The sequence below is a fragment of the Macaca fascicularis genome, chromosome 17 (genome assembly GCF_037993035.2).
Source record: "Macaca fascicularis isolate 582-1 chromosome 17, T2T-MFA8v1.1".
Taxonomy (NCBI): domain Eukaryota; kingdom Metazoa; phylum Chordata; class Mammalia; order Primates; family Cercopithecidae; genus Macaca; species Macaca fascicularis.
In genome coordinates, this window is record NC_088391.1 from 96,993,117 (window position 1) to 97,137,295 (window position 144,179).

At 40.6% G+C, this 144,179-nt stretch overlaps 2 long non-coding RNA genes across 3 annotated transcripts; one reads left to right on the forward strand and one right to left on the reverse strand.

Annotated features, from left to right (window-relative positions):
- Nucleotides 1-11,546: 11,546 nt before the first annotated feature.
- LOC107127986 (uncharacterized) lies at nucleotides 11,547-100,889 on the reverse strand. The gene is made up of 4 exons (XR_001486466.3): nucleotides 100,663-100,889; nucleotides 34,428-34,552; nucleotides 12,689-12,779; nucleotides 11,547-12,256 (listed from the first exon to the last, which is right to left on the reverse strand). It is a non-coding gene; the product is annotated as an uncharacterized lncRNA (long non-coding RNA).
- Nucleotides 100,890-106,199: 5,310 nt separating this feature from the next.
- LOC102117211 (uncharacterized) lies at nucleotides 106,200-108,207 on the forward strand. 2 transcript variants are annotated; one of them, XR_006693621.2, is made up of 3 exons: nucleotides 106,200-106,301; nucleotides 106,503-106,721; nucleotides 107,521-108,207. It is a non-coding gene; the product is annotated as an uncharacterized lncRNA (long non-coding RNA). The 2 variants fall into 2 exon arrangements; XR_010582473.1 differs by lacking the exon at nucleotides 107,521-108,207 and adding an exon at nucleotides 106,835-107,412.
- The last annotated feature ends 35,972 nt before the right edge of the window (nucleotides 108,208-144,179 follow it).

Consider the following 144,179-nt stretch of genomic DNA (forward strand, 5'->3'; position numbering starts at 1 on the left):
TTCCTGGCTGAGTACTTGGGTTGACCATCTGTCCACTGGACACTTGCGTGCCTAAGAGCTTTGGCACCTCGGAGAGCAAGGAAAGCCTTTCCCCTGAACAAAGTGTCCTTACAAAAGCAATTCATAGGCCAGGCATGGTGGCTCATGCCTGTAATCTCAGCACTTTGGGAGGCTGAGGCAGGTGGATTAACTGAGGTCAGGAGTTTGAGACCAGCCTGGCCAACATGATGAAACCCCATCTATATTAAAAATACAAAAATTAGCCAGGCACGGTGGCATGTGCCTGTAATCCCAGTTGTTCTGGAGGCTGAGGCAGAAGAATCGCTTGAACCCGGGAGGCGGAGGTTGCAGCGAGCAGAGCAGAGATTTTACCACTGCACTCCAGCCTGGGGGACAGAGGGAGACTCCGTCTCAAAAAAAAAAAAAAAAAAAAAAAAGCAATTCATGAGTCTCAAGTGTGCACTAGCTATAGATGAAAGGACATCTACCGTAACCACATTAGCTTGCATTTTCAGAAACAAAGATTTCATGGAGATCACAGTCTGTGAATGAGGGGATGGCTGGAAACACTGTCTAATGCTCAGTGGTTGACAAACACTATCACGTAATTTGTAGACCCACCAGCTATCTGTGCGATCGAGTGCTATTGCAGCTTTACTATCACAAGGAGAAAATTATCCAAAGGTAGCTAAGCAGAAATAACAAAACACTGCTAGTTTTCAGTTGTCATTTCCCCCCTTCCATTCCCTAATTTATCAATCTTTACATTCCTTGTAACTTTCTATTAATGTTTCTTGACTGTTTTTCTACTGGCAAATCTTTCACCTGTTTCTTACAATCAAAACACAGCGGCAGTCCAACACATGTTGAATGGTTAAACACCACAATCTTCTCCACATTCACAAGAAGTTTCTATTTAAAATGTCAGTTTGAATTCCTTTATTCTCAGTTACTTGGACTGCCCTTTTCTCTTCTAGATCTCAAAATCTCTCAAAACCGTTTCTGATAGCAAATATTTTCTGGCCAAAGAGAAAACACATAAGTTTTTAAACTTCAATCATTCTTAATTATTATTGTAAATGTAAACATGCCCATATAAATAAACCACATGTGTGGATGCAACATTATTTGGTAAGTTGCTACTTTCTGAAGGAATAGGACTTTCTCATTAGCCTGTAATAATTTAACAAAATAATGTGTGAAATCAGAACGAATACCATTACAAGATATTATTGTCATTTTATTATTTTTAATATATTTAAGATATATTAAGATATATTATAAGATATAAATATATATTATATTTAAGATATATTATATTAATATATTTAAGATATATATTAATATATAAATATATAAATTATTTAAGATATATTGTCATTTTATTATTTTTAATAATTATTTTTAATTGAAAGTAAGTTCTAGCATTTTACATCAGTTACAAGGCACTACTTTTTTAGTAGTCCGATTTGTGACCAGGAGGACATTCATCTCACTCTTTCAAAGCCATCCAAGACCAAAGATGCTGGAATTAAGGCAAATCAATCCTATTCCATCTTCTGGTCCCTCCTCCTGAAATCGAGGCTGCTGCTGTTGGCTCTTAACTTGAGTTCCCATTTGCCATCTCTGTTATTGGGTTGCTCAGTGCTCAACAACTTGTATTTTGATACATTTTACTTAATCTTGGTATTTTGCTAATAGTCACCCACTGCTTCTCTGAAGCATGTGGCTCCCTTCAGCCCTGCTACGCTTCAACCTCGCTAGGCTTCAACCTCAGCCGCTGCAAAATATTTATTAGAAACGTGCAAAGAACTGCTAAGGAGGGGATTGATCTAAAATTACCTTCAAAGACCCTTTGAAAGCTAAGATTTTTATGACCCTATGACTACACAAGTAGTCAAGATTAAACCCATCCAGTGATAGGCAACAAGAATTAGACTGTGCTCAGTTCCCATTCCACGTGAAGTTGCAGGCACCCAACAGGAATGCGCCCGGAAAAGCATGGTCGAAGTCATTCACCAAAGTACCAGTGGCGTGTGTAACCCATAGGGAAGATCCAGGCATCAAAGTCACATTTGTGGTAACTCTAGAGATTAACTCTGTCATCACTTCTTGTTCAAATATAAATAAAAACAGGAAACATGGTCAGTATTTGATCATCGTCAAATTTGCATTGGAGAGTCCTAGGGAAGACAACGTTTATTTTATGTCTTATTCCAAGTCAGTGTTTCCACATGGTTAGAGATACAGGATTACCTCAGTCTCGAAAACATACAACTGACCAGGAATGACTAAAACATTTTCCAATTTAAATGTTGAACAAACATGTATGAATAACCTCAAAAATAATACTTTAAAAATCAAGGGTGCCTGCTGGTTGGACACATGGAAAAAAATGTTGACATTAACAACACTGCCAAGGACCTGCTACCCAATAGAAAATTTGAATTCGCAGTAGCAATGCAGTTAGGGGAGATGGAGCTGTGCCGTTAAAGATACTTTTTCCATGTAGTTGTATTTTAAGATTCTCCAGAGTGCTTGTGCCCACAACTCATGTTTTAAAACATAGCAAGGTTGGCCGGGCGCGGTGGTTCAAGCCTGTAATCCCAGCACTTTGGGAGGCCAAGACGGGCGGATCACGAGGTCAGGAGATCGAGACCATCCTGGCTAACACGGTGAAACTCCGTCTCTACTAAAAATACAAAAAACTAGCCAGGCGCGGTGGCGGCGCCTGTAGTCCCAGCTACTCGGGAGGCTGAGGCAGGAGAATGGCTTGAACCCGGGAGGCGGAGCTTGCAGTGAGCTGAGATCCGGCCACTGAACTCCAGCCCGGGCGACAGAGTGAGACTCTGTCTCAAAAAAAAAAAAAAAAAAAAAAAAAAAAAAAAAAAAAAAAAGGCAAGGTTGTCATGCTACATACCAAAATAGTGAGGCATCTTCCACCCAGGGCCTTGGGATAGGTTTTTACTGCATGGTACCATATCTCTTCAACGAACAGAAATTCATTTAATTTTCTCATCAAATTCCTGAATGTCTACAAAAGCCAGGGTAAGGGGGAGCCTTTATGTTTTCCTATCCTAGGGACGGAAACAGATATTTCATGCAAATGGAAACCCCAAAAGCAAGCAGGAGTAGCTATTCTTCTATCAGACAAAACAGACTTTAAAGCAACAATGGTTAAAAAAGACAAAGAGGAACATTATATAATGATGAAAGGATTAGTCCAACAGGAAAATATCACAATCCTAAATATACACGCGCCTAACACTGGAGCTCCCAAATTTATAAAATGTTTTCCTATCCTACAAACCTAAGCATAAATTTTATCTAGAGCAAAATTCCACTCTCCTTCACCAAGGTTTAAACAAATATGTGAGGTTTATTCACGAATCTCCAACTGAAAACATAAGGCATAATAACCACTTCCAGGCAGCCAACTGATGAAACTAGTCTATAGTTTATTTGGATTGCTCTTATCCTGCTTAAATAGGATTCAAGATGTCAGCCCCTTCTTGCCTCCTAACCCAGAATGCTGAATAGCAGTTTCAGCCACAGTCACATCAGTTTAGTGTAAAACAACCCAGAGCCTAAGAATTGTACACAATCCAACTACCTCAGCCATTAACTAAAATTGTCTCTCAGATATGCAGAACCATTGACCAAGATAACATATTTTACTCTTTACCAGAGTAACAGCTGCCATAATGAAGACACAGGCTAGTTTGAGACACATGCTTTCGGTAAGGACACAACCTCAGTCAGGGTGGAGCAGAGCTGGGTGGGTGCAATTACCCCACCCACGTAGCCCCGGCTTCCTTACCAAATCACACATGGTGGTTAAAGTGCAGATTCTACTTGTGAAACTAAATATATTTCACATTTGCTGTGATTAGCCAGCATATCACATTATTTCAAGTGATTACAGCTACTGGCAAGCAAAGGATTTTATGTTTTGAACATTTTCATCCATTTTTAGGCCACAGAAACAGAATTTTCTAGAAATTATTGTCTTAGAATATATTCTTAAAGAAGCACCTATCTGAAGGAGCCATTTCTACCCAACCGATTTGATTACTGGATTAACTTTTTTACATGTAAGAACATGAAAACAATGTTCATCATGCCTTGAAAAATATAATAAAAAGTAATAAATTCAAAAACACAGAAATATTTTCTAATATCCTTTTTTAATTTAGCAGCCACTCTTGTGTTTTCTCCAAACCGGTTTTGCTTCAGATATTTCAAAGAAAAATAAAATGCCTTCAAATCTTCAGAAAATAACTCAGATGCTTTTATTTAAAATGAGCTTTGCCATCAGGGAACTGTTAGGCTATAGGAAGCTGTCGTCACATGGAAACTCTAATCACCTTGCTACCCACTTCACATGAGTTCATAATAGTCAGATACTTGTGACCTTCCAAAATTAGTTTATTTGGGATTACAGCTTGATTCCCCAAAGATTTGAATATTTATCGAGGAATTACTACTGACTTAAATAAGTTCACAGCAGATACTGAGAGTACTGTGTCTGCTGTGCACACAAATACAAAAAAGCCAACATCCCTATAAGTGTGTGATTCATTTTAACCTGATTAGCAATGGTTTTCAAAATGGCTCCATTAATCCTCACACAACCACCCCCGACCTCAACCCAGAATCAACAAAATCTTCAGCTTATTTAAGCTTGAAAGTTGAGAAAATAATCTTACACTTTATTGGAACCCCAAATGCAGCTGTAGGTATCCCTCTGAGACCTTCACAGGGTTAGTAGACACCTCAGTAAAAGAGTTTTATTAGCATTTAATTTATTTAATTTTGGAGGGATTAAATGAAATGTTAGCATAACTGACTACAATCCACATTCCACAATCAACAACCCAATACCATTGCTTCTTCCAAGAAAATGACCGTGTATTTTGAGAATGGCTTTATATAGTCAGCATGTTTTACAGGTTTCTCTGGAAAGGGAAAAAAAAAGATGATGAATAATACAAGGTTTTTCAGCTGACTACTTAAGAAGGAAGCAGTTATACGCCAAACCCTAGTGAGTCATGTCAACCTGTTTGAAGACAAATCTATGCCTTCGATTCTCACTCCTATCTGAAAAATAAATTACTATTCTCTATTTATTACACACGCTTCTGTTCATTGATGGACATGATGGGGGCTAAATTGGAATGCACTGTAGAAAAACTTTCAGATCATAACTGAATATTTAAGCAGCTTTTCCTATTTCACTGACACAGTAAGAAAAGCACTAACCTTTGCCATTATGCCCTTTAGGCTCAATTTTTACCTGAACAAAATCACCCAAACCTACATAGATGGAATCTCACACTCACACAAATAATGTCACTGAAATGCATTTTTCACCGATTTTCTCCTTCTGTGCCTATTTTATGTACCGATGTATAATGGACACAGTATTTCCAGAGATTATTTTCCAGCCAGAAAATTAATTGTGAATCATAAAAGGGCAAAAAAAAAAAAAAAAAATCACTGCTCCAAACAAAGAAAATTACCTGCTGGTTTCATACAAATCAGGGCTGGCACTGGAAGCACAGGATGCTGGCTTTTCTGTGCAGCATCCATTTAAGCTGGCATCTGATGACAGTGAGCGCGCTGCCAATATCAGCTGCATGCCAACCCTATCACTAGTCGGACTGGCAGCACCGAAATAAAACAAAGACCAGATTACCAGCCTTGAAAATATCAAGAGGGAGGAACTGCTGCTTAAGAGGTATTTAAATAATCTTCCTACGTTGCTTAACAAGATTACCTCTAAAAGCCCCCTGGGAAACCAACTCCTTCCTCCCTGCTGTTTTGTACCCCCCTGGTTAGAAGGCTTTGCATGGAACTCTTCTTAGCGTACCTCTCCACCAAGTGTGGAAGTTAAGCCGCACCTGAGTGGCTTGCCACTGTGAATGAGGTGGTTGTCAGCCGAAACCCACACTGAGAGATTACAGTTCAGTACTCCTCCCTCCAGGCCCAACAGGAGAAACCGAGCTGTCTCTACACATTCAGGGCTGAGTTTGTGTCCTTTCTATTGACTTAACATTTTACTTTCATGAGTATGTACATCTACCCAGCAAACCTAGGAAGCAAGCTGAGGACTCTTTTTCCCACTCATATGTAGGAAAAAAAGGGGTGGGGACTGCAAGGAGCCAGGTTTTCTGGTGAGTTCTCTTCCCGCGTAGCACCCATCACCGCCTCAAAAGCTCACACTGGGCACTTTTGAAGGTTTCTTTCCTTAAAGCTGTGAATGTGATCAATTTATACAATGTCTCAATGGCTAGGATGTGAGATACTCATACATTCAAGTCCCATTCACCACTGGGATGGATGGCACTTACTACTTCAAGCTGCAAATATCAACTAGATGAGCTGCTGGTGGATCCCCCTCCAGGCTGGCAGAGAACTCCTCCCCCTTCACCACCTGCCTCCGGCGAGCAGCAGCGTGAAGTCTAGACCACCTCTCCACATCCTGCTAACTCGATTCAGCAGTTTTAGGCCCGTAATACATACCCTTTTCAATGCCTACCATTCTTCTCAATGACTTCCCAGAAAGAATTTTAGACAAGAGAGAATCTAGGCCATTATGGGAATAGCTGTATTACCTAAAAGTTTCCTCTCCTAAAGAATAACTTAAGTTTCTCAACATGTTCTACAGAACGCTGTAAAGGATTACTTTTAGGATGACAATGCATAGCTATTAAGAGCGAGAATGGAGAAGTTCAGGTCATTTTCTACATATGTAGCCTATAAAATTTAATTTATTAGATTGAACACCTCCCTAAAAAAACATAGGACATAGATTTTTTAAGTGCAGAAATAAAGATCAATTCTACTGTAGATTCTACTGTAGAATATTGAATTTCTAAGTTTAATGTTAATCCTAAATAGCTTAGAAACATTGTTTGTCTTCAATTATTGTAATATTCTCATTCAATTAAAAAAATTAGGTGCTGTAATTCAGACTTTTAATTAACTGAATTAGCTTTTGACATTTTCTTGGAAAAAGATGTTCCCAATGTGCCTTTTCCCCTTTATTTGCAGTTAAACATTCCTTAGTACTTTTAAAATACTCTGGTAAGAAATACGCAGTTTATAGCTAGGTGCCAGCTTTGTTCAGACTCCGGGGGAGAGCGGCCGCTAACCTCAGGTTTCGCAGCAAGAGGTGGAAACTTGCACTGAATCTGAATGACTTTGTTATAGTGAAAGATGCAAATACTACAAAATACCTGTGGTGATTCTTGAGACAAACTCTACTGATATTCCTATACCTCTACTGAGGTTTACTGAGGCAGCACAGACCCTGGCCACATCTAAGTATGTCTTGACTCTGCTTTCGTGCCTCACCTGTAGATGTTCAGTTGCCACATTCCTATTGCTCCAAGTTGTCAGAGGAAAGGTTAACTGTGCCGTGGAACAAAGAACTCTTTACATTTGTCTCAAGTTAGATGAATAAGGCCTGTGAACTGAGGATTAACTACAGGAGAAGCACCATCCTTGCCGCATGTGTTATATGTCTCATATCACACTATTTCTAATAATTGTTAGAGAACAATCAGCTGCCATCAATGGTGTGGAGATCATTGACAATCTCTTCCCACTGCCTCTGTTATTCAAGAGTTTGTTTTCATGGTGGAGATAATGAATCTCATCCTTGCAGCTAATCAAATGTAGGACTTGATATTTTAGCAAAAAAAAAAAAAATCATAATGTAGCTTTTTTTCTTTTGTAATAAGTATCTAGTCTGGTATTCCTCTAATTAAGAAGTCAGACTTTTAAAATGTTCTCTATTTGTTGCCTAGGTACAAAAGCATCAACACAATTAAGATGGTTAGCGAGGTGAGGCCTTGAAATCAACATCTCCGCCTCCTTGCATAAACCCTTCAATGAGACTCCCCTTCCACTTGGGCAACTTGATGTGGTTCAAGAGCACGGAGAATTGATCTTTTAAGACTCATAAAATATTTGCTTCTTCAAAAAGAATAAAGGAACTAAAACAAGTGATTGTGGTATATGTGTAGTTGTGCCTATTTGAAATCAAGTTCTTTGATATGCAATACTGATCCTATCATCAGGGAAAAGAAAAAAAAACATTAAAAAAAAACTCTTTAAAAAAAGGTTCCACTTCATTTCATAAAACCTGAAAACTGTAGACATATATCTAGTTATTCATCTTTGAAGTCACCTGCTCCGTCAAACATTCTTAGCTGTATATCTGGGGTTTCAAATGTTTGCTTTTGTAATAAAACAATTCTAACCTTATGAGACTGTCAACTCTACAGAATAAGATCAGCTAACTAAAAGCTTTTGCTTTGGTTTTTCAACAAAGCAATAGAAAAAAATGAAAAGGAAGATGAAGACAAGAATAACATGGTATTCAAACAACTTGAATGAATATGGGAAAAGAAAATTGCACCACTGAAGCCACTGAATAATGGTCTGTGATCTTATCAATTTTCATAAATTAAGCAGGTTGAAACTGGCCAGTGTTTAGCTAGCAAATTTTAGTAACTAAAAAGAGACTGATGAAAAGCAAATACAGTCAACTTGATTTTATCTGTGGGCAGATTTACCAACTTGTGGGTTAGCAGTGCCATCTGATCTTTTACCCACTGTCAGCTTTTGTGTGGTTCTGAAATCCCAGGCCACCTGGGGCTACTAGAAAAGCCTACCTCTGTCCCCATACTGGGCAACACTGGCTATTCATACCAACTGAAAACCACAGGACCAGTCACCACAGTGAAAAGAATGAAGTCATTTTCCCCAATTCATCGTCAAGGACATGATTCCCTGCGTCCTAACAGATGACACTCCTCTTTTTAAAAATGCCATCGCTCACACACTTAGTGTCAGGCGCTTTGCCGAGGACATAGGCATGCGGGGACCTTGTCCTACCGACCTTCACTTTATGGCACTTCACAGACATTGCATTTTTACAAATAGAAGATTTGTGACGTCCTGCGTCCATCACGTCTATTGGTGCCATTTTTCCAAAGGGATGTGCTCGCTTTGTTCTTCTGGGTCACATTTTGGTAATTCTCACAATACTTTGGACTTTTTCATTATTATGATATCTGGCACAGTGATCTGTGATCAGTGTTCTTGGATGTGCCTATTGTAATCATTTTGGAGTACCATGAACCACACCCATATAAGACAGTGAACTTCATTAATAAATGTGTGTGTTCTGACTGCTCCAACAACTGGCTGTTCTTATCTCCTTCTCCCATCTCCTCAGGCCTCCCTGTTCCCTGAGACAAAATAATATTGAAACTAGGAGAATTAATAGCCCTACAATGACCTCTAAGTGTTCAGGTGGAAGAAAGGGTTGTACATCTCTCACTTTAAATCGAAAGCTAGATACAGTTAAGCTTAGTGAGGAAAATATATCAAAAGCCAGGTGGAATGAAAGCCGACCCTCTTGCACCAAACAGTTAGCCAGGTTGCAAATGCAAAGAAAAAGTTCTTGAAGGACATTAAAAGTGTCATGCCAGGGAGCACATGAATGATAAGAAAGTGAAACAGCATGATTGCTGATACGGAGAAAGTTTGAGTGATCTAGAGAAAAGATCATATCATCCAACATTCCCTTAAGCCAAAGCCCAGTCCAGAACAAGGCTCTAACTTTCTTCAATTCTAAGCAGGCTTAGAGAGAAGAAGCAGCTGCAGGAAAAAAGTTTGAAGCAGGCAGAGGTAGGTTAATAGGATCTAAGAAAAGAAGTCAGCCGGGCATGGTGCCTCACACCTATAATCCCAGTGCTTTGGGAGGCCAAGGTGAGTGGCTCACCTGAGGTCAGGAGTTCAAGATCAGCCTGGTCAACACAGTAATACCCCATCTCTACTAAAAATACGAAAAAAAAACCCAAAAAACAAAAAACAAAAAAAAAACATTAGCTGGATGTGGTGGCAGACGCCTGTAATCCCAGCTACTTGGGAGTCTGAGGCAGGAGAATCACTTGAACCTAGGAGACAGAGGTTGCAGTGAGCCGAGACTGAGCCACTGCACTCCAGCCTGGGCAACAAGAGTGCAACTCCATCTCAAAAAAGAAAAGAGGCCATCTCCACAACATATAACTGCAAGGTAAAGCAGCCAAATGCTGAGGTAGAAGCTACAGCAAGTTATCCAAATCCAGCTAAGATCACTGATGAAGGTGGCCACCCTAAACAACAGATTTTCAATGTAGATGAAATAGCCTAATATTGGAAGAAAATGCCATCTAGCACTGTCATAGCTGGAGAGCAGAAATCAGTGCCTGGCTTCAAAGTTTCAAAGGACAGGCTGACCCTCTTGTTGGGAGCTAACACAGCAGGTGACTTGAAGTTAAAGCCAACACTCACTGAACATTTCAAAAATCTTAGGACCCTTTAGAATTATGCTAAATCTACTCCCCCTGTGCTCTAGAAGTGAAACAACAAAGCCTGGGTGACAGCATATCTGTTTACAGTACATTTTACTGAATATTTTAAGCCTACTGTTGAGACATACTGCTACGAAACAGATTTCTTTTAAAATATCACTGCTCATTGACAATGCACCTAGTCACCCAAGAGCTCTGATGGACATGTACATGGAGATTAATGTTGTTTTCATACCTGCTAAGAAAACATCCTTTCTGCAGCCCATAGATTAAGGAATAATTTCACCTTTCAAGTCTTCCTATTTAAGACACATGTTTCATAAGACGTTAGCTGCCATAGATAGTGATTCCTCTGATGGAGCTGGGCAAAGTATATTGAAAGCCTTCTGGAAAGGATTCACCTCTCTAGATGTTCTTAGGAATATTCATGATTTATGGGAGAAGGTAAAAATATCAACATTAACAGGATTTTGAGAGTTTATTCCAACTCATGGATGCCTTTCAGGAGTTCAAGACTGCAGTGGAGCAAGTCACTGCCAATGTGGTACAAATAGCAAGAAAAGTAGAAGCAGAAGTGAAGCCTGAAGATGCAATTAAACTGCTGTAATCTCATGATCAAATATAAATGGATGAGATGTTGCTCCTTATGGATGTGCAAAGAAAGGGATTTCTTGAGATAGAATCTGCTCCTGGTCAAAATACTGTAGACATTGTTGAAATGACAACCAAGAATTTCTATTACACAAGTGTATAATAGTTGATAAAGCAACAGCAGGATTTGAGAGGACTGACTCCAATTTTGAAAGAAGTTCTATGTGCCTAAAATGCTATCAACCAGTATCACACACTAAGATAAATTTTTTTGTGAAATGAAGAGTCAATGTATGCAGCAAACTTTGTTATTTTCTTACTTTAAGAAACTGCCACAGCCACCCCAACCTTCAGCACACACCACATCAATCAGTCAGCAGTCATCACATTGAAGCAAGACCCTCCACCAGCCAAAAGATTATGACTTATTGAAGACTTAGATGATTATTAGCATTGTTTAGCAATATTGTTTAGTTAAGGTATGTACATTGGGTTTTTTAGACATAATGCTATTGCACACTTATTGGACTCCTGTATAGTATAAACAAACTTTTCCACACACTAGGAAACCAAAAAAAAGTTGTGTGACTCATTTTATTGCAATATTCCCTTTATTGCAGTGGTCTTGAACTGAACCCACAGTACCTCCAAGATTTGCCTCTATTATCTCATTTAATTCTCACAACAACACTATAAGGAAGAAACTAATATAATTTTCATTTTAGAGTGGGAGAAAGTAATCTCAAGTAAATTAAAGTGACACAAATAATGGATAGAAAAGGTACAGTTTGAATCTGTATTTCCCATACTCCAATAAACATTTATAATTTTGATTTATCCAGGACTTATTTGCCTTTTCTTCTGGTATCCCCACTTTCCGTGGAAAATTATGTCTTCCGCCTTCCACATGATAGAGCCAATGGTCCCAGAGGTATCTTGTAACCCAAGCTGCAAGAGCCGTGTTCTCCTGGGAATTTGAATGCTGAGCAAAGACCATGGGGTAAGGAAGAAGCTGGAGCTTCATCATCCGGTGGTAGCATCAACAGAGCCAAAGAACCCCTGTGGCGAGATTTCCAAGCTGCTCTGGCTGGCTTCCCATGGCCTGGTTGGTCAGTCCTTCCTTTGACTCCAAGAGTCACACAACATCTTTCCACTGGATGCTCTTTCTGGTGTTATTCAGAGCAAAGGATAACTCCTGAAGGCTTTGCTGTAATGCTGCCTCATATTATGCATACGAGGTACCTGGTACCCAGCAATAAGGAAGAAGTGGTCCAGTTCCTCAAGGAATTCAAAATCTAGGAGAGACACACATATATGTGTTTAGCCAAAGCTCCCTCAGAAGCATTAAAATATAGTATCATAACGTACATAAGTGAACAACTCAGGAAATTTCAGAGATATTGTAACATACATGAGTGAACAACCCAAGAAATTTCAGAAATAACTCAGCAAATTTCAGAACTATCATAACATACATGAGTGAATAACTCAGGAAATTTCAGAAAGTTGGTGACTCATAGATCCAATCATTTTGTTCTCTGTGATTCTTGAGAATCACAGAGATTCTGGCTATAAGACCTTATCTCTTTGGAGAAGCAACCAAATGTACTCACTGACTTATTTATATTTTCATTCTTCCGATAGTCATGTATTGAGCAACTATTGTATTTAAGTACCCTATAAACTGGCATTGAAAAATAAATTAATAAAGAAACAACTCAACAAACCTGTTAACTGGTCTCAAAGAAAGGCATGTGTGTATCAAATACTTCCAATGGTGTCTTCCATGTCTGGCTTCTTCATCTAAGAAAGCTTGCCCTACAGAGGAGAGAAGGCAGATTCCACAAGTCAGGCACACCTGAGTTTCAGTGCGGCACTGACATCAGCTCTGAGTATTTGGACAAGCAACTTAAAATCTCTGTCTCAGGTTCCACATTTGTAAAGTGGACATCATAATTCTTGCCATAATTCTTGCGGGAAGAATCACTGAGAAAACTATGTAGGTTAGCACAGCTCTTGCTGAGCTGGAAGCAAGGAGTTGGCAGGGCTGCATTGCTTTCTGGAGGGCCTGGGGAAGAATTTGTTTTCCCACCTGTCGTGTTTGCGGATCCTTGCTTCAAGGCCCCTTCCATCCTTAGGGCAGCATGGCCAGTCGCATCTTCCCATCTCCTTATTGTGATTCTTGGCTCCATTGGCGCTACCACCAGATGACTAAGCTCCAGCCTCCTTCTGCTTCTTTCTTCCTACTCCCTCGTTCACTGATAAGGACCTTGCAGTTACATTGGGCCCACTTGAATAATCTAAGATATGCTAGGATAAGATTATCCTCCTGATCAGCCCATTAACATGCTTAATTTCATCTACAGTCTACACGTCCCTGGCCTTGTAACCTGACATATTTACACATTCCAGGAAGCACAGCCTGAGCATCTTTGGGGAGTATTCTAACTATCCCAGTTACAAAAAGTAGAAGCTATCAATAAGCCAGAGCATACTGCAAGAACAATATTCCCCACCGCAAGATCACCTGTTTATGAGTTATCGATACCTGAGAAGTCTTCTGAGGCATTTGATTGTACGCAGGCCTGTGTACACACACACACACACACTCACACACGTGTGGACATTGCACTCTAAGTAAATTATAGACTCCAGAAAGCTACTAGAACCTATTTCCTACGACATTACTTAATTTGCATTTCCATTTCCATTTTGAAAGCCTATTCTTTCTCTGTGCACATATGAAATTAGAATCATACAACTTGTCTTCTCTTTTTTTATTCATCACTTTTGCCTAATCCACTTTCTTGCCTCTTAGATATCTACCAGAACTAGAGTTATCATACTCCACCATTCCCTAAGATACACTGGGAAATCAATGAAGTGACTAATACCTGAAACAAAAATATTTCTTTAAAATGAGCTTGACAGTTTGCCTGTGTACTGATAAGAGGCGCTTAGGAAATTAATTAACAGGACGTTTTCTTAACTCTCAAACTGCAGGTTGCAATAGAAAACAGTGAGTGATCTTCAGAATACTGTGCTTAATAGGAATGTGGTACATGAGAGAGATACATAAGGGAAAGAGAAGCCACCAAAACACCCCTCTTTCATCCTTTTAAGTTACACTTTAAAATCCTGATATTGCTAGGTATAATTCATGCCAGAGCTTTGCAAGGAAAATAAAGCTCCTCCCTGAAAATTATAGCAGGTCTATAATTAATTTGTCCTTGAAATGAAAATTACTTCTCCACATTTAAAGAAAATATAAAGTTCCAAACTTTTTGGTTAAAAATTGCAATCAAGTTCTTACTTCCACAATAAGACTGTATATGGTATGAATGCATCTGCAGGTTAACAAGAAAAGAAAGCCATTAGAATACATTCATCTCAATTTCTATTTCAATGTTTTTCTCAACCGCTTTGTCATTATCGCCACTCCCCCTCCCCAAGGAGCCATTTCAGGTATTTTTTTCCTAATCATTTTCCACCATGAAATGTTAATGCCACAGATATGCTGTGTATTTATTTACTGTATGTATATCTGTACTTTCTACATCAACAGACGATTTTCCCCTCCCAAGAACTGGTACTATCTCGTTGAGAATGTGCGCTGATTTGATGCCTATCTATACTCATTAGCTAATTCCCCCCCAACACACACATACACGCGTGTTTATTGAGCCCTTACTATGTGCCAGGCACACAATAGTGAAAAAAGGCCTCATTCTCATTTTGGTAAGACACACACACAGCAAGCAAACCAATAAATACATAACACATCCCAGTACTGATTTTAAGAATAAAAAATATAAAGTGCATGAAAATGTTTCTGTGGGCATACTCTTTTATATTTTAAAAAAACCACAGTATGTTGCCTGCAGCACTCTTTTGCTATAAAGCCTAAGGAAACTGTGGATTCTTGAAAGCGGCAGGAGAAACTGAAACGAACAGTGGAGTTCTTCAGAGCCGCCTCATTTCACCACAGCGCTGTGTTTGCAATGTTGCGATCTGCACAGTGCACTGCTGCGATGGATTTTGTCTCAGGGTCAGAGAGCCCCTCCTCCAGGCTCTCTCAAGGGAAGCCTAGAAACCTGGAGGAAAGATAGTTAACGCTCAGGACAGGGGAGATAAATAAGGTTCAATCTGGTGAAACTGGTCAGATTCCACTTTTTTCAGTTCCAAGTATTAGCAATGAAATCTATAATCTAGAATTCCTTCTGAAAATATTTGGGAACAGTCACGTACACAGCCTGATGCAAAGAATAAGCGCACTTATTGAACCGCCCCTGCCGTGTTCCAATGGTTCTGTAATTATAAAATAGAATGTATGTTCTCCTAATAAAGTGCAGAATGTTGAGAGAAGTAGAAAAAATGAGTGACTCAGAGTCTCATTCCCCTAACAGAAGCCAATTTAACATTTCATGTGAAGCCTGGGAAAGTGGAAGACATCAGGAAACAGAAAGCAGGAGGTAGGGAGGGTGGGGAGGATCCAGGAGTCACGGAGGCCGAGCAGCCACAGATTTGCTGGCAGCGCCGGGGGGAAAGGAAGGCGGTCAGGGTCCCTTAGTGGGTCTGAGTCATGAGCCTGGCAGGACACTGATGGTCACTGGGTCACTACATCAGCTGAGATTTTTTCTGTCTTTGTGACATTAAACACCCATTAACAGAGATATCCTGGCTCTGTCTCTCTTTCTTAGACGTGAAAGTGATTGTTCAGCCTGATTTGTCAAATACTTCAACTTCCAAATGAACCCCATTTCATTCAATGATGTGACTCAAGATATTCAACGTAAGTTCTGGTGATTTTCCTTCATCACATGTCCCTCTGTCTTTCTTGAGAATAACTTACTTTCTTTGACATGGCCAAGTACTACCCACAGGACCATTCTCCCTATCTTGGAGTGTGGCCAGCTGGTTGGGTTGACCAGTGAGCCAAGTAGGAGAGCCAGGACTAGGTCTAAATGGAAAGGCCTAGAAATGAGACGACTTGGCCTAAGGCTACTGGGCATGCCACAAAGGTCCATAGAGTCCAGCCCAGACAAAGCTAGAAGGGTGATCTGCTGCAGTTTAGCTGGAAGGAGGCATAGAGCTGAAGCCAAATGACAAAGAGGCAGCCTAGGGGGCTTCCTTAGAGCCTGGACTCTGGTTCCCAGCCATGGGATGAATGCAGCTTCTCCTGCTTACTGGCTGCAGGAATCTGGACCACTTACCTGACTTTTATGTGCCTCACTTTTCTCTTTTATATGTGAATAATTGTGGTGTTTATCTAGTGGTGTTGCTAAGTAATAAATAATATTGATTAATCTTTAGTAAAATACTTGGAACGATGCCTGGTACGTAATAAATACCATGCATAAGTGTGTATTAAATGAAGTAAGTGATTAAATCAGATGAGCAAAAGTCTGAAAGAATGATCTCTACGGCAATGGAGCCCCAGAGAATGCGTCTCTTACGGCAAATACCCTGGTTAAATTCTTGGGTGGAAAATAGCTGTTAAGAGGACCTGGGCAGGTCAGATTTGAGCAGATATGGAAAATCAAACAAACAGAAAAGTGTGTATAAATTGGGAGCTTATTTTAGAGACCACATGCTCATTGTAATTTCCATCATGGCGTGGAAGGCACACTATGTTCACAGGGACACTGTGAATATGTTTTGTTCAATATAGTGTCCCTATTAACGTACGTCCCTTCCACGTCATGATGGAAATTACAATTACGATGGCACCATGTGAATTTAACATCATGTCAGTGTATTTAATCCAGTTCGCCAGGTGATCAGCTTCTTGGAATATGGCCATTGTCAGTGGAGCCCATCACTAACGCTTCTGAGAGTAGTTGACCTGCCAACGAATGTTCCTACCGTGGTGTTAGACCAATCATTTTTACTAATAACAATAACTGCAGCAATAAAACACTCCATCACATCCAGGCGTGGTGGCTCAGGCCAGTAATCCCAGTACTTTGGAAGACTGAGGCAGGAGGATTGCTTGAGGCCAGGAGTTTATGATTGATTGAGGCCTGGGCAACATAGCAAGACCCATTTGTATTTTTTTTTAAAAAACCTCCACCTCACTGTGCACATTAGTGCATGCAGTGAGCAAAACCCATGTCTTATAGGTCTGTTTCTCTCATTCGTGCTATTGTGAGAGATAGAAAGATTTTCATTCATGGTTCCTCACTGTCATGGGCCCAACGCTCAGGCTGTATCCTGAGAAATGGTGTTGGTGGAGCACCTCTCTCACCAGGGATCTGCAGTCTATTCAGGGACCCCAGTTTGCCTCCACAGAGACCTGTCTTTAGTGGCTCTGAGATTACATATAAATCCATTTTTTTTCTCATTTCATCCATTTTCCTTCTTTACCATATGTTTTCTGTTACTATGTCCCTATAGAAAATGAATTTACTATATTCTAGGCACCATGGTAGTTTTGCATGCATTAGTAATGTGCAAGACAGACATGCCCCTGCTTGCATGAAATATATACTCTACATGCGTAGAGGGGGACTAGTGAAGGTTTTCCAGAGAATAGGAAGCAACAGGATGGAGAGAGTGAGTGAGAGAAATAGATACTTAGAAATTGACTTATACAATTCTGGAGACTGGTAAGTCTACAGTCTGCAGGGTAAGTTGGCAGGCTGAAGACCCAGGGAAGAGTTGATGTTGTTGATGTTGCCGTTGGAGTTTCAAAACAATCTGGAGACAGAATTCCCTCTTCCTCAGGGGAGGTCAACCTATTTTCTTTGAAGACATTCAGCAGATTGGATGAGGCACACACACATACACATTGGGGAGGGTAAGCTGCTTTACTCAAAGTTTACTGATTTCAGGGTAAATCTCATCTGAAAAATACCTTCACAGCAACACCTAGACTGGTGTTTAACCAAGTATCTGTGTTTAACCAAGTGCTTTTAACCAAGTTGACACATTAGATAAACCATCACAAGTGGCAAGCAGGCATTTTCCATTCAGAGCGAAGGGCCTACTGAAGGAACCACACGGAGCTGTCCAAGCACAGAAGAGAAGCCCCGATCTCAGATGTTGGTGTTCATGGGAGGTTTCTAGAGGCATGATATCTGATCTAGGGGCTCTGTTGGAGCAAAGAAATATGTGGCTGTAGTCCAGAGGTAAGCGGCCTGATGCAGTTGGAACAGTGAGGTACACAAGAAGCAGGGCAAGGACTAGCTCCTACAAGGGTCTGTGGACCATACTGAGAAGTCTGGATATTTATCCCAAAGGAAAGGGGGAGTCATTGAAGGGCTAATGAGTGACATGGTGAAAATTAGATATAATGACTCTCTTTGTGTTGTGGAGAACTGAATTTGGGAAGGTAAGCAGGGAGTCTCTCTAGGAGGGCATTGAAATCACTAAGGTGAGTCCCTGTGGTGACCCTGTGTGTGAGCATTCTCCATATCAGAATGCAGCAAGCCTGATTTTCTTTAAAAGGCAAGAGAGTAAGTATTTTAGGCTCTGTGAGCCACAAGTTCTCTATCACCAAAATTCAGCTCAGTGGTTGTAGCAATAAAACAGCAATAGAGCCAGGCGCAGTGGCTCACGCCTGTAAACCCAGCACTTTGAAAGACCGAAGTGGGTGGATCACTTGAGGCTAGGAGTTTAAGACCATCCTGGCCAACATGGCAAAACCGCATTTCTACTAAAAATACAAATTATCCTGGCAAGGTGGCAGGCACCTGTAATCTCAACCACGAGGGAGGCTGAGGCAGGACAATCACTTGAACCTGGGACAATCACTTGAACCCAGGCTAGCCTGGGCAACAGAGTGAGAAGAAAGAAAGAAAGAAAGAAGGAGGAAAGGAAGGAAGGAAGAAAGGAGAGAGAAAGAAAGAAAGAAGAAGAAGGAAGGAAGGAAGGAAGGAAGGAAGGAAGGAAGGAAGGAAGGAAGGAAGGAAGGAAGGAGAAGGGGAAGGGGAAGGAGAAGGGGAAGGGAAGGGAAGGGAGGGAGGGAAGGGAGGGAAGAGAGGGGGGAAAGGAAGGAAAGGAAGGAAAAGAAGGAAAGAAAGGAAAGAAAAGAAGAAAAGAAAGAATGAAAGAAAGAAAGAGAGAGAAAGAGAGAAAGAAAGAAAAAAGAAAGAAAGGAAGAAGAAGAAAAGGAAGGAAGGAAGGAAGGAAAGAAGGAAAGAAGGAAGGAAGGAGAAGGGGAAAGGGAAGGGGAAAGGGAAGGGGAAGGGGAAGGGAAGGGAAGGGAGGGAGGGAAGGGAGGGAAGAGAGGGGGGAAAGGAAGGAAAAGAAGGAAAGAAAGAAAGAAAGAAAGAAAGAAAGAAAGAAAGAAAGAAAGAAAGAAAGAAAGAAAGAAAGAAAGAAAGAAAGAAAGAAAGAAAGAAAACAGCAACAGGCAATACATAAGCAAATGGATGCGGCCATATTACAGTGAGACTTTATTCACAAAAACAGGTGCCAAGCAGGTCAGATCTGATCTTCAGGTCAGGGTTTACTGACAGCTCATCTAGGGGAATAAAAACTCAGGAACGGATTCAAGAATTGTTTAGGAGAGAAAACCAACAGGAAGTGGTGAGCATCACTATATGAGAGAAGGGGAGGTGAGAAGGATGAAGAATGACACATTCAGGGACACAGCCAAGTGAAGATGTTCAGCTCACCCTCAAGCACAAGAGCCTAGAACTGAGACAAAAAGTCTGGACTGAAGGTTTAGAGCTGGGGGTTGTTTGCCTACAGATATTCATGGAGCAAATGAATTGTCCATGGAGAAAGTATAGCTGGGTAATGGAAGAACTCTCAGAAAAATAGTTAATAACTCCCAGCATTCCAGAGATGAACAATGGAAGTGGAACTAATGAAAGGGACTGAAAAAGAGTGCCCAGAGAGGGAAGAAGTAAAACAAAACCTTGGTATCCAGAAGACAGAAAAAGAGAGGGGTATTTTAGGTGATGAGGGAGAGGAAAAGAAAGAATCAGTACAATGGTGTTTGCTGGTCTGCCAGGGGAGCCACGATGAGAGGATGTCACCTCTGATCCCTTTGAAGGGGCTTTCTCTGCCACCTTCGTCAGCACCAATGCCCACTTTCTTTGCCGTTGATCATTATACTACACGTCATGGCATTCCTTCTTTTGCTTCTAGTCCATGCAGATTCTTAGCTGTACTGCCAATGTGAAAAGATAGTGTGGAAAAACCCTAACCAGATGTTAATTTTACTCCAAGTATTATTTTTAGAATCTCCCATTAAGGTTTTACTCATACAATTGCCGAATTACCAAATGAAAACATATGCATATAACACACACACGTTATATACATATAACACTGGATATGTTGATTATATATAAGCGCTTAGGAAATGGAAGTTTTGTTGAAAAATAATATATTTTCATTATTATTATTACGTATTTTAGATGTGGAATGTGTGTGTGGAATGTGTGTGTGTGCATGCATGTTCATATTGTGATTTGTTAGCATTAAATAAACACAAAGAATAATTATTCTACCTTAATTAATAGGGGGAGGATAAAAACCTGATGAGGAAATTTTAGTTTTAAATATCTACATTAAGGGAAAACTGTCACAATTTTTTAAGCTGCTATTTTCAGCTTCCCTTCTTGCTCTGAAGTATCCGGTATAAACAATATACTTTTTCTTCACACCTTCCTTGAAGCTTGAGGGGGTGGAGGTAGAAACAAATCCATGAGGAGAGAGCAAATATGTTCAAATCTCTTTTCTTTCACAGTCTTGACTTAAAGTAGCCTTCACTTCACATCGGCTCCAAGAAGACAACAGTCCATGCTGCAAATACAGCCAACACTGTTGACATTAATTGGCTCTTCCCTGAGCCAGAGAAGAAAAGGAAGAACAACTTGAGAGTAACTTTAACTTCTCGTAAATTCAAAACAACTTTTGAGGTTTCCAAACTTTCAAGTGATTTTAAAAGCATTCACTTTATTTTTTCATCAGTTACTTTCAGGAAGAAATACATATTTCCTACTAAACTAAAAGCAGCTCATTGATTATAATTTAAAATGGCAGATTAAAAATTAATATTTAGTAAACAGAAAAGTCCAGAAAATATCTTCCCATTGATTCAATAGTATTTAGAATTAGACATATATAAATCAACTTTAAAACCTTTCATCTAATCTCTTTAGAAAATAAATTAAACTCAGCACTACATTGTATATAATATCTTTGAAGAGTATGTAATTTTATAACTGTAGCTTGCCTATAAATTCATCTTAAAATAAATTATTATAATGAAATTTTTTCAATGTTATATGTAAGTTAGAAGCTTTTTCCACTGCTCTCAAAATAAGAGTTTACAATTATTGTAATAATAAAAATTAGATAAGAAATGAAATGAAGAGCTTGAATTTTATTATGTATAAATCAATTTCTTTCTTTATTAGAATTCTTTCACAAAAGGTATTAGGTAATTGCCCTGTTGTATTATAATACATGCACATAAAATATCTCAGCAATGAAAGTTAATTGAAGCTCCCTCCTCATCACTGTAAATGTCTCTAAACTGCTTTGACTGGGCCAAATTAAAACAAAAGATATTCTTTAATAAATGCTCAGAGAAAATTGGTAACAGAGCATGACTAACCTCATAAATGATGTTCCCAGATATATTTAAAGTTTCATGTTAAATATTCCTCATTTATTTTGTAGACTTGTTTTATATAAAGCATAATGCATACAAAGAGAACAAATAAATTTATGAGCCACATTATATTTTCTTAATATAAAAATCCAAGAGAGAAATAAAAATTACTAAGTACATTTTGAACAGTTTGATTTTGCCGTGTATCATTTTTTCTTTTTCTTTACGATTTTATTCTAAAATGATGCAACTAATCAGTTATATAAAAATGACTTTTTCTAATACATCAACAGTTTACCATATTTTCCTTCTTGTTATTTAATAATGGAAACTTCTATTTAATTTTTTAGTTATTTGCCTGCATTTAATTAGCCTTTCAAAAGGAACTCAGTTTAATGATATGGCTTTTATTTAAGAAAAAATAAAATATTAATTGCCTCCACACTGTATGTTAATGTATCATATGGGGATGTATATACTTCATGGAAAAAATCTGATGTTGTATGCCTCTTGGGAGCAGGAAGGGGAATTCAACTAATAATATATCTTTGGAAATTTTTGTTTTTTTAGAGATGAGGTCACAATATGTTGCCCAGACTGGGGTGTGGCAGCTATTTACAGATACAATAATATCTCACTGCGCCCTCCAACTTCTTGGCTTGAGGGATCCTCCTACCTTAGCCTCCCTAGTAGCTGGGACTACAGGCACATGCCACCTCACTCAGCCTTGGAATTTTTCTTTTTTTTTTTTAACGCATATCTTCTTTGCTTGTTGTAAAGTCATTAGATATGATTCCAGGAAAGCAATTATGAAAAGAAAATCACAAAGAAATAGTCATAAGTTTTCACATATAGCATAAGAATCTGAGAAAATAGACTATGTCTTTAAAGGTTCTAATCCAAACCACAAAGAATTGACAGAAATAAACAATACAATTAAGTACCTGGGGGAGGTGGAGGAAGAACCTTGACTAGATTGTCATATGAATGGTTAAAATAAAAAGTTACTGAAAATATTTTTAGAATCATATTATTAATAAAGCCACTCGCCCCACTCCCCCACCTTTCTTTGATTTGAAACCCAGTCTTATTTTAAATCCTGGTAAGGCAAGAAATATTATATTTAACAAGAAAATAAAACAGAACAAGTTCTTATCAACAAAAAGAAGACAGCATTCAGACAGGACACTGCAGTCCACAGAGAGATATTTCTCTGGTGATTTACATTGTTAAATTTGAAGAGCATATATTTTGAAGCACCTTTGTTGTCAAGGTTTATCTATGAAGATGTGACTTGCTTCTCAATGGAACTTCAAGCACTTTTTTAAAAGCTTAATCCACCAGGGCCAGGAAGTGGAATCTTGATTGGAAGGCTCTGTCAAAGCTGGCTTGAGTGATGGTTGCACTTTTCATCAGCATAATCCATAATCCTCCCTCCCATTGGCTGCTATAATTCATTGTCACAACCACACACACATCTTCTCAAAGAAAAGATATTCCTGCATCCAATACCGAGGCCATTTGCAAGCTCCCACCGTTGATATATAGACTGATATTCACAAATTATCTAGTCAGAGCCTTCCTAAGGAGCACCTGTATACTGTAACTCACTGCCGAATTTACAGCTTGTCAGGAAAGCGCATGCCCTCACTGCACTGTGTCAATCATGGCCCGAAATCTTTTACTCAAAACCTTCTAGCTATTTCTCACACCACTCGAGGAAGTTTGACATCTCATAAAATGCAAAAATGAATTTGTGTCATAAAGGAAAACGAGACTGAAAGGATTCCTGATTAAATGAAGATAAGATCCATCATGTTTCTATGTAAGTTCATTTGCTTATTTAGAATGCCAGTATTAATCAACTCTTTTTGATCAGAGATCTTTTGTTTTCCTTATTTAATCTGTTTTTTTTTTTTATCCATAAGATATAAGGAACTACGTTGAATCACAGGTTAAAATTCTATTGGATGTGATGAGTTATAATTACCAATAATGATAGAACGAGTGATATGCGTGTGAGTGTGTGCACACGTGTGTATATGTGTGTACCTAAAGTGAGAGCAGACACATCCTGCTATATGCTTATCTCAGAAGAACTGGAAAGGGTAAAAGTGTTTTCTGTCCCTACCAAAATCAGTATCACTGACATTAGAATCACTAGCATTATACCCTCAGGCTTTCTAAGAGAAAATGCTGCCATATTTTATTTTGCTAAGTGTCACCCTGGTGGATGATTAGCAGCAAGAGGGGATCGTCAAATAAAAGAATGAGACAGGAGAAAAGCTATGTACACATCAGCACCATAATCCGTATTGACAGAGCGGGTGATGCAGCCAGGAGTCAAGGAGATGATGGCTGCTCCAGGCCCCATCAAGGTGAAGACCCAGCAGCCAGACCTCAAGGTTTACTGGAGTCAGGGCCATGCATGAGAGCAGGAGTCATTGGGTTGCAGGGCACAGCAGCGGTGAAGAGAGTGTACAGAAGAGAGCCAGGCAGAAAACGGGGCCACACCACCCATCTGCTTCCATGCTGCCTGCCCAAGGATAGCATTTCAGCTGAATCTCCTCCGCAGATGTGGGCAGAGGAGCTCCAGGGCATGTCCTCCTTGTAAGTTGAGAAACTCATCGCGCCAGGCAGCAGGATTTAGTAACTGACTTAAAGGGATAACCTGGGTCCTTAAAATGAAGGTGTCTCTCAGCACAGGACTCCTGCATGGCGGTGAAGATGCAATGAGATTTTTAAAGGATGTCTGAAAGCTGAGTTCACTGGAGGAGGATTTGCAGCTATTATTCCCCAGAGTCCAGGCAGCCTAGAGCCCCATTGCCCAATCCTAAGCTGGCACGGCAGGCACAATAGCACCTTGGTGACGCATTAGGCTGCAGGGCTGGAGGATTAGTGGGCACCCTTGTTGATGCTCCTTAGAGGAAGGAAGCAACGAAAACCTCCCTCAGCCCAGTGTTCCTTCCCCGGTTGAAGGAGGAAGAACCTCTAATACTCCTGATCTTGGGTTGAGCACTTTGATTTCAGGAACTGTCCACTGCCAAAGGGAAAAAATAAAATAAAATCTTTAAGCCTTTGAAAAACAGAAATGTGTAATTAAAAGACCGCGCCAAGATAGTCACCTTTTCTGCTGAGACGTGCATTTAACTCTCTGCTGAGGGAGTGCTGCAACCCAGGCCTCCCACCAGGATCCTTGTTCCCTTTATTTTTATCTCACATCCAAGTGAAATGCTTTCATTCCAGGTGGAATGAGGAATTCCAAACCTTCTCTTCATGGGTTTGTGTGATCTGTTTACAAATACATTTAAATGTAGTTTGCCATAAAGCAAATGGTTCAACACATGTTCTCTCTAAATATATTAATACAAAGAGCATGGTTAACTAGGTATTAAAAAGATCAAAACTTAGTAATTGTGGTTAGAAAACCTGGACACAATTTTTAAAAGCTACGTTGTGAATACAGCATTCTCATTTCTTTGAAAAGAGGTGTCATTTTAAAATAATGTTTGAGAGAGAGAATGTATCATCATAATTGAACATAAGCTGTTATTAGTTAATGGGAGATAAGCAAAAGGCAGATAAGGACAGTGTAGATGCAAACCACATGCGCTGAAACCAGAGGGCTGACTCCAATCCCGGGTGTACATGTTACGCTTACCAGCCGTGCACCCTTGCCTGAGCCCTGCAATCTAATGCCTGAGATTCTCTCTACGCCTGAGATTCCTCATCTGCAAAGTCATAAGAGCAGAAGACTCCTGGGTTTGTCTTGAAGGTTCGATAATGTGATCTATGCACAACACTTACCTTGCACATATCGAGTCTGATGTAAACCAGTATTACAGAAATCAGTGTGATCCCTGGACATCGCTCAGGGAATGCTTTTAGGGGAGTCAGGAGATAAAACTGTCTTCATAATAATACTAATGTATCATTTATCTTTTCCACTGTGCTATGGTTTGGATCTGTGTCCCCACCCAAATCTCACGTTGAATTGTAATCCCCATTGTCGGAGGTGGGGTCTGGTGGGAGGTGATTGACAGTTTCTAATGGTTTAGCACCATCCTCCTAGTGCTGTTCTCCTGACAGAGTTCTCACAAGGTGTGGTTGTTTATAAGTGTGTAGCACTTCCCTTCTCTCTCTCTTCCTCCCGCTGCAGCTATGTAAGGAGTACCAGCTTGCCCTTTGCCTTCTGCCATGATTAAAGTCAAGCAGATGCTGCCCATGCTTCCTGTACAGCCTGCAGAACTGGGAGCCAGTTAAACCTCTTTACTTTATAAATTTCTTTATAGCAATGCAAGCACAGACTAATATACATTGTGTTGGTATTTGCTCTGATGAACCAAAAACAATGATGGATAAAACTGCTAACATCTTGGCCTGAATTAAGCCAGTGGGACCTACCTAGAGCTAGAGTGCTAGCAGACACGGCGTTCCTCACCAGCATGCTTTGGCAATAAAAGAAAAACACCAGTTTCATTTTAAGATAGCCTTAATCGAGTAACACAACTATTAATTTTCTAAATCTCGACCCTTGGTTCTGCCTTTTTAAATATTCCATATGGCAAAATGGGAAGTGTGCACACAGTACTTTTGTTGCATATCCAAACACAATGGTTGTCTCAAGAAAAAGCAGTGGACTAACTTAGTATTCTTTGTGGAAAATAACTTTTACTTTTAAATTGGGTCAAAGATTCATTCACAGTACAAGATAGACCAGTGGATTTTGATGTAACCCCCCCAAAAGTCCTTTCGTATAGTTTCAGATTCCACATTGTAACTAATCTTTATAACAACCACTTGTTGAGTTTTGGTGTAGTATCAAAGTGGACAATCCCTAACTACCAGGAAAGGCATTGTAATCCTCCTTCCCAACACACATTTGTAAGGCTGGATTTTCTTCATTCACTTTAACCAAAGCAACACACTGCAACAAATTGAAGAAGCACATGTGGGAATTCAGCAGCCTTTTAATGAAGCCCAATATCACAAAGTTGTGCAGAAATGTAAAAAATGCCCTTCTTCTTATGAATTTTTTGTTTTAGGAAGTAGTTTTTTCATTAAGATAGATTATTATACCCTTAAAAATATCATATTACTTGAATCGTGGGGAAAGTATAAACAGTGACAATGTATGTACGGCTAATGTTGAAGGAGGAATCACAGATATAATGCCAAACTGTCAAAACAAAACACATTTTTCACCAATTATGAATTTTCGTTACTGGCATCAATACAAGGTCATCCCTTAGTTTCATTTGTTACTGAATTTTTTTTGTGCTTTCTGATCTCTAAACACAAAAGAGGTCCCTCAAAAATGGACTGAAGTGCCCTGATTTGCTGGTTTCAGAATTGGTGTCAGAAGGCGTCAGAGGGCAGGGGACACGTCCTGACAATCCTAAAGTCATGCGCTCCTCTTTGGAGCTGTGGGCTTTCATTTCCGAGGGCTCTTTTTCACTGAAGCTGAAAGGTTTCACGCCTATCCCCTATATTATGGGCCGAATTATGTCCCCTCAAAATGTACATGTTGAAGTCCTAACCTCACAGAACCTGTGAATGTGACTGTATTTGAACACAAGATATTTATGGAGATAATTAAGTTAAAATGAGGGCATATGCATGGACCCTAATCCAATGTGACTGCTGCTCTTATAAGAAGAGAAGGTAAGGACAGAGACACACACAGAAGAGACCCTGTGAAAACTCTAGAAGAGGCCACTCACAAACCAAGGAGACAGACCTCAGGAGAAACAACCCCACTGACACGCAAGGATGATGAAGAAGTCAATTTCTATCATCAAAGCCACCAAGTCTGTAGTATTCATTATGCTAGCCCTTAGAAAACGAATCCACCCCCTTTTTCTTGCTCCCCATACCTGAGTCCCTTTGCCCGTCCAGCACCACATCCTGAGGAGCCCGGGGAATGTGGTGTTTCCACAGTTAGAAATTTATCTCAATGTATAGTTTGGTCCCTGATTTGAAAATAGAATTTAATCATACCAAAATAATGATAATAAGCATGCAAAAACTCCAAATAGTCTGTTATTCATAATATATGTTGGATACACTGTCAACTTTTCTTATTCAACTTAACCCGACTTTTCCAAAGGATTGGAAATGGCTGAAATTCAAATGTGCATATATAATCTTCTGAATGGTAAAGATGGAAATTAGAGGCCATGGAGCAGATAATGAAAGATGATAGCAGATGGTGAGTATAAGGAGAGTTACAGGAACTGGGCACAAAATTAGGGCTCTGAGGTATTCCTGAAACAGAAATAAATGCAGATATTACAAAATCTATCAGAACTCAACAGATTGCCGTGACCTCATAGAGATTATAAAGTGTTGAAATACTGAAATTTAACATTTCAGTTCGTGAATTATTACCACTGAATGGATAACCTTCAATTTAATATGTTTTTGTGTTTTCTTGGGATAAATAAATCCGACAAGCGCAAACATTTCATAACTGACCACAAAGACCTTAGCGTCACTCTGAGGTTTTAGGCAGAGAATACCACAGATCAAGATGCATCAAAAGATAGCTCACTATATCCCAAACACAGATGTGTTTGCTTGTCCAAACAGGGCCACATTTTCCTTAATTTTAGTTCTTTTGAGATTGTTTCCAAATCACTTCTTACACGGATATTAAAAACAAAATTAATGTGACATCGATTTTGACCTCCAGTCCTGCTTCCCCGAACGTTCCCTCTCAATTTACAGTAACTCCATCTCCTCAGCTTCCTTGGAATCACCACTGACTACACAATTCCTTTCCTATTTTACAGCCAAAACCAAACGAAATTCTGTTGAATTCACTTTGAAAATATATCCAAATGCGATCACTTGTCTTCTCTCTCATTGCCGCAATCCTTGGGTGCCATAGTCTCTGACCAGGATTAGTGCAATGGCCTTCAACTAATGTCTCCCTGCCTCCAGTCATTGTCTGCTCACACTCTGTTCTCCATGAGGCAGCCAGAGAGAGCCTCATAAAACACGTCAGATCTTGTAATTCAGGGGTCCCTGAGCCCTGGGTCACAGTCCATGTGCAGTTAGGAACCTGGCTGCACAGCAGGAGGTAAGCAGCCAGGGAGCCAACTAAGCTTTATCTGTATTTACAGCCCCTCCCCATGGCTTGAATTTACCACCTGAGCTCCGTCTGCTGTCAGATCAGCATGGCATTAGATTCTCATAGGAGCTTAAACCCTAGTGGGAACTGTGGATCTAGGTTGGAATCTAGGATCTGGGTTGCATGCTCCTTATGAGAATCTCATGCCTGATGATCTCTCACTGTCTCCCATCACCCCCAAATGGGACCATCTAGCTGCAGGAAAACAAGTTCAGGGCTCCCACTGATTTTACATTATGGTAAGTTATATAGTTATTTCATTATATATTGCAGTGTAACAATAATAGAAATAAAGTGCACAATAAACACAATGCACTTGAATCCTCCAGAAACCATCCGCCCCCACAGCTGAGTCAGTGGAAAAACTGTCTTCCACGAAACTGGCACCTGGTGCCATAAAGGGGTTGGTGACCACTGCTGTAATTCCTCTGCTTAAAACCATCCAGGGGTTTCTCATTTAATTCAGAGAATACTCCAAATTCTTTTCAATGACCCACAAAGCCCTACCCAGTCTATCCCCATTATCTTGCTACCACCTCTTCTTAACTATCTCCCTCCTTACCCAACTCCACAGCATCAGCCAACTTGCTTGTCCTACTGTGGTTGGGCATACTTCAACCTTTGCTCTTTCTTGCATGTTCCTTTTCCCTGGAATGCTCTTTACACTCACACCAAATCTATACCACTTGTTCCCCCACCTCCATCAGGTCTTAGCTTCAATGACACTCCTTCAGTGAGCCCCTTCATGACTCCTGCTTAATAACAGAATCTCACCTTCACCACATATTCCCGTTACCCTTACGCTGTTGTTAGCACTTAACAACACCTACCAGAGTACATAGTTTTTAACATACTAAATAGAAATGACAATTTCTAACATGCTGTGTATTCTAGTTATTTATTGTTTATAATCTATTTCACCCACTAGAATAGGAGTTGCAAAGGTAGGAATGTTTATCTATTTGTCAATTCATCTCCAGAGTATAAAATAGTGACTACACATAAAAGGAGCTAGATCAAAACTTGTTGAATGTGGCCTGGCACAGTGGCTGACACCTGTAGTGCCAGCACTTTGAGAGGCTGAGGTAGGAGGATCTCTCAAGCCCAGGAGTTTGAGATCAGCCTGAGCAACATGGCAAAGCCCCGTGTCTAAAAAATCATACAAAAAATTAGCTGGGCATGGTGATGCATATATCTGTGGTCCCAGCTACTTGGGAGGCTGAAGTGGGAGGATCACCTGACCCAGGAAGGTTGAGGCTGCAGTGAGCCATAATGGTGTCACTACACTCCAGTCTGGGCTGCAGAGTGAGATGCTGTCTCAAAAACAAACAAACAAACAACAACAACAAAAAAAACCAGTTGAATTTGTTAAACCTTTCTACAAACTTCCCAGATTTCATTTTTTAGCATAGGCAAAGTTCCTGAAGAGTAGGAATCAAATATTTCATTTGTTTTCTTTCCATAGTGCTTTTTCCATAGTGCTTTCTGAACAATAGGAAACTCCAAACAGCCAGACATATCAATGGAAACTCCAGTACTCATTCAATTATTCAGATGCTTGGTGTGTCTCAAATAATAGTGACACAAAATATGATTTTCAGATACAGTGGGATCCTGGGCAAAAGTATTTCCTGAATCATTTCTTTGCTTCTTCTCCAAATACTCAGAACCATCATATTTGCATCTGGATACACAAAGCCCAGTACATTGTCGCTCACACACCTGCCTTCTTCCAAGAACCTGCAAGTGACTCAGTTCTTGGCAACACCTTTTCCTCAACTTTTCTGCTCAGGGCAATTGTGCTCAGTAAGGTTCTTTGGAGGAAAGCTGTCTTTTTAGAGTAGATGTCTTAAGATGTAAATTACTAGTGAGATTAACCCTCCTAGGACCGTTGCATTTCAAAAAGAGAATTTACAAACCCAGTTAAATGTCCACTACTGTGGCATACTGAAAACAAATTATGGACCTTCCCCCCCCCCCCTATTTCTGACCTATTCAGTATGCAGAACAGACTTTCTAACAGAACACCTATTCCTGTAAGAGTGCAGTCCCCTGGAATACACACGGTCAAGCTTCCAGATAATTAGAAATTTACTCACTCATTGATACCATCACTGAACACAATTACAATGAGAAAAGGGTCTCGTGTTAATATTTGAGCCTGTTTTGGTGACGTGTATGTCCGTTGTCAAAACATCTCGAAAGAAAAAATATATTCTGTCAGTTTGATGTTTGGTCGACACATAAATATGAAAGAGGAGAAAGGGAAGGAGAGAGAAATCTGAAACGCAGTGATGTTTGGTGTTATGTAAGTGAAACAGATTGGGGGTGAAGTATTAAATTATTCATTCTTCATTCCTTTATCATGACATTGCATAAACAAAAGTACATTTGTGTGGCTCTTTTAAAAGTTTTATAAGCATTTCTTATTGGCATGAGTTTTTTGCATTCTTAATAGTGACAAAGGGGAACAACAGAAAGACTCCCGTCTAAATATGCCTACGTGTGTGTTTTGAGCTAAACTGTATCCGCTGCCTTCTAAAATTTATATACTGAAGTCCTACTTTTCAGTACTCCAGAATGTGACTGTATTTGGAGACAGAGCATCTTAAGAGGTAAAGTATAATGAGATCTGCAGGGTAGCCCTAATCTACTATGACTGGTGTCCTTAAAACAAGAAGCAATTTTGACACGAAAAAGACACCAGACATGTGCACACACAGAGGGAAGACGATGTAAGAACACAACCACAAGATGGCCATCTGTAAGCCACTGAGAGTGGTCTTGGAGCAAACTCACCCTAATGATACAGAGGGTGAAGGCTTGGAAGACTGAGTGGGTGGAGGGGGCGGATGATGAGAACTTACTTAATGGGTACATTGTAGGTAATTTGGGTAATGGATACTCTAAAAGCACTGACTTGGCCACCATGCAATCTATGCATATAGCAAAATTGCACTTGTACCCCATATACTTATACAAATTTCAAAAAAGAAGAAACCCACCGTGCTGACAGCTTGAGTTTGACTTCTAGCCTCCAAAACTGTGAGAAAACTTCTATTGTTTAAGACACCTAGTCTCTGGTATTTTGTTACAGCAGCCACAGCAAACTAACAAACAGTGTAGTTATTTTGAAAGCACTCAGAGAAAAACAATGCCTAACTAACGGAAGAATAATAATACAAATGGCAACTGACTTTCATCTAAAAAAAAAAAAAAAAGAAAGAAAGCCAGAAGATAATGAAATGGCATCTTTAAGGTATTGGGGAAAACTTATCAATTCAGAATTCTATATCAAGAAAAAAAAAAATCCTTAAAAATGAGGATAAAATAAACACATTTTCAGATAAACATAATCTGGCAAAATGTATCACCAAGAAACCTGAATTGCTAAAGGAAGTCTTTCAGGCTTAGGCGAAACTTGAATCTGCACTAAAAGATGAAGACACTAAAATATGTAAATACCATGGGTAAATATAAAAGACTACTTTTTTCTCTTAGTTGTTTCCACAGACAATTGGTTTTTTAAGCCCCCACTCCTTGTAGAACAACTGATTGTTAAAAGCAAAAATATTAACATTGCACTGTGCACTTTTAATGTATTTCAGTGTAAGACATATGACAACAGACTAAACAACAAAGGGAACTATGGTATAAACAAATAATACTATATAGTTGTAAAAAAATTACATTTTTTTGTGAAATGTTACAATATTAACTCTAGTTAGACTGTATTAAATATAAATATTATAATCCCAAGAGCAAGCACTAAAAAATAACATTAAAAGACATAGCTTAAAAATTATTAGAGAAATTAACAATTAGTGCTAAAAAATATTCAGTTAACCCAAAAGAAGACAGGGAGAAGAAACAGGAAAATCAAGAACGGTTACAAAAATTAGAAAGCACATCACAACATAGACATAAATCCAACTATATGAATAGTTACATTAAATGTAAAGGAACTAAACACTCAACTGAAAGGCAAAGATTTGCAGACTGTGGAGGAGGGAGGTGGAATGCACAAAAACCAATCATTTTCTATCTGTAAGAGACACGCTTTAACATGAAGACACAGGTTAAAAGTAGAATCATGGGACTAACACACCATGCAGACACTAATCCTAGAAAGTTTCTGTGAAGTAGGAGTTGAGGCACTGTTTATCTATAAATGTATGGAGTTTTTCCTGTCTCATTTTTTTGGAAAGATTTGTTTTTTCCATTTTCTGCAGTAGTTGCCTGTGAAGGCAAAAGACAGATATGAATAAGGGAACTTTCTCGGTTGAAGAAAGGGTTCTATATCTTGATCAGGTGTAGGTTAGGAGGGTGAATATATTTGTAAAACTAACCAAATCACACATTCAAGATTTGTTCATTTCGCTGTATGTAATTATTTCTCAGTTTAAAAAAGAGGAAGGCTCTTAAAGACATATTGACTAATAGCAATGGATAGAGTTTATTTAGATCCTGAGTTAATTTTTTTAAAACCTTATATATTGGTATATATAAAAATGGAAATAGTCTTAAATATTTGATGACATTAAGAAATTGTTATTTGCTCTAGCTGAGTAATAATGCTTTGTTTTTTATTTTATTATCTTTTAGAGAAACATTTTAAAGATTGAAGGATGAAATGAGCTAATGTTTGAGACTGGCTTCTAAACAGCATGAGGAGAGTTAGTAGTGGATGGGATATATATGAAACCAGACTGAGCAAGGGTTGATGACTGTTGAAGTTGAGAGATGGATACACTGGAGCTGGATACATTGTTTTCTTTTTAGAATTCTTTCTAATAAAAACATTTTTAAAAGGTAAAAAATCTTTCTGCCTTTGTACATAACTTTTTTCTAACTAAAAGACCTTTTCAGCCATTCTCTCATTTAAAGTTTGACACACCATTTCTCTCACCTTATGCTCTGTCTCAAACGGCACTTCTTCCTGTCTCCTTTATTCTGTCATGTACTCATTCTTCCCCTAGCATAATTAGCATCTGCTTCCAATGGTTCTTATTATTCTAAATTAATGGGACCATGTTTCCCTTCGAATCCGTGCTCTTTTCCAAGTGACAGAGCAACAACCCCAAAGGGATTTTTGAGTCCAGAAAAAAAACTGAGTGAATTTTAATATTAATATTAATGTATTTCCATATGTATCACCAAGAAAAACCTTCTTCTAATTAATATCAAGTATTATTTATATGTTTGATGTCAACAATGTTTAAGAACTAATCCATGAGATTCAAACTCATAGTTAGCTAGTAGTTCAAAAATTTTGACAATTTAACCACCCACTTTATGGGAAATACACACACACAGTGGTTAATAAACACTAACAGTGTGAATGGTGGAATTACATGGAACTTCCAATGGCTTCTTCACATCCTTTCTGTCTCTGAATGTTTGCAACTATTATTACTTTTACAATCAAAATAACTTATTTTTTAAAGTCAACTGGATAAGTATCTTTTAATCAGATGATGCCAAGGATAATATTCTATTCATTAGTCTTAGATAAGGAAGAGACTGAAATACAGTTAAAACAAATCCATCAGATGGAATGACTAATCTTTGCATCATTAATGCTGAGCCACTATCACTATATGCCTCCTACACGATGTAGTATGGGATACACACCATCATCTATGAAACACTCTTGCCAAAATGATCAGTGTGAATGCAATCAAACTCGTAGACCTACTTCCAATCGATTGAATATATGGGGGACAGAAAAGCAAGTGTTTAACAAGTTAAACATTACCATGAAGAATTGATCATCCAAATCCAGAAGGAGGACACAGGTATTCTTTTAGATCTCTTCATCATATCAATGTCAAAGGGGAAAAAGGAGGCACAGAGGAATCCACTTCCAATGTGATATAAAACCTGTAAAAGACATTTCAAGAGCAAATTAGGGAAAGGTGGTTATGGATTGAATATTAGATACTCTAAGAAATTAGTGTTAATTCCACATTGTGGATTATGACTATGAGGTACATATTCTTGTTTCTCTGCAATACACCTGAAATATTCAGGGGTAAATGCCAAGCTGTCGATAACTTAACTTACAAAGCAAAACAATTGGTCAAAAATTATGTTACCTGTGGAGGGTCTTGACTACAAGTTGTTCAACTTCTTGGCATTTTGAACAAAGAATTGGACCAAACGCACAAACAAAGCAATGAAAGAATGAAGTAATAAAAGCAGAGCTTTATTGAAACAAAAGTACACTCCACAGAACGGGAGCGAGCTCAATCAGGTGGGTCAAGAGTGCTGGTTAAGCAATTTTCTAGGGTTTAAATACCCCCTAGAGGTTTCCCATTGGTTACCTGGCTATACCCTATGTAAATGAACGAGTGGCCTGAGACCACTCTGACTGGTTGCAGGAGGAGACCAATGAGAAATACTTTCCATTTTTCCTCTGCCACACAGTGGAAAGTAGGGGGATGACTGCAAAGGGAGTAGCCTCTGATCCTCTGATCCATACTTAGGCATGGAGGAGGGCGGTTTCTTTGGATTCAGTTCTAGAAAGTCAGTGTGAATCAGCCTTATAGACCCTACCTCCAGACCCTATTCTCCTGCCTCAATTAGATCTAGGTAGTAGTATTATAGTAGGCTCAAAAATGGTTGGTGCCCCAAAATATATCCACATGCCATTCCTGGGACCTGTGAATGTTACCTTATGTACCCAAAAGAAGAGGTCTTTGAAGATGTGATTAGTTTAAGGATCTTGACATGGGAGATTATCCTGGATTATCTGGTCAGCCCTAAATGCAATCACATGTATCCTGATAGGACAGGCGGAGGGATATTAAACACACACAGTGGAGAAAGTGATGGGAAAATAGAGAAGAGAGAGTTGAAGATGCTGGTCTTGAAAACTGGAGTGGTACACCTATTCAACACAGTGTTGGAAGTTCTGGCCAGGGCAATCAGGGAAGAGACAGAAATAAAGGGTATTCAATTAGGAAAAGAGGAAGTCAAATTGTGCCTGTTCACAGATGACATGATTGCACATTTAGAAAACCCCACTGTCTTAGCCCAAAATCTCCTTAAGCTGATAAGCAAATTCAGCAAAGTCTCAGGTACAAAATCAGTGTGCAAAAATCACAAGCATTCCTATATACCAATAACAGACAGACAGCCAAATCATGAGTGAACTCACATTCACAATTGCTTCAAAGAAAACAAAATACTAGGAATCCGACTTATAAGGAATGTGAAGGACCTTTCCAAAGAGAACTACAAACCACTGCTCAGTGAAATAAAAGAGGACACAAACAAATGGAAGAACATTCCATGCTCACGGATAGGTAGAATCAATATCATGAAAATGACCCAAGGTAATTTATAGATTCAATGCCATCCCCACCAAGCTACCAATGACTTTCTTCACATAATTGGAAAAAAATACTTTAAAGTTCATATGGAACCAAAAGAGAGCCCCCATTGCCAAGACAATCATAAGCAAAAAGAACAAAACTGGAGGCATCATGCTACGTGACTTCAAACTACACTACAAGGCTACAGTAACCAAACCAAAACAGCATAGTACTGGTACCAAAACAGATATGTACACCAATGGAACAGAACAGAGGCCCTCAGAAATAACACCACACATCTACAACCATCTGATCTTTGACAAATCTGACAAAACCAAGAAATGGGGAAAGGATTCCCTATTTAATAAATGGTGCTGGGAAAACTGGCTAGCCATAAGTAGAAAGCTGAAACTGGATTCACTCCTTATACCTTATGCAAAAATTAATTCAAGATGGATTAGAGACTTAAATGTTCGACCTAAAACCATAAAAACCCTAGAAGAAAACTGAGGCAATACCATTCAGGACATAGGCTTGGGCAAGGACTTCATGACTAAAACACCAAAAGCAACAGCAAGAAAAGCCAAAATAGACAAATGGGATCTAATCAAACTAAAGAGCTTCTGCACAGCAAAAGAAACTACCGTCAGAGTGAACAGGCAACCTACAGAATGGGAGAAAATTTTTGCCATCTACCCATCTGACAAAGGGCTAATATCCAGAATCTACAAAGAACTCAAACAAATTTATAAGAAAAAAAACACAAACAACCCCATCAAAAAACGGGCAAATGATATGAACAGACACTTCTCAAAGAAGACATCTATGCAGCCAACAGACAAATGAAAAAATGCTCATCATTGCTGGTAATCAGAGAAATGCAAATCAAAACCACAATGAGATACCATCTCACACCAGTTAGAATGGCAATCATGAAAAAGTCAGGAAACAACAGATGCTGGAGAAGATGTGGAGAAATAGGAATGTTTTTACACTGCTGGTGAGAGTGTAAACTAGTTCAACCATTGTGGGAGACAGTGTAGTGATACCTCAAGGATCTAGAACTAGAAATACCATTTGACCCAGCAATCCCTGGATGTATAATCCAGCAAACTCAAAGGATTATAAATCATGCACACATGTTTATTGTGGCACTATTCACAATAGCAAAGACTTGGAACCAAATGTCCATCACTGATAGACTTGATTAAGAAAATGTGGCACATATACACCATGGAATATTATGCAGCCATAAAAAATGATGAGTTCATGTCCTTTGCAGGGACATGAATGAAGCTGGAAACCATCATTTCCAGCAAACTATCACAAGGACAGAAAACCAAACACCGCATGTTCTCACTCATAGGTGGGAATTGAACAATGAAATCACTTGGACACAGGTCTGGGAACATCACACACCAGGGCCTGTCATGGGGTAGGGGGCTGGGAGAGGGCTAGCATTAGAAATACCTAATGTAAATGATGAGTTGATGGGCGCAGCAAACCAACATGCCTCATGTATACCTATGTATCAAGCCTGCACGTTGTGCACATGTACCCTGGAACTTAAAGTATAATAAAATGAAATAAAATAAAGAAAGAAAATCAGAGTGGTGTGGTCACAAGCCGAGTAGTACCACCAACCACCTGAAAATGGAAGAAGCTAGAAACAAATTATCTCCGAGGGTCTTAGCAGCAAGTGCAGTCCTGGTAACACACTGACTTCAGCCAGGTCCAGAGCAGTAAAAGAATAAACCTCTGCTGTTTTAGGCCACCATGTTTTTGGTGATTTGTTACAACATCTAGAGGAAACTAACACATGTTTTTCTGGGGATTTACTGTAATTTTCTCTCCTTCTGAATGCAACAAAATTCTTATAATAAAAGAGTTTAGTCTGTCAATTTTTTAAAGATCCGGATCCAAATGCATGTTTTAAGGAAAAACAGTATTTTTAAAAATTATTTCAAAGAAAAGATGATACATACAAATACAAAAAAACAGGCATTAATATCAGATCATTGCCTATGTTATTCTGTATTAATGACACACCAAAATTTTAAAATCATTATTTTCTTTTTTTTTTTCTACTTTTAAAACATCCTTCTTATTTGACAATTATTGAATTACTTTATAGGCAATGTGTAAGCTAGTAAACCACAAACTATATTATGGAGATAAAATTGTAGGAACTAATCTCTCAAGAACCAATGGCAAGTGATATAAAATATAGCACTTGTAGGCTTTCTGATATTTTTCATATTGTGGTTTCCAAGTCATTCTTAATTTTGTAAACTATTTTTTTGTGAATTTTCTCTCCTCCAAAAAATACAACATAAGTTATCCAAATTTACTGCCATAATCAGAGTCTATTTTGGCAAAGAAAGTTATTGGCAACAAAAAAGGGTAGTGGTTCAGAGGAGTGTGGAAACCCTTTCAAGTGATCTCTCATATTTTGTATGATCTTGTTTTTCCTTCTCATCACAAGATATTTTGGCTTGGAATTAACAACCTAGCAAGAGCAGATGAACTGCTACATCATCACACACTAAAAGAAGACAGCACAAAATATGTCTAATTTATAATGAATTTTCAAAGTAATTTCCTTTTTAATGGTACTGGATTTTGCAGTGTAGATAGACTGGTAAATGGTTGGCACAGATACACAAGGGTAATCCAATAGAAATTTAGGAGCAGCTTGAAAAGAAAAATTATTCACTCACCCTTTTTAAGCCAACTTTTTTTCTGAGAAAGAGCACATATTTTAATGTTTGTGTATGAAAGAGAATTATAGGTAGGGAAATGGGAATGAAGGAGCTGGAAGTGGAGTGAAGTTGTGGAAATATTTAAAGACAGTGGATAATCCAAAATATAACTGAATTTGGAATGGAAATTCACTCTTACATTTTAATGTGCATGTGTCTGAGGTTCTTGTGATTCGTAACATTTGAACAGAATTACAGATCTCTGTTTCAAGGACCACTAAGTCTTGAGTAGCTGGAAAAGTGACCTCCTGTCTCCATTTTCCTATGTATTGAACTTCTCTCTGCTTTCCATTCTACATTAGGAATAGTTAGCACATCTCTCAGCTTGCCACCGAGTAAACCCCTTCTCCCTAGAGGATCGCTATCCTTACCCTTCCCTTCATGCCTGGGCATGATGGATGGGAGAAAGTTGTGTTGCTGGATATGGCTAACACATTGATGAGTCCATGGCAACCGTTCTGCTTGATCTGGTGAGGAGTGCACCTAGGAACCACTCCTACGCAAGATAAACTCTATGTCAAACCATACAGTGGACCCACCTATGAAAATCATCGTTTCTAAATCATCTTGGAACCACCTTATACAAAGAAAATATTGCAAACTGCTAGAAGTGAAATCTTCAAGTCCGTTTCAATTCTGCTGCCATGTCCGAATACTTTCTATAAATCGCCCCAGTCTCGGGTTATGAGGAAGTTAAAGAAACTATGAGAAACACATGATACAATGTTACTGCATGACATACGGGGTTATGACTTGCTTACAGTGGGAGCACTCAGTGTTATAAAAGATTAAAATTCTCCATTAATTAATACCTGGGTTAAGTGTGAATAGAATCACATTTCTAAAATAACATTTTTAGAATTTAGTAAAATTGTTCCAGAGTTTATTTAGAAGGGTATATTTTCAAATGCTCAGAAAATTTTTAAGGAACAAAGAGAACAGCAACATTTAAAATAATAATTAAAGTGACAGGGTGATGATGCAGAGAAACAGTGCTGGAAGAAAATAGAGCTCACATCAGAAACAACTACATAGGTAGATATAGCACATAATAAAGACAGGACTGCGAATGAATGGGAGGAAAGACATTTATTATTAACAGTGTTGGCAGAACTCACCGGCCATTTGAAAAATAAATAAATAAATCTGTATTTTTACCACGCTTCTAACACTAACATCAAGTCCAAATGGAACAAGCACTTAAAGGTAAAACATTAAGATAATGGGGAAAAAATCACTTACATATTTGTATAATTTTAGCCACAGTGCATGTTTCCTGACTGGGCATGGTGGCTCACGCCTATAATTCCAGCATTTTGGGAGGCTGAAGTGGGAAGCTTGCTTGAAGCCCAAGAGTTTGAGACCAGCAACGCATTAAAACAAAAAGTTATTAGCTGAGTGGTGGTATACACCTGTAGTCCCAGCTACTCGGGAGGCTGAGGAGGGAAGATCACTTGAGCTCCACAGGTTGAGGCTGCAGTGATCATGCCACTGCACTTTAACCTGGGTAACAGAGCAAGACACTGTTTCAAAAGAAAAAATACAACAACAGCTTTTCTCAGCTCAAAGCAAAAATTATAAAGTAAAAGGTAAATGTACACATAGAAAGAGAAAAACATAACTATTGTACACAAAGATATGTAATACATAGACATATAATATTATAAATAGAAAATTAACACCTACATCAGAAAATAAGTAAACTTTAAGAAGTAAAAGAAAAAACTAAATAAATATTTATAGCCTATATGACAATAGGTAAATCTCCTTGATACGATGACATTTTCTTCTCAGTCAACAAGGAAAGGTATCAGATTCATTTTTAATTGGGCAAGGAGTGTTAGGATTCATTTCGCGGAGGACACAAGACGAGTGGCCATTAATCATTGGAAACGCTGACCAAACTCACAAATAATTAAATTCAGATAACAATAAAACATCATTTTTCAACTATCAAATTGGTAGTGGTCAAAAGGTTAATAATACCCGATATTGGCAAGAACATGGGAAAACAAGTTCTGTCATGTGCTGTGAGTGGGAGTGTAAAATTGGGCTAATTTTTTGGAAGGAAAAATGGAAACATCTATTAAAATGTTTAATATTCATATTCTTTAACAATTTCACATCTAAGAACTTTTCCACACACAAATATGCAAAGAAATGTGAATGATAACATTTTTTTGCCTCATGGTTTATAATGATGAAAAAATTAGGAACTGATAGCTGCGCCCAGTGGCTCACACCTGTAATCCTAGCATTTTGGGAGGCCTAGGCGGGGCCGATCCCCTGAGGTCAGGAGTTCAAGACTAGCCTGGACAACACGGTCAAATCCTGTCTCTACTAAAAACACAAAAATTAACTGGGTGTGGCGACCCGCGCCTGTAATCCCAGCTACTCGGGAGGCTGAGACAGGACAATCGCTTGAACTCTGGAGGTTCACACCACTGCACTCCAGCTTGGGCAACAAAGTGAGACTCCATCTCAAAAAAAAAAAAAAAAAAAGCACCAATTAAAGTTTTATCAACGAAGAAAAATTAAAATTAAATATGTTGACATGGAAAGACATTCAAGACATTATTATTATTAAGTCTACAAAAGATAGTTGCCAAACTAGATATATGATACTATTTTTCTTAAGAAACTATTTATATGCCTAGGTATATATGTCCATGCAGCATACATGCACACATATCTGAAGGAAAATTCATCACTCTTTACAGTGATGACTTCTGAATATGAAAAGTATGAGGAAATTTCAGGAGGAGCTGAGGCATAGAAATAGGCAGTGTGAACTGGAAGAACCAATCCAGGATGGTAAAAACAGTTAGAGGCACCAACCTAGTATAAGTAAATAAAAACAAAAAATAAAAGAGACCTAAGTAACAGCGTGCCGTCTCCTCTCCCTGTACCACCCCAGCCCTCACCACATGCCACCCCTTCTCCGTGCAGCCCTATCCTGGCCTTCCCTGAAAGGCTTCCCTGTAGATCTCTGTTGGCTTCAGTCAATGGGGCACTGGCAGGGAACTGAACAGCAAGAAGACAGGGGTCAGGGTCTTTCTTCCCTTCTTCCTTACTGTCTTAGCGCTGTGTCTTGTAAAAATCAGGTTCAGTAAGGAAAGATTTTATTCTAAAGAAGTATTGCGGGGTGGGGAGACTATCGCACTGGGAGAAATCTCTGATGATAACGTCAGAAAGCTCTGATGATAACATCCGCCAAGTATCACCGGAGTTGGGCAAAAGGAGATTTTCTTGTATAGGGAGGAGGAAACAAGGCTAGGAAAAAACAAGCACGGGAGAGTGGGATGAAGGGGTGACGTGACGGGCAGTGACTCACGGATGCTCTCCTCCAAGGCCAGCCTTGTCCCTGGAGGGGCTGAAGACTGGCTCAGACAGAGGGTGGGCCAATGTTCAGGTACCTGGGGGAAGGGAAAAGCTTAACCAAAGTTTGATTAACAAACGTTTTATTCTCATTGATCAGTGAGGACAAGTAGTTCGGCTAATCATTTATGAGGCCAACAATGGGAATTTGGGGGGTCTGTGTCTGGCCTTGTCACAGGCAAACAAGGTGGTGGCTGGGGCAGGAGGGACTCCCTTGATTCTTATCTAGGTCATGCGGGGAAGGGTAGTTGCTTGCAGTAAGCAGTTTCCCAGAATGCGAAGGGTAGAAGATTTCTTAACGTTTCCTGTTTTCCAGAATCCCAGGGCTTGGGTAAAGTTCAAGTTTGTCAGCCTCCAGCAATGTGGGCCTTTCTCTGCAACTACAGAAGGCTTAGGGCTGTCCTCAGGCTTCCTGCTGTGACCCATTTCCTCACCCGCCTCCTCAGCCCTAGAGCTCAGGACGCCACCCGCTATTGATGGTCTCTGGGGATCTCAACATCCTCTGTTACCACCTGCTCTCAGTTTAAATGATTAAAGCCTCATCATCAGTTCTGAGCTCAACTCTATGTCCTGCTGTGGCCCTGGTGGCTTGTAACAATCAGTTAAAAAATTAATGTTACTCTTCATTTTGTGACATCAGGTTTCTTTTTAAGGCAGCCACAGGTTACCAGCTAAATAAGGTAGATGTCGAGGTGCCAATACAGCGAAGAGACTGAACCTGAAGTTAGCTTGTTTCATTTATTCTGGAAAATCACCAAAACGTATATCACGGTTAATACATTGTCAAAGGGTCCTAATCTTGTTCTGCTTGAAGACAATACCTAAGTTTGATTTTATCATTGTCAAAAAGCTTTTATGAGGCACCGATAGGAGACACTAACTTGGAAACATCGGGCCAGGAAGGCCTTGAGTCTCTTAGTCCAGGGATCCCAGGGTTTTGTTGCGGTGGTGGTGGTTCAACATGGCACCTGCTGCCCCACTGCAGGCCCAAGCTGAGCTGAGAGAAGGAAGAAGCCTGGGCCACACTGCACTGCTTACTATGCTTCCCTCTGCCGCTTTCTCTCCTGCCGCAAACATGAAGAGACCTTTCTTTTATTTCTCTTACATCCTGCCTTCTTCTTGTCTCCAGATAAGCCTTCATGGCTTTTCTAAACAGCAAAGGGAGTGTTCTATCAAGCAGGGTCTCCAAGCCCAGTTGTTAACATGGCAAAAGTGGAAATAAATGAATATGGAAAATCCATTCTTAAGACAATAGCTGACTTTACCAGGCTATTGTTTTGCCAAACAGTTCAATTTTAGACTCAAGAGCTGAGTATCTTCTTAGCCTTTCCCTCTGCAGCCGTTTGGTGGCTAATGTCAGTTGCCACCTGAGCAGAAGATATTTTGGTTGAGATGAACTCAGGTCCTATATTCACTAGGGCAATAGTGAGAGGAGAGCTGTTAAATGATTTGTTATATATCCCACATCACAGCACAGCCTCTTAATTAAAACACCCAGGCAGCGATTGCAGTGCGAGCCTTCGGGAGCACAGGGGCACTTCACTCACCACATGGAGACTTGTGAGATGCAAAAAGCCAGAAGCCCATCCCCACGTGGAAGGAGGTGCACCTTTTGCTGTAACCCATCAAGCTGTGGAGGTGAAGGACTCATGCACAATGGAACTACAATCCTATTTACATAGCCATCAATTACACTTACAGAACTATTCCAGATAAGGTTTGTGTGGCATTTTTGTATTGACACAGCAGTCATAAACCAACAAGAATTATCAATACTTAGTAGATATGAAAACAGTTAAACAACAAAGCCCCCAGAAACCTAGCATTATATTGCAAGATCCTTCAGGAAGCTTGACTGTGAGACAGATTTGTGGGCTCTGACTACAGCCTCAGAGGCGCAGTGCAGACTGTATTCAAAATCCCTCTTGGAAAGCTTTTGCACTCAAAGGGAGCCCAAGAGTAACACTTCTCCACTGATCTATGTGTAGTTTAGGCAGCAGAGACTAGGAACATAAATAATAGCAATGGAAATTCAGCTTATTAAGTTTTACAGTTGTGGCAAACAGTTTCTGAGTCTTAGACTGGAGTTTCACAAATGAAAACAAGGCAGAAAATATTGTCTCCATTGACACAAAGAAGAAAGCAGTCTGCCAGAAAACAGAGAAGCATGTGCCAGGGGTACTGTTTGTCCAAGCACTTGCTTGAAACTCATTTGATGCTAAACAGTGGTCAAATGACAACATCCAATTCCAAAACTTACTGCTGCCCAAAGTACCCCCAATACGTGACCTTCCCAAGCCTCTCTTGTTAGAAACCAAGAGCTATTTTATCAAGTTGAATTCATCAAAAAAATTTTATCGGGTTCATTTTGAGTGACACCCTTTCAGTTCTGCAAATATAATGAAGCAGAACCAAAAAACGGTATTGTGTGAATTGTTAGGGTCAGGAACTGTGGATCTGTAGGCAACCTTACCATCAGAACAGCAGCTTCCCAGTGGTTCTCCTTGGCAGAGGTTGGATGTGGAAACATAACACACAGGACCCATCATCTTACTTAAGCTGCAAGGCATTCTGGTTGTCTAATGCAGTAAACAAACCACTGAAAAATAGTTGGTCAGGGTTCAAGACCAGCCTTGGCAACATAGCAAGACCCTGTCTCTAGAAAAAAAAAAATTATCTGGGCATGATGGTGTGCACCTGAAATCTCAACTACTCGGGAGGCTGAAGCAGGTGGATTGCTTGAGACCAAGGGTTCAAGGTAACAGTGAACTATGATCATACCACTGCACTCCCAGGCAACAGAGTAAGACCCTGTCTCAAAAAAACAAAAAGAAGTAAAATAGTTACTAAAACAATAATTTTAGTTTGCTTTTCAATCTAAGGGTTGACTGGGCTCAGCCAGGTAGTTCCTGAATTCTTGCTCCAGGTCTTCTAACTACAGTCAAAACAGTCAGAAGATGCCTGGGGCTTCTTCACTCACACCACTGACAGAAAACTCAAACAGCCAGGGACTGGCTCTCCCTCTCAGGCATGTGCTCTGCTCGCCTGAAGCCCTCAGGGGTGTAAGCCTTCCTCCTACGTGAGTGTCCCCAGACAATCTGGCAGATGCTTCAGGTTCTTTTCTAACCTGCCTTCTGGGAGTCAAGGGCATCACTTCCACCAAACTCTATCATGGGAGGCGTTAAAAAGCCCACTCAGTTTCAAGGAAGGATTCTTAGCTGCCACCCCATGGTGGCAGGCATTTCAGAAAATGTACAGACCTGTTTTTAAACCATCTCATAGGGGGTTGACACCACTACTATTGTCTTTGTGAAAACCCATGAGAAACAGAACAATACTGCATAGTCTAGAAGGAAAGATATTTTTCAAACACCAAGATGGGGGTTCTTGAAAGCCGGGCACCAATAGAAGTGCCTCAAAACCAAAAAGAGAGCAGGAATCCACATCAGGACACAATCCCAGCCCATCCTATCTGACAGCTGCTTCAGAATCCAAGTGATGAGAAGTTTCTAGTTTAATACAAGATTCATAGGGCAATTATGCCATAAATTATGGATAATTTTCTTCAAGTATTTGCACATGATTTCGCTCTTAAAAACCTCTATGTATTTCTGTATAATTCAACTCAGAGCATGAATTAAATTCTTCTCAACTCATCCTTTTTTCTTATAAACCTCAACTTTAAAAAACCTCATTTGATATTACAGTAAAAAGTTAGTTCAACTTCCATCACCGTTCTAGGATCCATATTAAAAATACAAAGTAGAACCATAGAGAATGGGTTTAATTTGGGACTGTCTCCATTAGTAAATGTCACCTCCTTTACCGGCACATAGAATTTCAAGGAGGAAGAAACTCAATCAAACCTATGTATACATATTTTTAAAAGGTTATAATGAGTATCCAAGGCATCAACACTACCATGAAGTCATTAATTTCTTTCAGCTATCTAATGTCAGCTATTACCTTCAAAAGATTCAGATCTATAAATAACTCCAAAATGGAGAAAACTGAATTATAATTTACAGCTGTACTATTATTACTGTATAATTAGAAATTGGGTAAAACAATTGCCCTTAACCAGCTTTTGAATAAATCAATCAGAGGGATTTGATAACTGTAGACACTTATTTCATGTAAAACTAGGATTAATAATTAAAGATTGACAAAAACTTATGTAAAAGGTTGAGGCTAGGTGAATGTTTTTCATTACAAGATAATTTTTTGCTATATTAAACAATTAACTTGTCCAATGCATCCATTAACCATTACTGTCTAATTTTATAAGTGGAAGAAGAAAAGTATTTATATGTCTTAACATCTACCTGGCCAGAGAATGTCATTCTTTCAGCAAAGATTAAAATGTATTTGATTTCTGGTCTCATATTAGACCATATCTTAATACAAATGCATGAAGAGCATATCATTTGAAAATTGTTCTGATGTGTTGAACTTAATGATCTAATCACACTTTTGTCATTATGATGAAGAACTAACACTTGTCAGGTAATAGAATTAAATTTAAATAGAAATGCTCATATATTTAATGGCTAATTTGGAAGAATAAGCTTTTTAAATTCAAAATTCACTTAACAAAAAACTATTGAGTAATTAAATTCATGATTGCACTTTAATCTGAGAAACACGTGAGAGTTTGAAACATTGAAAGTGTTAGGAGTACATACTCAAAAATGCCATCTGTTCTAATACAACTGCCCACTCTTTGGTTGGTTTCAATCCTAATTTTTCTCCTATTTCATAGTATTTTGTAATCCCCTCTTTTCTTAGGGACACATGTGTGCAGCTCCTGGTTTCACTGTAGGAGCTTTGTCTCATTCGCCTCATGCAATTTCTCACATATTAAGTCAGCCCACAGTCACCTCCTTCCTCATCCAATATGAGAGGCAGAGATTATTAATATGCTGGGTCTATCTGCTTCATAGTATGGGATAGAAGTCCATGGAAAGTAATGCTCTGTTATGCCTCCGTATCACAAAGGCTCACAGCTAAGGTAAGATGGGGGCTAGCGGAAGCGGTTGTGTAATGGAGCTGACTCACACCAGTGGCTCACAAGAGCTGGCTGCTAGACTCTCAGGAATCCTGTAAGCTGGCTGTTAAGGTATTGCTAGCTTAAAATAGGTCACGATGGGAACATTTACACCACAAAAATCAGCAAACCCTACAAACCAGAGCTTTTATGGCGGGGAGGACAGGGAAATTCATTGCTGAACATTGACCAGCACACCACTCTGTTGAAGAAAAGAGTTTTACTATATGATATGCTACTTTCATAAAAAGATAATTGTACTTAATTCTCACAGCAAAGCTACAAAATAGGCATTATCATTACCTGCTTTTTCAGAGAAGAAAACTGAGGCTCAGAAAAGTAACTTGCTGGAATTTGAACCACATCCAAAGGGTTTTAAAATCTAAAGCGGTCGTCTTTTTTACCTCACTAACCTCTCCCGTCTGCTTGTTTCTTTCCCGTAGGATTTTAGGATTGGGTGATATCTTAAATGTTCTCTAGTCCTGTCAGCTTGTCGCTGAGATCTGCAGTATAATAAACCCCTAAAATGATTGTCCTGCCAATGTCTGAACACTTCCAGTGTCAGGAAGCTCACGACCTCAGACCATTCCGTTTGAAGGTTCTTACTCTTAGGAAACGCTTTCTTATTTTGAATGGAAAACGCCATTTTTGCCTTCAACTGTCGGTTCTTGTTCTCCCCACAGAAAATTTGAGAATGGTAAAAACTTTTTAGGTTTCTATGAACTTAGCATGCCAGGAGACCTAGAAAATGGAGGGGAAATCAATGCATTTGTCTCCGTTTTGCCTTTTTTTTAATTTACATGCATCCATCCACCCATCCTGCAAGCATTTGTTGATCAGCTTATCAGTGATCTCTGCTGGACTACATGTTGGATGCTTAAAGATGAGTGCAATAGTTGCTGACCTTAAGAAGCTCAGCTGCTAGACCCTCGCCACTCAAAGTGCGGTCCTCAGACGAGCAGCACGTCACCATTTCCTTGGAAATGCAGAAGCCTAGATTCCTCTCAGAACCCAGAACTACCAAATCAAAGTCTGTACTTTAACAGGGTCCCACACAGGATTCCTTTGCCCCCTACGTGTTGAGAAGTCGTAGTCTCAACTGAAATGAATATTTTACTTCTCTACAGCAATGCACTTCCATTATTCACCATAGTTTATGTTTTAATGAAATATTTTCCTTAGTATCTATGAAGCACCCACATAGCTCTTTGGAGATGCTGGTCTTTATCTATATAGTTCTTTCTGTTTTAAAGGGTTTTTATCAAAGGTAACAAAGTTGTGTCAAAAATGTTTCATCTAGCTGGGCACGGCGGCTCATACCTGTAGTCCCAGCACTTTGGGAGGCTGAGGCAGGCAGATCACTTGAGGTCAGGAGCTCAAGACCAGTTTGGCCAACATGGTGAAACCCCGTCTCTACTAAAAATACAAAAATTAACCGGGCATGGTGGCGGGCACCGGTAATCCCAGCTATTCAGGAGACTGATGCAGGATAATTGCTTGAACCTCGGAGGTGGAGTTTGCAGTGAGCCAAGATCACCCCACTGCACTCCAGCCTGGGAGACAAAGCAAGACTCTGTCAAAAAAAAAAAAAAGAAAGAAAGAGACAGAGAGAGAAAGAGAGAGAGAGAGAGAGAGAGAGAGAGAGAGAGGGAGGGAGGGAGGGAGGGGGAGAGAGAGAGAGAGAGAGAGAGAGAGAGAGAGAGAGAGAGAAAGAAAGAAAGAAAGAAAGAAAGAAAGAAAGAAAGAAAGAAAGAAAGAAAGAAAGAAAATTTCATCTTAAGCTGATTTTCAGAGTTCACACACACTTTTTAATGACTATAATAAAAGCCCCCAAATTGCCATGATTTCAATATATTATGCATGAGTCATGTCATAGTTTTATAGCTGTATTTGGTTGCATGTTTCTGTTTCTCTGCCGTCTGTATTCAGAGTTCACACATTCAGTTTTTCTTTGAGAAAGTCCTGCAGGGAAGGACACTGCAGACAGAGAAGGTCCATTCTTCATCATAGATAATATCAGCATTTGCTTAAGGGTACCACAGCAAGATCCGTCCAGATTCAAGAGAGATCTATTTTCTTTTCCTCTTCTTCTGAGTTACTGGACATATTTATCTCCTCTTTGAAGAAATGGCCTTTGACCTAGGAGCTCATCCCTTAACAGGTCGGAAGTCTTTTCAGTCTACACTTAATCCCAAAACAAGAAAAGAGAAATGAAAAAGCAACCACAATACATACACATTGCAAAGCAAGACAGGGTTTGAGGTGGTATTTTAATCATGGAGCCTATGGGGATATTTTAAATGTATAGGTTGGATTGAAAACTTAAAACATCAAAGTTCTCATCCCTTGGTGTATACACACTGCTGTTATAACAAAGTACATCTGCTTCCAAACCTCTACAACATACATATGTGATATGTACCAATAATACTAACAATATACCACTGCACTTTCTTCCAAGATATTTTTGTTGCCAGAGTACACTATTTTTTCTCTGATACACAGTAATTTAATTACTCCCAAAAAGTGAGAACAATATTACAACACAACATTTATCACAAAGAATCCTCAGAAAACAAGTAATTCTAAATGGCTAGAGTTTTAGCCCTATTTATATCCCAAACAACTTTTTTGTTTTTATTCTCTTCATGATATAGTTTGGATCTGTGTCCCCTCCCAAATCTCATGCATAATTATAATCCCGTGTTGGTGGTGGGGCCTGATGGGAAGTGACTGGATCATAGAGGTGGTTTCTCCTGAATGGCCTAGCATCATCCCCCCGGTACTGACCTCGCCATAATGAGTGGGTTCTCATGAGATCTCATTCCTCTCTGCCTCCTGCTCTCACTGTGTGATGTACCTGATCCCCCTTCACCTTCCACCATGATTGTAAACTTCCTGAGGCCTCCCTAGAAACCAAGTGGAGACCAGTACTATGCTTTCTATAAAGCTGAAGGACCATGAGCCAAGTAAAGCTATTTTCTTTGTAAATTACCCAATCTTGGGTATTTCTTGATAGCAGTGCAAGAACAGACTAACACAGAAAATTGGTACTGAGGAGTGAGGCATTGCTGTAAAGATACCTGAAAGTGTGGAAGCAACTTTGGAACTGGGCAATGGACAGAGGTTGGAAGAATTTGGAGGGCTCAGAAGAAGACAGAAAGATGAGGAAAAGTTTGGAACTTCCTGGAGACTGATTAAATGGTCTTGACCAAAATAATGATAGTGATATGAACAATGAAGTCCAGGCTGATAAGATTTTAGATGGAAATGAGAAACTGGTTGGGAACCAGAGCAAAACCACACATATTATACCTTAGCAAAGAGCTTGGTTGGATTGTGTCCCTTCCTTAGGAATATGTGAAAGATTAAACTTGAGAGTGATGACCTAGTGTATCTAGCAGGAGAAATTTCTAAGCAGCAAAGTGTTCAAGATGTGGCATGGCTGCTTCTAACAACCTATGCTCAGATGTGGGAGCAAAGAAATAAGTCAGAACTTGTATTTAAAAGGGAAGTAGTGTGTAAAAGTTTGGAAAATTTGCAGCCTGGCATGTGGTAGAAAAGAAAAGCCCATTTTCAGGAGAAGAATTCAACTACTTGCTAGAGAAATTTGCATAAGCAAACAGAAGGCAAGTGTTGTTAGCCAAGACAATGGGTAAAAGGCCTCAAAACCATTTCAGAGATTTCCCAGACAGCCCCTCCCATCACAGGCCTGGAGGCCTAGGAGGACAGAGTGGTTTCATGGGCCAGGCCCAGGGCCCCACTGCCCTGTGCAGTTTTGGGACCCTGCTCCCTGCATCTCTGGTTGCTCTGGATCCAACTGTAGCTCAAAGGGGCCCAGATATAGTCTTGGCTGCTGCTTCAGAGGGTGCAAGCTGTAAATTAGGTGGTTTCTGTGTGATGTTAAGCCTGCAGGTGCACAGAGTGCAAGAGTGAATAAGACTTGGGAGCCTCTGCTTGTTTTTCAGAGTATGTATGGAAAAGCCTGGGTGACTAAGCAGAAGGCTGCTGCACTAGTGGAGCCCTCATGGAGAACCTCTACTAGAGTAGTGCAGAGGGGAAATGTGGCCCCACACAGAATCCCCACTCGGGGACTGTCTAGTGGAGCTGTGAGAATCGGGCCATCATCCTCCAGACCCCAGAATGGTAGATCCACCACCAGCTTTCACCTGCACATGGAAAAGCTTGAGGTATTCAACTACAACCTGTGAGAGTGGCTGCAGGGGCTGAACATCGCAAAGCCACAGGGGCAGAGCTGCCCAAGGCCTTGGGAATCCACCAACACTATCATGACCCAGGGCAGCAGTTTACCCTGTATGTGGGACATGAGTCAAAGGAGATTTTTTTGGAGCTTTGCAATTTAATAACTGCCCTGCTGGGTTTTGGACTGACATTGGGCCTGTAGCCCCTTTCTTTTGGCCAATTTCTCCTTTTGGGAATAGTAATGTTTACCCAATTCTTGTACCTCCATTGTCTCTTGAAAGTAACTAAGATTTTTTTTTTTTTTAATTTTACAGGCTCATAGGTGGAAGGGACTTACCTTGTCTCAGATGAGATTTTAGACTTTGAACTTTCAAGTTAATTCTAGAATGAGCTAAAACTTTGGGGGATTATTGGGAAGGCATCACTATTTTCAAATGTGAGAAGGACATGACATTTGGGAGGGGCCCGAGGTGGAATTATATAGTTTGGATACGTGTCTCCACCCAAATTTCATATTGAAATTTAATCCCCAATATTAGAGGTGGGACCTGCTGGGAGGTGATTGGATCTTGGGGGCCATTTCTTATTAATGGTTCAGCACCATCCACCTTGGTACTGTCCTAACAATAGTGAATGAGTTCTCTTCAGATCTGGTTATTTAAAAGCACCTCCCCACTTGTTCTCTTGCTCCCCCATCTACCATGATTTTAAGCTTCCTGAGCCCTCCCCAGAAGCCAAGCAGATGAAGAGCACCACGTTTCCTGTACAGCCTGCAGAACTCTGAGCCAATTACACCTCTTTTCTTTATAAAATACCCAGTCTTAGACATTTCTTTATAGCAATGCAAGAATGGCCTGATACACCTGGTGTCTCTTCCTCTCCTCATAAGGACACCAGTCATGGGGGGTCCACCCTAATGGCTTCATTTTAATGTAATCGCATTTGTGAAGACCTTATCTCCAAATAGGGTTTCACTCTGGGATGCTGGGGTTAGGACTTCAACATATGGATTTGGGGGAACACAGTTTAGCTCATAACCTTACGTGTCAGGCACTCCCAGATGCTTCACCAGTAGTAACTAGTTTACCCTCCCAATGACCTTTTGAGTCAGATGCAGTGTGCCTCAGATCTTAGAGAAAAAGGAGCTGAGAGGCCCAGAGAGGCTCAGAAACCAGCACCAAGACACAAAACTAAATAGCAATTGGCAGGGCCGGATGTCAGCCCTGGTACTGCAGCTCTCAATCTCAGTGCTATGCTGACCTTGCCTTTTATTCGGAGCCTCAGCACATTGATAAATGATCATGCTGGGTTAGTGCTGAGAACGACTCTATTTGCTCCTATATTAGATGACTCCAGAATGCTACGCTTTTTGTGGCCTTCTGCCAGTTTTTATTGTTTTCCTATCTCCTCCCTCAATATAGCTCACTCTCGTATTGTCCATACGGGAGCCGGTCCAGGGCTGTGCTGGAGCCAACCTCTTGGGCTCCTGAATGCCCATTGCGTGCCTCTTCCAATGCCCCACATTCACCACTTGCCTGAAATGCATCATGGTAGATGGTGGGAGGAGTTACACAATGGAAACTGGCAAAGACTATGAATCAGAACTTCTTTTGTTACTTTTTGAGGAGTTAGTTTTTCAGCACATCATTTTCTATGCCTGGCACCTTTTCACCTTCCTCTTGAAATTTACCCACAAAAAATATGATCTCTAAGAGATTCATATGATGAATTCTTATCTTAAAAGTGCATTTACTTTAATGAGCAAACTTTGTAACAACTTCTTTTTTCTCTTTAGAGATTTTTTTCTTACATCATCTGTTATCAAAATATACAAATATTCATGATGCTGATGATCAAATTTTACACTATTTGTTTATTCAATCCTGTGCCTAATAGCATTATAGCCAAGAAAATCAAAATGCCACTAACATTAGTTTTTCATATAAAAATTTACATGTTACACAGATGCATTTCCATTAGTGCAAAAACATGGGAAATGTAAAATTCAATAAATAATTTTCACTTACTGTTAAATTACATGGCAGAATACCTACATCTATAGTACTAAGTCAATGATCGTAGGAAGAATTTTATTTTATATATTTATTTATTTATTTTACAGACGAGGTCTTGCTCTGTTGTCCAGGCTGAAGCACAGTGGCTTGATCTCGGCTCACTACAACCTCCATCTCCCAGGCTTAAGTTATTCTCCTCCTCAACCTCCCAAGTAGCCGGGATTACAGGTGCCTGCCACCACACCCGGCTCATTTTTTGTATTTTTAGTAAAGACAGGGCTTCACCATGTTGGCCAGGCTGGTCGCAAACTCCTGACCTCAAGTGACCTGCCTACCTTGGCCTCCCAAGGATTATAGATGTGAGCCACCACACCCAGCCCATAGTAAAAATTGATACAAATTTTATATCACAAATTATAAGCATAGTGACCATCTTCCTTCAGTCTTTTATTATATATATTGGCTCCTCTATTAATAAGCTGTGGTTGGCATTCTTTTGAGTAAATATGCATTACTAGAGAAATAAATAATACCTGCCATATAGGAACCTCAACGGTCCCTTTTAGTATTCATGGGCTATGGTTTTTATCTCTTTTTTTAGATCTAGAGTCCCTCTTTATCTTCCTATCACAGGAAGTCCTTGCTCCTCTCCCACCTCACGTTTCCTTGGGGCCTTTCAGCTGGCACGCTCCTCCGGGGGGATGAAGCAGCAGAGAATGGTCTAGCCTAGAATGGTACCTCACTCCAGCCACTGATTCCGTGCAAACTGTGGTCAAACTTGCCACTTCCACCAACTCTGCACTGTCCGTCCACATACTTTGTCAACACGTGCTGGCTTCAAAGTTATAGTGTTTAATTCAGGCATCCCTGCACTAACAACGCCTAGGAAAGAAAACTGATCTCAAACATCTGATTTGCTAACAAAAATGGACAGAATTTCCAACACTTAACTTGAACTGGAGCACATTCATTTGGAACCCTACCATGTGGTTAGGTCATTCCATTTTGGTGAAGGAGGGTAGGCAAGAAACAAAAAACTGCTTTTTATCTCTGCCAAAAATACTAACTCACACAGTTTATGGAAGACCTACTGTGTGCTAGATCCCGTGACAAGTGCTTTGTCACACCATCTCAAGTGGTGCTCCATACAGCCTCATGAGGCCGATATGACATGTCCATCCCATGGATGAAGAAGAAACTGAAGCTCAAACGAATCACTTATTTGTTCAAATTCACCTCCCTAGTGAGCGGCAAGGCCAGGATTCAAACCCAAGATTATCCCATTCCAGAGTCTGACCTCTCTCCCTCCACCATGCAAGCTGCTGTTGTGAATTCAGCAGTGGAATTTTAGAACTCGGGGGGGCTTTAAAGGTCATGAAGCACAAGATATTGGGTGTCCAAGGAAATCACAAGTATAGAGGTTAAAAATCCCTGTGGACATTGGGAAACTAATCTCTTTCCTTGCACCTTTGAACAGACAGGGAGTTCCTGCTCTGTCATTTCCCACCCCCTGTGAATCTCTGCTCTGTATGACTTTTACTCATTTGTAAACAAAATTCATTCTTACCCCCAACCTGCTTCATGGGTGGTGCTGATGAAGTACAGAATGTCTGTAAAACTCTTTGAGCACATCAAAGACGGCACTGTATAAATACTATATTATTATATGCATTCCCATAGGAAGCATCTCCAGGATCCTTTGATCCATAAATATTTCATTGACTCAGCCCAGCCAAAGCCTTTTCAGACTCTGCGGCATCATAAGGTAATTGACCACAGAAAGAGTTCAGAAAGTGGTGCATTCGGCCTCTGCGCCAGAGCTCCCATCTCAACACTTTAATTTTGACTTGATCGTTTTAAAAACAACTTTATGTCTTTTTTTACATTTTAAAGTTTAGAGAAAGCATGTACCTGCACGTAATTTCTGGTTCCACGTTATAATAAGAGAATACATTGAGCATAAATACTGACACATTAAAAAAAAAAAAAGAAAAAAAAACCACTGCTCACTTTTTAAAGAGTAAGAAACCTTACAACATTCAGGTCTCTTTCCTCAAAGATAATTCATAACACTCTTAGCTCTATGTTTTCTTCTTTTATGACAAAATTTCAATTTAACTTCATTGCATTTCTAAGAGAGGCAACATGCGTATTTTTCACATCATTTGCAGAAGGAATAAATTTAAATATACAATTTATCAATGAGTCAAATGTATTGTTGCCATCTCTATATCATAATTGGGATGTCTGAATTTATTAGAAGACATATAAAACATGTTATATTTAAGCCAAATTAACTTTATTTATTATAATTCCAGAAAAACGCCCTATTTTCAAACAAAGAATCTTTGGAAAAACTGTTGATGATTTTTTTTAAAGATGAATATTCTTAAGCAACAACTAAAGTTTAATGAACATATTTGAATGTAAACTATTTGTGAAAATTGCTAAAGAAATTATTAAAGAAAAGTTTTACAATTTTCAAGTAATAATATAATTATGGGTCAGAAATATTTTAATAAATAAAATCATCTGCAATCCTAGGAAAAAAGAAAAGGATTATAACTAAAAGCTATAATTAGTTGGTTTAATTGTCTAATCGCTACCATTTTTCTGGCTTCTTCTCTACTGACTCAAAAGAACAAAAAAGCAAAACAAAGCAAAAAAGAAATGAGGAGGATGAGTTCTCATTCATTACCCTTTACCTAAAGGTTACATCAGTGGGAGTAAGAATTCCCACTCAGCTTTGTAGCAGATGTGGACTGACGCTTATAAAGAAATATTAATCATCACGATCATTAAAAAAGGAAAAGAAAAAAGCCTCATATAACAAGCAGATATTTGCTTATGGCATTCTATTAGACCAACATGACCACTGAAAATGCAAAATTACTTTTATCTTCCTATCTTATTCTTGGCACACTTGCTCCCAGCCCTAGTGTCTTCCACTGTATTCCAGCAATACCTACTCTCTTTGTTCCCCAGCCAGGATCCCCTATTCACAAGAACTTCGTTGTACTTCTGCTCATGCATGTACCTGCAAATTTGTGACTACCAAAATGATCATAATCAAATCCACGATAACATTTGAGGACACAGATAGAATTTTACATTTAATTCACAGGACACTCAGAAGTGAATGTATGTGTTTAATGGTATCCTGTGGTCACGTGAAATATTGTTTCATGTGAGATTCAGAGACACTGTTTTGTGTTCTCACAGCTCCCTCCTTGAACCATGGCCAGCATAAAGAATAGTCATATGATCACCAAGACTTGTTCAGGATACACCAGACGCATCAAATTTGTCATTTTATTCACCCCTAAAATACATCCACTTACTCATTGGCAAATAATTATTGAGCATCTGCTGAGTGCTGACAATGTTCATGATGATGAATATGGAATACAGAACATGAAGCTACCTTCCTGGAGGAGGACAGAGGGTTAGCAAGTAAACAAATCATCAGTAATATAAATTCAGAGAGTTGTATCATGTATGAAAAAATTAAAACATGGTTAAAGATGTACAGTATCAGGCAGGAGGGCTGAGGAAGTTATCAAGAAAGGGGTCTCTGAGGACGTGACATCTAAGCAGTGACTTGAATGAGGAGAAGGAGCAGACCATTCGAAAATCTGTAGAAGGAGCATTTCATGGTCAGAAATAGTGAGAGTCAGGCCGGGCGCGGTGGTTCACGCCTGTAATCCCAGCACTTTGGGATGCCGAGGCAGATGGATCACGAAGTCAAGAGATCGAGACCATCCTGGCCAACATGGTGAAACCCCATCTCTACTAAAAATACAAAAAAGAAAAAAATAGCAGGTGCGGTGGCACATGCCTGTAATCCCAGCTACTCAGGAAGCTGAGGCAGGAGCATCACTCGAACCCGGGAGGTGGAGGTTGCAATGAGCTGAGATCATGCCACCGCACTCCAGCCTGGCAACAGAGCAAGACTCTGTCTCAAAAAAAAAAAAAAAAAAAAAGGAAAAAAAGAAATAGTGAGAGCCCCATTAAGACTCTAAGAGCATGAGGATAAAAGGAAAGGATGAGGGAGGAGAGGAAGACCAGGATTAGATTGTATAAGGGCATCAAGGTGTGGGTTTTAACTTAAAGGAAAGGGAAATCCTTTAGTTGTATGCAGGAGGTGATGTGACGTATTTTACATTTTTGGAAGATAATTATCTGTCGATAATATTAATAGATCACCCAAGAACAAGGATTGGTGCAAGAAGACTAGGAGACCCGGAGAGAGATGATGGAAGCTGGAGTACAGAGGTTGCAGTGGAAATTGGGAGCAACATTAATCTGAGTTCTCTGAAAAACAGATTGCAAAATGGGATTAACTAGGCAAGAATTTTATTATGGGAGATGACTGCATGGAAGGCAACAGGGAGGAAGTTGGAAAATGCTGGGACATGCAAGTCTGACTCAACAAAGGTCTGGGCAGAAGCATCTTAGACTGCCCTGGTAAAACTGCCTTTTGACCATCTAAGGTGGCTCAAAAAAGCCTGCAAGGAGTCCTTGAGCCGAATATGCCAACAAGAAATCTCATGTGTCCCCGGAATGGGCAGCTCCCGTGCTCTGCAGCACTCAACCGTTAGCATGGAGCCGACCTTGAGGGGCAAGTCCTTGGTCTTGGTGCAAATACAGCAATGGCTTGAGAAGCCTAGCTTGCTTGGGCCCTTGCTCAGTGAGATCCCCTGAAGTGGGAGGTCTCCGAGACACAGGTTTAAGGCCACCGGGGGAGCACTGATCAGAGTCAGCATACACAGAGAGGGAGAAGGCAAAGCTTCAGATCATGGTGTGTGGTGGAGAAGGGGAAGTATGCATGACAGCCATGACTCTTGAAACTGACTAAAGCGTGATACATTCGTGTGTAGATGATGTCACAGCGGTGAAAAGGAGAAAGCTTTCCATAGACTGGCAAGGAAAGATATATTAAATGAGAAAAACAAGGTTTAACCTCTAAACAGAATACTATTCAGAAATGAAAAGAACAAAGTGCTGATTCATGCAATGACCTGGACGAATAGCTAACAACTTAGGCTAAGTGAAAGAAGCCAGAACCAGAAGGCTGTACACTGCATGACTGCATCTGTGTCACCTCCTGTGTAAGGCAAAGCCATCAAGACGGAAATCAGACGAGGGCTTGCCAGGAGCTGGGGTGGAGGGAACAGTACTGACTTCTAAGAAGCACGAAGAAATGTTCTGAAAGAGTGGTGGGTCCGTTCTGTATCTTCATGTTGGTGGTGTTTACATGATTGTATGCATTTGTTGAAACTCATAGTACCAGACACATTTTCAGGATCAGGGTTAGGGTTCAATAAAATGACTGAATATAAATTTCCCCTCAAGAAACCCAACTTCAAAAAAAGTACAAAAGAGCATTTTTAGTTTGTTACCCTTGAAGTAAAAAAGGAGAATAAAAAATTATATTTGCATGTTTTTATAACTGTAAAAAAAAAAGACTGTAGAAGCATAGGTAAATAAATCACAGTGGTTATCTCTTAGGAGGTGGAACTTCGGGCGAGCAATAAAGATGTGGGGAAAAAAATTCTACTATTTATGAAATAAATTTTAAATAAATAAAAATATTTTGAAATAAAAGAGAGAGAGAGAAGACTCAAGAGAATGCAAACATTTTGACTAAGAATTGAGTGAATAATAGCCATACGATGAGTGAAGATGGGGGAGCCCGGGAAGTGGTAAATTGTGGGCATAGGGTGGGAGGGAGTAAGAACCGAGGGTCCCGTGTTGCATGCCAGCAGTTAGAGATGCCTATGGGCCTCCACATGGAGCTGATGAACAGGCTGGGTTTTGTACCAGTCTCAGGGTCAGGGACAGTTCTCAGGCTGGAAATCAATGTCATTAGTGTGCTGTTGGTGTTCTTAGCCATGGTTCAGGATGAATGAACACTTACAGGCAGAGTGGAGAGAAGGAAGAAGAGCCCCAAGGCCACACCCCATCAAGAACTGATGGAGAGAAAGAGGAGTCCCCAAAGGGGATGGAGAAATGGCCAGAGATGTAGGGGACAATGTGGGCACAGGAGTGTCCCAGAAGTCAAGTGCAGACCATGTTTGAAGGAGGAAAATCTCGGCCAGGTGTAGTAGCTCCTGCCTGTAATCCCAGGACTTTAGGAGGTCAAGGCAGGCAGATCACCTGAGGTTAGGAGTTTGGGACCAGCTTGGCCAACATGGTGAGACCCTGTCTTTACTAAAAATACAAAAATTAGCCAGGCGTGGTGTCACACGCCTGTAATCCCAGCTATTCAGGAGGCTAAGGCAGAAGAATCCCTTGAACCGAGAAGGCAGAGGTTGTGGTGCGTACAGATCGTGTCAGAGGGAGACTCTACCTCCAAACAAACAAACAAACAAACAAACATTTAAAAAAAAGAAAGGAAGGAAGAAAATCTAGTCTATGATTTCAGAGGCTTCCAAAATATCAAATCAGAGGAAAACTGAGAATTGGTGGCTAGATTTGCATGATGTTTACGGGTGATTTTGACAAGAGCTGTCTTAGAGAAGGGGGCAGGGAAAAGTCTTGGTTAGAATGAATTTATTAAAGGAAAAAAAGGAGCTGGGGATGGGTGACAGTGAGCAGACTCCACGTGACAATCTCTGTGGCAGAATATTTTAGGTGAAGAAAGAGCTGTTTGACTGACATCACCATGTTTGTTTACCGATAGGAGTAAGACAGTAGAGGGGGATGAGAATTTGCAAACAATCTGAAATTACCAATTTGAGTGGAGTTGTTTTCAAGATATTGCTTTATAAAATTGCATCTGAAATGCATGTGCACCCTACATATTGCAATAAAAGAAATACTCTTCTATGGGTTTAATTATAGATCTGTTATGTCCTAAAACAGGATCACCTCAAGCTCTTTCAAAATTAATGATTTTGTACAGAAACAGGTACTAATTTTCAAATTCTCTATGTAACTAAGGTCATCATTGCAATTTCAATAACATAATTTTAATTTGCTTTTAATACACTTCAACATTTTTCATTCTTTGAAATGAGATAACCTTTTAAAGTACACCCTCCAATGTACTCCATGGCCACATCAGAGCTACAATGGCTGTGAAAATCCTTTACCTAAAACTAACGGTATTCTTTTTAGTGTGGCTTTTATACCAGTCATAAAAAATTATTCTTTCAAGGAAGGAACACAGGAAATGTAAAAATAAGTAAAACACAATATCCTCCCATAGGAAATTGATCATCTAAAATGGGAGTTACCATATACACATAAATCTCTACAATATGTTATGTGTTAAAAGACGTACAAACCGCTATAGGGACTTGGGGGAAGAGGGGATTGGTTTCCACCCGGTGTGATGGAGGAAGACTTGGCTGTGAAGGTCCCAGAGGAAGCAGAGGGCACTGTCAAGCCAGGGAACCTGAGGAAGGGTTATTTACGGAGGCACGTCTGTAAACAGAGTTTTGGGTGTGAGGAAGCCAACTGCAACTCAGCAACCTGGAGTCATCACAGCCAAAGCTCAAAGTGACAAGTGTCACCAAGAGCAGTTCCCAGTCACAGGGAGGCAAACAGAGATAGGCGAAAGAAGCCTCATAGGGAAGCAGCAAGCTTTAGTCAAGGGAGGCAGCCAATAGGAAGTGACCTCACAGCAGGCGCTGAGGACTAAATTCCCTAACTTCTCCCTGTTCCCTTCCTCTGAGCCCCTGCCAGGGCTCCCCACTGACATCCCCAACTGAAAGCCACAGGCCTGGGAGCCTGTCCATGATGCTCAGCATCCTGAGGCACACGCCTGAGATTTGAAAAATGAATCCTTAGAGGTTAGGTGTGCTCCTCCAGGTAGAAGGCATAGCAAGGCCAAATGTCAAAAACCATGAACAAGAATCATGGTGTGCCTTCCACCTTGAATACACACACAGTTAAAGTTAAGAATAAGATGTGAGATCAAGCTTAGAGGACCTGGGCAGGGCAATGAATACTGTGCTCGGGGTTTGCGTTTGACTTCGTAGAAAGCGAGGACTCATTGTAAGTAACCAGTATTCCAGAGCAGCACAGAGAAAAGCAGGGAGGCAGGAAATTCGAGGCAGAGAAAATAGGGAGAATCTGCAGGATTAAAGACCCAGCCAGCCGTGTTTCTATGTCTAGTGTTCTCCATAGGATAATCAAATTAAAATCCTTTTTAGCTAGGCAAGAATCTAAATGAATTTCCCAGAAAATGAGAGATTCAGCTACTATCAGAACGCTTCCGATACTGTGAACATGAGGCACAAGGAGTATTTTCAGGAAAGTAAATGATGGCACTCTTGGAAATGGAAAAACTCAGTTCAGAACTTGACCAGACTTTGAAGCTACATTTTCACTGTGAAAATGGTGTGACCACTGTGGAAGATAGTTTGACAGTTATCCAAAAAGGTGAGCATCAGATTTTCATATGACCCAGCAATTGCACTCAGTATAGCCAAAAGAGTGGAAAGCAGGGACTCCAACAGATATTTGCACACCGGTGTTCACTGCCGTATTACTCACAATAGTCGAAAGGCAGAAGCAGCCCAAGTATCCATCAACAGATCAGTGGATATACAGTGTATCCTCTATACATGATGGAATATTCTTCAGCCAGACAAAGAAATGAAAATTTTGAAATAGGAGAGTGCCTTGTGCGGTGGCTCACTCCTGTAATCCCAGCACTTTGGGAGGCCGAGGCAGGCGGATCACGAGGTCAGGAGATCGAGACCATCCTGGCTAACACAGTGAAACCCTGCCACTACTAAAAACACGAAAAATTAGCCGGGCGTGGTGGTGGGCGCCTATAGTCCCAGCTACTCAGGAGGCTGAGGCAGAAGAATGCCATGAACCCAGGAGGCGGAGTTTGCAGTGAGCCAAGATTGTGCCACTGCACTCCAGCCTGGGCAACAAAGCGAGACTCTATCTCAAAAAAATAATAATAAAATAAATAAATAAATAAGAAACAGGAGAGTGCCCTGATCCCTCTTGCAGGACATGTGACAGGGGTGTGGCTTGCCTGTTGTGTCACTGCTGCTGCTCATACCCTGACAGGACGGGGAGCACACAGATGGGCAGGTGCAGGAGCTGGGGCAAGTGCAGGAGCCGGGGCAGGTGCTTTGGGCTCTGGCCCTGCAGTCGTATCTAAGGGTGGATGCCTGCAACCCCTGTGTTACAATGCTTTCAGCCTGCCATCCGCAGACAGCTTACGTTTACCAGATCAGTGGACCCTCTGCCTTTTCACAAGGGCAGAGGACCAGTGTGACATCTTTCTGTATCCTGAGCTCTTGCCTAGTATCCTAGAAGAATTGGGTCACACATGGGCTTGAAGGATGAAGTGGTGGAGGTGGCTCTCAGCAGGATGGATGGGGAACCGGAAGGGAGGACGGAGCGGGAAGATGATCTTCCCCCAGAATTTGGCTGTCAAGCAGCCGATCTCTCCAACTGCCCCCAGACGAAGTCCTCTCGGTGTTCAAACGTTCCTCTTCTCTCTTTCTCTGCCACATCGTTCTGCCATTCGTCTGCTTGTCTCATCTCCTTCTCATCTGCTTCTGGAGCCTGGGGTTCAGGGTTTATATGGGTACCGGATAGGGAGGCGTGGCGGGCCAAAAAGCAACTTTTTGGGCACAAAAACCGAAATGCTGCTCCCACTTAGGTCCATGGGTCTCCAGGCTTGAGGGTGAGGCCTTTGCCAGGGAACCTCCCTCTTCTACACAGTATTTCCCTGTCTCCTGTCTGTATCATTTTGACATATGCTACAACGTGGATAGATCTTAAAAACATTATGCTAAGTGAAAGAAGCCAAACACAGAAGAAAAAATGTTGTATGGTTCCACTTACACAAGATACCTTGACTGGATAAATTCCTAAAGACAGAAAGTAGACAAGAAGTTAGCAGCAGCCGGGGTGTGGGGGAAGTTACTGATTAATGGGCACAGAGTTTGTGTTTGAAATGATGACAAGTTTTAGATATAGATAGTGGCGAGGGTTCTGAAACATTGTGAATGTATTTAATGCCAATGAATTGCACAGATCCAAATAATTAAAATCATAACTATTATGTCATTTATAGTTTACTACAATGGTTTTAAAACATCAACTACTGATACACACAACAGAAAGTATGTGACGTGCATCAAAAAGAAAGATTTCCTATGTTAAATAATGTGTATCCAATTTTACAGCATTTTTCAAATTACCATTCTCTACAAGTGAAGTCTGTAGCAGGTCCAGGCATACAGTATGCACACTGTACATTCTAGAAATCTATTAATAATCCTACTGTATAGCAAGCCTGCATGCACACACGCCACATACCATACACACACCACCACCCCCCACCACCACACACACACACACACCCGGTGGGGGAAAACTGCTTTCTTTGCCTATTCTAAAGCTATTCTAAGAGACCAATTCACACAGCAGTAAAGACCTAGTTGTACAAACTGTGGTAATTTTACAAACCATACACTGTCTGGGCTTCCGCTAAGGAAATGCTGTGATTTTCATGTTATACAAGAAAACCAAAGAGGGATCATTCTAATGCAAATTGGCCATTTCAAGCCATTCACCAATAGAAGGCTTCTTGAATAGTGCAAAAGTTGAGTTGTTAATATGGCTTGTTTAGTTGCTTTTAGTTGTTTCTTTTTTCCTTTTTGGTTTGTTTTACTTTAATCAGAGTAAAGAATAACAGAGAAAAAAGAAGGAAAGAACTAATGGTGTAGTTCAGAAGTTTTAGAAGTATCTGTTTTACATTACAAGGCACTGGAAGGCACATTTCCAAGATGAGGAGTGGAACTAAGAGAAAGAATTTAATATTGGGAGAAATCACTGTTCCTTGACTCAGAAGACTGAGAATTTACCCCCCAATAAACACAGACATAACTTAATTGAATAGTCACTGTCAGCCCTCTGGGCCCAAGCTAAGCCATCATATCCCCTGTGACCTGCTTGTATACATCCAGATGGCCTGAAGTAACTGAAGAATCACAAAAGAAGTGAAATTTAAATGGCCTGTTCCTGCCTTAGCTGATGACATTCCACCACCAAAGAAGTGAAAATGGCTGGTCCCTGCCTTAACTGATGACATTACCTTGGGAAATTCCTTCTCCTGGCTCATTTTGGCTCAAAAGCTCCCCCACTGAGCACCTTGTGACCCCCACCCCTGGCAGCAGCCAGAGAACAACCCCCCCTTTGACCGTAATTTTCCTTTACCTACCCAAATCCTATAAAACGGCCCCACCCTATCTCCCTTCGCTGACTCTCTTTTCCGACTCAGCCCGCCTGCACCCAGGTGATTAAAAAGCTTTATTGCTCACACAAAACCTGTTTGGTGGTCTCTTCACATGGACGCGCGTAAAATAGTCATGACTTAGCCCGCATATTTTAAATATTTTCTTAGTCTTACACAAGATTTATTTTCAAATACATAAAGAAGAAATTTAGAACTTGCACATTGAAGACAAAAAATAAAATATTGATGACATCTTTATATCCAAGGAAGACCATGTCTTCTATTAATAAATCGTTTTTCTTAAAAAGTGATTTCAAAGCATTTATTTTATTATCTGTTGAAAAGCAAAAATAACTTTCATGTTTTACAGCTGCCTGAACAATGGCAAAGTTTGTTTACACCAAATAAGTCACTAGTCTTCATGAGAAATGAGTGACACTTTCAAAAAGGGATAGACTAATACATTTCCAATTTTCTTTTTAAATAATGGTGTTTTAAAAGGTAAAGTTTCCCAATATTTATAAACATAAAATATTTTTCTAAACATATTATATTTCACTTCTATTCACCTTAAAACAAATCTAAAAATATTAATATTTTTTAATGATTTCTTAATATAATTGGAAATGTTACCTCTCAACCAACCTACTAGTGGTGCAGTCAAAATTATCTATTAGGTTGCTGCAAAAGTAATTGCGGTTTTTGCCATTTAAAGTAATGGCAATTACTTTTGCAGCAGCCTAATAAAATCATTTTATAATTCAAAAAATCTATAATACTTATACATTTAATATATATAGGAAATATAATGTAATTAGTCATGTTCATATCTTACTGAAAGCTAGGATATTTTGAATATCCTTCTAAAATACCATCTAATGCCCATTTAAGTCTTTTCTATTTATGGGTAATACCGATAAACATCACCATAAAAAGTTATCAAAGGATTTATACCCATTTTATTTTATTATCTGACTTATTTTATATAGCTAATTCTAGTAAAAATGTCAAAGTCAAAATGAATACAAAGACACAATAAGAAAAATTCATTTCATTTTTCTGTGTTATGAAGAATCACTCCGTTTTTTATACACCTCTGCAATTCAGCTGAAATAACGTCCTCTATTTACCTTCAGCTTAAGTTGACTACTCCCTAAAGGGCATCTTCGGATTCTGAAACATAAACTCACCTAACTTAATCCATGCTGATAAAAGCTCACATCCACAACCACAGTGTCTGTCAATAAACTAATTGTCTTCAAAATAATTCAAAAGAAGAAACTGTCAAAAGAAAACTGATTTTTTTTTCATATTTAGTTACTATAATCTCTCACCCACTCCTCCTTTTTTTTCACTGAAACATCCAGTCACCGTTATTTTAAAGCATATTCTTCAGCCTTAATCTGTATCCCAGCACTTTTCAAAGAGGAATTCTGTAGCTCTGTCCCAGGGCTCGGCACGCATAGTGGATTTAGTCCCGTCTCGGTGGGATAGTCTTTAACTGAGCTGGTGGCATTCTGAGCTTTTGCATAAGACTTTAAATTCAAGTTGGCAAGAAATGTTCACTCTAAACTGATGTTTGAATCAGACTTTCCAAAATTATTATTCTCTTAAAAAATAACCTTACAAAATAAGAAATGCACACAAAATGTAGAATCTTCACCCTTTATTGTCAATATTTAGAACAACCTTTTGCCAAAAACTATGTCAAGTACAGGAAAACTTATTAGCGAGAGGGCTATTTACCCTTAGACGACATTTGAAACTTGAATACCTACAATGTTGACGGAAGGGTTATTTAAAATGCAGAGGGTGAGAAAGATAAATAGAACATGGCAGAACTGAGGAAATTCAGCAGTGTGTGCTTGTCTTCATTTATTAAAATTTTGGTGCTGTGAAGTTATACCTTTTAAATTCATTAAATGTTGTCTATGGCCTCTCTGTATGGCCTGACATCCAAAATAAAACCATGAGGGATGCATAGAGTTCATACGTTCAGTGAACCAGCGGGGCAAGACTTTATCACTTTTTTCATTCAATAAGTTTGGTATCAAGAAAAAAGTAGAAGATTAACAATAAAGAAGAAACACACAAGCAATTGACCATGGTACCCACGCACAGATTCAAGATTTCTGCTCTTAAACTGATGTATACAGGAGGCCAATATCTGAAGATGACTAAGTTCTTCTAGTTCTATTCCATTGCTATTTGCATTTTGAAATCTGAGATGCCTAGAGAGGAGAGGCTCTGCTTCATGTTTCTACGAACTATAAATCATATCTGTGTGTTCAATCCTCCGTGGATTTTCTTCTCTCTCACATATATGGTTCATTCTCTCCTCCAACTATAGCTTCTACTCTCTAATTATATTTAAGCTCATGTCATTTCATTCATTGAAAACAAAAACAAGAAAAAGCCAAAACGTTTTTTTAAATTCCTATGGACTATAACAGAGACCAATAAAATTGAAGGCTTGGAATAGGGAGATGGAGCAGCCGAGAAACACGTGTAGGAAGGTGGTTTTCCACCCTATGTCCTTTAGTACCTTCTGAACCGTGTGAATGTACTGCCTACTCAAGAACTTAGTATTTTTATGTGCAGATTCTTGGACCCCACCCTAGATCTATTAAAACAGAATCTCCAAGGTGGGACCCTGGAGTCTGCATTTTAACAAGCTCTCGGCATGAATCTGATGCATACATAGGGAAGCAAAAAGATGCTGCAGAATATAAACACAGATGGCCCAGGACTGACAGGGCCCCATGTGTCAGCGAGTACAAAGAATGCTGAAAAACCACCTGCTGCACAAGGGGCCTCCCTCACCAGCCTGCTCTGATGCCTGAGATTCTGTAGTTAGACATTCTGTCTTCAGTATGTTCTTGTACAAGTGTGATGCTGAAGGATCGAAGAGAGAAATCTTGCCTTCATCAAACTCACCCTTCAATCTGCTTTTCCAGAGCTGTCTAATCAGTGCAAAACCTTCTAAAACACAGGCTATTCACACTTCGATGACTTCACCATCCGCACGTGATGGCATGATTTGGATCTGTGTCCCTGCCGCAATCTCAGGTCAAATTATGATACCCAGTGTTGGAGGAGGGGCCTGGTTGGAGGTGATTGGATCATGGGGGCAGTTTCTCGTGAATGATTTAGCACCATTCCACTTGTGCATTCTCATGATAGAGTTCTCATGAGATCTACTTGTTTAAAAAGTGTGTGGCCCCTCCCTGCTCTCTTTCTTGCTCCCGTACCAGCCATGTGAAGTGCCTGCTTCTCCTTTGCCTTCCACCATGATTGGAAGCTTCCTGAGGCCTCCCCAGAAGCAGATGTCGCTATGCTTCTGGTACAGCCTGTGAAACCATGAGCCAATTAAACCTCTTTTCTTTATAAAGTACTCAGTCTCAGGTATTTCTTTATAGTAGTGTGAGAACAGACTAATACACAGGCCCACTGCAATCTGTTCTGATACTGATACCTATCTGAAGTGATTTTTGTGAAAGTCACTGTGATTCTTCAGCAGTCACATGCAATAGCCTTTTGTCATTCCTGGGTCTACTAGCTTCATCCTTCTTCAAACTCTGTTTTCCCAGGAAGTGTGTCATATTCTGCTGTCCTGATTCTCCTCTTTCTTTAATGTGTCCTTCTTTATGCTCTCAGAACTCTCTGCCTCACTCCCTACAAGTTGTTCTTGGGACCTCCTCTCTCTACCCCATGCAATCATCTCCAAGATAAGTGTTTCTCACTCTGTGGTCTCTCTGCTGAGATACAGACCTGCTTCCCCTGCTCCCCTGAGCATTTCCCCTGGAAGTCCTTTGTATCTACAGCTATAAAACTGAATGAACTCTGACCTACAATTTCAGTTCCTACATTGTCCCAGGCAGTAGATTCCATCTTTTCATTTGTTGTTTGGTCCATCCCCTTTCCCTCTCATCCTGACTCCAGATCTTTATAATTCTGTGTGTTTATCCTCAGCAAAGTCTTTCCAATAATGATCTCCTTTCTATTCCTGCTTTCTATGGCAAGTTCAGCCATGTTACCACTAGACTGGATTGCTATAATAATTGCCTTTTAATTCGTCTGTCTCCACTGTTTCCTAATACTAATTTTGCTGAAAACAGCAAAACATGAAACATTATATTTATTTGGGTGCTCTTTGCCTTGTGTTTGCTGTTGTTAGTGAACATTTTAGAGCACCAGATGCCAGGCACTTGTCTAAATATTTTACAAAATGAAATCATGTTATATTCATGACTACCTTATTTTACGGATGAAGAAACTGAAACACCTAAAAGTTAAATGACTTTATTCAGGTCACATTACTATTCTGAGGTGGATCAAAGATTCAAAGCTAGGCAGGCTGAGTCCAGAGCCATGTTCTCCATAACCCTGTTATGTTAACTCTCAGCATTAGTTTAATATTCATCAGCACAGATTCATCCAATCACGTTATGATCAGAAACATTTTAATGTATCTTCACTGAATATTGACATTTTTACAAATTTGTAATGTGAAACTTAAAGCTGGAATTTGATTTTCTCTCTATTTAATTCTATAGCCATTATTCTCCCATTATTCTCTTCCACACAAACTAAACAGTCTTAACAATAAACAATATAGATTATTTTCTGATTCCAGGATGATAATTTAGTCACTTTTTTCACTGGTTTGAGCTTTCCTCAATACCTGTCAAAATTTTAGCAGAAGTTGGTCTAATGGCCTAAAATTAAGAAGTGTTGGAAGAAGCAAAATTCAAATCAAATGCAGCAGAGACTACATTTGTCCTCTCACCTGAAACAACTAGTAACCAGAAACATACCCAGGAAACAACGATATTTAAGACATTGGACATTAAACAACAAAGGAGAGTGATGACAGAGGACACAAACGAAGGGAGGGAGCTTATCTTTCAGACAAAGTTTCTAGACTTGAGTATGAGGAGGTGCCAGCCCAGGCTGAGCCTGGAAGACTCTATGGGTTGAACGGACAAAACTGGAGTCTGCAGATACCATGGGAGCTAGAGCTTGTAGGGTAGAGCATCACTGATCTATAGCGCAATTTCAAGACTCCTAATAAAGTAAGACTGGAGTCCTCATAAAAAGAGGAAAGAGAGAAGAAAATGAAAACAATAATAACAAAGAAATAATGGCCCTAAACCTTTTAAATTTGATAAAAACTATATACTTATACATCTAAGAAGTTCAGCAAGCCACAAGGCTTAAAAAAAAAAAATCATGAAGAAAACCACACAAATATGTGTCAAAATCAAATTGCCCAACACTAGTGAAAAAGAAAAATTCTGAAAAGTTGCCAGAGAAAAGGGACACATTGTGACACTGTGTCCAGAGTCATTCAAAGATGAGGAAGACAGTAGATTTCTCACTGGAAATAATGTCAGTCAGAAGACAATGGAACAGTGTCTTTAAAGTAATGAAAGAAAAAAAAAACTACTTAAATTGCAAAAGATAATAAACTAGAGCTAAAAGAATAACAATGTATTAAGGTGTTTGTAATATATGTAGAAGTAAATTGTGCTATAATAATAGAACAAAGATCACGGTGAGATAAATGGAAAGAGATGGTTACAAGGTTCTTATACTATACCTGAAGATTGTGATAAGTTAAAGATACTCACAAACAATAAATTAACCACAAAAAAATCACAACAGAGAGTTATAGCTTATAAACCAAAAAGGAGATAAAACAGATACATCAAAAACACAAAATGGATGCAAACTAAGGCAGGAAATGAGAGGAAACAAAAACAGATGAGACAAATAGAAAGCAAAACTAAGATAATAGATTTAAATCCAATCATAACAATAACTACACTAAATATAAATGGTCTGGCTGGGTACAGTGGCTTACACCTGTAATCCCAGCACTTTGGGAGGCTGAGATAGGCAGATCACTTGAGGTCAGGAGTTCAAGAGCAGCCTGACCAATATGGTGAAATGCTGTCTCTATTAAAAATACAAAAATTAGCCAGTTGTGGTGGTGCACATCTGTAGTCACAGCTACTCAGGAGGCTGAGGCATGAAAATTGCTTGAACCTGGGAGGCAGAGGTTGCAGTGAGCCAAGATCACACCACTGCACTCCAGCCTGGATGACAGAGCAAGGCTCTGTCTCAAAAAAAAAAAAAAGTATATACATATACTTTTATATATATATACACACACACAGTATATGTAAATATATATATACACACAGTATATATAAATATATATATATGCACAGTATATATAAATATATGTATATGCACAGTATATATAAATATATGTATATGCACAGTATATATAAATATATATAGACACACACACACATAATGTCAACAGGTCAATTAAAAGAGTAATTGTTGAATTGGATTTAAAAAGTCAAGATCCAACTATAAGCTGCCTTCAAAAAAACCCACTTTAAATATAAAACACAAGTAGGTTAAAATAAAAAGATAGAAAAAGATATGCTACACTAACACTATCAAAAGAAAGCTAAATTAACTATATTAATATTGGACAAAGCAAAGAAAATTATTAGAAATTTAACTCATTTTATATTTGATGAAAACCATAAACTCACACATTCAGGAAGATTAACAAACAAAAGGAACATGAAGAATGCCACAATTAGAAAGATCACATTCAAATTGTCCAAAACCCAGAAAAAGAGCAGTTCTTAATTCCACATCAAAATCAGCGAACGCATGCATCTGTAAAAACACATTTTTAAGCAGAAATGTGTAGCTACAGAGGCATACAAAGGACACACGGAGCTACCAATGGTCCAGTGCCGAAACAAACAGGAAGAGAAGGCCTGGGACAGGACCAGTAACCATGTGACAAGCCACAGAGCTACATCTTTAACCCTGAATCCATTGTGTGACTATTGAAAAATTCTGTGTGAAGAAGCATGAACAAATGTTAAAGGAAAAACTTTTTTTTTTTTTTTTTTTTTGAGACAGAGTCTTGCTCTGTCGCCCAAGCTGGAGTGCGGTGGCCCGATCCCGGCTCACTGCAAGCTCCGCCTCCCGGGTTCCCGCCATTCTCCTGCCTCAGCCTCCCGAGTAGCTGGGACTCCAGGCGCTGCCACCACGCCCGGCTAATTTTTTTTTTTTTTATAGAGACGGGGTTTCACCGCGTTAGCCAGGATGGTCTCGATCTCCTGACCTCGTGATCTACCCGCCTCGGCCTCCCAAAGTGCTGGGATTACGGGCGTGAGCCACCGCACCCAGCCTGGAAAAACATTTGTCTGAAAGTAGGTGTATTTGGAATGGTAGAAGGTGATGCAGGAATAAGATCATAAAACAAGAGGTCGTAGTAGCTGGGGATGAGGAGAAAATGTATAAAAGCCAGAGAGGAATGTGTTCCAGGAAAAAAGCTATTACAAGAACACAGATATGATGAGCCTTATGGCTACTAAATTATTGTCTACGTTTTAGTGGCACAGTGACCATCTGGAGAGCAAGAAACACCTTTTTGCCTTCTATCTCCAGCATCAGCACAAAGCTTTCCATAAATGCTTTTAGGACAAATGAATAAATTAATCTGATCACGGATTCATATTTTTATGTGCTTTTTTAAGTTCAGAGACACTATTATTTATAATTCTAGAACTTTCTCATATACAAGTTTCTGGGGAAAAGATATACCCAACAGAATGTTAGTTATATCCTTTCTCAAATGTTGCTCAAATGGGTTGAATATACAATTACAACAAAATCATAAATTAGCATGACTCAAGAATAAAGCAATTGGCTTCTGTCCTGTCTTTCAGAAACAGTCTCATAATTATATTGTTTCCATGAGAGATAGTCTTACTTCCCTAGTTAACAAGAAAATACACACACCTTAGAGAGAGCAAGGAGCAGGGGAAGAGAAAGGGAAAACTTTTTTAGTAATTATAATTTCAGACTAAAAATTAATCAGTGCTAACATTCCCATCCTTTTCATTGTATTTCCTTTCATCTCTACTAACATTGAATATCATTTCAAAAAATGAAGCTTCAATAGATCATAGGGTCTGGATTTAAAACCCAGTTTTGTGAGTTAATAATTAGGTGGTCTTGGTTACTCTCTTAGGCTCAGTCTCCATGACTGTGAAATGGGAGTGTACTGGACATAAGTGATACCCGACTCCAAATATTCTCAGCCTCACCTCTTACTCCAGCCATGGCTGAAGAGGACAGTTTGGCCCAGCTCTCATCAGCTCTAAGGAGGGACAGGTGACAGCATCTCATTCCAGGCCTGTGCCAAGGGGTCTCCAGCTCCTCAGTGTGGTGCCCATAGGAAAACAGACAGGTTCAAAGGGGATGAGTGGGGCTGTTAGCATCCCTTCACCTTGCCTGACACATCCAGCCTAGGAGACAGTTCCTGGATCTATTTCTGAAGCCTTTTCAAAAGGCCCCTTGTCCAGAGTGGACAACTTCAAACTGCACCCTCGCACTGGCTTTCCCTCCACTCCTGTTTCACTTCCAATCCTTTTCTCTCTCTCTGATGATTTATTTGCCACGGGCTTTGCTTTTGAAATCACCTGAGCTAAGGCAGGCAATAAGAATGCTGGTAGCCCCACAGGGTAGGAAAGGGATAAAATGAGATGATTTATGTAAATAGAGTGCTTAGGATTTTAGAGGCATTGCATTAAGTGCTTTGCATAACCTAACACTTTAAGCCCCGTGGGGTGGGTACTACTACCATCTCTTTGTTACAGAGAAGAAAACTGAGGCACAGAGAGGGAAGGCACATTGGACGGGATCACATAGCTAATCAGTGGCCTCTGAGCCACCGTCCGTCCTATACTCTCAACCACAAAGCACACAGTAGGTGCCTTCACCTTTTTAAGGTGCTATTTCAAACTTAACACTGGCTTTGAAGGTTGGAAAACTACAAGGAACAAGGAGGAATAAAGTGTAGTCGGCATCATAAATCTGCCTCTGTGATCAGCTGTTATTCAAGTTGGCTCTGATCGCTAAGAGATGAGACGTAAAGATGGGCTATGTTCTGTACACACAGGCAGGACCCCACTGGCATATAAAAATCGTAGAAGACGAAATTGATTTAGATGCTAAGTTTTCCTGTTTAAATTCCACTTATCCTATTGACTTTAAACATAGCCTTTTGCTTTAAATGTAGATTTTTCCCATTATCTATTCCCTGAGGGCAAGTCCCGTTAACAGATATCTATCTAGCTCATGCATACTGAAGCTTGATGTCCAAAATCCCCTTATCAAATGAGATTACAGTCTTTTTTTCCAATTTAAAGGCAACCGATATCCAGGTACAAGAAATAAAGATAGAGCCAGGCAACCGAAACTCGTGGCCGCAGATCCTCGCTGTGTAAGCAAGATACTGTTCTGACGTGAATGAAGATAAGAAAAGCTTCTGAGGTTGGAGGACTGCAGCCCCACTGGCTTCCCTTCAGAAACTCTCAGCCCAGTGGTCCCTCAGGAGCCCCAAGTACCTACAACTGACTGTTAACCAACCCCAGGAGGAAGAAAAAGAGGGGCTGGGAGTGAATCCATTTTAATATCAGTCTTCTTTCAGTCTCAGAATCAAAACATCAAGTTGTCACTTTAGAATGAATAGGACTTGTGAAGCTGAGCTCAGGAGTTTGCCGAATCTGAGACCACGCTCAGGTCTAGCCAGGGCTGGCAGACACACATTTAACTTTCTGGGATCTATATGAGCTCTAATTTAAGAAAAAAAAAAAAAAAGTTACATTAAAAAAGAAATACATTGCATTTCCTCCTAAGAGAAGCCCATCAGAATGACAAAAATTTGATTTCATCATAGGCCTTTAAAGTTATCACCCAGGACCATAAAAATTTAACACTGGGTAAAGAAAAACAGACTCACGGAGATGTAGTCAGCTGTGAGTTTATAGGAGTTCTCAAGTAAAAATGCTGCTTTTGATTTGTAAAAGGAGAGGTCCTATAAAATAGTTGGCATTCAGAGACAAGAAAAATAGCAAGGGTTTTTGTAACTATAAATAAGGCTTATTTTATTTTTTAGAAGGCTGGTTGGTCTCATACCTCTTGTGGATATAACAGACTATTTTGGCCTTTCCCGGCCACCTCCCAGCCCTGACTTCAGAAGAAGCTTGAAGACACTGGGAAATTTCTGAGCAACATACTGAGCCATACAATTCCGACCACCAATCTCAATACAAGGGCTGTTTCTTGAAGACTGTGCCATTCCTTTAAAACTGCACCAATTTTATTGAGGGAAAAAATCCTCTAAATATTACAGGAATAGCTGAGAATGCGGATTAATCCACTTGAATAAAGAACTACTGCCCTGTCAGCAGGAAAAGCAATTTTCTAAATAAAGCCCAATGAATCTGGTCATGACCTGGACATTACTTTTCAGTTCATTTTCATAGAAAGATGATCAAAATTTCAACTTAAATGTTATTTGCAGCTGCTATTGCTTGCCATTTCCTGATATCTGAAATTCCACTTTTTTGGAAAAGATAATTTTTGAGGGATCATTTTTCAGAAGTTTATGGTATATCCCCCTTGGAAATTTCTTTGTGACACCAATAAAATATTACCAGATAACTCAGAAGTGACACCATCAATGTATGTCTATCGCTGGAAGAAATATATACATTAAAGCTTAAAAATATAACTAAAAATTTTCAAACATTAAAAATAAATTTGATTGTAAACACATTCTAATTTATCTCAAGCTTGAGAAACATTTTGTAGGATCTATTTATGCAACAAATATATTCATACTTACCATGACTACCATTGAAAATCTGAGAAAACCTTTGCTATGATACTTACAAACTCTATTTTTTTGCAAAATAAACCAAACCAAACCAAAATTTCTTATAATTTGCTTAATTCTTTACTTACAGCTGAAAGAAGGAAGTATGTTAACTAAAACAGTTTTAGTGGACCCACCTAATAATTTTCACCACATAGTTGCTATTTTAGTTTAATTCATGGGGAAAATCAACTTACAGTGAAAGGTTAGTCACTTATGAGGTCTGAACTGTTCCAACATCATTAGCGTGTCATTAATGTCAAGTAAAACAATTACTTTGAATACATGTTCTAACCCTTATTTACACTATATGAAGGCAATGAAATTTGCATTCAGCTTGCTTTCCAGGTAGTTCTGTGAACAGGTAAAATGCAATAGAATGCAATGACCTTATTTTATAAAATAAGCTTAATTGATAACCAGAGACTCTGTGTTAGCCCCAACTTAAGAAGTTACTTTGTAAAATTAAAATATATACAATGATATGTTTAAAAATAATGAATTAAGTTTCACACACAAAAAGAGTATTGCAGACCATATTACTTTTGTCAAGAAAAATGGATAATTATGAGCATTCTACAGAAATATGCATTACATCTGCTCCAATCAAACCTCTTAAATCCACTTTGCAGTGGCATGTAAAAATGAAGCCTAGCATGAACTGCAGCTCTGCACACCAGGAATGGCAACCAAGAAGTAAGCCAACAAAAATATCAAGTTGCCCAAGAATCTTAATTCTTATATCTTCCTTATAAATGTCTTGCATTTGATTAAAAAGATTAAAATTGCAAATATTTTTGTTTTATCTAAACTCCAGCTTTAAGAAATACTAAAAATAAGAGTAAGAGTATCAAAAATGTTCAGATATGGTCCGGGCAAAGTGTAATCCAGCACTTTGGGAGGCCGAGGTGGGCAGATCACTTGAGGTCAGCAGTTCAAGACTAGCCTGGCCAACATGGTGAAACCCCGTCTCTGCTAAAAATACAAAAATTAGCCAGGTGTGGTGGTGGGTGCCTGTGGTCTCAGCTACCAGAGAGGCTGAAGCAGGAGAATCACTTGAACCTGGGAGGCGGAGGTTGTGTGAGCAGAGATCGCACCACTGCACTCCAGCCTGGGCGACGGAGGAAGACGCCATGTCCAAACAAAAAAAAAAAAAATTCAGATCTAAATTCTGAGTTCATTTGAAAACATAAGCTAATTATTGACTTAGGAAAGTTCATACCCAGGTTTTATAAGTTGTTGTTTTATGTCTTTTGTTGAAAGGCAATTAAATCTCACATACAAGTAGTGAAAGGGTGAGCTGAAGCGAAATCAAAATTGTAAAAAATAACACAGAGTTTGATAAAAGTGATGAATAGGTCAGTTTCATTGAAACCATATTGATAGCAGCATTTGGTTCAAATTTAGTTTTCTTCATACCTAATTTTTAAAAAATGTTAATCTTCATCTTAGCAAGTCTAACATCAAATGCCTTTTGACAACTGTGCAGGAGTTTGCACCATTTCTTTAAAGATTCAGAAGTGGAGAATGTTAACTTTATATTTAAAATGCTTAAACTTAAAAGTTGGCCAATAAATAAACAGCATAATATCAAATAAGAAATAAAAGGGTCATATTCTATTTTAACTTCAAAGTCCCTTGTAGTTCCCCGGGATATGAAAAAATTTTAGTCTGAATCTCAAGTATTCTTTTTAAAATTAATTATTTAAAGTTTTTCAATAATCTATAGTAGTAAAGAGTCAAAGAGGAATATGGTTTTTAGCCTTGAAGAACTCTTACTCTAGAAAAAAAAAATCCAGTCCCACTTCCCACAAATGCCAACACTGCAGTTGTAACAGAGCTTGTCAGGTAAAATTAATAGTGTCATTGTATTATTTTCTCATTGGAATGGGCACCAACAAGCAAAATAAGAGCCTAAAAAATAATAATAATATAAATCTGGTACTATAGATTGATTCTGGCTTCTATTAATTTTTATGTGTCAGAGTAAGAAACAAGCGCATGTTTAGTTTCTGACAAAAATACACTTTTTATTCCTTTTTCTATTATTCATCAAATCAAAGGACCAGACTTGATCTCTGTGAAGAGTTAAGCCAATCGATTTCTTGGCAATAGACAGGAGATGTTTATTTTTAAGAGCTATTTACCAAGCTAAAATTTTTGAGAACTGATGATACCTTTCTTTTTGGATTATTTATTTTTGAATCATGTGAAGGATTTCAACATGTAATACTGTTAATGTCAATTAATTAAATAATTTCAAGCAAGTCGTTCTTATTTTTAAAGTTCCCTAAAGGAGTATTATTTCCCTCTAGTAATTGTGAAATGTTTGGATAAACACTTGCTGTGTGAATTTGAGTGTCTTTTTCTTTCACTGCCTTAACACTATTTCAAGTAATTAGTCCACATGACTAATTACAAGCATACAGATACTGTTGTTATTAAACTTGTTCACACAGATTAAAATGAGAATGGACCTTAGCATTGTGCAGTGTACAACTTACCCAAGGGTATGTGGCAGACCTGTTTAGTGGTATAGGTAGTCATTGTACAATTGTTATTTTAAGCAAAATCATTATGCTATGACTAAGTCCCTTTTTGCCAGGTCCGTACTTTAGATAGGTTACCTATATTGTTACATGCCACAAAAGAGACCATAGGGCTCATAGCAACAGAGGCAGAATAAATGCCTCAGTAAGATTCCAAGAGCATTAGTCATTTGACAGCTTCTTCTTGTTCACAACAAAGCAAGGGCAAGCTCAATCTTTCTGATGCACTGAAGGACAGGCGCAGACAAAAGGCTGATACTACAGGCTGATATTTAAGAACAAATGACAACTCTTAAAAAGTGCTCTAGCTCTGAAATGCTCCAGAAAATATGAAAGTAATTTCCAAAGCCCATTCCTTGATGTTTCTTTTTTAAAAGAAACATCATCTCTGGAGCCTTTGATTAAAGAAGGGTGTAATCACTCTTTTTAATTCACTCTGATTTCACCTCAAAAGGGATGCCCAAGTTCACTTTATCCCAGGTTGGCTCTTACTTCAAACCAAAGATTTTTTTTAAAAAAGTTACCGCGGTGTGAAGGCTCTTCCCAAATGCTTGAAACTTCAGGGATATTTATACATACTAAACTATACTTTTTAAAAAAGAAATTGATGGTCCTTATCTGCCAGAGACTAAGTCAGAAGAATTTTAGTTTAAATACTGTAGCATAGATCATGTGCGGCTCCGATGGGCATGTGAAATAACCCAGGCACAGAATACATATACTTCAAAACTGTCCCTGTTGTTTATCTGCATTCGCTAATATCTCCATGGTAAGCAAGCCCTGCTTCCTAAAATAATAAGGAAAACTGACTTTATTATTTTTTTAAAGAATATATCATATATTGTGTTTGGAGATTAAAATCTGAGAAACAGCATCCATTTCAGGTCCAAAGAGGAGAGATCCTGCTTCATACGGTGTAACTACAAGAAGAAGAAGAAGAAGAAAATACCTCAGAAGCCATTGTGTTAATTGATAAGTGCACGGCTCAATAAAAGAATGGGAAAGGGTTGAGAAGCAAGGGCAGCCAGGGCAGTTAACACGCAAAAGCTGGTGAGCCTGTCCAACTAATCTGCCTCGTTTGTTTTCACAGCTTTGCCCGGAACATTTGCAGGGATGGCCCGACACTCCCCGCAGAGCCTGAGAGCGAGTGGCGAGCCAAGATACCAGCAGCACAATGTTTCACCTGCGCTGCCAGATACTCAGGCAGAAAAAACACACAACAGTTTGTCAAAACAGCCATCAGCGCGGCGCGCTGGCTTTTCCCGCAGCCCCCGGTCCTGGCTGCCAATGTACACGGCCAGGTTTATCTAAGGGCTGGCGAGCTCCTCTTTTACATTCCCGGCGAGGTGGGGATGACATGGCACAGGAAGGGACCGGGAGCGCTCCCCGGGGAGCCCAGGCGCTACCTGGAAAAGGCTTGCTAGACACATTAACCCAGGTTCCCACAGCCTTCAGCCTTAGTCAGCACCTGCACAGTGAAATGACTCAGACACAAGGAAACCATCAGGATCAAGAGGGGCTCTGAGCTTCACGGGGAAGCTGGGCTTTTTAACCCCCTTTCCCCTACAATTGCCTGACTCATATGATTTAAAAAAAAAAAAAAAAAAAAAAGCATGCAATAAACCTAAGGCAGAAACGTCTGCCTTTGTCTTCCCTTTGTTATCGTGCAAAGCAAGCATCAGGGTTGCCTTTGTTGGCTTTCCAATCCCTTGCCAGCAGAAGCCCATGTGATAAGAACTTTTTGATTAAGCTCTAAATCTTTGGCACATATCTGCAATGCCTAATTATGAAAGATCTAATAATATGTTCCTTGTGTTTCTCTGACAACCACATGCATCTCCATTCAGCATCCCTGACGCTATTGGAAGTAGAGAAAGATACTGACACTACAAATGATTGCACAGAGAGGAGGGGGCATTCCTTAAACCTACACAGAACGGAGGCTGATGTCTTCATTAGGCACATACCTAGCAGAAGACAAAACAGGCTATACACAAGAACAGTTCGTTTAAAGTCAATTTTTGTCAGGAAAAAAAATTGCACTGCTTGGCAATTAAAACAAGTAGAATAAGATACTTTTTAATTAACATCTTCAAGTGGTAGAGGATGTTCAAATGGTGCTACTGTAGAACTTTCTGCCTCATCCTCTGTCTTTTTTAGATTATATATTTCTAAAAATACATTAGGTGACAGTTTAACTGGCAGGAGAAAGTATATTGGTTTTCTATACATATGGAAATAAGCTCTCTCAGGCAATAACTGGAACAATGGTGGCAAAATCTATATCAAAGGCAGTGGAAGCTGGGCAACGCTCCCTTCCTATGATTGGTGTGTGAGCCCTGACTTAATGAGCTCCTACTGGAGGTGCTACCTTGAACAAACAGTGCTTGGTCACCTCCACGCCCCACCCCACAGGCTGCCTGAAAAGTACATAAAGGGGGGCTTCTTAGAAGTGAGATTTACCAACTACATTTGACACTTGATCAAAGCACATGCATTTGCCTCCCTGAAACAGAAGTGAAAAGTACCAAAAAGCTGTCACCATACCAGGGGGCTTCAGTCTCAGCCTTCTGGGAAGACAATCAGGCAATTCTGTTCCCTGACATGCTTTAAAATATACTTTTTAGAAAATAATCATGGATTCTTACACAGAATCAATAGGGTGCCCATGAAACCGTTTTAGTCACACTCTGATTCACATGACTGACGAACGGGATCAATTATGGCAAGTAAATGGGTGGAAAGGGGGTTCTCTCACCATTGAGCTGAGACCTCACTGGCAGCTTCTCACCTGGGAAACTCACAGCCACCTTCACTGACATCCCAAAAGATATGCAATACAGATTATTTCTGAATTTTTAGAACAAAAGATTAAACAATAGATAGAAGTCATCAGGCTCCATTTTCCAGATGGCAAGGTCATTCTGCAACTGCTTTTCCTAGCTCACCACAAACCTCGTGGTTGTATCTTTTTGTCTTTTGGACTCGGATTCTTCAAACGCCTGAATCCTATGATCCTGTTGTTGCCCCTTTTCTAGCCTTTCACTAACTTAGCTCATTGAGACCTGATGATATCACATTGGTAGATTTCTTATTATTTTTCCTGGATTGAACAAATAGTTATATGTTATTTATATGTTGTCATCAGGCCTGAACTTTTCTTGAAAAAATTAGACGTCTCATTTTTCTCTAGATATGTTAACTGTTTCTAGCAAAAAGCAACCTTTAAATCCCGAAAATTTTTCCAAAGTTAATGCATCACCAGGAAGTGAAAAAGTTTCCCTTTTCCCTGGTGATCACAGTCAATTAATTGCAGACTCCTGGCGTCCACTGGCCCACCCAGTGTTTGTACGTCCCACGCAAGCAGAGCAGAAATCACGATCGCTGATCAAGGAGAGGTGAACCCCATCACTAAACAGTTTTCAGAGGTTTAGCAAATCATTAGCAATCTCCTCAGCAGTGCAGCTAATCTCATCATTTGAATGTCTTGGTTGTTCTGTTTTTCTCTGCCAGATAACACTTTATCAGACTGAAATGGAACTTCCCTCTGATCAGGAATAGGGCATTCAACAAACTATACATATACCTTTGATAGCTTCCTTTTTGGAAAGCGAGGGAGTTTAATTGATAAAGTACCAAAAAATGAAACTGGAGTCCTAAAGTCTAGACACAGTTTTAGCAGCCAAATTGTAAACCAATGGGCTTAGTTTTGACAATCATGTTAAACACAGAGAACTAGAAAAATTTGCTCTCATCGTCTTTCCTTAACCAAGTATGTAAAGCAAGAAAAAAAAAAGAAAGAAAAAAATACAAATAGAAAATGCTTACCAGCAGTCTGGAAAGCACTTTTGAAACAATGTCTAAAAAATCAAAATGTTTAATTAAATTTACATTTATTTAAAATAAACAATCACTTTATGCATAAAATTTTAATTCTTGTGTTTGGGTTTTTCTCATCTTAAATTAGTTCTTATTTTTAGAAGATGCATATATTATATATTCTGTATAATATATATTTTATATATTATATATTCTTTATATATGTAAATAATGAATATATATAAAGAATATATATATTAAAGAATATTCTTTAAGATTATTCTTTAAGATTTAAAGAATATATATTTTATTTATATAGATTTATATTTTTATATATATATAAAGTTCCCTAAAGGAGTAATATATATATCTATATATTCTTTAAGATCTCCTATCTTTCTCTCTCTTTTTTCTAATCTCTCTTTTTAACAAAGCAAAATACAGGTTGAATATCCCTAATTCAAAAATTTGAAAATCAAAATGCTTCAAAATTCAAACTTTTCTGAGCACCAATACTCAAAGGAAAATTTCACTGAAACATTTCAGATTTCAGATTTTCAGAGTAGGGTTGATCAGCTAAGTATAATGCAAATATTCTAAAAGTCCAGAAAATCCAAATTCTGAAACACTTCTGATGCCTTTTGGTTAAGGGATACACAACCTGTATACATAAGAGAACTAAGAGAACACTCATAGACGTTACAGGCACCTGACTACTAAAAAGACTAAGACCAGGGCTTATAACTATACTGATGAAAAAAGTCACAAAAAAAATTAATAACCACTTTGGAAGACAGTTTGGTGGTTTCTTACAAAACAAAGCATACTCTTACTGTAAGAACCAGTAATCGTGCACCTTAGTATTGACCGAAATGAGTTGAACTTATGTCCACACAAAACCTGAACATGAATGTTTTTAACAGTTCTATTTATAATTGCCAAAAGTGGAAGCGACCAAGATATTGTACAGTGGAGGAATGAATAAGCAAGCTGTAGTACATCCATACAATGGATAAAAATAAATGAGCTATCAAGGAATGCAAAGACATGGAGATACTTTGAATGCATATTGCTGAGCAAAAGGAGCCAATCTGAAAAGTCTACATATTATATATGATCCCAACTACATGATATTCTGGAAAAAGCAAAAAACTCTTGAGACAGTTAAAAAAAATCATTTTCCCAGGGTTTAGAAAGATAAGATGAAGAATGAATGGGTAAAGTAGAGGGCACTTTTTAGGAAAGTGAAACTATTCTCTATGATACTGTACTAGTAGATACGTGACATTATATATTTGTCAAAACCATGGAATGTACACCACAAAGCCACAAAGCAAGACCACTAATGTAAACCACATATTTTAGCTAATAATAATGTATCACTATTGGCTCATCAATTGTAACAAACAACACACATTAATACAAGATGTTAATAATAGGGAAAATTGGAGTTGGGGGAGTGAGGGTGAACTTGGGAACCCTGCACTTTCCACTCAACTTTTCCATAAACCCAAAACCGCTCTACACATAAAGTCTATTAATATTTTTTAAATAATAGTCTTAAAATGCATACTAATAATGGGTTAAAATGTCATTGAAAGTGTCTATGAGTGTCATTCCACAAATATGTCTTCAACAGCTTAGCATTTTTTTGATATTTTTTGTTCTGATTGGATATCAGAGTAACCACTAATTATTTTCCTTCAATAAATTATTTAATGATTAGCATTAGGGAGATAAGTGATTCAGAACTTAAAACTTATTTAGATTTATAGTCTATTGAAAGGAACACATGTTTCAATATTCTACCTGCCTTTACCAGTCTAACTCCAGCAAAATGAGATTTCTTCCACTTGCCCCTACTAAATCAGTTCAGCTTTGACAGTTGATTACTTTGTAGACACAACCTTACCAAGAATGCTCTTAACCCCATCATTCTATTCAATGATGAATTATCCATCTCTCCAAGGTTGACCCCTCATTACCCTTAATCAGTATGTCCTGCACTGTCCAATCTGCTGCTAGAGCCTTAATAACAACCCAGGACAGGAACTTCCAGTGGCTTTTACATGGAGACCTGGGTTTGGCAGAGGGGCCCCAGGGGTTGCCACTTTGTATGTATTTGCCACTCCCAGCCACCATCCCAAGTTAGAAAGGTGCTCAAAACATATCCTACTTTCTATATTTTTCCATATTGAAGTTCCAAGTAAAATTTCTTCTGTTAAAAAAAAAAAACACTTTGCTGCCAAAATGCTTTTTTGAAAAACCACTGATATAGACCATATCATCTGCTTTATTATAATAAAATTAACTGAATTCTTTTTAATTTGATGTTGAAACTGCTCATTCTGCTAGTAAGAGATATTGCCTCTAAAACAAATACACCGATAGCTAAAATTATAGCAAGTAGCTACCACCCAGCAAAAACATAATGAGCAGATCGAAGCAGCAGATACTGACCTAGAAGAAGACTGAAGAGGTGGGAACCTGGAGCTTGGGAAGACAGGAGGATTTCCATGTTATTTAAGATTAACTGGGGCCTGGCGCGGTGGCTCAAGCCTGTAATCCCAGCACTTTGGGAGGCCGAGACGGGCGGATCACGAGGTCAGGAGATCGAGACCATCCTGGCTAACACGGTGAAACCCCGTCTCTACTAAAAAATACAGAAAACTAGCCGGGCGCGGTGGCGGGCGCCTGTAGTCCCAACTACTCGGGAGGCTGAGGCAGGAGAATGGCGTGAACCCGGGAGGCGGAGCTTGCAGTGAGCTGAGATCTGGCCACTGCACTCCAGCCTGGGCGGCAGAGCGAGACTCCGTCTCAAAAAAAAATAAATAAATAAAAATAAAAATAAAAATAAAAATAAAAAAAGATTAACTGGTGGCAGGGAAAAACATGTGTGCTATGGTTAAATATGTCTTCCAAAAAGCATAGGTTGGAAACTTAATCCCCAATACAACAGTGTTGGGAGGTAGGGCCTAATAAGAGACGGTTAAGTTGTAAAGGCAGAATGAGTGGATAAATGCTGTTATCTCAAAGGGGGTTTGTTACTGAGGGAGTAGGACTTTTTAAAACGGGGAAGTTCAGTCCCCTTTCACACACACACACTCTCTCCCTCTCTCCCCAACCTTTCCTTTCCACCATGGATGACTCAGCCAGAAGGCCCTCTGCAGATGCCAACACCTCCACCTTGGACTTCCCAGGCTCCAGAACCATGAGAAATAAATTTCTGTTCATTACAAATTACCCAGTCCCAGGCATTCTGTTACAGCAGCAAGAATAAACTAAGACACTGTGAACAAAGGGAACCTGTTAATATATTTATCCAATTCAATGAAAAGATTTTGCTGGACAGAATGACAATCTTCATCCCCTAGGAACACTTATATTAGTCACTTTTATTGAGACAACCTGCGTATGTTGCCTGAATGCATGAGGCCCCTTCAGCCTTCTGGTAGCAAATACAGTGCTTCAAACCTGTATGCCACATAACAGAAGAAGTGAAACACTTGCCTGTGGGTGTGGGCACAGGCACCCCTAACAGAGACCACCTTTCTAGTTTATTTGGAAAATAAATGTGTTTTGTTTACTTTCCCTTTATTTCTTTGTTTTTCATCAGTTGTGAGTCAGTCCAATGAGATGCTCCTTGGTCTGGCTCCCCTGCAAAACTGCTGGCCACGCCTTCCTTCTTTCCACAAAACTAACACAAGGCTCTTCTGTGCACTAGAAAAGGCTTTTGTCGAAGACCTGGGATAACAGCAGTTAATTACTGCACAGGCAGGGAAAGACATATGTTTGAAGGCACACTAAAAATGTATGTACCATCCCCCACCCCCGGCACTGCCTCACTGGCCAACTGCTCAGCTGCCACCAGCTCCCTGTAGTTCCGGGTCTCCTTTGCCATCCTTTGCTCTCTCACCTCCTTTCTAAGCCTGAGCTTCCTTTACAAAGTGACTGCAGCAGGCTCAAAAATTCTAGGCACTTGATTCCATGTGCATAAAAGCTCTGCATCCTTACTATTCCTACTGGGGCAATTTGTTCCTGCAAAATTTAGGGCTAATAGATCCTCATCATAGGTTGTTGTAAGAAGTAAGTAATTTTTTTTTTAATTTAGTGCTAACACTGAGTATTTTATAACTTTTTGAGCACAGTGTTTGCCACTCAATACCCGATAGCAATTGATACTACAATTATCTTTCTCATCCAGGAGGCTGTGATAGACATGACTGTACACAGCAACATTCACTTTTTCTGAATGTTATACGCCCACAGGCCTGTGTTTCACTCCTTCTTTTATATGGGATGCAGGCTTGAGCCACTGTATTTGCTATCAGAAGGCTGAAGGGGCCTCATGTCTTCAGTCAGTATACCCAGGTTGTATCAATAAAAGTAACTGACATAAGTGTTCCCAGGGGATGAAGATTGTCACTCTGTCCAGCAAAATCTTTTCATTGAGTTGGATAAATATATTAACAGGTTCCCTTTGTTCACAGTGTCTTAGTTTATTTTTGCTGCTGTAACAGTCACATATGATCTCACTTTTCTGTGCTTTGCTGTTAGGCAGGGCCACGAGTCTAGACCACGAGTCTGTCACATGGATGGAGACAGCAAGTGATATGCAGCACCTCCAGCCAAAGCCCAGAAGAGCTGGTGTGACTCCCTCACACTCTCTGCTCCCTGCCATGACTTAGGGGCCTTGTGCTACCTTGGTCATGGCAGGCCCCTAAAATTGAGTCATCCTGGACTTCTGAGTCACCCTGGGGAGGACAGCTACCCTGGTGCATCTTCTAGAACTGCACCAAGTGGAGAGTGAGGGGAAAACGCACAGTATCATGTACACATCTGAGATGTTGGTGATTCTTGTTGCTGATACATGACCTAACCTAACCTGACTAGCAGGGACATCGGGGATGAGTTTTTGTGATGGACTGAATTGTGTCCCTTCTGAAATTCACACGCTAAAGCCACAATCCCCAAAGTGACTATTAAGATGTTAGGATGTTAGGCTTTTTTTTTTTTTTTTTTTTTTTTTTTTGAGATAGAGTTTTGTTCTTGTTGCCCAGGCTGGAGTATAGTGGCACAATCTAGGCTCACTGCAACCTCTCCTTCCTCGATTCAAGTGATTCTTCTGCCTCAGCCTCCCAAGTAACTGGGATTACAGGCACCCGCCACTATGCCCAGCTAAGTTTTTGTATTTTTAGTAGAGATGGGGTTTCACCATGTTGGCCAGGCTGGTCTCGAACTCCTGACCTCAGGTGATCCACCCACCTCAGTCTCCCAAAGTGCTGGGATTACAGGTGTGAGCCACTGCACCCAGCCAATATTGGGCTTTTAAGAAGGTAATTAAGTTAACAAGAGGCCTTTAGATTGGGGCCTAATTCAGTAGGACTGGTGTTCTTCTACAAAAAGAAAGAGGCTCCAGGGATTCCCATAGACACAGGTCCTGTGAGGACCCAGGGAGAAGGCGGCCATCTGCAGGCTGAAGAGAGAGGCCTCGGGAAACCAACCCTGCCAGCATCCTCATCTCAGACTTCCAGCCTCCAGAACTGTGGGAAACAAATTTCTGGTATTTAAGTCACCTAGTCTGTGGTATTTTGTTCTGGCAGCATGGGCAGACTGATACAGCTTTCCGAAGGCTGATAGTACCAGGCACCAGTCCGAGATGGACCAAAGCCCAGGAAAGAAAAATTTAGAGACCAAAAAGAGAAGCACTTTTCACATTGATAATATTGCAGGGCCGAGAGTCTGACTAACAATAAACAAGGGAGATTTTTGTAAAATGCGGGACCCCCACCTGCCCCAGTCACTGGACCACCCCACTCTACCTCTGGTCACCGCCTCTGCAGTTTGATTCAGCCTCTGACCTGACCACACTGGGTAAACCTCCCTCCAGTCAAGACTCATCCTCCCATGGGAAAGCCTGTAAAGAGAGTAGGGAAAAGCAGCTACAAACAAAGATATTTGTATTTGGAAGAAGACAAAAGAGCTATGACTAATACTTTCTAGGATGTCTTGCCTCTTTAACCCTCTCCCTGTTTATTATTTGTGCTAATCCTGTCTGCTCCCCTGCAGTTATCCCCAGCCAGGACAGACCTCTGTGTCTTGTATGAGAGACCTTGGAGCAAAGAAGGAGGGAGGGTGTCTCCTGCTCTGCTGCAGACTTGGAGAGAGAAGAATACAGAGAAGAAGGCAGTTAAGGAGTGAAGCATCGTCACATCCCTGAGGCCCTGGTGAGAAACAGATGAATAGAATTGGCCTTGGAGTTTTAAGAATGAGGACAGCCAGCCTGCATTGGGTTATAGACCTGAAATCTGACGGGAAATTACCTTGGAAGCAGAGAGTAAAAGAGGACAATCTGAGAAGTGATGATCTAAACGTTATACCTTTAGCAGATCTTGATAATAAATTGTCAGAGGGAATTTAGTATAAAGTCAGAGAAAAGCTAAAATTCTCAAGGAATTTGACATCATGTTAAAATGTACAGAGACCTGGAAAAATATTGAATTTTCTAATTAGTAGAAATAAGATAGGATTTGTGGAAAAAGAGATCTCTGAATCAGCTGAAAAATAACTGATCTATCAGGCAGGTTTGCAGCAACAAAAGGCTCCATAACACAAGATCCATCTGAAGCATACGCAATGGAGAGGTCATTCGGAAGGTGTAGGCAGGGTTTGGGGAAACATCCAGGGGTGCTCAAACACCCAGGGATTAGCAAAGTCAGGGGAAGAGGTCCCACGCTATCCCTGAAGGGACAAGGAGTGATATGGTTGGGCTCTCTGTCCCCACCCAAATCTCATCTTGTAGCTTCCATGATTCCAATGTGTTATGGGAGGGACCCAGTGGGAGATAACTGAATCACGGGGGTTGGTCTCGCCTATGCTGTTCTCGTGATAGTGAATAAGTCTCAGGAGATCTGATGGTTTTAAAAATGGGGGTCTCCCAGCACAAGTGCTCTCTCTTTGCCTGCACCCATCCGTGTGTAAGACGTGACTTGTTCGTCCTTGCCTTTCACCTTCCACCATGATTGTGAGGCCTCCCCAACCATGTGGAGCTGTAAATCCAATAAACCTCTTCTTTTGTAAATTGTCCAGTCTTGGGTATGCCTTTATCAGCAGCATGAAAATGGACTAATACAAGGGGAGAGTGTGGTCTTAGCGGAGTTTGGCAAGAGCTGGACCAGGAAGATGGCCGGGGTTGAAGCTGGAGTGAGCAGAGCAAAAGGCAGCATCCACCAGAACCCTGGAGGCAATGAGGAAGCAAATGGAGTGAGCCCCCCTCCTTCCTGCCCCTCCCATCCTCCAAAACCACCCCGTGTTCCCCAGTGGTCAAAACCGCTGGGAGCCAGAGGGCAAGAGAGCCTGGTGCTTCGGTCCACAGAGCCAGCCTCACAGAGCACAGGGCAGGGCAGGAGACCCAAAGAAGAGCAAGCACATCTCATCTTAAAACGTCAAGTGGCTTGGACTAGACAGACCCATATACCCTGACTTCACCAACAAAGAAAACGTGTCATCTCATGGTTAAGGTCCCAAGATAGGCCTGATTCCTCCAGGAGCTCAACAAAATCCACAGGAAACCATGCTCCTTCTCTCTCTCCCTGCACCTAGTGGCCTTTTCCTCAGGCCAGCTGTGCTCCCCAGGACTTCGAGGTGGCCCTGCAGGTGGGGGATCTCCACCCAGTTCAGGGAATAACTACGGGTATACTGTCTGTAGTGAATGTGGAAACAATAATAAAACCAGCTGAAACTCTGCTTTTGGTTATCCCCATGTGTCTGCAAAGCTGAACAGTATCAGTGACAATAATACCCTCCCAGACACAAACTTCCGTTCCGTAAATTCTAAGCAATTACTTAGCAGTGTCAAGTTTTAGTAATATACATAAGCTTCAAATTAGCACATTTTATTACTTATCCTTTAATAAATAAAGTTTCAGAGAAATCCTGGTTATGCTTGGCCCCTGGTATACCTGCAATCAGTACCACATGGCAGTTTCAACAGTGACTTCCTAAAAATTGGAATTCTTTGAGTTCGCTTCAGCCACAGCTCATGTCCCCAGTTCCTGAGGGAGGAAATATTCCAGCATTTAAACAGTGGCTTTGAAATAAGCTGTAAAAGCATAGCAACTGTGTAGATGACACAGTTAGAGATGCTTCAATTCTCTCAGTCTACTTGGAGATCTAGAGAAAGTTTAAAATCTATGACAGTGAAATAGTACAAACTAAACGTCTAATATTTTCCTTTGGTAAGTGCGAACTTTAGTTCATACATGAACTACGTTACTGATATTGAATACAGTCTTTAAAATAAAAACTCCATTTTTTTAAATCGTTAGTTGCCTCAAAACTAAAGAACAAATCAAGAAAATATGATTGTAAGTGATTATCATTATAGCAGAAAAATATGTGTCCAGTGTACGTATGTGGGGGCAGGGAGGGGATGTTAAAATGGCTATGCCCCTCATGCCAAATACATCTGCTGTGCAGGGCTCAGCCAGTCAGGGTGGACCCCCCACGCTCCACAAGCTGCTGTAGGGTAGGCCATATCCTCAGGAGGTCCTTCATATCGGCAAAGTCTCTGAGAACTCCTGACCGACTTCCCTTGGGTGGGGACACGGCCAAACCATATCAGCCATATCAGTGCCCTTAGGCAGGAAAGCCTTCATCCTTTGTCTCTAGTAGCAGATGTGCTTTTTTTTTTTTGAGACAAGGTCTCACTCTATTGCCCAGGTTAGAGTGCAGTGGCATGATCTCAACTTACTACAACCTCTGCCTCCCAGGCATAAGTGATTCTCCTGCCTCAGCCTCCCGAGTAGCTGGGATTACAGGAGCCCGCCACTACCATCCAGCTAAGTTTTGTATTTTTACTAGAGGGGTTTCACCATGTTGGCCAGGCTCATCTCAAACTCCTGACTTCAAATAATCCACCTGCTTCAGCCTCCCGAAGTGCTGGGATTACAGGCATGAGCCATAGCGCCCGGTGAGATGTGGTTTTTGATTTGAATACTGAATGAGGCGCATCACTACCGATTGACAGTAATGCATTCACAGGGCAACTACGACTAAGGAAATGAGTATATCTGTCTGAATCTAAAATAGAAGGAAAAAAAATTGAATTTTGGACAATTTTAGAGTTAAAAAAAGTATTTGAACTATGTGATTTTTTGAAAAATGCATAGTTTAATGTAATTTATTTCATCTTATCTAGTGTATCTCTTTATCATCAAAAAGATAGATGCTTAGGAAAACTTTGGACACATGTATCAGTTTGGAACAGACTGCATGATTAACAAGAACGTCCATAATCAGGTTCCGACATGCAGAGGTCAGTGGCTACTGGCCTTGGTTCAGCGTCTGGGCTAGTGCCTCCCTAACTCCCTAGAACTTTTCCTAATGACTGTTCCATCAGAATCACGAGACAGCTGCTCCACCTCCAGTCATCAAGTTCAAATGCCAACTAAGAAGGAAGATGAAGGATGAAGGGCTTTCTCAAGGCTGTGCCTCACTGAGGGAGACTAGAATTGCAAATATTTAGCTTTCTGCATTCTATGGGCCTTATTTCCTAAGTTGAGAAAAACAAAAACCAACCAACAAACAAAAAAAAAACAATAAAAAAAACAAATTCACATTTCTTCCCTTCCACTCCAACTCTTTCATACCTGGATAATTGACTTAATGGGTTCACTAGCAGAAACCAGAATAATTTCGAACCACGAGCTGACTCAGGAACTTTTACATTTGGACCCCTTAGGCTTTGAGAAATGAGTAGCCAGGAGTCAGGATGGGAGTCGATCCCATGAGTCCACAGGATGTTTCAGACATGGTCCTGTCATCCCATGGCAGAGCCTGGATTTTGGAAGCCTGGTTTGGGGTTCTGGGTTCTGGTTTCATTTTGCACTAACTGAATTCTACTCTAAGCCTCTGTTTGCTCTGCATAATTGAGGAACAACAGTCATCATTATCCTATTGGAATATTGGGAGGTTCAGATAAAATATTCCGAAATGGTTGTGAAAACCTAAAAACATTATAGCAATATGAGTTACTATCATATCCTCCATGTTAAATTAGTCCAAAAACAAGAATAAAAAATGTAGACATAGGTAGGAGTATGTGGCTAGCTCATTGCTTCTCCTAGAGGCCTGTCTCAGTCTATCCCAATTTCCTTAAAAAAAAAAAAAAAAAAAAAAAAAAAAAAAAAAAAAACACCAGTGCACAAATCCTCCCCTTTCTCTTCGAGTGCGCCTTTCACTTCCTGGACAGGCCCTCTTCTGCTCATCTCTCTGAGTTCTCTCTCCTTCCCTGCTTTGGTCTGCCCCCAGGAAAATTTACCCTGCAGATGTAAAGCTTTGTTTTCATAAACAAAACCACTGACTCCACATGGCTAGAAACAGCCCATACTTTTGAGCACTGAGATGTGCCATCTTTCATGTCTGAACAGGTTTAGTGGCACAATCGGTATTCGGTGCATCCAGAAATACACTCGCATATAGTAAGATAACTGCATTTCCATCAGAATATCATGACTATTAGGTGAGATAAATATACTGTCAAATGTAATGACATCCTCCTCCCAGCTCTGTCATAAAGAAGTATTGAGAACACATAATTGCCCTCAAAAGATGTCTATTTTATGATAATCATTACCTAAATATTACACACCAGAGACTTGTACTATTAAAGAGGGCTGGAATTACTTATGAAATATTAGCTTTTTACTTAAGCTCTTTGGACCTAATTCATAAAAATTAATTCATGGTTTATAAGAATGTTCTCTATTCTTTAATAGAATACTCTGTAATTCATTAAATTCTTTAATCCCATCACCCTGATCACGTACATTTCAATTTTAGTCCTTCAGAAGGAAAAATAGACTAACTTTTAGTGAGGAGAAGAAACACTGGTGTCAGCACCCAGGACCCACATCTCAAAAAATCATGAAGAAATGTACAGAGTATGGAGAAAACAAAGGTGAAACAGTCAACCCAAATAATGCTGCTTCTCCAATATATTTGTGATTATTTGGGATTAAACCTAAGCTAAGAAAATGTTAATTTTTGATTAATTGATTTGAGAATATGTGGATGCCTTCTGAGGTTGGAAGTATTATTTCTAGTTTTCCTGGTACAATCCCAGGGTTTCCTAGAATGACATCCCCATGAAGTTTTCAGTGTCTTTAAAATGCTGTCCAGAAGTAGCGTCAGCCCTTGGGGCCCACAGATTGTGGGTCTGTGTATGCCAGTAACTTTGCTCAAGAGTCTTCAGGGAAACAATATTATAAAATGTCATTTATTATTTCTCACAATCATAATGGAGTAATTGTTTGCTCAATGTATTGATTCACATCTGTGTCCACCTCTGGACTGTCGTATCCACAAGGGCAGGCAGGCTTCGTCTGTTGGGTTGACCGCTATATCCTCTAAGCTAAGCACAGTGTTTTCCACATGATACTATTCCAGTCAATATTTTTAAACTGAAAGCCAACATATTTTACTAACTTCATAGTTGTCCAATGAGGATCATTAATATTAATTCAAGTCACAATATGTCTATTGATTTTTCTACTAAAAATAAAGGCTTTTAAAAATGAGGAAAATAATCTCTTGTACACATTCACATTAACCCTATGAGGGAGTAGGATAAATTTTATTTTCTATGTGTTATAAATAAGGTACTGAGATGCCAGGAAGTGAACATCAACAATCACACAGGAGGGTGAAAAAGTAACTTAGTATCAGCACATGTGGGTTCTCTTTTCAACTTTCACCATTTACTTTGAGCAAGTCACTTAATGCTGGTGTCTTTGTTAGAGACATTATCAAGAACAAGATGACTTCCAAGTCCCTTTCTAATTAAACTACCCTCTTCTATAGAGCACTATCCTAAGAGATATTCAGAGAAAGAAAAAAGTCAAAGTGTGCCTGGTGTCTGCAGGACATTGCATTTGGGCCTCATGGAGTAGAATCTGATTGTAGGGCTGTAAGCACATGGAGAGTTATTTTCTCACAAAACCCAAGTCCTGGGGCAGAAACTCAGCTGGCCCAATTGCTCACCCATGAGCCAAGCATTTACTGCCATGTCCTTAGACGGAGATCCTTATCTTCTTGGTTAAAAGTGGCCACTCCACTTCCAAGCTTCAGTAATAAGTTATGGGTGGAAAGGGAAACTAGAAAAGGCTCTTCCTGGTTGAGTTTTCCACTTTAGTCAATATCATAAAAGCTTTTCTGAAAACCGTACCCCAAAAACTTCCACTTGAATCTCATTGGCCTAAACTGGTTATATGGTCACCTGTGGCTAAAGGGAGTATGAATTTGTAAGTGTGTCATAGTGGACATCGTAGCCTCTTGAACAAAAGCGTGGTTTTCTACCAAAGGAAAAAGGGTAGAATAGATGTCAGCTGGGCAGCCAACAGTTTACCACAAACCGTAGAGTTATGGAGTTCTTTTAGTGAAGAATTTTTCAAGTTTACTTTGAGAGTCCATATCTATGTGCCCCAAGGATCCATACAAAAACAGTTCATAGACGGATTACTGGTAATAAGGAAATCTGGAAACAATTTAACAGGCCAGAAGTGCCCGGACAATTTTTTTTTACAAGAAAAAAACTGCAGTATACTTCATGAAAAAAAGATGCAAAATATTAGCCAATCAAATACAATAATATATAAAAAGAATATTACCACAAACAAGTGGGTTTATTGCAGGAATGCAAGTTTGGTTTAATATTTTAAAAAATCAATCCAACTGAAAAGAACCAAAAACGAAAAAGAAAGAAAATCAATCAATGTAATTTACCATATTAACTATCTAAAGAAGACAACCACATGATCACATCAGTTGATAGAGAAAAATACAGAGCTCTCCATGGAAAATACACGATTAGTGGGATGCAGAACCCAGGACCTAGAGGGCTGACTTTGTGACTTTTTGTGTTTGAGATTCTGCAGGCTTGACTGTGAGATTTGAGCATTGTCAGATTTTGATATTCATGGGGGCCCTGAAACCAACAGCCCCAAAATACTGAGGGACAACTGTTCATGACAAAACTCCACATCCATTTACAATTTAAAAATAAAAAAAAAAAGTCTCCTAGCAGACTAGAAATAGAAAGGAATGTCTGATAAAGGACACCTACCCAAAACAAACGAACCAAAAAAACACACCAAAAAATCAAGAAGAATGAAACTTTAGCTAATATTGCACTTCATGAGGAAGACTGAATACTTCCCTCCTAAAAAGCAGCCACAGGGCAACGATGTAGCAAGGATGTCTCGCAATGCTCTTCAGTATCACACTGAAAGTCTTACACAGCCCAAAGCGGTAAGGAAAAGAAATATAAGGCATACAGAGTGAGAAGGATAAAGTAAAATTATACTTATTTGCAGATGATGTGATTTGAAGCTGGGAATATTTTCTCCAAAATGGACAGGTACAATATATAAAAGTATATTCTTAAGGAAAAATGGGATCTTGACTCCCCTGGAAGTCATCTTTTAGAATTTATTTTAAGTCTTTCTTATGTTATTATATGAAGGTCTGTATCTTATGTAAATGACAATATGGTATCCCAATATACATTTTTTGTACATTGTGCAATAATAGATATTTGGATTGATTCTAATTTTTGTACCATTACAAACAGTTACTGCAAGTTATATATTCTCTTTTATGCAATTGCACAAGAGTTTCTATAGAATCATCCCTAGAATTGGAATAGACAAAATAGTTCAGTTATGAACGTTTTAAGTTGTATTAGATTATTCTTCAAATTACTCTTTTAACCTCTTGTACTAATTTGCATACCTGCCAAGAGTATATGAGAGTGTCTGTTTCCCCAAACCCACAATAAAGAATGATCAAACTTATGGATTAATATTTACCTTTTCATCTAAAAAAATGTCATTTGTATTGACTTAGATTTTGTGAGGTTTGGCATATTTATGTTGTGTATTTTTATTTCTTGCTTTCTATGCCTGCTCATATCACTTGCCCATTCTTCTGTTGGAGGTTTTATCACAGAGTTTTAAAACCTCTTTGCATATCATAAACAGTCATTGTTCCCTATCATGTTTCAATGTTGGTTTCTAGTTTGCCTTTTGTATTTTGACACTGTAGTGGTTTTGTAATGGAATTTAAATTTTTGGTTGAGTCTAATCAATCGCATCTTTTATGACTTCCAATTTTGACGTCTTGTTTAAATTGTCTTTTCCTTACTCAGATACGTTTTCCAAAAACAACTGTGAACACACCTCACAGTTAACGTCAATAGTCTGCACGATCTTTGCACGGGCACACCTGGGAAACCCTCCGTTTCCCTGACGTTAGTACAATTATCTCCAGGACCTGGAGGACAGAATCAGCAAACTGAGTTGGTTAGCTTAATATATTTTTTTGTTTTCAGTTTAGAGTGCTGGCTTGCATGTTATTTTTACCACAAGGGCTTTCTGCTCCTCCCAGGGAGTCTAGACTTGACCCTGGCTCAGTTGAAGACCCCCAGAGTAGATGAGAAAGTGGATATTTCCACAATTTAAGCTAACAGAACTATTAGACTCTAATATCAACAGATCAAGTAAGCAGAGGGCATTCTTATTGTACTCGTACACTATCTCACATATGATCTTTGTCTCTGCTCCACAAAGCCCATTAAATAGACTTTTTACCAGTTGGAGACCATTTCATCTCTTGGTATAGAATTCCACAGCCTCTGAAGCAGCCAAGGATAGCAAGTGCAAAAACGCAACTTCATTTACGTATGGCTATAGGTTGTGTGTCTTGTGTGTGTGTACATATGTATGTGTGTGTATGTATGTATGGTACCTACATATGTGTGTTTGTGTATTATTAGCCCTTCTCTTATTGTCAGTGAGCTTTTAATTGTGTAAAGATCCTTGATAAGGTCTTTGTTCATCAGAGAACGGAATAATTTGGACAGGAATAATTGAATCATAGACCACCATCAAACAAAACCTCCGTTATGTACCACAGGGAAATTTTGTTTTTTATTTCTTCGTAGCAGCATAATCATAGTCCAGCTTCTCAAAAGTCAACCTGCAGCTGCTTGAACTCAGGCATAGCACTGGGAGTCTATCTCAGCCACCGTGGCTTTAAAGAGCCCTACAGGAAAGGAACTTAAAGTTCATGGGTCAAAGTGTCCAGATTCTAAACAAAGTTAAGGTTTTCTTTCTGCTTCAGCCTAGCAGGGGTGTATTTCCCATGAGAGGTTTGTTTTTTTAACAATGGTCTTCGTAACTGATCGTCTAATAAAGAATTAGTAACATCTCCCCAGGAAGTGTTAAATTAGTGCAAATGATTGTGTCCTAAATGGGTGGACCACATAACAAACTTCTCCCCCTTCTCCCGTTCTTCAAGAAGGAACACAGTAGGATTCAGGGAAAAAATAATAATTTGTGATGAGCATTTACCACATGAAAACACTTTACAGTTGTTATTTTTAAAGTCGCAAGCTTTCAAGAGGAAAGACGTGTTTTTCTTAGGAAAGATTAACAGTAAGATGCTAGGCCTATGATGGCCAAAGAGAACATTCTCTGGGATTACATCATTGCTTCTTCATATTTAGGGATGCAGGGAACTTCCCAGAATTTATTTGGAAAAGAGTGTAAAAGCTAAGAAATTAAAGTTCTTTGAGGTATATTAGAAAATCATTTATTTAAAGGAGGGAAACCACTGTAAATGAATGATATTGTTATTTTGATCCTTAGGAAGAAAACTAGTTATCAACAACAAAGAAATATGAATTTTTAAAAAGGCTGTATGCCTAATTAGTTTGAAACTAATTTAGTTTGTAGCTTAAAACTAAAGCTATTAGTGAATTTAATGGTGGTTCTACCCACTGACGAATGACTGGGAAAGTCAAACACATTCCATTAGCTATGATAACTCTGGGTTAGAACCTTGGGTTAACGAGAATAATTTTAGTTTATCCTTTATTCAGAATCTACATAGTAATCCTGTATATATTCACATGGTTTAACATGTAATTAAAACAAGTATATATTAATCCTCTCATACTAAATGTTTTTCCATAAACAGGCAATGATAGCAGATTGAAATGTACATGAGCAAGATCTGAATATCTTTCAAAGAGTTAAGCCAATGGCAGATGACAACCTTGCAACATGGTGAGGAAAAGTCCTTTCCACTTTCTGTGACTATCGGTGCATGTCACATTAGAGATTATTTTATTTAAGAAGTTTCTTGCATGTTGCCAGGATTGTCTGAATTCTAAGGCATTTATCTCACTGAATGCTGTGACTGTCTTTGGGCAGGGCAGCAAATGGACTGGTCAGTAGGAAATAATGCAGATACAGTAAGGGTCCCTGGCTGTCTCTTCCGGTTGACATCCAAAACCAAAGTTATTTTCCTTCCAAGGCATAGGATTCTGAAGCTCAAAGGTGGGTGTGTATGACAACCATTCATCAGAGACCTCTTTTCTACTCTGTGCCAAAACGTGTAGTCCGTCATCTCCCCAGGGGTCACCTGGAGACCTAGGTTCTTCAGGCCCCTCCCAGACAGGTGAAGGTCAACAACAAGGACAATTTCTGAAAGAGGGGGGACTGCTCCCTCAGATTTTCCCCACCCTGCAGAGCCTGCCCCATAAACTCATGCACACACAGCCAGTTTTTTGGGTTTTTTTGTTTGTTTGTTTGTTTGTTTGTTTGTTTGAGACGGAGTCTCGCTCTGCCGCCCAGGCTGGAGTGCAGTGGCGCGATCTCAGCTCACTGCAAGCTCCGCCTCCCGGGTTCCCGCCATTCTCCTGCCTCAGCCTCCCGAGTAGCTGGGACTACAGGCGCCGCCATCATGCCCGGCTAGCTTTTTTATTTTTATTTTTAGTAGAGACGGGGTTTCTCCGTGTTAGCCAGGATGGTCTCGATCTCCTGACCTCGTGATCTGCCCGCCTCAGCCTCCCAAAGTGCTGGGATTACAGGCGTGGGTCACCGCGCCCGGCCCACACAGCCAGTTTTTACGTGGAAAATCAGTGTTCATGATCCAGTTGCAGCAAAAACGAAAAAGATCTTTGGTATTTTCTCAAGCCACCAATTGAGAGTCAACTCAATATAGAGAAAAAGAAAAAGAAAACCTGAAAAGAGAGCATGTTGGCTCTTAGAGGAAGAATTCCGGATGACAGAAGCTCCCCTAAGAATGCGCTTTGAAGGGAAATAGATGTGGGAAGAGTATCTCTCTAAGTCAGGCTGAAGATTTGCCAATCCTCAGGCTTACAGGAAAGGAAACTCAGCACCGCTGAGAGCTGAGGACTCAAAGCAACTTTTGTTTCTTATCCAATAACGCCCCTAATGTGGTCTTAAGGTTGTCAATTATGGCTTGTTGCAGGTACAATTTCAGAATGTTACTATTGTGCATAAATGAAATAACAGAACTGGTTAATAACAAAAGCACATGCTTTTTGGTAACTGATAAAATCATACAAAACCCTTTAAAAATTGAAACATATTCCTTGCCTACTTCTACTTACAATTCCAGAAATACTCTCTTTATTAATACCAAAAGATAAGAAATCAACTTTCATCTTAATGATTTTAAGTATAATTAATGATTTTAAAGTATAATTCTTAAAGGGCCAATATCTGTGTTCAGGAAAAGATGATAATAGCCAAAATATATTTGTTATTCTTACCGTAAAAAAAAAATTAGTTCTGATTGTGATCACAACTATTCTAACTTGTGATTTTTAAAAGACATTTTAAAGCTATACTTCATTGTTAAACATGTCAAATTTGTATCTGTTTCATTGTATATATTAATTTAATTGATGAAAAATCTTTCACAACATTATCTCAGCTACATAAATGATAGAAAAATGGAAGCAAGCTGCCTTAAACAATGTAAGTGTACTAAAAAACAGAATTTCCCACCAGATTCTCAAATATCTCCTGCCATGAAAGGACGGTTGTGTTAGTCTGAAGATTCTATGGGGCCAGGATCAATAAGCCACAAGCACTGCAGGAAGCCAGTAGATTTCCAGATCTTTCTTCTTGGTCATTCCTGACTCACCCTCCCTGGAGCTGCCCTTTTGTTTCTCACCCTCAAATCACAGCCTCTTATTATTGTCCTCTTTTTCCTTAAAAAAGTAAATCAAGATCTTATTATATACCTGTGAAACCCATTTGACAAAAAAAAACAAAAACAAAAACAAAAAATGGAGAAGGTCATCTATTCTCCCACATGCCATGAAGAATCGCCATATGCATTAGAAATGGCCAGAGTCAGGGTGCGGACAGCAGGTGGACATAGATTTCCCATTCAATGGGCTTGGAAAAACCACAGGCTGCTTTCCATGTAATCTGCACCAGCACCAACACTGCTAGCTTGTTGTGCGTTTTGGTGCTAGAAAATCATACAGTGGCACCCACACCTGCCAGTGAGGTATCCTTTTCTCTAGTCTGCCTATTTTTGAGATGTTATATTTCTTGACAATACCAAATCAATAAACCTAATTTACAGCAACATACCACATTACAGCATTTTCTATCACACTGCCAAGAAGCAGCAGTCTAAAATCTTGACAATTTAAACCACATACCAACTCCTGACATTTAGATAATACATTTTTTATGTAGAATACAACTTCTGTCTTCCCTGCTTCTGGCAATAGCAACATCACATCAAACAGTCCTTTAGATTTAAAATGCTGTAGCTCACACCTTCCTTAGGTCCTTTCTTCTTCTGTGTACCTCTTTCTTACCAGGCACCAAGTTTGATGACTTCTTCATAACATCTTCCATTCTGTTTCCAGTGGCTTTATCTTTCTCCAGTGATCAGTCATTTCAGACCCAGATTATCAATCTTTTTCTTATTTTCCTTACTACCTCTCATCTCCACCAACTCTAATTCATTCTACTTAAATAGCACCTGATTGGTCTTCAAAAAATCGTAATTTTTCATTTCACTCACCCAAAGCTTTCAAAGGTTGATTCCCACTGCTTTAAACTGGCTTTCCCATTCCTCCAGCCTCTCTAGTCCAGCTTTTCAAGAGGCTCTCTCACCTCTCTACAGGTGCAGTGAAAGACTGGACTACTCATACACCCTCAAACACGCCGCACAGAGGCCTCACACCACGCTTTCTTCATATACCGCTCTGATGGGAAGATGCTTCCCATCCCTCCGTACTTATCAAAGTCATACAAGTCCTCCCAGGCTCATCTCAAATGCAGCCTCCTCCATAAAGCTCCCACATATTCCTGCCTGCAAGGATTCCTCTCTCCTCTGAATGTCTCTGTCTACTTTCTCTCTGGATTTAATCTGTGCATTCTGATGCATCCTTTGTATATGTTTATTATCCATTCATATACATACACATACAGATACAGATGCATAAGAATCTGTATAAATAGGTACACATATATTTTCTTTATGTAATTGCTATCATAATAAATATTGTTATGTGACTTGCCTCTTTCTACACTACTATATATGTTGGAGATCTGACCCTATGACACCTGGAGGATACTGGGTGTTTATTTCTTTTCTGTACATCTCTATTTTTCAATTTTTCTTGCATTTTACATTTTAATCTATTTATTTAGTTAGTTAGTTAGTTATTTTGAGATCAGGTTATGAAACTGGCTAATTTTTGTAGTTTGAGTAGAGACAAGGTTGGCAAAACTGGTCCTGAACTCCTGGGCTCAAGAGATCCATCCTCCCTCGGCCTCCCAAAGTGCTGGGACTAGAGGGATGAGCCACTGCGCCTGGCCCAAATTTTCAACAATAATCACATATATACTTTGTAACGGTGCATGCAAAAAACGTCATTCGCAGACCATAAAAACAAGCAGATAGAGAAGATGTCAACATAAGGGATCATGTTCTCAACTTTCTATCTAGTAGGGAAAAAAAGATCATTTTTAACAATTATAAAAATAGATAACGGAGAGCACAAATAGCTTATCCACAACAATAATCACGATTTTGTTCAAAATATACTTAAGGGCCTACTAGGCTCAAAGCACTCTGATGCTTAAGTGCAAAAATGAATTAGCACCAATCCCCCCCTCAGAGTGGCAGTTTATACAAGTTTGCAGTAGGGCTCTTATGCATACTGTGTTTCTTTCCTTGAAGCTCCCTTTACAAAGCAAAGACGTCTTTTCAAAGAAATTCATTTGACAGCAAGGCCAACCTATTAACCATGATGTTATAGACAAGAGTCTATTGTTATGCAACGTATTTAATTGCTTGATTTTAATATTTAAAAAATGCTATTTTAGGTGCTTTTGAACTTTCAAAGCACTTTCATAACTATTACCCCATGTTACATTCTCAATAGCCCTTGTGGTAAGTTAGGCGTCCTCCTTCCGTAGACAGGAAACAGACCCAGGTGGCCACGTGCCCTTGCCTTAACTCACCCAGCTAGCAAGGCAGCAAAGGAGAGCTCCCGGCTTCTAATTGTATGCCTTTCCCCCGAACCAAGCCAAGGAATGAAACTTATTTTTTGACAAGAAACATTTAGTCCCGGTCCCAGAATGAATTTTAACAACAAAACTATGTTATAAATAAGTTGCATGGTGACAGCCTGGGGTACAGTGAACTCTATTTTATGGCCAAGACCATGTGGCACACACTGAGCATTCTAGTCCATCTTTTCCATGACTAACCTGACCTGGGTAGCTATGAACCAGGAAAGAGATTTGTTCAAGCACATTCCACTTGACAAGCACAAATAAATTTATTCAATTGCCTATATTCTAAAACTATCCAAGTAACAACACCATCACATAAATAAAAGACATCAGGTTGGTAACAAACCTGTAAGTTCAGACACACGTAATGTTAAAAAAAAAAAATACTGATTTTCCTATCTGATCAAATGCTGAGATTGAGTGGGGGTAGGGGACACTCACACAAAAAGGACCATCTGTTACTTATTTAAGCCATCCTTAGACAAGAATATATTACTTTTCAGAGAGAAAAATATTGTTCTTTCCAGAGGAATAGGAATGTGATATAAACAATGAGATGAGATAAAGCTGTTTATATCAAAGGGTGAATCAGATTATAACACTGAAAAATAGTACACATTTCCTGTTATTGCTGCTATAAGTAAAACAGTATTTGAAAGACAAATTACCATGTTACTATTCTTGAAAATCCCAGGCTCTCCTATAAGTAATGACATTTTGGTACACATGAGACTAACCAAGAGCAGACATATCTCTATCTACATAATTTAAGGAGGAAAAAAATCAATCTTTTCTCCTTCAAGAAAGAGAATACTTTTTTCTTTAAAACTTAAAGAACCAAGAAAAGTTTATATTTAAGACAAACAAAAACTGCAAATAGCGCAGGGAAGATATGAGTGGCAAGCATGCTCCCTGTGGGACTGAAGTGCAGGCTAGTTCTAGAGACAATGTTCTGGGTCATAAATAGCAGACAGGAAACAGACGGTCCCCAGACTTGAAGTGCCTGCAGCAGCTCACAAGCCCCGAGGGACCTCTGCAACCACAGCTTCAGTGACATGGAGGGCAAGGAGGAGTCACAGCCTCACCTGCGCCAGGTGGCAAAGCACCTTTCTAGTGTGAATCTCTCTCTCTCTCACACACACACACACACACACACACACACAGCTGGCCCTCCTCACCCATCCTGCCACCAGTTCTCGCATGTGGACCAGTGTACCCATGGAAGCCATCCTGGCTCCCAGTGTGAACAGACACCAGGCACTATCTCAGCAAGGGTCAGGAGCAGGTCCCTGCTCACCTGACCTCACCTCTTAGCAACTCTCATTTTCCAAATGACAGAGGCAATGGCAGCTACAAGCCTGGGGCATCTGCTCTTCTCTAAATCCAGCGAGAAGCTGATCAAAGTCCCCTTCTCACCTGCTGCCTACCAGGATAACATGTGTGTCCCCACACTCAGAATGACAAGCAAGCAGCCAAAACCGCCTTGAATGAAGCCAAACACAGAGCCTACCCACTAACCACTGTCCCCATGTGCCCTAGGCAGAGGGGCTTCCCAGGACAGAGGGACTTCCACGCCTAACACAGGAAAGTCCCAGGCAAACCAGGGCTGTTAGTCACCCTTTGAATGTGTTCTCTGGGCCTCATTTCCTTATGTCTGCTCACCTGTAGGCCCCGCCCCAAGAGGCTGCTTTGGGAAGCCCTGGGCCGTCAGGGTCTGATGTGCTTTTCTTTGAAAGTCCTTAACCCCTGAAGAGTGGTCTGAATGGTTACAGTTGCTTGCATACATCTTAAATAAGAAAATCCATTCATATGGTCTAGAAAGGAAGCAATAATTCTCTTTTCTGGCTGGATTGTAGTTTCTGGGGTTTTTTGGTTTTTTTTTTCCTTTGAAGACAGGGTCTCACTGTGTCGCCCAGGCTGGAGTACGGTGCTGCAATCATAGCTTACTAAATCTTCTACCTCTCGAGTTCAAGCAATCCTCGAGCCTCAGTTGACCAAGTAGCGGGGATTACAGGCACACGTCACCACAGCAAGCTAATTTTTACATTTTTGTAAAGACAGGGTCTCACTCTGCTGCCCAGGCTGGTCTTGAACTCATGGGCTCAAGTGGTTCTGCCATGTCAGCCTCACAAGTGCTGGGATTACAGGCGTGAGGCACCATGCCTGACCTAGGAATAGATATTAATCAGTGCTTCTCATTTGGCCACGTCTGGAGACCCTTCTGGTTGCCACCGTAGGAGAAGCGGTGCTCACGACATGTCCTGGGTAGAGCCAGGGTGCCGCTGTGCCTCGCACAGTGCCTGAAGCAGCCCCCACAGCAGTGCATTACCTGGCCCAGAACGTCCATCGCGCTGAGGTTGAGAGACCCTGGTCTATGTTAACCCTGGGACAGGATCACCAACAAGTTAAGGAGGAGTCAGCTGAGAGCCTCATTCGGTGGCCAGAGGTCTCCCTAAGGGTCCCTCAGCGGACACGCTTCCCCAGCACCTCTGTGTGGCAGGGCAGGCCGGCTGTCCCAAAATGAGCTATGAGGGTGAGGCTTCTCCTTGGACTTTCCTTCTTCTCCATTCTTCCCTCCCAGCAGGCCGGACCCCAGCGCTCGCCTCTTCCTGCCAGGACGCTATGGGTTTGGGTGAAACCCCGTGCACGGATAGCAGAGGTGCTCTCCCTTTCCGCCTGCTATTGCTTTCCCAGGGAGACGTGAAGAGGAGAGGAGGACCCGAGTTCAAGCAGGGAGGGGATTCAGAGGGCAGCCATTCACCGAGGCCGCTCCAGCCCCAGCCCTGGGAGCCAGTCCCGGGGGTGCCGCCTTTCACTAAGGGATTCCCGATTCCGCTGCCTCCAGGCGCAGGGAGGGTGAGCAGGAGACACGCAGCCTTCCCCTTCCCAGTTTTCTTTGTGTGACTTCTGTCTCCCTCTCTTCAGGAACCAACAAAAGGCAAATGAATTCATTAAGGAGATCAACACCTGCCATTTGCCTTTCTTTTTTCTTTTTTTTTTTTTTTTTTGAGACGGAGTCTCGCGCTGTCTCCCAGGCTGGAGTGCGGCGGCGCGAACTCGGCTCACTGCAAGCTCCGCCTCCCGGGTTCCCGCCATTCTCCTGCCTCAGCCTCCCGAGTAGCTGGGACTACAGGCGCCGCCACCTCGCCCGGCTAGTTTTTTGTATTTTTTAGTAGAGACGGGGTTTCACCGTGTTAGCCAGGATGGTCTCGATCTCCTGACCTCGTGATCTACCCGCCTCGGCCTCCCAAAGTGCTGGGATTACAAGCATGAGCCACCGTGTCCAGTCACATTTGCTTTTCTTTCTTTCTTTCTTTTTTCCAATCTTTTTTTTTTCAGATGGGGTCTCACTCTGTCAACTAGGCTGGAGTGCAGTGGCCCGATATCGGCTCAGTGCAACCTCTGCCTCCCGGGTTCAAGTGATTCTCCTGTCTCAGCCTCCTAAGTAGCTGGAATTACAGGCATGAGCCACCAAACTCGGCTAATTTTTGTAGAGAGGGGTTTAGCCACGTTCACCAGGCTGGTCTTGAACTCCTGGCCTCAAGTGATCTACCCACCTCAGCCTCCCAAAGTGCTGGGATTACAAATAGGAGTCCCTGTGCCCGGCTGCATGTGCCTTTCTTTAAGGCCATTATTTAGGACTCAAGAGAGAGACGTCATGAGAAAAGGTGAGGGAATTATGGGGGAGACTGGAGAAGAGGGTAGGCAAGGTTTGGAGATGTGGCTTTGTTCATTAGTCACCAGCCTGAGTAGCACATCAGTGCTTTCAAGTTAAAGGTAGGAAATGGAAGATAATGTATCCTGTTGAATCTATAGGGATAATTAACAGATAATTTAAAATATAATGACCCAAATTGGGACTGAGGAAACACGTTGGCATTAACCTCCTTGCCTGGAGAGAAGGTGCCGGGAGAGCTCGCGGTCCGGTTTGCCACTTATTTAAGACTCCACCTCCACTCGTTCCTAACGCACTGAGAAATCAGCTCATTATTGACTCAGAGGGATGAGCGCCAGGTCCTGACTCACCCATAACTACTTCCTGCAGAAATCCTCCAGCCCTGTTAGAAATGCCTCAGCCAAGGGGACTCATCTCCTCAAACCTGGGGGACCAAGACCTATGAGAGGTCACAGCCTGAGGTGATGGAAGTGCCATGTGCACAAGGTTGATTTGGTGGCTCTAATGCTTATAATATAAAAGCTTGCTTCTTAGCATAGTTCTTGCAGTGTTAATTTTAGAGACATATAACGGAGAGGAGTAGGGAAATAAAGACCTGTCTGGTCCTCCCCCACTTCCCTAATCCATCTGTCTCCCTTGCTACGTCTCTAAACTTTCTCCAGCCAGGACATCAGAGGTACCCAGACACTGTTATGAAACTCCACATGTGTCCCTGGTGGACGCTGCTGGACCCAGCACGCACACCTCTCTGCTGAGAGTCACCCTGGATGAACCACCGTTGGCCAGCGGGGAGCATGTTGCAGCTTTCCCACGCAGTGGATGAGAACCAAGGTTACGACCATTGTGTGGGAGGCGTCTGTGTAGCAATTGCTGGAATCACTGTGAGTAGTCCGTGTCACATGTGTCTCCTCTGATCTTTGAACGTCTCTTCTTCCCTCTCCACTCCCACTGTCTAACTTTATTCCTCTTTTTTTCTACCCCTTTCAGGAGACAGTGTGGCAAAGACAGCGTGGGAAAGAAGACGCATTCTGAAGTCACCCCTATTTGTGTTAAATGATCACTTTAACTACTGCTACAGAAGGAATGTTTATGTCCCCCACCCAAATTCATATGCTAAGACCTAATAGCCAATAAGATAGTATGAATAGATGGGGCCTTTGGGAGGTGAGTGGCTCATGAGGGCAGATTCCTCAAAATCACGTAAGTGCCCTAATAAAAGGGGCCCCAGAAAGACCCCTTGAACTGTCCACAATGTGAAGTGGAGAACACAGCGAGAAGGCCACCTGCAAGTCAGAACGTGGGCCCTCGTCAGAACCTAATTGTGCTGGCACCCTGATCCTGGACTTCCAGCCTCCAGAATGACGACAAATGTTTTTCCTGAGCCATCCACTTCAAAGTATTCTGTCATAGCTCTCCAAATAGACTAAGACATCTACTTAACGTTGGTCAAATGTTTAACCTTAGAGTCCACACCTGTGAAATGGTGACGGTAACACTGTGTATTTCCTACATTATGATCAGGATTAATAAATGTAATTAATTAATCAGAAATTAGTAATCTCTCATTATTAATTCTAGGGTGCTTGATACTGGATTGAGGCTTATTTAATATTTGGGTCTCTTTTTTTTTTTTTTTTTTCTCTTTCTGCTTTTCCTCTTTCCCTTTTCCTATTGAAATAGAATGCAGAGGACAAAGCAAGCAAACAAAAAAACTTCTGGAAGAATCACAGAGTTTTAGACCTAGAAAAAAACTGAAAAATCATCCATTCACTCTCCTCATTTTACAGATGAGGGCATCGAGCCTCAGAGAAATGAAACCTGCCCAAGACCACACAGCAAGTGAGTGGGGGACTCATGACCCAAGACACTTCTTCCAGGCTTCATTCTACCACATCACGCTGCAGAAAACCCAGCAGATGGGAAGAGATGAGGCATGTGGTTGCCATTTCTGTATTACATCCAATTCATATTTCATTTAGAAAATGTATTTCTAGAACTTGTTAAAAAACCTGAATGATTTTGATTGAAGTTTTTCAAAACTAGGATTACTATGCTTCTAATGGATATCAAGTTCAAATTGTTAACATATTTTGCCTTAGTTTGCCACTCCCCTCAAACTATCCAAAGTATTGAATGCCCAGGTTCCCTGTTTGGGAAAGCCCAAGGATCTGTGCACACTCTGGGCTACTCTTGCCCAGCTCCCAACTGGCGCACTGGACCTGGCCTAATGCTGCTCTCTGCTGCTGCCCAGCTCTTCTGCTCTACCCGCGACACTGTACCCAGTTAATCATTAGGGCCCTTGTCTCAGTACAATTCCATAATATAATTCGATCAAATAATCCATGCTAACAAAAGTCTAGAATGGAAGGTGCCTGCTATGGTTTGAATATTTGTCCCCTCCCAAATTCATGTTGAAATTTAAGCTGTATTAGAAAGTGGGACTTTTAAGAGGTGATAAGGCCATGCAGGCCCCCCTCATGGTTCGGATTTGTGCTGGTATAAAGGGGTGAGTTTAGTTCCCCCGCCTCTCTCTCACCTTCTCACCTTCTGCCATGTAATGATGCAGCAAGAAGTTCTCTCGCCAGATGGTCGCACCTTACTATTGGCCTTCCCAGCTTTGGGGGCTATAAACCAATACGTTTCTGCTCACTGTAAATTACCTGGTTTCAGATATTCTGTTATAGCAGCACACAACAGACTAAGACACTGTTCAACTCACTCCTCACAATCCTGTGTTGTCCTAGGAAAAATTGTGTAATTTAACAATGACTCTTTAGAGACAACATCCCTCTTCTATATCTCAGAAAGAGGCTTTCTCAGTAGAAGAAGAGGAGGAGGATATTGGGTGGGGGAGAGGCCTGGGAGTACTTTGTTTTTTCCCATTGGTATGGCCATGAGGTCCCTCTGTTTGCAGCACCTCAGCCTCTGCCTGTCTACTCCTGAGTTGGGCCCTGTGGTCATGAATTCTTTCATCAAATACCTATTCCTAAAAACAAGCATGCATGAGTAACTATGAGACAATTGCAATGACGCAAGTGTATGTGACTTATCTCATCTACCCAGTGTGACAGCTTGACACTCAAGGGTGAGATTTTCACCATCGATTCCCAGAACAAAGAATTTAGAGTAATGACCATTTATGTATGGGTGGCCCTGTGGCGTCTCTGGCAACACCCCTTGTTTGACCAAATTCTCAGACTCAAAAAGACGACATTGGCTCCGCGCGCTGTCTGGCCTCAGAGAACCTGCAATACCAAAGTTTCACATTTTGGGGACTACCTCCTCATCCATGTAAGTACAGTTCTGAAAATTATTGTAAAATGTGTTATACAAAGAATGGGATAATTTATTGCTATACATTATCAAGCTAATCAAATTATGCATTCACTCATTCATTTTTTGCAATCATTCATAACACAGATGTACAAAGGAATATCTATGGATTTTTGGGGTTGCAAAAAACAGAATCTTAGCTCCACCACTTACCAGTTTAATAATCTGGCCCTAGGAAAGTTACTTAACAATCTGATCCTCAGTACCTATCATCACTTGAAAAAAAATGGGAAAATAATACCAACCTCTTAGCTTGGTTGTAAAGATTCAGTAAAATAATGCATGCATGTGCCTAAAACAAAACAGTCACAGAATGGAGGTAGGAGCCATACCGTAGATTCCAACATAATGGTGTCAATCAGCAAAGTTCATCAGATCAAGGCACAGACTGCCAATTATGCATCATGCTGGCATTTGATGTCTAGAAATCTATCTTCCTCTTACAGGAAGCTTTCCTCTTAATCTGTACTTTGCTCATGTTCAACATTTTGGCATTTTTCTAAGTTCCCCAACCTTAGGGCTCTTCTGTTTTCCCACTTAATGTTGGACTAATGAACCATTGCTGGGGCCAATGTCCCATTGTCTTCAGCAAAGTGAGTCCCATGAGCCTAAGCTCCTAGGAAAAAAGTTGGTTTTGGCTGCAAAGGGTGTATGACAGCAGCTGAACCAGGCAGTGCAATATTCATGGGGCTTTTACTTAGTGGAACTTGACAGTAAATTTAAAAGACAATTTACTTCTACCTTTCTCATTTTCAAGAACAAATGAGGCCCAGAAAGGTAGGGGATTTGCCAGAATGAGACAACTCTTAAGTTGCTAGATCTATCCCTACTCGTGACTCAGATTAAACAGTTGCTTAGGAGACCCCAAAATCATCTCTGCATTTCAGAAGATTAAGTGCTTGTATAGACAATATCACATATTACACTACAGCAATTTAATGATTTCCTGATGATATATGATAGGCCCCAGATTATCACTAAAAGGTATTTTAAATTTTGACAACTGACACAATTTGGGAGCCAACAGCAACTCTTGGAATTGGAGTCTAGTTAGCACATGCCTGGCTGGAAGCCACAAGGTGACATACTCCAGTGGCTTCTAAACTGTCTGTGTCACTAGCAGTCCCCACGATTGCATGGCTCAGAGATTGAATGAGGAGGTATCAAAGAGTTTGCCCCACGTCCATCTGTACCCTGAAATCCAATATCTTCTTTTATGAAATAATATGGTTAAAAATAAATTCAAATAGAACAAAAGGGTAGCAGATTAGTCAAGATTCTTCAGAAAAATAGAACCAATAGGATGTATATGTATATCTATATCTATATCTGCAGAGAGATGTATTTTAAAGAATTGGCTCATGGGATTGTGGGGGCTGGAAATCTGAAATCTGTAGAGCAAGCCAGCAGGCTGGAAATTCAGGTAAGCATTGATATTGCAGTCCTGAGTCCAAATCTGAAGGGCAGCCAGCAGGCTGGGAACTCACGCAGGGTTTTTATGCTGCAGTCTTAAGGCAAAATTCCTGGTCTCCAGGAAACCTCAGTGTTTGCTCCTAAGGCCTTCAACTGATAGGAAGGGGCCTAGCTTGTAAAGGGCAATCTGCTTTTCTCAAAGCCAGCTGAATGTGATTGTTAATCACATCTAAAAAATACATTCACAGCAATATCTAGACTAGAGTTTGACCAAACAGCTGGGTACCATAGCCTACCCATAATTTTAGTTGACACATGAAGTCAGCCATCACAGAGTAAATAACGAGAAAGGGACCATATCCCACTCCAGGTCCTTCCTTCCTTTCCCCAGAGGTAAGCTCTTTAAGTGGTCAAACCCATCTTTTCAGGGAAGGGCATTGGTTCTATTTGCATCCGAATGTTTATGTGTGTAAAAAAGCACCAGACTTTTTCTATTCTTCACATCTCTGCAGTCTTTACTCTGTGCCAGGCCTTCTGTTCAGCACTCTACATGGATTTCCTCCTGTCAGTCCTTTCAGCCACCCAGACATGCAGTTACTATTCTGTCCCCCCTTTTACGGATGGGTCAACGGTGAGCAATATTAACATCCTTTCTGTTGGACAAATCTGATGACAAGAAAGGTTCAATCTGCTTTGGGAAAAAAACCAAAATAATTTGAACCATTTTTATTGGGAAATTGGAGGCAAAAACAAGTTCAGAAAAGTTTCAAAGGCGTGCTTGATGCCAAATATGATTTAAAGCCCTGTGTTGTAGAACCCTTGAGTGACACTGGAGGGACGTATGCCGGGGCCGTGTTTTTATTCAGCTCCCCATATTGACAGCAATTTTCCTTGTTTTAAATTATTTATTATTTTGTGTTCCCAATTAAGCTATAATGTGACAGGCAAGCTATTTTACAAGGCAATAAAGAAAATAATCATGCTCCCCGGCGAGTAAACTGCAAGGCCAAAAGGTGAGTTGTTTATATCAGAGAGAGAACCATATTACCACATTGAAAAACAGTAGGCATGGCTGGTTATTGCCACTACAAGTAAAAATGGCTATAGAACAGAACAAGAGAAACTGGTTCCCAGCCTCCTTAAAAGCACTTATTGTTAGAATAATGACAAAACTGTCTGTGTTTGCATAAGGAGCAAAAATGATTGATAGACGGCCCGGAGGGAGCCAAGTCTTACCCCCAAATTAGGACCACAGGGACAAGGAGGTGCTGAAAGGGTCAGGAGCAGAGAGATCTCCCGGGGTGGATGAATGGCAGAAAAATCTAACAGTAGGTTAACTTGACTTGAGGGTCCTATCTTCTGAACATGCTGAACACACCATATCTTAAATTCAAATTAGCCCGTCTATGGAAAACGAAAATGATTTTATGAGTCCTGCCTTGTCATTATGGTGGTTTATGGGAAGCCCAGATGGCTACATATGGCCACCAGACGGGAGCTGGTCTTCAAAACAAAAACAAAATAAACCAAAAAGCCCTCACCCTCAAGTAAAGCCAGAAGAACTCACCTGCTGAGAGGCACCATGCATTTCCGCTGGAAGTAGCTGGTGACAAGTGAGCCCAGGGGTGAGAGGGGGAAGGAGCTAAGGGAGTGTGTCATCAGAGCTGTTTTCATCTCCCCCTGGTGGGTGGCACAGGGCTGTTTGTGGGCTGTGGGTTCGTGTATCTGGGATGTTACAGGAAGTGGCGAGGAAAGAAGAATGAAGACAAAGAGTATGGAGTTTCCATTGATTTAGCCAAGTCTGTAACAGAAGAAAAGTGCCTTCCTTCAGAACTTCCAATACAATGTGTGAGAATGGACCTGTTACAACGTGTATTACTCGCACGGTGCCCCCACTGCCAAGAATAGGGCCGGCCTTAGAAGGCACTCTGAACCAAGAATCAGCAAGTGACTGAATCTGTGAGACTCGTATTGATCAGTCTCAAAAGAAATGAGTCCTACCTTCTTGGTCTCTTAAGAAATTCATTCTCTTGAAAAGCAATTCAAAAAGAGCTTTCCCTAAAACACATTAGATAAACAATGAGATATCCTCCTAGCTTTCTCTCGGGAAACTTTGACTTTATATGTTTTCAATTTATTCTCCTCTTTTTTGTTGTTCATTCCTTTGCTACTTTTAGGCTTTGTTGTTCAAAAGCTAGCTCATAGAATTTTTTTAAATCTTTGTATTCATGTATCCCCAACTAGAGCATGATCTTTTTTTGGCTGGTGGATCCTCCCCAGAATGTTTGCATGTATTAGGGCTCCGTTGAATAGATGTTGGTCATGAGGAAGGATGACCAGCTAAGGGAGCTAATGACTTAGACAGATACTGTCAAATTGCAAGGAATAGAGGTGTGCTCAAGATACCTTGGTTGGCGAGGTTTATTGTTACACAAACACACTGGGTGGTAGCCAGTCAACCAAGATGGCGGCCCTCAGTTCCTTCCCTTTCTTTGTGTACATGCTGTGCCCCATGACCAGAGGTAGGCCTTTTTTCTCCTCCCTTGTATTTCGGCTGGTCTCCTACCTTGCTTTCAACAGTGAAATGTAGCAGTAGTGAAGTTGGACCTGTTCCAAGCCTAGACTTCAAGCCTTCTGTGTCCTACTTAGAAGCCAGTCACCATGCAAGAAGCCTGACTGCCCAGAAACCAGCAAGCTGTGAAGAGTCCAAGCTGGTTACAGAAAGAGGGGGACGCTGAGGTGCCAGACGTGTGAGTAAGGCCTGCTTGAACCTTCCAGCTCTGCCGAACACTCAGCTGAATGCAGTGAATCAGCCAGTCTAGCTGAGAACACAGTGGAGCAGGGGTTCTGATCCTGCCCGGATTCCAGACCCACAGAATCCAGAGAAATCATATGACTTTAAACCACTAAATTTTGCAATAGATTAATGTACAACAATAGATAAAACACACAGAAAAGTCAAGAAAATGTTTTTGAAGAAAAGTGATCTCCGTAGGTTAACTGCAGTGGGTTAATACTAATTTATTGTATATTTCAAAATAGCTAGAAGATAATAATTAGAATGTTCCTACCATAAAGAAAAGACAATTTCAGGTGATGGATATCCCAATTACACTGAGTTGATCTTTACACGTTATATGAATGTATTCAATTATCACACGTACCCTGAAAATATGTAGATCTATTATGTGTAATAATAATAAATAAAAACTTTTTAAAGAATAAAAAGCGGTTGCACATCTAAACAGGACTTACAGAGTCTGAGGTGTTCTCTGGGTGTTTATTACATGTTAGAAAACTCCTAAGTCCCTCCCCATGGGTCACTGAGTAGGTCACAGTCCCTCAACAAGGGTCCAGTTGTTCAGCCACCCTATGGGTCTAAGGCCTGGCTGCTCCTTGGCTGCAGGTCAGCCTCAGGATGGCTGACTTGGGATCAGGAGCAAGACCTTGGCTTGGTCACTTGAGGATAAGGTGGCTGGGCACAAGGTTACATGTTTGGGAAACAACTCCTACAGCTTTGATAGAATTCAGAGACCGGGATTCATATGTGAATAGCACATTCCCTATGGGTTATCCCATCTCTTAAGTCTTCTGGGCTGAATGGAGTGCCCGGGGCATTAGAAGTGGCAATGATCAGGCCTCTGAGGTGGGCCAGGGCTCCACTTGCTCACATATTAGTGTAAATACCCTCACCATACGGGGAGGCTGTATGTGGGATCATAGAGAAGGGGAATGGACAGACAACACAACTCCTGCCTCGAACACCACTAAACCTTTTATACGCTAAAGAGATGTTCGCCTTTCCCACAATTGGAGGCCTGGCTATTACCATAGAGCATTTTCCTCAGGCTCCAGTAAATTTCTGGATTCCATTTGTGAGTCTGGATATGGATGTGAATATTTTTCTGTCATTAGGAAAACAAAATTAGTCCAAGAGAATGATGCTGTGGAATCGCTGTAACTCAAAAGTACTCTCTTTACCGATATGCAGAGAAAATAAGACCCGAGAAACAGCACCTGCTCCTTGCGGCTTCACTTACAGCTAGTGCTTTGGGATTGCTGTTTTTTCTTTTTTTACACAGCGTTTCTCCTTGAAGAGGCCGCGCTTCCTGGACGCTCTTCATGATCCTCCTCCCACCTGATGTGCCCTTTATGCTGTGAAAAGGAGTGTAACCCACCCTCAGAGGCTAGCATTTCCTGACGACACATATGGAGAATTAAACGCTATTGCAACGTGGAAACATTAACTTTAGATCATTAACATGCTTCAGGGCTCTCTACTTGCCAGTAGGCTCTCTCTGGCTAAAAAGTAGGTTCATGGTATCGAATGTTGAATACTCACGCAGAAACTGCAAACTATTCATTACAGGAGTCCCACCTCCCCCAGACACTTCTTGAAGTTTAATGTTTCTGGTGAAGAGAACCAGAGATTGGTGATTTCACAGACTTTCCTGGGAAGAAAATAGAAGAAATTCACTCCCACCTCCAGACAATGTGGCTTTTCCCAGATGGAACTTATTGTGCAAAGCTGCACACAAATAAAAGAAACTTTTGGTGAATTTGATTTAATGTTTACAAAGTATACTTATTAAACAGACATTTTCCTATTGAAAATTTCCACTGTGGTCCTGGAAAAAGATCAAGGTCAGTTCTTACTAAGTAAGCTTATTTGATGCAAACTTCCACGTCAGTCCACCAAAAACAATGATGAAGCATTCGGCGTGGGAGAAACAGCCCTCGCCCTGCTCAGGACTGTGAACCTGGTGAACTCCGTCCGTGGCACCACCCCGTTTCTTTTCTCAGCTCATTTTTTCCCTCCTGGGGCTTCAATATCTCTTTCATGAAGGGGTCGACCCTGTGCCCACTAACGAGCAACTCCTGTCATGCCAGCACAGCACGGCAGTCATCTACAACAGAGAGCAAATGTAGGCTAGGGACTTTTTTTTTTTCCTAATTATGGAGCGAAAGATTTTTTCCCAGCTAGAAAGAAGGTATTGGGGGTGGAGTTCCCATGCAGCCAGCACTACATGGTGGAAGCTGTTGCCAAGTCTCCTCACGTGAAGGGCGGCCCCAAAATAGAGAATTCTACAAGGTGTTCCTCTGAAATGGTGCTTCCCAAACAATGAACCATGAACGCCTTGCAGCTTCGGAGCTTGCATCTATTTTCTTAAAGGACACTGAGAATACAGTTCCTGTGGAGACGGAGGGAGGTGAGGTCTTGGACATTTAATTTTTCCATTAAAATAAGAGGTTTTTACGTGAAACTGTTGTGAAGCAGTGCAATTTTTAGAAAAAGAACAGCATGGCCTCATTAAGGAACTGGTCGTCCGATAGAGATGCAGGTCAAGTTGACAGGAGAAAAATAGTGAAATAAAATATGAGGGACTTAAAAATAATACTGAAAACGGATATTTATATACACGGAGACTCTAATATATACACACACACATACATAGACAGAAAGTTGGATAGATTTCCTGCATATTTACTGAACTGAATGCAGGTAGTTAGGTTAGTTGCGAAGTTCAATGGAGAAGCTAATGTTTGAATGGATATTTTCAACTTGATAAAATGTCATTCCAGTCATCCATTTAACAAAGCACCATCCCTAGCATCACCTACTAGGACTAGGAGGTGGCTCAAGCAAGTAACGGCAGTCGCTACCCCGAAGATAAGTTCGGTCTGTTGTGCGAGTACACACATCTATCTGGTGTGATCTACTAGGTGGGGGCACAAATATATCGTAACACTCACATTTCCCACTTAAACACATCAGCACCCACATGTCCTTTTACCCACAAAGTCTAGCATTAGCCCCTCCCATGCGGTGAGCCCCCAGCCTTGGACCCCGAGGTCACAACGTCTCTCTTATTCCACACTCGTGCACCCAGTCGTTGATCCCCCAAGCATGAATCCAGGTCCAAGAGGCCGGGCCCACGCATAGGTCCAGTTTCAGGCCAAATCGTGACTGGTGATTTTTAAAAATTATGCCAGCTCAGTATCTCCCACCTTCCTGGGGGCCTACCATCAGAACTCATCTGCTCCAGGGTCTCTCACTTAAAAAGAGAGGCTGTTGTAAGGGTCTTAATTTTTCCCTCCCGAAACAACCTCGTGTTCCTTATGGCAATCTCTGCCTCCTTTTCCCAGCATTATGGATTCCCAAGAGAAGAACAGCCTTTGTGAAGACAGAGAAAAAGAAAATGAAAAGATGATGCAGGGAGTCAGCTCCTCTCACTTGCCCAGTCAAGAGGGTTGCTTGCATCACCCCCACAAGGCAAACAGAAGGAAGTCAAATGATGTTTTTCCCATAATTAGGAAGATCTGCTTCACAGTGACCTGCTGCCCACCCCCAGATTTTCAGGAGCTCAGCAATTTTTAAAAATTCCATCTCACCAGAATGCCATGCACACAAATGGCCAAGTCATTGTGATAGATGTGACAAAAAGCACAAGGGGATGGGAGTGCAGAAAGCAGGGGGAGCTGCACCCCTGTGCCAGTGGGGTGGAAACTGGGGGTGCAGAGGTGGGCTTTCCAAGTGGGAATGAAATCTAGGTTTAGGCCCAGTGGGTGAGGAGATGTTAGCCAGGTAGGCAGACGAGCAGGGGTGAATGGGAGACTGCAGGGAGAGGGAGCTGGATTGTTTAGAAAACCAAGACACCCAGATAAAATGATGCAAGATCAGGCTGGAGCATGAGGTCCGGGCCAGAGCCTAGAGCTGTGTAGGCACTTAGCCAATGTAGACTGAGGAGTGCGTGTGCTTGCAGATCCCGTGAGAGAAATGTGCAGAGCCCTGGACTAGCAGAACTTGGAAGCATGGGTTCATGCGGCTGGGACAAGGTCTCTGTTTGGTCCCGGTGGTAGAAATCCAAGAATAGCATTGGGGTAGACTAGGATTCTGGTTTTCCTAAGACAGTCCTGGCTTATACTTATTGTCATTCCTCTTTTCACTATGGAAAATATCCTGGCTTACCACCCTCAAATGGTTTGTGATAATAATTTTATGATAATGATAATAATAAACTGCACAGAAAGAGAGAGGAGAAAGAACAAGAGAATGAAAAAGCAAATGTTGCAAAACATTAAAAATTGGTGAATCCGGATTTATTTAGTTTTCTTCTGCTGCTATGACAAATTACCACATATGTAGTGGTTTAAAACAAATATAGTCTCCTTTTTTTTTTTTTTTTTTTTTGAGGAACAGTTTCACTCTGTCGCCTAAGCTAAAGTACAGTGGCACAATCTCAGCTCACTGTAACCTCCACCTCCGGGGTCCAAGTGATTCTCCCACATCAGCCTCCAGAGTAGCTGGGACTTTAGGCACATGCCACCACACCCGGCTAAGTTTTGTAGTATTAGTAGAGGCAGGGTTTCACCATGTTGACCAGGCTGGTCTCAAACTCCTGACCTCAGATGATCCATCTGCCTTGGCCTCCCAAAGTGTTGGGATTACAGGCGTGAGCCACTGCGCCCAGTCACAGATATATTCTCATATGGCTCTTGAGATAAGAAGTCTGAAGCCTGTTTCAGTGGAATAAAGTCAAGGGTCAGCAGGGCTGGACTGCCTTGTAGAGGCATGAAGGGGAGAATCTGTTCTCTTGCCTTTTCAGTGTCGAATGGCTCCAGCATTCCTTGGCTTGTGGCCCCTTCCTTCATCTTCCAGGTGCATCGATCTGACCTCAACCTCTGAGGCCACATTGCCCTCTCCTCATCTGTCTCAAATCTCCCTCTGCCACCTGCTAACAAGGCCATTTTAACTACATCTAGAGTCCACCCAGGAGATTTTCCCCATCTCGGTATTCTTAGCATGAGCACACCAGCAAAGTTCCTTTAGCTGTGTAAGGTAATATCCAGGAATTAGAACCCGAACATCGCTGGGGGCTATTATTCATCTTACCACACTGGGTCAAGGAGATATGTGAGTGCTTCATACTTAGCTAGGTTTTGTAAGTTAGAAATTATTTAAAAATAAAATGTTTTAAAGGATGAACAGGTATGGAAGATAAATTATATGCTCACTCTAATAAAGGGCAGAAACTCCCCTCTCCCCAGCCCCTTCAATCTTTTTCTGTCTTAATTTTATGAAAAATACTTAGTAGATCATACAGGTACGACAGCTTCTAAATCCAAACATGCCCATGCACTTGCTGAATTGTATTTTAAAGGCAAATGCTAACACAATGTGATCCTCATTGCTATCTTTTTTAAAGGCTGAGAAAAATCTTTAAGTTTCCCAGCAGTGAAATTTATAAATTTAACATTGTCAGAGAAGGCAACCTTCTACACTCTTACAAAGACTCTAATAATTAAAGAGCCAAGAAGGAGTCTCAAGAGCTTTTTTAAATTATTATTTAAACATGCTTTCCTCTGCAAGGAAGGAACAATCCAACGCAATTATAAACGTCTCTTTGCATCTGCTCATGGTCTCTGCACGTTGCCACATATTTATTCAGGCCTGCAACTTGAGATTCCACACTGTTATTGCCATCACTCAAGGCTCTTTTGCTGTCCCTAGGCTCATGTTCTCTCGTATCTACATAGGGAAGGTTTTCATTCCTCGTCAGCTGTCTCCTTTCATCCAAATTGCTCATACCCTCTACCTCCTGAACCCACTTATATCATCCTTACCGGTATAATGGTATTATTATTGCCAGTCACACTAATAACCTTAACTAAGGTCTTTCTGTGGAAGGAGAAGGAGAAGAAGTGGGGTAAGAGCCATGGTTCCAAAGGGCCAAGAGCTGCCTTCAGCAGGATTCTGCACCCACCACCTCACCAGGCCCGACCAGCACTTGAATGGGTAGGAATGAAAGCAAAGTGATGCTCCCCATTGCAGACCCTTGAGACACAGCCGTCGGGGCTGGAAGAAGAATCTGGAAAGCCAGGAAAGGCTTAAGGGGGAAAAATAAAGGGAAATCCAAGGAAACAAAAAGGAAACTGAAGTCAGACAAAACTGGGCATGGAGCCCTGCTTCAGACAGCTTTGGAGGTGGGTGTAAACAGAAACTCAGGTTTGGGGAAAACAGCTCCATTCTAGTTATGGACAGGACAAACACATTGCAAAATATTTGAAAACCAATACACAGCAATTTCCTGAAGAAAAGGAATTGAACTACAAAAGAAAAGGTGGGGAGAACAGGGGTACTTTGACAAACGGCCACATTTTCATTTGGGCTTAAAACTTTGAAAGACTCACTGGACAAATAAAAGTGGGATATTAAAGGTAGTATAGAAAGATACTTTGCAACTTGTTTCTTTGTGATATTTCCATAAAAGAAGGAAGTCCTGAGAATTTTTGCTGCAGCTGTTTTCATTGTACAAGAACTAATGTTTTGCTTCTTGTCATTGGCCAGATTGGCGGATTACCATCTATAATATACACAGAATATACACAGAGCCAACTTGCCTCAGTTCAAAAGTCATTTGCTTCCCAGACTTGCATTCCTTCAGACTCCATTCGCAAGTTTCCTTTTCCATGATCTTCTCTAAATTCAAATAGCAAAAAATGATATGCATCACTGAATTTGAATATTTTTACCTTCTCTTTCAACTATTTCATAACAATTCTGCAAAATTTACCAGAAGAAAGGCACCTGGTGATGACTATCCACACTCCAGACCTTTCCCCGCTGATCCTTTAAGACGAACCAAGGAGCTGTAAAGACCAGGTCGCCATGAATGCAAGTGGATTGTCAGCAAAGGGGAGCAAAGGTCTCACCGCCCACTCCCTTTTTGCAGACATCCCCATTCAGATTTCTGTCGTTACTTCATGTAATTACTTTATAGAATTATAGAGGAGGTTCAATTCTTGAGCTATCAGCCAGCACATCTTTATTTTATTCTAGATTTAAGGAACTCTTAGCTAACCAGTGAGACTTAAACCTTTCGCCCTCTTAAACCTTCACCTTTTCTCACATCAGAACCACGATCTACACGGTTGATGAGCTGGCTCTGCTGACACATTTTCTGAATAATCTTTACTGACCTGCAGGACATTTCAGCCAGGTACTTGCAAGCTGGAGGTGGGCCCTGGCTTTATCTGATTGTGTGTCCAGACAAGTTATGATGACATCCTCTTTTCTTTCCATTGCTTTCAAATCTCCCAGAGAGAAGGTTTGAATCCCCAAGCTTTCATACTTGCCTGTCCTCTCGTTTGCAAACTAAAACAAGCTTCATTTCCCTCCTCCTCCCTATTTTCTCTTCCTTCTTTTTTCCTTTTCTTCTCCCTTCTCTTCTTCACACAAAAAGATCCTTCGATTAGTTAATGGAAAAAGGGCAACTAGGTTTTCTAGAGGCACACGAATATTGAGCACAGAGTCAGTGTTACTGACAACATTTTACAGAACAACATTTTCCATTCATATGTTAATGTTCTAACAGCAAATCTTTAGCTAATCTGAAGAGGCAGTGGGATTTGAGCTCCTGGTCCCTACAAGGAGGCTGGTAAAGGTGGCTGTTACGCCTGCAACAAGCAGCCCATATGCAGTTGAGCCACCACCAACTTCTCTTTCCCCCGCTTGCAGATGGCCTACTGTGGGACTTTGCCTTGTAATTGTGTGAGCCAATTCTCCCTAAATTATTCCCCCTAAATTTATTATTTTTCCCTTTCCTATATACATATATCCTATCAGCTCTGTCCCTGTGGAGAACAGTGACTAATACAACTGCCATCGTTCCTAGCAGCTTCCCAACAACTCACCAGCTCTCTGCACATGGGCCTCCCCTGGGCCTGTCCTCCTAAGCAAGGTTTATTCTGTGCATCCCACTTTGAACTGTCCCCAACATTTTAAAACCTGCTTTTCACAGCTGTACTGTCTGATAACCTACAGCGTGTGTTACTGAAAAACCTAGAGGCAAACTTGTCCTCCCTGATTTCTTAACTCCAACGAGTGAGCATCTAACTGCTGAGAAATTTGGGAGAAGGAAAGGAATGGGCCGACTTCCTGGTACCTTTAACCCACGGGCCCAGGCCACCACCTACACACAGCACCAGCTCCCAGCCATAAACTCATGCCCATCTTTGCTTTTTCTACGTTGAAGGTTCTGTTGTGATCCTTTCATCTCCCTTGCAACTGTTGTATCAAAATCCTCTTTCAGGTCATCCGTGGTACCTGAAATGTGCCAAATTTTCCTATGGGTAAGTCAAATACTCCTTAGAACCCACCTGCCTTAAGAATTAATCAACCCTAGGGCCGGCGTGGTGGCTCACGCCTATAATCCCAGCACTTTGGGAGGGCGAGGCAGGCAGATCACAAGGTCAGGAGATCGAGACCATCCTGACTAACACGGTGAAACCCTGTCTCTACTAAAAAATTAGCCAGGCTAGGTGGCAGGCGCCTGTAGACCCAGCTACTCGGGAGGCTGAGGCAGGAGAATGGTGTGAACCCTGGAGGTGGAGCTTGCAGTGAGCCGAGATCATGCCACTGCACTCCAGTCTGGGCAACAGAGCGAGACTCCGTTTCAAAAAAAAAAAAAATTTAGTCAACTCTTAAAATTAGCTGCCATGAGGTATCCATGATGTGAGCTATATTCCTTCTGAGACTGTAGATGATAAGGCCGTGGTAGTCCTCTTTCACTTGGATAGTAATTGATGTAAGGTACCAGTGACCACTCCAGCTCAGGTCCTCGAATCGTGGTGACACTGGTTGAAGGAGCTAATGCATGAAGGTCCACAATAGAACACGCAGGGCTTTTGACAGGCAGACCTGCCCTGTGCGCTTTGACAGAGGGAACTGGGCAGCTTAGAATTTTCATTTGCATGTGACTCCTTTTGGAGACAGGTTCTGTATTAGTCCCTTTTCACGCTGCTGATAAAAACATACTCAAGACTGGGCAATTTACAGAAAAAGAGGTATTGGACTTACAGCTCCACATCACTGGGGAGGCCTCACAATCATGGCGGAAAGAAAGGAGAAGCAAGTCGCATCTTACCTGAATGGCAGCAGGCAGAGAAAGAGCTTGTGCGAGAGACTCCCAGTTTTAAAATCATCAGATCTCATGAGACCCATTCACTATCACGAGAACAGCACGGGAAAGACCCGCCCCCACGATTCAATCGTCACCCACCGGGTCCCTCCCACAACACCAGGGGATTATGGGAGCTACAAGATGAGATTCAGGTGGGGACACAGAGCCAAACCGTATCAGGTTCTGACCATCAACTCTGCATTCAGGACTCACAGAATCTAGGACCTTTTAATTCTCAAACAGAATTTTAGCCTTACCACTTGAATGACTTATCTACTAAATAAAATCCCTAGGCCCACTCCCTTTTTGGTGCAAAATGTCAGGGTCACCAAGTAAAATAAAGTTTCTTTCTTGATCCATTCCTGCTGCTATAGAAAAATACCTGAGATTGGGTCATTTATAAACAACAGAAATGTATTACTCACAGTCTTGGAGGCTGGGAAGTTCAAGATTAAAGCACTGGCAGATTCAGCATCTGATGAGAACCTGTTTCTCACAGATGGCACTGCCTGGATATCCTCACATGGTGAAACGGCAAAAAGGCCAGGCAGCTCTCTGAAGCTTTTTTTTTTTTTTTTTGACGGAGTCTCACTCTGTCACCCAGGCTGGAGTGCAACGGTGTGATCTCGGTTCACTGCAAGCTCCACCTCCCGGGTTCACACCATTCTCCTGCCTCAGCCTCCTGAGTAACTGGGACTACAGGCACCTGCCACCACACCTGGCTAAATTTTTTGTATTTTTAGTAGAGACGGGGTTTCACTGTGCTAGCCAGGAAGGTCTCAATCTCCTGACGTTGTGATCTGCCCGTGTTGGCCTCCCAAAGTGCTGGGATTACAGGAGTCCGCCACTGCACCCGGCCTGAAGCTTTTTTATTAGGGCACTAGTCCCATTCATGAGGTGGAGCCCTTGTGACCGGATGACCCCCTGCAGGCCCCATCTCTTAACACTCTTGTAGTAAGGGTTAAGTTTCAACATGAATTTTGGAGGGAAACAAACATTCAGATCATAGCAGATTATATGTAATCATCTAAAATAGTTCTAGGAAATAGAATACAATTTTCCTCCTTATTCTCTTTTTTTTTTTTTTTTTTTTTTTTTTAGATGGAGTCTCACTCTGTCACCCAGGCTGCAGTGCAGTGGCACAATCTTGGCTCACTGCAGCCTCCACCTCCCAGGTTCAAGCGATTCTCCTGCCTCAGCCTCTGGAGCAGCTGGGATTACAGGCATGCGTCACCACACCCAACTAATTTTTGTATTTTTGGTAGATAGGATTTCACCTATAGGCCAGGCTGGTCTCGAACTCCTGACCTCAGGTGATTCACCCGCCTTGGCCTCCCAGAGTGCTGGGATTACAGGCATGAGCCTCCACGCACAGCCAGAAATAGAATACAATTATTAAAAAGGTATCTTGTCAGTGGCCTTTGATGGTAGTGAGGGGAAGCATAGAGAAAAACACATGTTCTTCTTGTGCATTAACCATTGAAAGCTCTATAAATTATTAGGAATGAATCCACTGTATTTCTTGATGCTTAATTTGTTCTTCCAATGCTACTTAACATACTGCTTTTAAAATAGGACATCTTTTGGCTCATGCCTGTAATCCAAGCACTTTGGGAGGTCAAGGCAGGCAGATGACTTGAGGTCAGGAGTTCGAGACCAGCCTTGCCAACATGGTAAAATCACATCTCTACTAAAAATACAAAAACATTAGCCAGTTGTTGTGGCAGGCTCCTGTAATCCCAGCTACTCAGGAGGCTGAGGCAAGAGTATCACTTGAACCCAGGAGGTGGAGGTTGCAGTGAGCTGAGATCATGCCACTGCACTCCAGCCTGAAGTGCTGGAGTGACTTTTACACAAAGCGAGACTCTATCTAAAAAAAAAAAAAAAAAAAAAAAAAAGGCACCTCCTTCTGAAAATGTCCTTTTGGAGTTTATGCTTTTTTTTTTTTTAAACTTTAGGTTCAGGGGTACATGTGAAGGTTTGTTACACAGATAAACTAGTGTCACAGAGGTTTGTTGTACAGATTATTTCATCACCCAGGTATTAAGCCCAGTATCAAATAGTTATTTTTTTCTGCTTCTCTCCCTCCTCCCACCCTCCATCCTCAAGTAGCCCCCAGTGTCTGTTGTTCCCTCCTTTGTGTTCATGAGTTCTCATCATTTAGCTCCCACTTATAAGTAAGAACATGTGGTATTTGGTTTTCTGTTCCTGTGTTAGTTCGCTAAGAATAATGGCCTCCAGCTCCATCCATGTTCCCATAAAAGACATGATCTATTCTTCTTTATAGCCGCATAGTATTTCATGATGTGTATGTACCATATTTTCTTTTTCCAACCTGTCACTGATGGGCATTTAGGTTGATTCCATGTCTTTGGTAATTTGAATAACGCTGCAATGAACATTTGCGTGCCTGTGTGTTTATGGTAGAATGATTTATATTCTTTTGAGTATATACCCAATAATGGGACTGCTGGATCAAAGAGCTGGATCAAACAGCTCAAAGAGCTGTTTTTAGCTCTTTGAGGAATTGCCACACTGCTTTCCACAATGATTGAACTAATTTACACTCCCACCAACAGTGTATAAGGGCTCCCTTTTCTCTGCAACCTTGCCAACATCTGTTACTTTTTACTTTTTACTTATAGCTCTTCTGGCTAGTATGAGATGATATCTCATTGTGGCTTTGGTTTGCATTTCTCTAATGATCAGTGATATTAAGTTCATAAATGTAATGTTAATGCCCACTGCAAAACCCAGACTGCTCAATCAGAGAGAGTGTAGATAGTTAAGTAATTATCTATAATATCGAATCGATCTGCCCTCTCTTGCTTTTTGGTTCATCCAGAAATCCACAAAATGAGTCCCTCCACACAGGCCATCTCAGGTGGTCTCTGCTCCGTCAGAGCCTTGGTTCATGATTGTCTTTTTCCTCTGTCACCCTGCAGTCTCCGGGGCTCACCTGGGTCATTGATTACTTTGCTCCTTATTTCTTAGGATCTAACCCACTACAGCAAATGGACCATGAGCAGGTGGCATCAGAAAAGTGGGGAAAGTGTGGCCACACCTGCCCAAAAGACCAGCAGCAGACTCTACTGTCATTCTTCTCGCTTCTCAGTGGGATGCTGGCCTCACCACCTCCACTTAACTTCGCATTTTTTAAACTTTGTAAATCCCTTTCAACTCCTTCTCTCCCTCCTTAAAAATTTATTTTAAAATGCGAAGGAAATTCCAAGGATGGCGATGCATGCCCTTTCTAATTAATGTTATAATAAAATGGCATATTTGTATTTATTTTTCTATAAACACACATTCACATATATACACGTGATTAAATTGCCTCTCAGTGCTGCCCATCTATAAAACATTCTTCTCATTGAAACAGTCACAGGCTCTGACTGGAGTTCCGTTTCACCCAACACCAGCATTCCAGCAGTGTTCTGCTGTATACCTGTGCACAGTGCCATATATATATATATACACATAATTATATATTCAAATTCATGCACACACACATACACTTTTTGTTTGGATCGTTCAAGATAAAATATGCTTGAAGTCACCTTAATAGTAAAACATCAAACTGAAAAAAGACAAAGTTAATAACCTGACTTATGGCTATCAAAAGACAGTAAGGTCTTTTTAGCAACTGTGCTTTTCCAGTGGCCTCTGATAATGTCTCAGCGCTTATTACCCACCTGAGCATGCACATTTTAAATACCTTGTTCTATTATACCCATTGTATTACATCAATTCTTTCAGCAATTTCCTTGTAAAATTAGATTTGTGCTTCTGTTCTCTCCCGTAAAGCACTGAACCAAAGAACTGTGGTAATCTCAATTGCCTTTCATGCCAGATTTAACCTTATGATACATGCATTAAATACAGATTAACATCTTGTCTCTGAGAAACTTACATTTAGTAGACCGGCCAAAGTTTCATTAAAATATAAATCAATATACAACTCATGAAAAGAAAACCAGTCAGCTATAGCATCTGCGTTCTTCTTTCTAGGAAAATACATTGCCCCTGCTCAGCTACAGCACACGCAGGTAAAGTGAGCTTTTACCCAGGACGCGCAACCGAATGGATTTTCCTAAAGTTATGGAAATGAACAAAATGGACTTTTCCAGGTCCACAAATCTCAATTTGGAAACTGATTTTTCAAAATGAACCTAGGAAAGCTGACCTAATTCCAGTGATCTCTGAGGCTCTATTTCAGTGGCTAGCGCTTTAGATTTACTTCAGTGCTGCTTTAAAACCTATAAGAGCAGGGGCTATAATTTCATCAGGAAACTAATTCCCCTCAGGAGTCAGCCTCGTGGCGAAATGAAAACATACTATATATTTCAGGCCAGATGGGCAGTCCTACAATTGCATAGTAGCAATTAGATGGATCTTTTCATTTCTTCCTAGAGCAGAGTAAATGCAATTTCAACCAGGCGAGTTTCTTCCCTCTCCTCCTCCCGCATGACAGAGAGACTCCAGCAAAACCCCAGGAAGTATGAGCAACAATCAATTGGAAACAGATACAGAAAAGGCACTGAAACCGCCATTTCTACCCAAATCACAACCACACGAAGATATAATCGATACGTTGCAAGAAGTGAAAAAAAAGGAAAAAGAAAAGGACAGATTTTGTAGTCTTGTCATAAACTCTAAGTCTCTCTACTCTCCTTGCATTATTGTATTTTTTAATATCCCCAATCCTATAAAAATTATCCCTTTCATTATTTCAGCATCCCTTGGATAGCTAAGCCATTGTTTTCTCTGTAACTCCTGTTCTTTTATTAATACTAAGAAAGATATTTCTTATGCTCCAGGACTGAAAATGGCTTTACATAGGAGTGAGGCCAGTGAGAAATTTACTCTATGATTACTAAAAAGGTTGATGTCACTCTTATTCCTTATTTCACCTATAATATGGGAATTATTACAGTAAATCTTTCAGAGGAATAATCGAGAAGTAAACTAGAAACTTTACGGTGAAATGCATTGGTATAATCATTGTGGGTTCAGCTCTATCTACAGAATATCTTTTGTTCCCAAGTAAGTCAAGAACACTTTTGTTTCTATCTTAACCCAAATTGCTAATGGGACAACTTTCTTTCCCACTGAAGTAACAGTTCTTTTAATACTGATATGTGGCAAAAATATATTGATAAATACAAGGTTAACCACTCCCATAATTATAATATTTTTACCTAATTGGAAGTACTATTTTGGAAACATTTCTATTGCTGGGTATATGAAATAACTATGCATTTAGCTGGAAAAGTCTGGTCCTAAAAATGTGTTATGCTAAGATAAATCATTTCTAGATCTGGTCTCCATAGAGACCAGTTTCTGAGCTCTAGGAAAGTATTTCTCATAGAGGGAGGACCACAGGAATAGTGCTGTGGTGTTCATAGGACTTGATGTCTCAGAATTACATGAAAGAACTTCCTAACATATCTGAAATTTGATGGTGGTGCAAATAGAAATAATAGAACCAAACCCTGTAGAAATAGGTTCCACTTTCTCAGTATTTTGTCGTGCAGATAGATGTGAAGGAGGTGAAATGCTGCGTGTGAATGACCTTCTCGTTTAGGTGTCCCCATGTCCGTCCTGTGTTATCGAAGAAGTTCATATTCCCAGCTGTAACTGGTGAAAGCATGCTGAACTGTGCAAAGTGGCCTCAGGAAATGTAAAGTTTGGGGGCTGGTAAGATAGCAAAGATTTTCCACGTTGATCTTGTCTTGTCCAGGCCTTAACAAATTCACTCGGATTCATGACCTTCCCTGGTTGGCATTAGAAGAGACAGCTCTATCAAATGGACTAACTTGAGATAAATTATGAACCAGACTCTGTTGGATCTGGTTATGGTGAGGATGAGAGGGAAGAATGCTTCTGCTATCAGCTGAATACCCAGACACAGCTCTGCCTGCAGGGGACTTCACAATGGATTGAAAAAATGTAAGTTTCAAACTGCAAACTCTCAGAAAGCTAGAGCACTTTTTCTGCCTTGCAGAATTGAAATAATACTCTTTTTTCACAATACCTAGGAGGAATGTTTAAATGTATATTTACCTCTGTTCCTTGTGCAAGGACTTAAAACCATATTCATGATAAATGAAAATACTTGTTTAACAGCACTTTTAAGCTTCAGAGCAGTCTCAAATAATAATTCTCCCAGAAAAGTTGGAAATTCATGTAAAAAAGTATGTATGTTAATAGATAAATAATATATATATATATGTTAGCAGATAGAGGAACTGAGTAATAGTGAATGAATCGAAAGTCAAAGGGATAACGCCAATATCAAAATTTACCTCTTTCGGGTTTTGTTGTTTTACGTACTGTGTGCTGATGCTTTAAGTGCATAGGACATTTTATCCATAAGAATGGGAATGAACAGAAATCTGCAGTATGTGAAGAACAAATACTGCTTTCCTTTGTTTGTACAACATCATAGAGAGCAATGTGTGAATCAAATTAACTGAAACCCAAAAGGATAATTGACTTGTTTTTCCTTATACATACGCCTTTAGAACTGCAATGATAATCATGACCTTTGGGTTATTTCCTGGAAGTTAGTCACTAATTTAATTAAAAGAACTGGAGGTTATTTCCAGAGACGTGATAACAATAGCCCGAATATAAATCATGTTACACAATGCTGCTTCAATGGCAGGTCTTGCTTAAATTTCTCAACACAGGAATAAGAAGAGTAGTCCCCGTGTGAAGCAGGAAACATCAAAAGAGATTGGGCAGCTGTGCGCCTTCAAGTTAACCATCACTGCATCAGAGAAGGGACGGGCAGCTGCACGAAGCCAGACCCATCAGGGAGGAAGAGCAAAGGCAGAGTGGCTTCAAGACAGATCTTGTCTTCCATCTCTGCTAAGGAAATGATGATCTGCCTGAGAAACAAAACAAAGTCAAGAAGAAACACAAAGAAACATCTGCAAGGGGGAAGATACCTATCCAAGGAAATAAATAAGAAACACAAAGTGACAGCTGCAAAGAAAAAACATTTAACACCTTTATGCTATGCATGTTCTGCAAAAACGAAGACCAAATTAAATGACATCCAACGGAATGGATTGAAGATGTGAAGACGTTTAGCAAATCTATAGGAAAACACACAGGAAAAAAAAAAAAGATGTTCTATTCTAACAAAGCTTGTGTTTCTTTCCGGTGCTGTGTATTACTGACTGCACAACATCAGTAATTAACGGAGAATGTAAACGCTGACAAATGGAGGCAGATACTTGGCACCATAGTTTTCCTCTCATCATTCATGTTTTAAAGCCAGTGAACATGAAAGTACAGCCATAGGTGGGAGAGACAAGGGCGATTTTGCAAAATTTATTGTATAATTCAAATCTGCTACAGATATTTGAAAGAGAAGTGGTTCTGTAACGCAAATCATACAGTACACAATCTCTTAAATCACAGCAGCAAGCAACGACATGAACAGGGACTGGCTTTAGTTACTGTGGCCATCTTAAAGTTATAACTGCATTCCTTTTACATTATAGAAGGTGCTTACCTAAAATATGCCTACTATGTCACAGCTTGACCAATAATATGTGTCAATTATTCTGTTACAGTGATGTTTTTCGTGGTTATTTAATAAATACAGATGAAACCCTATGACCTCCCGTCATTGTGCTGGGCACTTCCAAGTCGCACTTTTTATAGCTCATGTGTGTGTTTAAAAGACAGGTTAATACCATCTCAGTGGCTTTATCCACACCACGTCAATCTCAGACTCGAGTGGATTTTAGAAACTCACAGGAAAGCTTTGTTATTCCTATCTGCAGAATATTAAAACCTCATTTTAAAAGAATATTTGACAACATTTGGTACAATACTCCAGCTACGCCACCAGGTACAAATGTGGTGAGCAATAATGTCCTCAAGAGGCACAGCCAGTGCAGTGACACACACAGAGGCTCAGATACAGCCACGAAAGAATGAGTGATTTGTTTTCATCCCCTTCTTAAACATGTTATGTATTTAAAAACGTTTACTGTATGTATCCATTACTTCCTAATCACTCTGTGTGTGTGTGTGTGTGTGTGTGTGTGCGCGCGCATATAACTGGATGAAATCTTTTTTTCTCCCCTTGTGGCAGTGGCAATACCTCTGCATGAGATATTATTCAAACACTGGGGGAAACAAAAACCCAAGTGTTTCTAAAGTCAAAATCCAATCCTATCACCTCCTCCTCATTCTCAGCTATGACCATTAAAAACTCATGAGAATTCACTGAGAGCCTTTATTCACAGTTAACCATTCTCTGAAATAAAAGCAGAAAAATCCAGAATTCTTTGCTCAAAGCATCTCGGTCTATTCAAACACAGTTGGAAGAGGCCTGGATTACGGCGCACCATAGAGGAAAGGCCACTGGAGCTGCTAAGTCAACATGTGACCTACTCAGACACTCCCAGACCTCGGCAGGAAATATTCACCATGAACACAGCCTGTGAGATGTTGCGCTGCTTTCTACATTAGGGGTTATGCATTATTAAAAGGCATCTCATTACGATGGAAATTATGACCTTGTCACCAGCACTATAAATGTCAAGAAATACCACTTTAAAAGAATATATTGTCTTGATTATAGAAGGAAACCTCTTCCTTTAAAAAAAGAGAAGAAAAGAAAGCTTGCTTTTTCATTGAAATCCTTTTCATAAAAAGGGTTGTAATTAATCATGGCTATTTCATCAAGCTTCTATAACACAAACTCTTAGAAGTCAAAGGAAAATTACACACACATGCACACGCACACATACACACAATTCAAGAAATATTGGAAATCTAGACCTTCCTCAGTAAATAACTGTCAATCATGTACATGTTCTCTGACAACCCACCACTTTCTAAGCGGTATTAAAGACCATGTTGTCTAAACACAATATTACTGTTTATCGTACAAAGCAATGCTTCCCCAACATAAACATTCACATAACTTTTGTTGTATGGCAGTGACACCCACGTTATTACTTCTTAACATAATTCCTTAAAGCAGACCACTTTTTAGAAATCTAATTGTCCACGTCAGCCTCAGGAAAACTATTGGTATAATTGATAACATATTGATAAAATATTGGCAAAATAGTATCTAGTAAAATATCTTGGATTTTGTATGCTAGCTGCACTTTTTTCCTAATATGTATACATTCTTTTAAAACTCGAGCAGATTAGTATAGTTCACATACCATACCACATAAAACATTGATATAAGGTATTTTTCATTACAGTGAAATTCTCCTAAGTCAATGCCATGAAAAGGGACACCCCTGGCAGCTTCGAATGTTGACGAGAGGGCATCATTATGAGACAGAAGGAAATGCACTGGGCCTAATGGAAGAGAGGTGGATCCAGTGAGGACTCTGTGATAACCACCTTGTCATGATACGCTAGGGTCCTTTCCTCATGGGAAAATGGAGATAATACGGAATCCTGAATCAGAATTGCTTAAATTAGCAGATACGCAGGTTGCTAATAAAATGTGTTTTGCTAATACAAGCTATAGTATTGTACAGCAGGATATAAACGTCAGTGAACTCTGTTGTGTGTGACATTTACATACCCCTGCTCGGTCCCAGGCACTCTGTTAGTGACTGGCAATAATGAGAAAAAGAGATCTAGGTCCCACCCTTAAGAGACAATGATTTCATTCAAAGCTCATGTGCATCTGTCAGGATCACGACTCACTCAATTATTGATACCTTCAAGGAAGTTGTATTTGGATACATGTCTTTGATCACAAAGATGGTAGAAGGCTCCTCACCTGTACTTTGAATATCACCGATTTGATATTTGATGTTAGACTGCTTAAACTCCATACGTTTTTGAAATACGTGGATTTAACTTCAGTACACTATCACAGTATTTCCTATACCTAGCAAATGTCAGAATTGTTGGAGGCGCTAGATGAAAACACAGACAGGCTCCACTTCTGCTGTCAACGAGTCAAGACCTCGTTGGTAGGAGGAGGACTCACTTTGGATAGCGGTTTTAACAAGAGTCCCCAGGTGATTCTGTTTCAGACAGTAATTCTTAAAGTGTGGCCCCGGAACGGCCGCATCAGCATCACGTGGGAATTAAGAAATGCAAACTCTCAGGCCCCACCCCCACTTACCAAATGAGAGAGTGGGGCCCAAGCCCTCCAAGTGACTCTAGTGGCACACTAAAGTTTGAGGAGTGCTGCTGTAGGATATAGTATAGAAGCAGAATTAAATGCATGTGCTGAGTATCCAAGGTTCGGAAACACTACATTATAAATAGCAAATAAAACACTGGTTCTCAACTTTGCCACCTCATTAGGTGATCATTAGGAGCACACGGGATGCTTTCAAATATCTTGAGGCCCAGTACCACACAACAGATCTATTTATATCAGGTCCTCTGGGAGAAGAACCCAGGGATCAGTGTTTTTTAAAATATACATTTCTAGGTGTTTTATTTGGATAGAATAATGTTTCATTCAAAAATTTTAAAAAATGATACAAATATGCTTATTTTCTTCTTTGTGGTTTTTTGGTTGCTTGTTTGCCCCAAACAAATAGAACATGAATGTACATTTAGGATGGTTTATGTTTTATCCTGAAAATTTTAAGACAAAGAAATTACAGTATAACTTATTACAGAGACATTGTATATGTACCATACCTGTGCCATATACGTGTAAACGTGTTTATAAATGTAGAGTATCAAGCTCGATGTTTTGAAATTTATTTTAAATCATATAATCTTGAAACCATTAAACCATATTTTTGTGATTACACAATGTATTTCATTTACACAAACACACATTTTTGTCAATAGGATATAGGACTTTTATCTTCTCAAAGAGGTCAAGTGTTAAGTCAGAAACATCTTTCAAAGGAAATGTGATAAAAGTAATGTCAAATTCAAGCTAGTGATCTATTCCAGAACAAAGTATCCTATTTTCTCTCTTCAAAGGTTTCTAACAAGTAGGTATTAAACTTCATCTTAATGTTTAACACACAAATTTATTTTTCAAACTGCTGCTTTGAAAGCAAAAGCCATGAATTCTGTAATGTCATTGCATTTCTTTTAGGATTCCATCCTGCAAATGCTAAAGCAGCGGTAACTCCCAGTAGGATTTTATCTGGGCAAGAGGCAAAACTAAATGCCTGAAGTGATCCCACTGTGCACTAATCTCAAGGCTAATTTGTCAAATCTGCGTTTCATTTGTTTTCCTAGCTTTGTAAAAGTTTATTGATAAGCCAGTTTTGTCATCTTCCTGGGAATTAGATGCCGATCAATCTCGTTTGCATTCCTGACTCTTTAGTAATTAGTGACCCAGTGGGTCTCCTACAAGAAGGGTAAATGCGAGGACAAATTCTATTGAGCAGCTCTTATTGTAAACAATTTGCTTTCTTGCTGGCTTCCCAGGTTGCTACATTTTGAAGGTTCTTACTTTTTCTGTTCAGAATTTGTTCTGCTTCAGAACATCATAAAAGTGATGTCAACCTTTTGTATACTTTATTTCTGTTTATTGTGTTCAGGGCAAATGATCCTACAAGACATAAAACATCTGGGACTGAGAGATCCTTTTTATGAAGGTGGTTTTGAAAGGAAAGAAGGAAACCCCGACACGACACCCCTCCTCTGCAAAATCAAAGCCAAAGCTGGCTTTGAAGGTCAAGAAGCCTGTGCTGAAAGATGTTCACAGCCCTGAAAGGCCCACAGTCAGTCACTTTTTCTGTGGCGGGAGCCCCAGGTATCGTACAAGCGACGTGTGTGCCCTTGGACAAGCCCTGCATACCCTCATCAAGTTCTTGAAGCACAGAGACAATGATGAAAAAGATGGATGGTAGCACCCTACTGGTGTTTATTAAGGACATCAGGGCCAAGAAGCACCAAAACAAGCCATGAGGAGGCCCAGCAACACCATGTGGCCAAGACCAAGGTGGCCATCGAGCCTGGTGGAGAGAAGCCTACCCTATAGGACCAACCCATAGGAGCATGATTTGAACACTGCCAGTCTCTCTAGCACACTCTAAACTGAGCCCACCCTGCTGATGGTAAAGATTTGTTTTAATCACCCAAATGAAGGAAGGGGAGAAGAAATTCTCTGACTCATCCAATAACATATGTCCCAGATGTCACCTAAGCTTTCCTCATAAATATTTTAAGGATGCTTCTAAAACAGTCTCAATGGGAACCATACAAGCTCCCATTTGAGCGAACTCAGAAAGAGCAGTTTAAGTTGCTATTGACCTATCTGAATTCTCTTCTCCCACTCTGCACCATCCACCTCCCTCCCTCCTGCCCTGCTCACCACACTGACACACTGGAACAATTCGAAAAGTAAAATCAGTTTCGGAGTTTGATCTAGATGACATAAACCAGTTGCTTACTAACTATGCACTCTTGCAGAAGCTGCTTTAGCGATAAGATGAAAAGAACACAATGTGTTTGCAAGAATTTTGAGGTAGAAATAATAGATATGAAATGCCCGGACACAGAGCATGTGTTCACAAAACGATTTCTATTATCAAGAATATGAGCAAAAAAACACCACACCACAGGAAAAGTGGGACGGGAGGCAGTGGAGCAATGGTCAGAACAGATTGACAGTTATTCACCGCAAGAGTCATCTTAATCATTTAAATCTGGGGGTCAGTTCTGAACCTTTGAGAGGTTCCAGGTTGCAAACACTCCAGGCTAAGAGTTGGCGAACGAATTCTGGAGATAATGAATTTGGAGATGGGGGATGTGGATTCTGCTCCATGTCCCTCCTGACTGACCGTGGACACGGGGACAGACAAAGCCTATTCCTGTACATGTCTGAGAGGTAAGGGACTGAGAATAGCTACAAAATCACTTCAGGAAATGACTCAGCTGCTTTTGTACGATTATGTGGGTTATTTTAGTCACGTAAATGGATCAATGTCTAAATAAGGCGGCGATACTCAGCCAGTTCTTCTGCATCAGGTGAAAAGCAGGACTGTGTGCTGGACAGTGAAAAGGCAGGTTCCGGGAAGCGGGTGAGATCCAGAGTGTGGAGCCCCAAGGCAAATGCTGCCTTCTTACCATTTCACCTCTGCGGAGGAGACCCCTGGCTTTCTGATGCCTGGCGATTACCTCGGGATTGCTTTGTGACACATGCCTGTCCCAAGGCCTCCAGGAAGCCCTTGCTCAGCTCAGCTGAATCCAGCCTCTCCGTAACGTCACCATGTTTCTTTACCTGCTTTCTCATCCCTCCTTTGTGAAGAGAAGAAAGAAAAGGTACAAAGGTGAACTGTGGCAGACATATTCATGATCTCCTCTCCATCCTGCTCTCTTTTTGTTTTCTCTTTTATTAAAAATTTTTTATTTCCATAGGTTTTTGGGGAACAGGTGGTATGTGGTTATATGAGTAGGTTCTTTAGTGGTGATTTGTGAGATTTTGGTGCACCCATCACCCGAGCAGTATACACTGAACCCCATTTGTGGTCTTTCATCCTTCACCCACTTCCCACCCTTTCTTCCTGAGTCCCCAGTGTCGACTGTCATTCTTATGGCTATGCATCCTCATAGCTTAGCTCCCACTTATGAGTAAGAACATACATGTTCTTTGCAATTGCAAATTGTGCTGCTATAAACATGTGTGTACAAGTATCTTCTTCGTATAATGACTTCTTTTCCTCTGGGTGGATACCCAGTAGTGGGATTGGTGGATCAAATGGTAGTTCTACTTGTAGTTCTTTAGGGAATCTCCACACAGTTTTCCATAGTGGTTGTACTAGTTCACATTCCCACCAGCAGTGGAGAAGTGTTCCCTTTTCACTGCATCCACACCAACATCTATTATTTGTTGATTTTTTGATTATGGCCATTCTTGCAGGAGTGAGATGGTATTGCATTGTGGTTTTGATTTGCATTTCCCTGATCACTAGTGATGCTGAGCATTTTTTCATATGTTTGTTGGCCATTTGTATATCCTCTTTCGAGAACTGTCTATTCATGTCCTTAGCCCCACTTTTTGATAGGATTGTTTGTTTCTTTTCTTGCTAATTTGTTTGTTACTCCCTTGTTCTTAGCAGTAGACTCGGTACAGTATTCTTAGGATCCCACTGCCTGGAGTGCATAAAAAACTCTCTTGCAAATGCCAGCACTCAGCTATCTCCTTTCTCAAAAGTTTACAAATGAGTAATTAAGAAATGTTTTTGTCTAACAGATTGCACATCATTCTGTCAGGCAGGGAACTCTTCACCCCTTACTCTCCCCACTCCTGTCTCTCTCTTTATTGTGTAATACACTGGGGACACAAAAGCAAGAATGAGATAAAAGGGGCAGCATCTTCCCTCACAAAGTATAATGGAAGAGATGATAAACACACTTATAATTTTGCATTTTAGACTCCAATGAAAATATAAAATATATTTATATGGTAAGTGTCAGGCTTAAGATGCACTGTAGGTGAGCTATGCTGAGAGCAAAACTCTGCCTGGTATGGATGGCAAAAAAGGTAAGAAAGGTTTCTGGGATAGACAGAAGACGGCCCTCCCAAGGTGTTCATGCCTTAATCTCCCCAAACTGTAAGTATAAGAGGTTATATGGCAAAGGGGAATTCACACTGCAGGCAGAATGAAGGGTACTAATTAGCTGACTTTTTTTTTTTTTTTTTTTTTTTTGAGACAGAGTCTTGCTTTGCCACCCAGGCTGGAGTGCAGTGGAGCGATCTCGGCTCACTGCAAGCTCCGCCTCCCGGGTTCCCGCCATTCTCCTGCCTCAGCCTCCCGAGTAGCTGGGACTACAGGCGCCCACCACACCCGGCTAATTTTTTGTATTTTTAGTAGAGACGGGGTTTCACCGTGTTAGCCAGGATGGTCTCGATCTCCTGACCTCGCGATCCGCCCGTCTCGGCCTCCCAAAGTGCTGGGATTACAGGCGTGAGCCACCGCGCCCGGCTGTAATCAGCTGACTTTAAATAGATTATCCTGCATTATCCAGGCAGACCCAAGTAATCATAGGGATTCTTAAAAGTGATCAAGAGGCAAAAGGGGAGGTCAGGGTGATGGGACACCTGGGGGACCTGTCATTGCTGGCAAAGATAGGGCAAGAAGCCATTGCCTGCGACATGTAGGAAGCCTCTAGAGACTGGAAGAGGCGAGAAACTGACTCCACCCTCACCCTTTCAGACAGGAATCCAGCCTCATATTACCTGGAACCCAGTGAGACTAGGGAAGACTTTTTTTCTTTTTAAGTAGAAGTATTTTTATTTTAATGCACCATAAAATGATAATCTCTCTAAGAAATACCTCTCCCTCCATGTGTGAAAATCCAAAAAAAAAAAAAACAAAAAAACCCACACAGTGTTCATAGCCATCAGGAGCTTGGAAAAACAAACTTTGGTGAATGCGAGCAACTCTGCTAAACAGGACAAGGGATACAGGTTCTCACGTCACTACAATAATTGACAATCTTGGAACGGACTCCACTGCTGATGTCCTAAAAGGACAGAGAGGTGAAGTGAACACTTGTAATTAAGAAGAGCCCGTCGGTCAGGGGATGCTCAAAACCAAAATTTGGCCTGGCACAGAGACTCACGCCTGTAATCCCAGCACTTTGAGAGGCCAAGGCGGGTGGATCACTTGAGGTCAGGAGTTCGAGACCAGCCTGGCCAACATGGTGAAACCCATGTGAACCAAAAATACAAAAATTAGCTGAGTGTGGTTGGGGTGCTTGTAATCCCAGCTGCCGAGGAGGCTGAGGTGGGAGAATCGCTTGAACCCAGGAGGCAGAGGCTGCAGTGAGCAGAGATTGAGCCACTGCACTCCAGCCTGGGCACAGAGTGAGACTCTATTTCAAAAAACAAAACAAAACAAAACAAAAATCGGCATAAATGTGGCAGTGTTGGCATCTCTCCTCCCCTTCCTCCTTGCTTCCTCTCCTCCTCCTCACTCAGGCTGGTATTCTCCTGCCATGCAAAAGGGCCACCACTGTTTTGGATGTCTCCATGTCAGACTTCCAATCTATAAAACTGTAAGATAATAAATTTGTGTTCTTTTACACCGCTAAGTTTGTGGTAACTTGTTATAAGAGAAACAGGAAACGCACGCCACTTCCCTGAGGAGCTGACAACTGAGCTGAGTTGTTATAGATTTAAGCCAAGCTAGGCAGGGAGGTGACAAAGCATATCCTATGTGAAGATAGCAAGATTCCTGGCACTGGAGCCAAAAGATGATGACAGTGAGGGGTAGGAGTTAGGCTGGAACTGATAGGCACAGCTGGACCAGGGAAAGATGGTTTGCAGTTTCACTTTTTCCACAGATCAGGGTGCCTTTGTTGGACTGAACCACTGGCCGCTCCAGAAAGGTCTTGTAATTTTCAGAGTGTGTGCCTTTGTTCACACCAATCCTTCTACTTAGAGTAAGCTTCCTACCTATTTCCACTAGCCCAAATCTTATCTTCAGCCCTAAAACATGAATTACTGTGTCCTCTGATCACCTCAGCTGAAATGGTCACATCTCCCTGAGAACTTTTACGACACTATGTTCCTCAGTTATGGTCCATCGCCCTAATGGCTCGAGTGAGAGTTATTTGTGCGTCCAACTCATATTACTTATTATTAGCATCTGAAGGCAAAAACAACATCTACCTAGAACATCCTTCGTGAGTTCTCTCATGCCGACATGATGCCGTGCGTCACAAAGCAGGTCCGTGATACATACGTCTTTGATCAAATGTTTATGAACAAATAAAAGAGTGACATCAAGCCCAGGAAACACCTTCCAGTCTGGAGGAAAAGGACCTGTTCCTGGTCCATTAATCAAAACAGAAGGCCAGGCAGTGAATCCCAACAAAATAATAGATGCACACGTCTTAAACATTTCACACGTAAACATCTGTTCACGGAACTTCTGAGGTGGGGTCTTCTGATTGGTATTTTGTCTCGTCTCTTTGCATAAATCGCACCTAGAACACATCTCTATTAGATTGCTAGGGCTACCATAACAAAATACCCCATACTGCACGGGTTAAGCAACAGAAATTTATGTTTTCACCGTTCAGGAGGCTGGAAGTCCAAGGTTAAGATGTTGGCAGGTCTGTTACTTGGTTGGCAGTTGGCCACCCTCTTGCAGCCTCTTCACACGGTCTGGGTGTGAGCATCCCTATCCCTGGTGTCTTTTTTCCTTCTTATAAAGACATCAGTCACATCAGATTAGGGCCTACTCTAAAGACCTCATTTTCACTTAATGACCTCTTTAAAGACCCTATCTTCAAATACGGTTACATTCTGAGATACTAGAGGGTTGGGACTTCAACATATGAATCTGTGGAAGATGCCATTCAGCCCATAATAACATCGCACATGATTTTCAGTTTCATCTGCTTTAAAATGGATCATCAAGAAGTACATTTTGGCCAGGTGCAGTGGCTCATGCCTGTCATCCCAGCACTTTGGGAGGTCGAGGTGGGTGGATCATGAGGTCAGGAGATTGAGACCATCCTGGCTAACACGGTGAAGCCCCATCTCTACTAAACATACAAAAATTAGCCGGGAGTGGTGGCGGGTGCCTGTGGTCCCAGCTACTTGGGAGACTGAGGAAGGAGAATCGCTTGAACCTGGGAGGCAGAACTTGCAGTGAGCTGAGATTGCGCCAATGCACTCCAGCCTGGGTGACAGAGCGAGACTCTGTCTCAAAAACAAAACAAAAGGCCGGGCGCGGTGGCTCACGCCTGTAATCCCAGCACTTTGGGAGGCCGAGGCGGGCGGATCACAAGGTCAGGAGATCGAGACCACGGTGAAACCCCGTCTCTACTAAAAATACAAAAAATTAGCCGGGCGCGGTGGCGGGCGCCTGTAGTCCCAGCTACTCAGGAGGCTGAGGCAGGAGAATGGCGTGAACCCAGGAGGCGTAGCTTGCAGTGAGCCGAGATCGCGCCACTGCACTCCAGCCTGGGCGACAGAGCAAGACTCCGTCTCAAAAAAAAAAAAAAAAACAAAAAACAAAAAAAAAAACAAAAAAAAAAGTACATTTTGAGTGGAGAATCCTTCTGGATTCTTACATTTTCCCTTGGTCTTTTAAGAGTTTTCTCCCCCACATCTAATTCAACAGCAACTTTTCGCTCTTCTCTCATGGCCATCTTCCAAAGGAATTGCTTTGATTTCACGGAAATAACAAATCCCTTCTCACATTCAGACATCACTGGTTTACCTTACAGTGAGTTAAGTCATGTAATTACAACAGCAAGTGAAACTGGCATCAATAATTCTAGAAAGAAATGTGACTGACTTTTGGTGAGCTTACAACTCAACTTTTTAGAAGTCTGAGAATGCAGAAATGGGCCAAGCAGGGAGTAACCCAGCAACCATCCACACGCAGCCTGTGGTGGTCCTGGGTCCTGCTTCACAGCACAAATGGGGACACAACCCAGTGGGGGCACTTAGAGGGACCCTGGAGTAATAAAACCTGGGAACTGGACAACATCAAGGAGTCTCATACCCCAACTCCTCTTTCAGTAGAATTCTTGTTGGATTTGTAACACTCTTTTTAATCACAGATGTCAATGATTCAGTGAAAATCCCTGACAGTGGGCATCTAACAGTTGTTGGATTCTTCCTGGTGATGGGGTTTTATATGCTCACAAGGCAAGCCTGTTCCTTTCCCAGATGTTTTCATTGGTGAGAAGCACCTGCTTTTTTGGGGGATGCACTCTGCCTCCCTGCAATTCCCATGTATTTTAGCCCCTAGGAGTCGTACCTGTCTTCTAAATACAAAGCTTATATTTTATCCATTAAACATCTAGAAACTTTTTTTTTTTTTTTTTTTGAGATGGAGTCTTGTTCTGTCACCCAGGCTAGAGTGCATAACATGATCTTGGCTCACTACAGACTCCGCCTCCCGGGTTCAAGCGATTCTCCTGCCTCAACCTCCTGAGTAGCTGGGATTACAGGCACCCGCCACCACGCTTGGCTAATTTTTGTATTTTTTAGTAGAGATGGGGTTTCACCATCTTGGCCAGGCTGGTCTCAAACTCCTGACCTCGTGATCCATCCACCTCGGCCTCCCAAAGTGCTGGAATTACAGGCATGAGTCACCACACTCGGCCCATTTTTCTTAATCTTATGTAACATCCCCGTTCTTCCCTTCATTCCTCATGCCATAGGATCTCACATCATTTTTCATCCTAATTGCCTCGCTCTGGACACATTGTATTTTGCCAAAGTTCTCTTCAAATTGTAGCACCCAGAATTGTCATTCTGCAGATCTCGGCTGACCAATCCAAAACAAACTGAAACGACACCTTCCCTGATTCTTTACATTTCCACTAAGATAACTAAAAATCACCTTGATGGCTCTCAAGCAAAACACTCAGATCTTTTTTCAACTAATAAGTATGTGAACAAGTTGGTCTCAGATTCACATTGTATAATATCAAAGAAAAGGTTCACTTGAACATGACTTGCTGTTTTGAGTCTCTCACACAGTGTAATACGTGTTTGTGTCAAGTCCACATATGTCATGAAGAATCGTCCATAAAGGAATGACATGAACTCAGCTCTGCATGTGCCAGCTGTGTGATTTGCACCAGAGTTCCCAAATTACAGCCATTCACTTACAACTGCTGTGACACTTAATATGTCTTAGTACTACCATTCAGTTATTTAACTAAATCAACTCATTTTCCAAAATGTAATTATTTAAATAGAAATTTTTATTACATCAGCACCACAAGGCAGGGTAGAAAAAAAAAGAAATTTTTATTCCAGTAAAGATCCTCAACAACCGGTGTGCCACATCTCAATTCTCACCCAACACGAACTGAACGACCGACCTTCTCCCCAAAAATCTGCCTGAGGTCAGCTTTCCTGTCTCAGCTGATGACAACTCCATCTTCCAGTGACTCAGGTAAAATCAAAAGACAATCAAATAAGCCGACTTTGGGATCATTTTTCATATTTTCTTTCTGATCCAATTGATCGGAAAGTCTTGTTGGTTCTATCTTCAAAACGCAGCAGAATCTGATGCTTCTCCCCAATTTTACAGCTTCACCCTGAGTCTAAGACCCTCTCTTGCCTGGATGTCCGTAGCATTCACCCAAGTGGTTTCCCTGTTTTTATCTTTGAATTTAAACTCAACAGCCAGAGTGATTTTTTAAAAATATAAGTTGGTGCATGCCACCCTCCTCAAAGCTGCCCAATGATTTACAGAGCACTAAGAATAAAGGCCAACCCCCTGTAGTGTCTCCCATTTCTGAAATGATCTGTCCCCACTCCATCTGCTCTCTCTTTGACCTCATCTCCTACGCCCCCCTCTGCTGCTGCTCACCCCACACCAGCTCGCTCGCTGTTCCTCTAACAGCCAGGCACATGCTCACAGGAAGGATCACAGGACAGATCACAGGAAGGACGTGGCCCTTGTTGAGCCTCCTGCTGAGATGATCTTCCGAGAAGTTGGCCTGGCTGGCTCCTTTGCCTCCTTAAAATTATTGCTCATATGGCACTTCTCTGTCACTTTTCTGACTTCTCTGTTTTAAATTGGAACATCCCTATTCCCAATCCTCTTTATACTACCTGCTCCCTTCTTTTCTTTTTCCCACGGGACTCATGACGCTCTAATATGGTAGGTGGTTGTTGTTGTTGTTGCTGTTGTTGACTCTTTTGCCCAGGCTAGAGTAGGTTGGCAAAATCTCAGCTCACTGCAACCTCCACCTCCTGGATTCAAGCAATTCTCATGCCTCAGCCTCCCAAGTAGCTGGAATTACAGCTACATGCCACCGCACCTGGCTAATTTTTGTGTTTTTAGTAGAGACGGGGTTTCGCCATGTTGGCCAAGCTGGTCTCGAATTCCTGACCTTGTGATCCACCCGCCTCGGTCTCTCAAAGTTCTGGGATTACAGGCATGAGCCACTGCACCTGGCTTTCTATTATACTTTCTAATGTACTAATCTACTGGGTCAGGCATTTATTTTTTGTCCCAGCCCCTCCTGTGAGGAGGTAACTCTGCAAGGCCACAGATCTCTGCTTTGCTCACTGATGCATCCAAAGCACCCAGAACCGCGCCTGGAGCACAGCCTGCCTGGTGGTTTCTCCACCTTCACTGAGCAGAGTGGCTCAAAAGACCCCTAACCTTTCCATATCAGCCAGAGGCTGCATGTCCATAGCAGCAACGCCGACCCCACCTCCACAAAGAAGGAAGACCACCTCTGCCAGGCCCTTCACTTCATCAGCACAGACCAAGGGTAACTCACTAAAGCCCTTTGCTTCCCCTGCTTACTGCTGCCTAAAGATAGTTCTTTAGAATAAGGTGCGAGGATATAGTACAATTTTGTGATATGCAAGTATCTCACTTTTATTATGCAGTTGGCCTGAGGATAAATTTTGTTTAGAGCTCCCTGTTTTTCTGATAGATATATGACCAGTGGGTAGTGCTCAGAGCGAGTGACACAGAAATAATTTAACAGATGTAAGGATATGATTTTTATCCTCCACTGTTTCTCTCTCAAACATCTTTAGTTTCACAGCTTCCTCACTGCGACACCTTACATTTCTTATATATTACTTCTCAACACAGTAACTCTGTTAAAGTATGAAGAAACCTAGGTTAAAATTTTCTTTTTCCTTAGACTATTCTTCTAAAACCAACAGGAAGATTTAGCTGGAGACCAGCTACAGAGAAT